This window comes from Cloeon dipterum, chromosome 1, assembly GCF_949628265.1.
Source record: "Cloeon dipterum chromosome 1, ieCloDipt1.1, whole genome shotgun sequence".
Classification (NCBI taxonomy): domain Eukaryota; kingdom Metazoa; phylum Arthropoda; class Insecta; order Ephemeroptera; family Baetidae; genus Cloeon; species Cloeon dipterum.
The window spans coordinates 34959997-35104175 of record NC_088786.1 but is presented as its reverse complement, the minus strand read 5'-3'; the positions used below and the strand labels follow the sequence as shown (position 1 = coordinate 35104175).

The window sequence follows — 144179 nt, the reverse complement described above, 5'->3', positions numbered from 1 at the left end:
GGAACAAACAAACAAATGCTCCATGAGGCGGCGAGAACATGACTTGAGCATGTTCCGTCGCTAATAGCACGATAACTCACTCAGCGCGCCTCTAAGGTGCTGATGGCATCTCAAATGAGCGAAAAAAGAATTATCCCGGCGAGACAAACAAATGAAAAGTCGCCGGCGTGATACTTGAAGCTCTAAATCAAGCAGGCGGAGACCCAGAACCAGAACGCGACGGCGGCGAGTGCGCCGCGACTTTGTCTCCTCTAACGCTGAGAAATGGCTCCGAGAAAGAAAACGAACGCGTCGTCACACCAGTGGCAATCAGCGAAGGCTCCGCGCTCAAGCACCCTTTTGCTCGCACACTCATCGGCTCCGAATGCTCCAGTCAGGCTTAATTAAAGTCAAGTTGCGAAAGAAATCATTAAATCAGGATAGTTTGTCGTTATGAGAACTTGTTCTCACACTTTCATTTATTTTTTATTAAAGAGACTAATGACATTTTTTCCTTCTTAAAACACACACACACGTCCTCTATTTAGGCCCAAAAAACAACTCAATTACCAGTTGTGAAAAGCCTTTTGGTGTTTGAAGCAGCCATTAGATGGCGCCAGTCAATTCTTTCATTTTTAAGGCAATTCTGCTGTAATTTCTGACTCAATCATGTCACTGTGCATGCATTTATTACTTTAGATGTTTCCTTTTCATGAGCTGAAACTCAAAATCGGTTCAGCTTATAATCGCCGTAGAATCGTAAAAATCAACATTTTGAAATAAAAAACTTTCCCGGCGTTTCTGGCTGGACTGATTTTTGTTTTCAGCACATCAAATGAAATTATTTGCAGTGCTGAATGCACACAGTAGTAGTGTCTCAAATCGCAGCGGAGTAAATTAAAATTGAAAGTAACCGCAGGCGCCATCTATTGGCGGTTTCAAACACTGAGGGCTTTTCATAAATGGTGAATTAAAATAAAATAGGGTATAAGGGAGGGCAGGATTGATTGATTTTAATGATTGAGTCTGCAATAATATTCACTAAAAATTGATGAAATTAAAATTTAAGTCGGCTGAAGGATAGCTTCTAGAGAAATTTAGAGAGGAAAATTTGAAAACCACGCTCTCATTTTTGGCCCCAATTTTCCCTCTCAATATTTAACCTGAGTAAATCCTGCGGAGCCATTGCGTAAATTTTAAGTCCAAAACATTTATTATCTCTATGTGTGTATTTCTTTTTTTTATTTTTATAAATAAAATTCATGAAATTTTGTCAAGATAGCGTTTTGAAAATCTCTTTTTGAGCGGTGTGTGTAGATTGTTAAAATAAATGACCGGAAATTGCGTTGGCAAGTATCATAGCGTGTATGTGTCAGTTATCAGCGCTCCAAATAAGTCGTGGTGATTTATGCTCGCGACTTTGAGCTTTACGTGGCGCCGCTAATGACACCCGGAGGAGCGGCGTTTGTTGATTTTCGTTTCGCAGGAGGTTTTTGCTTGTCACATGCACTGCTTCGATGGCGGCGGAGGGGCGACACACGTTTTCTGACGCTTCTTGAATTTCAACGCATCGGACACGGCCAAAAAGAGAAAAGACATTAAGGACACGTGAAGAATATTAGCTTTTCAAGTTCAAAGCCCAAAGTCGGAGTAGCCGCAGCAATAAGGCACGGCCATCAATCATTGTTTGATACATTTTGGAAGTTTTGAGGCGTTTGGATAAGTTTTGTCTATTGTTGTGTGGTTTTTGTATTGAAGAAAAAACTCTCAATATAATTTTTATGCCAATAAAATGATTTTAGCAGCTGCGAGGAGAAAATCGTTTATAAAAATGATGTATATGCGACTGTCAGAATCAACCCTGAGATATCTTAAGAGACTAAAACGGGACCAGGAATGTTTTTTTCATTTTAGAGTAATTCCGTGTTATATTATTCAGGCCAATTCTTGAATTTAATTCAATTTTCATACTAGCTGAAAAAGTTGCAAGGTCATTAGCGAATAGAAAATTCAAATTAATTTCGGCAGTTGGATTTTAAAATAATTTTAAAGCCAATATGCATGATCGTTACTCCAGATTTATTGCCAACAACCCTCTACTCTCTAAAATATTTGTCTTCCTCTAGGAGGAAAATTTTAAATATTAAAACAACTAAAATAAATAGTACAGCAAATTAGAACTTTCGAGGAAAAAATTCAATTTTGAATTAGGGTTTTGTAAATACGTTTAATATTTTTTTCAATTAAATCTTACAAAGTTGGTTGCCAATTAACCTTCAAACTATAGCAGCAGTAATAGCTGCCTTGGCTGCGGATTTCACAATTTCTGAGCATTGAAAACAATTTTTTATAACAATTTCATGTAAATTAATTTTTCGAGAGGGGATTTGTTACTTCCAATCAATGTTTTTGATGAATCGCTCGTGGACAACCAAATTTATTCGGCGATTCAGCAGCCACGGGAGCAGAAATTCATTTAACGAAATCACACACGCAGCGGTGACAGAGAACGAAATCGTCAACGGAATAAAGCATCATTGCGGATTCGCACACAGCAGGTTGGTGGCTGGCTGACAAAAACGAGCGGCGAGAAGGAAGAGGCCCATAATTCACAATTGAGCGAGGCCGATGACAAGCAGTCGGAGAACAAAACGGCTGCTCGGCCGTCGACAATGGAGAGCGCGGGCCGCGCCGTTGTGCCGATTTTATATGGGGCATTAAAAGTGCTGGTGTGAGGTTGAAATAAAGAGATTTACGAGGCACGATTGGTGCATAAAACTTGATGGCGTCCCTCCACACTAAAACTTCTCTGCTCTCTCACATCCCGTCGTTAATTAGAATTAATGTGCACAGAGAGTGATGTTTTTACGATCGGAGACGCGTAAACTGGTGCCAACACTACTGCCGCTGCGCTGCCGCGCGCGCCTTGTTTTATACACACACACACACACACAGCGCCTTTATGCTGCATATCACATTATAATGACTGCCGGGCCATTCGCTCAATGGCTCGCGAGTCGTAATCTAATGGCTAGACCAGTATTAATTTCATCTCTCTTTGATAGTGAGAGAGATTCACTAGGCCTATAAATATTAAATGGGGCCGCCGACACTCCATAGGGGCTCCATCCGCCAACAGGGGAATTATTATTATTTTATTCCGGCGCAGTTAACCGTGTGTGTGCCATAAAGTTGCGTAATGGAGCAAAGATTGCGACAGAAAAAGCAAAGCTCAAAGCGCTTCATTTATACGAGGAAATTTACTTTTGCCTTTATAGCATAGCTCTAAAAAGTGCATCGCATTCGTATGATGGCTTTCGTGAATGTTACCGGCAATATGTTTGAATAACAATGGCCAGGCCCTTTGCATTGCACAATTTTACAGCCCTCATGTTAATTTTTCTTACCCTTGCCTTCTATTTTATGTCGCAATATCAACTTTTAATGCTGATCGTTGACAAAACCGAGCTGAAAAACTCGTCTTTCAACCCTTCTAGTTTAAAAAACGTGTTCCATTTAAACTTTAACATTTTCGGTCATAATTATTAAAGAAATAACTGCTGCACCGTCAAGAAATCTAAATTTTAAAAAACGGTATTTTGAATCAATTATCCTGGACTAATTGAACTAAGGATAAATTATAATTTATAATTTATAAGAAAATGTTAAAAAAAAACTTTTAGAAAATCAACAAACTCATTTTAATAAAATCGGCGCCTGGAAAAGTGGACTTTAAACAGATTCTGATTAGCTATTATTTAGAAAATTGAGCAGAATGTAATAAAAACTTTTATAATTTATTTTGAAAAAGATGATCGGTCAAAACGAGATTCAATAATCACCAGCACGAATAAAAACTCTCAATTGTTTGCTTTAAAAGTTTCCTCTGCGATCCTCCAGATCAAAACAGATGCATCAATCGAATAAGTTAATAATTTGTCTTCGTTGTTGGGCGTGTGCACTATATAGAAATCCACCTTTGACAAGTTTCCATTAATTAAAATATATACACGGTCCTATTCCTTGTCTCATTATTACGCAGAGTTGGCAAGCCGGTGCACAGGGCGAAAATAAAACGATGCTCGGGATCAAAGTTGTGAATCATTTTCAATCAAGCCACTGTTGGCGTGTATGCGTGCGTGGCTGGCGAGATGCTTTGTGTGTCCGCGCCTCCTTGATAATAAACCTCTCTGGCGACTTCTCATTTTGTTTGTTGGGCTTTCGGCTGATGCGCGGCCATAAATTAGAATCGTCTGACTGCTCGGCTGTTTGTATAAAAAGCTAATTTAATTTTGAATGTAGAGACATTTATTATAGTTAACGATTTGGACGACGGCGCGGCAGCCGATTCGGAGCGAGAGCGACGGCGCAGCACTTGCGGCCGGTGTGTTGATAAATGGCTGAAAGGAAAATAAACTAACTGGCCCGACTGCTGGACCTCCGTGAATATTTAATTCCGGCCGAGAGAGCTAGGCGGCCTGCATCATTGACAGGCTACACTACTTTCTCCTTGTAAACAAATAATTTATTGTGCCGCCGAGTCAATTATCTCGACTGTTAGTCCACCATTAGGCATATTAATGGTGCCGAGGTGTTGACACGTGCAAGCACAGCCCACTCCTTAATCTGCAACTTTCCCAGAATCGGCAACTCACTGCTTATAATTTGTATTAATTTGACTCGTTGGTTTTAATGTGATAATGTGAAATAGGCTTGGTCTTTTCTCAAGCGTAAAATCCAATTTAAGGATTAGGTCGTGGAACTGCCTTGCGATTCTGACAGTGAAGTGGGGAAAATTATTGAAATGACCAAGAATAACTAAAAAATTTAAATTGTTGATTTTTCTAAAGGGTTTGGTATTATTTTAGAAACCAAAATGTTTTAAAAGCGCAAGAGCTACATGTATAAAAAATTTATGCCAAAACTCCCAAGAGTGCCGTGGATGCACATCAAATCGTCTCACGAGAGATGGAGACGCGAAATTTAATGCTCCCTAAATCATCGTAAAAGCGAGCAGGATATCCAGCTCAGAGAGGCTCAGAGCCAATGAATATTTAATCACTCGACAGCGTGTCGGCGCGCAACCCGATCCACCTTTTTATATATGTTGTTTAACAATTAAAACCGATTCATCATGCGGAGCTTTTGTCTATAAACAAATCCGTTCTCTCTTTCTCTCTCTCTCGGCTGGCGGAGCAGCAGCTTGCGCAGTGGCGGAATAAATTGGCAGTAATCGCCTTTCATCATCTTAATTCCGCGCGGCCACATAATTTATGCGGAACATGCTCTTTAAGCGAGAACCACCCTATATTTACATGCCCTTTAATATTCCAACGGGCCCAACCGAGCAAGTTAATTATGAATCCAGTTTGCAGAGACGCCCAACGCGATCGTCTCACCGCATCTCTCTTTCTCTTACAAATCCGGCTGGGGAAATAACATCGACACATTAACACACCTACGTGGATGACTGTCTGTCGTTTGTTCCTGCAGCCGGAGAACATTATTCTAGCCGAACTGATGTGACTTGATGATAGCCGCACGGCTGCTTCTTTTAATGCGCTGCTGCGTGCTGGCAATCTCCGCCGGTGGTTGCCGCTCGCCGTTTCTGCGAATAAAATTTTATAGCCGCCTGAATTATTATTAACATGGGTGTTCTGTTCGGGACCAAAAGTGCTGATGCTCGTCGCACTTGTTTGCCGTGCGTGCGTGCGGAATAGTGAAATTCGGTGGAGGTGGGACCACAGTTGTTGCGGGCCAAACTCGCTTTTAGGAGATATTATTGTGTTGAGCGCAAATGGGCGTCAGATTTCACGCGCAAGATCAGCTGCGTTTATTTTAAAATTTCAATTCTTTTAATTCAGCAAAGAGGATAAGATTGAGAGGAAACGATTGGATAGAATCAAGTAGATCAAAGAATATCATAAATCATGCAAAAGTTGCGCTAAATAAAATTACATTATTATTTCAACAATATGGTGAAGAGGGGTTTAGATTTATAAATTTTCTAATATTTATTTTTGCATTACTAAAACATAAAATGATCAGCATAATTTAATTAAAAAATTATTAAATATTTATTAATTAATAGTGTAAAAATATAAAAATGTTAAAATAAATTATTAACAATAAAACAATTTATATCCTTTTTTAAATTTATTTTTATTATTGTTAAACAGTGCATAATTTTTAGAACATATTTAATACAGATCCATTTCAACAAAAATATCATTCTATATTTTAAACGATATGAATCGATTTTATAAAGAGGCTTTCATATATTTAATTTTTGTCGTCATTTTGGTGATTATATCCTCTTGGTGCAACCTCATATATACATTATAGGATTAATGCTTCTAAAAGGAGGCTAATTCCACATCGCGGACACTGCAGTGTTGGAGCAAATCGCTGATTCACCACGAACACATATTCGGCTCTGCGGGTACAACAATGCGCGGCGTAATTATTTCCCCTTGTGATGCGGTCGCTCCGAGTATGTAAAGCAAAGATTGCTGGCATTGTCTGGGCGTCATTTGGACCGCGGGAAAAATTGAGCTGCATGACCAACGCCAAGATTTATTGTTTGGCGTCTCCGCTGGTGCTGAATGCGAGAGCGGACAGAGAATGAGGATGAAAATAAGATGCCGACGCCAGCGCGAGTGCGAATGGAAATCTCTTTGATGTCAAGGGCCCCAGCCGAGAGGCTGGTGTCACAATCCGTTACAAGCCATTAGCCGAATAATTTTATCTGCTGGCACTGCGAAATTTAATTAATCGAAGACTACGCCTCGCGGAGACGCGCAGTTGCCCGCGCTGAAACGCCTTTTTTGTCCCGTCAATTACGTCCCGCTGCGATATCAATCATTCCTTTGCGCGCGGCAAGCAGGTGGCAAATATTTCAGGGCTTATTAGTCTCTCAGTTCGGATCACTATATATATAGCTTATTTGCTCCAACCACATAATCAAAGCCACGTGGATTATATACTGCTCCTATCAGCTGCAGAAAATCTCCTGTCAAAAGAGTCGTAGATTGATTTGTCCAGCAATTACGGATTACAGGATTAGAATGTCAAATTTTATTGAGTATTGTTCCAAATTAAATCTTCTTTGTTATACTGTCAAAATGATATTTAAAAATTAACTGTCACTTCTGACGAGCCTAAGGAGCCAAACAATCGATACCATGGACAAAATAGTGCGTTTATTTTTTAAATCAGCAAAGTAACTTTACCCCAAGCATATGGATAAAAAAATTTATTGGTCATTCATTTCAGAAAATGCTGAGAGAAACATTTGACTGAGATTTTGTTTAACAAATTCAAATTCTCGTCCAACTAAAAATGGGGCTAGGAGTTTCATTCAATGCGCCCTTGACCTGCCTAACAAAAAAAAATCCTCCTGCATTTTTGGGTTGAGATCAAAGTCTCGTTAGTCTGTGCCTTTTTGCACTTCTCTTTTCCTTTTCTTAAAGTCTCGATATTTGTGGCAAAACGATTGAAATATTTAAAACATTTTAAATTAAAAAATTTGTGGTTTTAATATTTTTAGAATTATTCTCTGCTTATGGATAAGAGTCATTCGCTTGAACTTGAACCAATTTCTAAAATATAATGAATGGTGTGGCCTGCTGTCTCGAGCATTTCAACTGCAACACTCGGCTGTCTCTCAGCGTGACAGGAAAACACATCTCATTTTAATTTAATTCCACTTGATACGCCACTCATTGGATACGTAGCTATTTTGATTGACCTGTGGCTTTAGTTTGCGGCTCGCGGCAGCTACCAGCAGACACAATATCATTCATATTTATACACGACAGCGCGATATGAAAGTGTACACAGCGCGCGAGGCGGCGCATTCACGTCGTCGTCGTCTGAGCTGTGTGTATTTATTTGTGTGGTGGCAAAATGTGCCAGGCACAATCCATCTCGTGACGCGTATAAAAGGTGCGTCTTGTCACTTCATCCATCATGCAGCTAGATTTATACATTACACCGCCACGACGTGCGGACCCCACCCTGCGATTGTGTGTGTGTTCGTGAGTGCTTCCCAACAAATCCCACTTTTTAATCCCGCGCTTCCATTAATTTGACAGCCATACCCTCCAAATCCTACTGATTCCCGCTTGCATTTGTCGTGTTACTGCCCACTTATGAGAATATCAGGGCCACTGCCCTACTCTTTCTCGCTCTGCCAACGAGTGCAGCGCAGTCAGACAGACAAATAGGATTTGCTACTGATTGTGAGTCAACTGTGTGTGTGTGTGAATGGTTCAAGAGGTCTTAGTGTCACGCAGTCGATCCGATTAGAGCTGCGGGAAAACTTGACACACACGCTCCTGTTTAAACCCAAGTAGCTAGATCTTCTCTTGAACGCGTCCCAACTATAGAATTTTACTTTTTATTATGTTTACTAAAAAAACCTGAAAATTGTGAATATAATAAGATAAATCATCTCACATTATATTTGGTTAGCAGGTATTTCAGCCCTTAAAGTCTCATCAGCAGACCTGCAAAATAAATAATAGTGGTCCATTTTTTTAGTGCAATTGAAAATTCTGAAAATTCTATGGATTCTGCTATACCTAACCCTCACTAAAATATTCCATCCACTGAAAATAAGTGATTTCCTTAACCACAAAAATATTTAGAAATATTTGCCAATAAAGGTATAAATGTAAAAAAATAATTTTTTAAATATACGCATTAATTTAATTTCTTCTAACAACTTCCAAAAATATCCCCAAAAAAATAGGAAAGTTCTGCACGCCTCTCTTTTTTGAATGAAATTTCTCTCCTAAAAAATCGGGACGTACAGTTTCTTTAAAACTAGGATTGGTGAATGAGATTTTACGGCAAGCTGGATGATTAGTGTGGCCCAAAATCTTCCAAAGTGTGTCTGGCAGTGATGAATCACCAGACAAGACGAGATGAATGAGCTATGGCTGCGTCAGGCGGCCCACCCTGTATATACACAACTCTCAGGAGCTGATGCATATCAATGTCAAACGCACTTTACCTGCCGATCGACCAGACAATAAATCATCATAAACGCTGCACGATATATAAAGTGCATTTCGCAACTCCGCCGGGAATCAGTTGCTAATTATGATTGCGCGCACGCTGCATGCGCTTCATTATAATTTATCGAGCCAATTTTGAAATTACACACGAAATTTAAAAGCCTATGGCGCCGAATGTAATTTTTTTTTTACGTTTCAAAACACTCCATTCATCATTGTGTCAAGACACGAAAACGTTATCAATCACGACGAGTGACTGGCTATACGCGTTGATTGAAGTTTTAATAAACGCGTTTTAATTGCTCCTGACAGGTATATTACAATATGAACGTGTATGTACACACATACATGTTGTGCATATAAGTACACGTAGGCGTGCGTTTAATTGGCGGTTGTTATTAACGAGAGCGGCAGGCCTGCGGATTAAAGCTGACACTGATGCCGTTTACGCCACCGTCGAGTTGCCCGCCTGCCTGTCTGCTGCCTGTCGCGAGCGCGGGAATTATTTAGAGGCTGATGCAAATCTGGCCCGAATGCACTGCTTTATCTCGACGCCTGTTTTGCTCTTCTAATCCCGGAGCAAAGCCATTAGCACGTGAATAACCGCACGTCCAGAATGACTCAAAGCGCGCCAACTGTAAATCTGACACTGCGTGATTTACAAGAGCGCGGCGCCGAGTGCGCTTCTCATCTTTATTGTGTGCAGGGTGCGGGATTTCTGAGAAGGCCGGCGCTTTATGTTTCCTTAGAGTGCGATTAGTGTGTGTTTGTCAATTCCTGCAGCATATCACAGGGCGGGGAATATCCACAATTATTTCTCAATTAGCCTCCTCTCGACCAGAAGCTTTTAAATTAGCAATTAGAAAAGACAAACATCCCAAACGTCCCCTGCTTATCAGCGTAAACATATCCCAAAGGCTGAAAATCCGAGTTTGCATTAATGGCTTTTGTGACGGCTCCTGCTTTTTCTCCTCCTCCCGCAGAGTGCACGCAGCGTCTTTGCTCTGTCGCCCTGATGAGAATTTAATCACCAAACACTCCCACCGAGAGCCAAAGTCGTTTCTAATTTAAAATTCATTAAGCACTCAAGAAAACAAGTGCGCCGCGGCCGCTTCTCACTCTCGCAGGCCAAACGGCTTTTCTCAAATAAAGAAGTCAGCGGCTCCGAATCGCGATCTCTGCCTTTGGGTGTGGTGCTCTCTCGATGTGTGTTCTTATTAACCGTGAACGCTGTTTCAGCGCCATTGACAACTTGATTCATTTAAATTCCTCCGCTCTGACAGCACCTGGGCTTTCACGTTCGCTTGGTGACGGACTCGATTTGCGAATCTGTCAACAGGTAAATTGATCGAGAACTTCTTGGTGAAACGAGAAGCAGGAAATTGTTAAATATTTGACACAGCAAAAAACAATTGAATTGAAAATAAATTTAAGCACTCACTGACCAAAATTTGTCAATTTGCATGCTTGTGTAATGCGAATAAAAAAAAACCTAAAGGCTGTCTTAAATTGAAATTAGAACTCAGTTTTCAAAATAAGCTAAAGGACAAAATGTGGAAATTGAATGTTGTATATCAGCAGCAAAATTTTGAAGTAAAAAATGGCTGCACTGTTGAAAAGAAACACAATTTCCGAAATTTCTTTAAATTATCAAACGTAAAGACATATGAAACACGTTTATCACGACTTTTCCTATCTTGTTATGTAAAAAGCAACCTATCACTCCTATTGGCGAGTGAGGCTCACGTTCAAATTCTGTTTTATAAGCCCCAACATTACTTTCTACTATTTCCTTGACAGCAGTGATAAGAAAAATCTAACTCGCTGTCTCAATCTGTCAAAGCAAAAACTAACACTGAACGTAAAATCGATTTTCTCATTTATCTAGTCTGCTAATACCAATTAGAAGAACAAAAACAGACCCAACAGAAGTTTTTTTTATCTTTAAATTTTTGTGTCTCAAAAGAAACGTTTTCGGAAATAATTTTAATTTTAATTTTCTGAGGCGGAGATTCTCCTTACACCTTATACCAAAACCTCATTAATTGCTCAGCACTCTATATGTCTTTAACAGAGCTCAGTCAAATGAAAAAAACCTTGAAAATTTCCATTTTAATACGATTTGGATCTATTTGATCCTTTTAATAGAGTTTATTTTTTGCTCACACTTTCACAGGTCTTAGATTAAGCCCAGTGATTTTTGTTTCCACTTGATGTCTCAACCTAAATGCAAATTACACGCTGATGGCGACGAGTGGCAGTTGCTTTTTAATCAGTCTCGTGCTCGTTTTTTCTCTGTCTCTGCTCGGCGCAAAGTATTTCTCTAGAGTCTGCTGTCATTTACGTATTCGAAATGCATACTCGCTCAGAGCAGGCACAGCACAGACAGGCAAGCAAGAGGTTCGTTAATGTTTTCATTATTGAATTGGTCGTGGTGCACGACTCGGGCGAGCGAGAGAGAGAGAGCAGAGTGCAGGCAGGCGAACAGACGGCGCGCGGATTTGCTACAATCACGTAATGAGAAGCGCGCGCGATAATTGGACCTTGGAGGAGCAGACGCTAACGAAGGGCGTTCGCCTGCATGCCCCAGACGCACTCCTTGAGATAAAGACTGCTGGGTATAAGGGTGCAGGGCGTGTTACTTCATTTGGAATTTAATTCGGAACAAATGGAGGAGAGAGACACTTTCTTTATGTTTGTTCAGTTGCAACAGTGACTATCGCAATTATTATTAGCGAAAGATATCTCGTGATTGAAAGTTATAGCAAAATGAGGGTAATCACTCACAGGAAATCTCCAATTAAGCATGTGACAGGCATCATCGCGGACGGATTATCTGCTTATCACACGTGCAATTGAGAAAATTACTCTCTTTGCTGAGCTGGTAATGAAATCATGATTGATTGACAATAAATCATTCCATGTCGAAACTTATCTGGATGCGGTTTAATAAAATTGCACAAAAATTGGCGGAGAGCAGGGCAAAACAAAAAATATGGTAGCGGCGGAAAGGGTGCAGCCGCGCGCGGTGAGTGATGTCTGGCAGTTTGGAGAGTCTGCAAAAAGACCTCCTGCGCGCGGCCGCGTACGCCGCCGCGGCTCGTCAATTTTTCCAGCATGTGTGTGCTTGCTGCTGGGGGTCACATGATGATTATTATTACTACACGCCACACAGTGATGATATTATAGCCTTAAGAGAGTCATGCTGGGGAGGTAGAATGATGTATGGGCCACATATCATCAATCATTCTTTCACTCGCGCTTGTCACCCGGTGATATTACAACCTTTACAGCGCGCAGAGCAGCTTTGCTTACTTTATGAAGGCCCCAGGCGGCGCAGCGTGGAGCGGACGGAATCGAGGTTGCCACAATATTTCTTGATAATGTGACACGATGAAAAAAAGTCGCTGCCAGCCGCGAAAAATGAAATAATATGTCACCAATCGAGCACATTTCGCACTGCATTTCGCTTCTTGTCTGTCCGCCTGTCGCAGAACGTTTTTTTGTGTGCAGCATTATTATTTGTCATGTGTATGTATATGAAAGAAAGGGTGTTGGAAATTAAAATTTTTGACGACAGCCATCACGCTTTTTAATTTCGCATGTTGTGCACATGTCAAGTAATAAAGCCGTGCATGGTGAGTGGGGACATGAACTAGCACGTTTTAAATCCGCGGGGCACAGTGATATTTTAAAAATAAATGTGCACCATCAGCACTCCATAACTAAGACTGTAAAAATTATTATTTTGTTTAAAATACATCTGAGAGATCAGAAGAGACAGTCCTTCACGTTTTTTGTACTTCCTTGTGGAATGAAAACTTTATCATTTATGGAGTTCAAAGTTCAAGATGTTTTTATTCCCACTTAAGGTATAATGCTCTCTCAAGAGCAATGGAAAGTACACCGATAAATCTCCATTTGCGTAATTGAACGCGTAATTTGCGATTTACCGAGGATCATATTGAATCTTTTCCCAGAAGCAAGAGAAATAAATTACCCGGCCGACCGAAAGATGCCAACATCGGGTTGGCTGCTCTCACTCAGCGCACATATATTCAGTGTTTACAACGGGCAGGCAATAAAATTATTAAAATAAAGAATTTGAGCATGCAGTGTGTGTGTCAGTGCACGTCATGAGCAAGAAGTGCTGCCGGGAAAACCTTTATTGTAATATACGTACGTATAAATCTGGCTGGCAAACGAGGCAGTCGGGAAAATAAATCTTGATGTTGGGAGCTGACTGGCTGCGGTCACGACAGCCTGCATTTCACAGAGCCGCCGAGCATTATAATTGAGCCTTCAGGAATTAACACGCTATTCTCTTTCGCGTGGAAGAAGAAGAGAATCGGCTGCGATTGAATAATGATTTGACTGGCTGCTTTAATCATGTTGCATTCATTTGCTACATGACTATGCATACCTCTTTATTATTCCTGCTCATGAGAAAATGTTTTATAACAACCGAGAAATGTATTATCCTCGATTACAAGCTCGACTGAGCGCGCGCATTGCTCAACGTCGACTCGAAATTTCTTTCAGTCATCACAGGATCCTTTTGCTGCTTTTGTCCGTCCAGTCCTCGCTGGAGTAGAGTTAACCGAAGCGAAAGGAGAATGTTGTAGAAATTCCTGAATTAGCTATTTCCTCAAACCCGTTGCGTTTGAAATGTTCTTTGCATTCCTCCTCATTTACTCATTCCGACGAAAATTAAATAATTAAATGTACTTAATCTGAAGAAGGAAAGTTGACCGTATATAAAATGAGAAAACGTATTTTAAATTCAAATTACACATATATGCACGTCAGGTTAGATTGGCTGGCTGGTTGTGAATAAAAACTCACTGCTCACGAAGCGTTGTGGCTGGACGCGGTATATATACTAATAATTATTCCAACGCCCTCAGACGTCGTTTCTCGCAGTGATACGCGGACTTGTGTTTTCCTGCTAGTTGACTGACAGTTTCACATTAGAATGCTAATCATCCTTAAAGGCCGCTTTTGTTGCTTCTTTTCGAATTCACTCCTAAGTGGTTTTCTCACATAATAAAAGGTGAGTGGTGTTTGTATCATGTCACTCGGGCGGCCGCGCGCATATAATACTTTGTATACAGCCAGGCCTCACCTGTCACTCATTTCGCCTGACTGCTGAAAAGTTTTGACTTCTTTAATGTGGGCTGCGCGAAAGCTCAGCACGCCGAGCACTCGCTCACAGCATTTTTTGTGAATGCTCCGCTCAAGACCTCAAGAGCAGTGCGCGCGGCGGCCTCGGAATAGAAAAGAAAATAAAAATATAATTCGCTCTCCCAGCAGGAAGATGGATCTGCGTGGGAATGGGATTTGACGTTGCGTAAATTGCCAGGATGAGATGTTCTTTTGAGCCGAGCAGCAGCTTTTCGAAAATTAATCACTTTTCAATCCCGCTTGACAAATGTGTTTGCGCTGTGGCTCATCGTACCGTTGGGGCTTGCCGCAGGTAACAAAATATTTGGTTTCCCGCAGGACCGTAAGGAAGACAGGTGGTGGGAAGCTGTAAATCTTGCTTCTTGCAGGTGAAAAATTTGTAAAATGCACGGAGAAAAAAATGCCGAATTCAATAACAAATAAACTCCTTTTATAGAAGAACTACTATAAGAAAAAGCTTATCGTATCGATTGAAAAGGCGACATACTATCAAAAAGATGTTGGATGCGCATATGAAACCCATTTTCCATTGAATTTTCCATTCAAAGTGAGGTAAGGATTTAAAAATAGGGATCAAGGAAGGCTTAAAAAGAAAAATATGTCTCTCTATAGAAATTTGTATTAGAAAATTCTCGATTTATATTAAATTTTTCAAAACCTTATTCAAATGTTTAGTGCAATCTAAAATAGTCGAATTTGAAATTGTTTCAAATGTTATAAAAATTAAGAATTTTGCTAATTTTTTTATTCGTCTGACCATCGAAGCGTCTAAAGAGTAAATACTTTTAAATCCTATCAAACAGATTTTATTTTCAGCACACAAGATGAACTCGCAGCTTTGGAGCATGTTCTGTGGGAAAATTACCAGACAATTTGGCTAAATTTTTGCTGGAATCGATATTAAAATGAAATGAAAAATTCGTATGTGACATAAAATTGTTTGTCTTCAATTATGAAGCAGCTATTCAGTATGTTTGCTCAATTTTTATGTTCTTTTTAAATCTAAAAATATTATAAATTTTGAATCCCGAAAGACATGGTAAATCATAAAGCCACAATATTGATTAAAACCACAAGATATCAAATTCACACGTGAACCTCGATACTTTTATTTTTTGTTTTTATGCGTCAACCGCCTGCTTTGCAAGTCGGCAGTCGTTGCGTTTGTGACGATTGCACGCGGGCAAGGCCGCGGAATGGAGTCGCCACCCGCCGTTCGCATTTTAAACGCGGCAGCTCGTTTTGGAAAAGTGCGACCACCAGTGGTGCTCATGCCTCCTGCGAGCTGAAAGTGAGCGGTGCCTTTTCTGGAGCCTCGCCGCTCGCCGCTCGCTGAAAAGATCGAGTAGAGTGCCGAGGCAAACGCTCTTTTTAACGAGCTCCTTTGAAGTCGGTCGCTCGGCTGGCTGCATTAAGACAAAAACAGTCGGCAGTTAGCAGCTGTCCAGATGAACTGTAATAATCATAAAGTCTGGCCAACATGCAAAGAGGCGGAGTTTTGCAGCCGCACACTTGGGCAAGGGCGGGCAATTCGAGTCAAATGGGGCGGAGCGCGATCGCGTTTTATTCCATAAATTTATTTAAACGTGTGTGCATGCACTAACACACATCATGCCGCCGCCAAATGAGTAGTCATAATGATACGTTCATGCTCACTCACTTGCTTGTAATTTAACAATTTCACCAGCGCGCAAACATGGCCGGGTAATTATGAAACAAACGCACGCATCTTGATGTTCGCGGCTGATAACGCGCCGCGAAAAATGTGCCAACTCACACATGTACATACTATTATTATATTGCGTGCTGCGTGTTTTGCCAAATTTTGTCTGCTGTTACAAGAACTCAACTGCGCTTGACAAAAATTTTAAGTGGCACATATGTTCGTAAATACGGAAAAAAACGTGTTGATGATCTAGAAAAAATTATATAAAATGCCACACTTTTTGTTCAGTTTATTTAAAATTCATTTTCACAATTTGAAAAGCATGAAGTTTTTATTAGCCAACTGGAAATTTATATTTTAAATGCAAAATCTCGGTATAGCCCAGATAACAAACGTCCTAATTTATTTTTGAATAAACTCATGCCATATTTTATGTTAGAGGATCTACACTTTTTATTATTATATTTTGTGACAGACCAAAAAACTGTTGGCTCCAACCTCTTTTTGCAGTGGAGGAGTAAACACCTGTCCTATAATTTTTTATATGAGTTAACAGGAAATCTCTTGTAAAATAAAAAATAATCACCATCCAATTTTAAATATGTATAATTATAAAATCATGTCATCATCCTTTCGTCGTCAGGTTTATTATCGGTTGACTTGCTCGCTTTATAGTCTTTTTGATTCATGAATAGTCGTTGGGTTTGGTTTGGGAAAAACTTTATGAGGGAGGTTAAAACAGAAACAGAGAAGAGTAAATGAGGTGGCAGCACGCTGCAAAAAATTCTCAAAAATTGTTGAATTTGAAATTGAAAATATATTTTATCACAAACAAAACATCAATTTTGCAAAGAGAAAATATGATAATTCAATCTGGTGAACAGACACTACTTTCTTTTGTCTTTTACAACACACAGTTCTGGTCTTATATCCTTTACAACAGTGCCTATTTAATATAACTATGGTGCGCTCATTTTTATTGCTCCCTATGGCACTATAGTCCATATATAAATGACAGCGAGCAGTGATTATATTAATGGCAGAATTAATTTTACAGTGTAATCATGCACCTTGCGGGTTTGAAAGCGAGCAAACGAGCGCCGCCTCTGCGCGGTATATAAGTAATGAGGCGTTGAGTGCGACCGCTAATAACACTTTTTTATTAGACCCCTATTTATGATTGATAATTTGCCCGGCACACCTAATTTAATTGTAAATTTTGGAGGAAGCCGCCAATTATAAATGCGGCAGTCCAATCGCTTTTGGCATTCCCCAAAAATATAGTTATTATCTTTTATTACCCCTAAATTAGTTTATGGCCGGCGGAAAAAATGAGAAATTTTCAGACTTTTTACCCACAACCTAGTGATTTTATTCAGAATGACAAGCGACCTCAGCGAGCCCTGTGTTTATGGTCCCTCGTGTTGAATTTTTTCAATAGCTAATGAGATAAGCTGTTGATATTTTATGACGCCTTCAGGGCTGGAAATTTATATTCAGGGAAAAATTTATGCATTCGCCATTATGCCCGTCGATGATTGTAAATTATAAAGCACACGCAGGAGGGCGTAATAAAACTTTATTACCCGGCCATAACTTAAAATCACCCCTCTTGTGAAATGCACATCAAGAGTCGTCCGAGATGATTTGGAATACATTAAAGTTGCAAGCCTCTCGTCCGGTTTTGAAATTTACTTTTGTCTGAGCAGTAAAACTGTTTCAATGAGCAACATTATAGCACTTAATTTAAAGTATACGAGTACGACGTACTCAGCGCAGAGTGAATCTCTCTCTCTCTTTCCCAACAACCACCACCGCGCAGCAAAGGAATGCAAAGGTGGCATTTTTCTTCCAGGAATAAGCAGGGCTAAATTATGACCATAGACAGCGGGCGTCATGTTGAAAAGGGCTTTTAAAAGATAAAAGCTTGGAATGGATGGCACATGTATATAGTTACACTTTATATGCTAAGTCGGCTGTCTCGTAAATTTAACTCGCAGTTGGTGTGGTGGCTTTTTAAAACTATAAGCAGCGCTGTAATGAAGCCAAAGGAGGACGCCGCTCGGCCTGCTGGCCGGCCGGGACATTATGCTAAGTGTATGCGCGAGGCAGACAGAGATGGAAAAGAGATGTCTCTTGCTTTATTAACACATTGTCTTACATTTTATTCGTGTGCGACTCATGAGCCGTAAAACCGCCTTTTTGGAGTCAAGTGCATGGCTTCATTCCGGCCTAAAATTGTGAGGACGGCGTCGGGCAAATATTTGATGGAATTTGTCGCCTCTCTTTTCTTGCTCGAATCTGATTTGAACACTTTCCAAGAAGAGACAGCAGGAAATGGCGGGGCTGCAGGGAAAATTTCGCCTGCGCGGCGACTCATTTGGAAATAAATTAGCCGGGCGGCTAATAAAAAGCCTGGTTTATTTGATGTAGAAAAGGAGCCTTTCACGATAAAAGCCGAGCGGAAAGAAGAATGGGCTTAAAGCGAAGGGCGGGCGGGCAGCAGCGCCGAGAGATATCTTTTTAATTCTTATCTGCTGTGAGATTGATGATTTAAATGTTGTTGGGTTATAAAGTGAAGAGAATAACTTAAATAAAACAGAGGGACCGGGCAGACAGGCTGACTGTGTGTGCTGTGCGCTGGAAAGGGCAAGCAAAAACACATAAATTAGAGAGCCAGAAGGGGGGCTCATTTTCTTAAAGCAATTGATGGGACCGCCACTCGTAAAAAGAGTCGTAAATCTCTTTTTCATGGAGAGTAAAAGGAAAAAGGCCGACGAAGCTGCGTGTAGTGTGTGTGCGTCTGTGTTACATGCGTGTATAATATTAGACAAGAAGAGAGGAGAAAAATATTTCTCAAAGCTGCTTTATGGCGAGCTAACAACAGTTGTTAAACTTAGAAATATATGACCGAGGCGCGCACGAATAAAATATGTTTGCAATATAAGCCACAACATCCTCTCTCTCTTTCTCTCCGCCGTGTGTGCTAACTTGATATTTATATACCTTGATTAATCCCCCGAGATAGAGCGGCGGCGGCGGCAGAACACAGAGTCAAATGCGCGCAGCGCTCAGCATGCATGCTGCGCCTGTCTTGTTTTATATATAATATTTCCCTCGAAAGTAATTTACTGCCCGAGATTCCAGCAAGATTTACTCACAAAAATGAGCCTGATAAATTACTGCCCGGGTGTGCGCGGATGCTGCTGCTTCCAGATTGGAATGCCGAAACAAAGCAACATAAAACCGAACAGAAGCTATTCCCAGAAAATTATTATGTATCTCACCGCCGGGGAATGTTTATTTCGGCTTAATTAATTTATTCCGACAAGGCCATAATTTTTCATAACAGTGGATATAGGTGGATTGCTGCGAGAGTGGGCCGTTTGTGCCTCGGCTGCTGAGTAACGATCCCTCGATTTGATATCATCATTATTTTTCGGCTATCGCGCGCCCTTTGAAGCTGGCCGCCCATCCGCTTCATTTGCATGACTCTCCACTTCAATATTTTGACAATTCCACCTGGCCGATCGTAAATTCGCTAACAAGGCCGCGCGGAATGTCAGCAATTTGATATATAATTGGAGTTGAAAGGTAAATTGTAGGCGAAGAACTCTCGTAACGAGCCATCAGAGAAGAAAGAAAATTGCTAAGCGCGAATACTTCGGATAGGTTAAGAAAATCCTGCCCAAAAAGGCTCTTTTTTGTACTTGGCTCCATTTTAGTTCCGCAATCGACTGATTTTTCTCGTTGCAAGAGTGCCTAGAGGGTCAAAAGTAAATATTTGTTTCATTTTTCTGTAAAATGTATTACACATTGAATGGACAAATAATATTGTGTTGCATTTTGGCTGTTAAGTTCTTTCATTGGGTAGGAGTCACATACACGTTATTGTTCCGTCTAATGCTTAGAATTTTTTTCAACTTGTGCAAGCATTTTACACATGTACTTTTGTTCATTCCCATAGGAGTGCAGTTCAATAGTTTTCAACGGTTGAGGATTATATACGCAGTGACCCCTGTATTGTTATGGATATTAATTTTGTACGCCAAATAAATTCTGCTTGTGTTGTTCTCTACAATAAAATACACTTTGTGCCAACCAACAAAGAAATATGTTACGCATACATATGTCTTTTGTTCATTCTCAGAGGTGCATGGATTTCAACGATTTCAATAATTTCCAACGCTTGGGGATCATTCACAGATATCACGTACAATTGCATTGTTGGATTTAATTTTGTACGCCAAATAAATTCTACTGGTGTATTTGTACACAAAATAAACTTTCTATATGCCACCCACCCTGAAATTCGTTCTGCCATTTGTATCTTGTCTTTTAAGTCTTTTTATTTCAGTCGTATCCCTCAGAGCAAAAAGTAGCTCGATGAAAACAAGAAAATCGTTTTCCACAATAGGTGTCCTGCGCCGCGCGCAGCAATCACAACAAATCTCTGGTGTTGTTGAGGGAGAGTAAAAATGATTGCTTTGAGGCCAAAGTTGGCCGACACTTTCTTGCTGATAAGTGCGAGAGAGCAAGTCTCGCAGGGCCAATCGATGTTAAACCCCTTGCAGTCCGCACCACCTTTCTGACCCTCGCCCACGCTCCATAAAACAAAGAGGCCCGCTTGAGGGCCGACACGACCAATTGTTATTTCCTGCTTGCTGACTATAGTCTTTCCAAATAATGTATTCCAAACGGAGAAAATATCCACAACTTCCACAATCTCTCGGCAAAATATTTCTTTTTGCGCTAGAAGCAAGTGAGAAATGCCAGATAAATCAGCAAGGATGCTCACTGGAGAGGAGATTCACCTCAGGACTTTTTTCCAGATTAAAAGTTGGCCGGGTTTCCTCTGTTGGATTGACTGGAATGAAGCGAGAAGAGTGGCTGTGCTGCTGCGCTCTCGGAAAAAGCTCGCACACACCATCTGTCTCTTCTGTTATATATCAGTGGCAAAGAAAGGTTTATGGAGACAAATCTTTACACTAAATCCATCCGTCTGTCGGAGCTAACCTCCGGCCTGTAGTGTTCACCTTTATAAATTGCCTGTCGCTTCCTTCCACGCCCTAACGACATTTGTTAAAATAAAAACATTGCGCGCGGATCAATTGATTTTTCCCCGCAGTCGCGCTGCCTTACTCGACTCACCCTGCTGGCAATAAATTCACACCCGACCATATTACATTTCTCGTGTAACAAATTAGTTCGGGGGAAAGGGAAATAGGCGCAATTTATTAAATGAGTTAGCTTTTTTAATATAAGAGTGCGATCAGAAAATGGATAGTTTGGGAAGCTGCAATGTGCATACAAAGAGAGCGTGAATAATTGGGATTTCATGGCTGCCATTCGCCGTAGAAAGTAGAAACGTCGGAAAATATTTTTATTTAAATAATTAGTGGTTTTCACGATTCTGAGGCGATTGGCTTAACTGATTTGTGTCAAAAGAAAACATATTAAGTTAAGAGTGCACATTGGAATAGCATTTTGAGTCTGAAATCGCAGAGGAAGTGCATTAATATTAAATTTATTACGAAATAATTCGGTGGTGCAATCTATTGCGGTTGCTTCAAACCCTTTAAGGGCTTGTACGACTGGTGTATTTACTTCTTGTAAGAGGAAAATACATCGCTGGGAGATTCGAGTGTTACGTTTGTCAATTTCGTTACTTGTTCCTATTTTTGCTTGCATTTTGAAATGAATGAAGGTGGAAGTTTTTACGACGATCACTGAGACTCAACAATTTTTTCAGCTTATGCTGTAAATTATACACAGCTTTTGAGACTCGCGTGGCCGAATCAGCCACTCTATGGCACGAAAACGTGTGATAATAATTTTATTTTGCAAGCTTTTCGACTTGTTAGATCTTTGCTTGGGAGAGAAGACGTTATAAAAATATTAGAATCCTTTGTTCATATATGGGATTGCTTTCTTAGTATGTTAACCTCTGTCAAAATTGTTGATATCTCCTTTCCTTTGGGAGTAGCCTTTTTATGAAAGGACGGAAAGGACCTACAACGAAGTTTATTTTGACTATAACATACTGGAAATGCAACGAATCATTCATCACTAAATTTCTTATGTCCTTCAGTCACTCAACAACTATGTTAAAATAAAAAATATGTTTTGTTTGGCTTTTCTTCCCAAAATAAAACTCCCACGTTGTTTCTATTGTTCCCTTACATTCCAAATTCACTATGCGCATGGCATGGAATAATGTAGGGTGTTTATATATGACCTTAGAGGGTCTATGAACCGAAGTATTTCAAATACCGGTCCTCGGACAGGGATAAAAAGAGCAAAAAAAAAAATACTTTTCTGTGCATTCTAAAAATACAGTGTGGCAGTTCCCGCCACTTACTGGCGCAAGTGAAACTCATATTCTCCCAAATCGGTAGAGGGCAGTGTAACTGTGCGATAAGCCCGTTACCTGCTACTGCTGATAAGTTTGCCCGATACTTATTGAATATTCATATATTTAGGTACACGTCGAGGGTCACCAAAAACCTTCAGCCAGACTATAAAGGATTTTTAGAATTTCTTACTCAATTTTCAGTGTCGTGGCATTTCAATAAAAATCCGGAGAAATAAGCAGCTTGTTATACTAAGAGGAAGCTGCATATTTTATAAAAATTTGAACAGCTTCGTGTGCTTATTCTGTCTTCATTGGCATCTATCAACAGATCATGTTTACGTACTAAAAAATTCGTATACAAAGTGGCCTATCAAAGAATTATTTTAAATTAAAATCTTGGTCACCACAACAAATAAAATAACCCCCTTCAGAACGAAACCCTGCTTCCTCTTCCTCTCAATATTTTTTGGGTGTTTAGATGAATATTTTCGGCGAGTTTTTATTCCCTCTCTACACATGCATTTTTGTATAAGATACTTGCAAATTGTTATTAATTTTCTAATTAAAAATAGAATAGCACCTTGACCATAGAATTATGAATAATGTGTGTGTCATTGACTAGAGTTCATCTTGGCTTTGGGAGGGAAACGATTTGGCTGCCTCCGTTGCGCTGGTCTACAGGCAAGATGGACTGCGCGAAAGCCACCGCTTTTCCATTAGCTTGGTGGCGTGTAATAGTTTGATTTTGAGTGGGCCAGGCATCAGTCACTCTGCGGCGCGCAGGCTGATGTATAATGGGCCCTCTGGCGGGGTGTCAGGAGGGTGCAAGATGGATGACGGCCGCATCAGTCAATGTCTGCTGCAAGATGACAGAGTGCCTGTACGAGCCCAAGCAGTGAGCCAGCCGTCCAGCAGACTAGAGAGCCCTTTAATTGTTTGCCCTTTTTATTCCTGAGCCTGGCCCCCGGAGTCATCACTCTTTGCCGCGTCAAATAAATGAGCCACTGGAATGACAGCTCCCAGCCCAAGTGGTGCGCTTTTTTCTCGCCTCTGCGCACACTTTGTGACATGAATTGGCAGGATGTTTGTTTTCTGCGCGCAGGAATTTCTTTGAAAATTCGCAAAGGGGTTGATTTTGATTGATTGATTGATTGATGCGTTGCTGCCTGGCTCATCACGCCACCACCGCGCTTTCGCATCAAAGACTCGCTCAGCACAAGCATCTAGCGCGTGAGGAGAAAAGAGTGCGAGCTCCTGCTCACGAATCTGCTCTTCGAAACAAGCAGGAAATGAATGGATGCTGCAGAAAAATTATCGTAACATTTTCAGTGCGATTTAAATAGAATTCTGCAAGTCTTATTAGTTCCGCTCGATCAGTCAGCCGCATTTTGCGTAGAAGGAAAGGAGGCAGTTTTGATTTACAAAACGAATCAGCACTGAAAATAAATAAAACTTCAAAGGCCGCGCCGACCAGTCGAGTGCCCACACATCAAAATGCCAATTCGCAATTTTACGGCCACTAGTCCGGCACTCAGGCAGACAGAAAGAGACAGTAAAACCACTTGGCTCTGGCGGAAAGATGGGGAGAGAGAGAGTAACTCAAAAAGTCCCGACGAGTGCGCACAAGCAGGCAAAATTCAATAAAAGCACACGCCACGAGAACATTTTGTAGAATAAAAAGGATCGTATTTTATTTCACTTTATTTATCGAGTGAGCCTGTGCCGTGGCAGCCGGCCGGCCTTTGGAGGAGGTCTCGGCGAGCACAAGAATTTATTTGAAATCCTGCTCACCAGCCGGGTGTTATGAAGGCGGCTGGCTGGTGCTCAGACCGAGCAAAAGGGGTTTTATACCTTGGCAGTTGAGCCAGGCACTTGTTAACTGTCGACAGGATAACGAATGATTGCCCAAAACCAGTAGCCAGCAGCACTCTCTGCAGCACACACACACAAGTATCTGCTTTGCGGGATGCTGCTGTTGCTTCTGGACGTACGAAACATTTACTCTCTCGCTTCTCAATATATATAAAATACATTTTATGCTTTTTATTTATTTCTTCATTGCAAACGAGGAATAAATTTCACTTTCAGTTTGAAACTTGCATATCTTGTAAAGTCATTATCATTTAAAGCTTGAAATTTGCATTCCTAACCGCATACAAATCAGGGTTCTACACTACCCTGACGATTATGCGACCAACGCAATTGTAACTTATTCTCAAAAACAATTGATACGGAAATCCAAAGGGCAGAGAGTTTAAGGGTTGTGGCAGCCCAACGAGCAGGGACGAGTCGCACGGAGAAGAGTGCAAAAAAGCCCTGACTCTATAAAGCTAAGGTGCTAATTGACGAAAAGGTGAAAGGGTGAAAGGGTGTACGTCGGTCGGGAAGTGCGAAACTACACACACAAAAAAAAATCTCTATCTGAGACACTTTTGGTGTCTCTAATTGAGACACTTTGAAAAATGTTTCAAACTGAGATACTTTTCGGAGGAAACGTCTCAGTTTGAAACACTTTCCGAAGAAGTGTCTCAGATTGAAACGCTTTCCGAAGAAGTGTCTCAGATTGAAACGCTTTCCGAAGAAGTGTCTCAGATTGAAACGCCTTCCGAAAATGTGTCTCAGATTGAAACACTGATATGATAAATTGCTGTTTAAAACGTTTAATACATACTTATATACAAATCACTCACCTGAATTTTTCTCAAATAGGACACTCTAGTCAGCTCAAGCTGATAAGGTAAAAAGCGTCTCCTCTCGCTGCGAGAGATGCTTTTTACAGCCGCGCTGGCTCTCGGCCGTAGTTTCGTCGCCGGTATTGCAGACTTTTCTGCAATTTCGCCGATTTCTGTGCTTTGCGGACATCGTGTGTAGTGCTTAGCACGTCGTGTGTTATTGTTTTTACAAGCTGTTAATCACGATAGGCAACCAAACACGACAATTGCAGCTGGACTGAGCATAGTTCTGCGCGTGGGAGTTTAACAAAAACGGGGTGGTAAGGTAATGCCGTTTCAACTCAAGACAATATATTTTTTATTACTCGCCGTGCAAGTTTGAAGGATTTGGGTCAAAATTTTCATTTTCCTTGCTGGAGTCACCAATAAAATTTCATCTCCCCTCTTCCAACTATCTAGGTTGGCCAAACTTCTTTTGTCTTAAAAACAAATCAGCTGGCACCAATTGTTGACATGATGAGAGACATGATTTTTATTTCACCTTCTAATCTTTTATTGTGTTGCGATATTTCAGTTTTCAGAAGTTGTATTCAAAAAGAGGACAGTAAGTAGTATAATTTTCTTTTCATTTATTTATTAAATGATGATGTAATGTATTAAATAATTAAATTTAGACAGGTGCAATCGAGTACATAAGTGTGGATGGAGCCTGAACCTTTAGGAAACTGCCAGGGATTTTGTCATCATGCCCAAGAGCCTTGAGCCGGTGGTGTTGATACGTATCATACGTGGCTGTCTATGCTGAACCGGCTGCCCACCAAGCCGAAGAACTAGAAGCTTTTGGCGGCTCAAAAGCCATGTTTTAGGTACGTTAAGATATTCCTGCCATTCCCGTTATGGTAAAGTTACAGTTTCTGCCGGGTTACACATCTCGCCAGTTCTTACGAAAATCACATGTAAAAGTAGGGGTGGCGAAAACTGTAACTCGGCGGCGAAAACTGTAGCTTTTCCATAACAACTATAGACTGTTGGATGATCGGATGACCCCGGCTAGCAGGCCGTCTCGCCTGTCTAACGTTTTCCCTTCACCAAATTTTATACTCTTATAAATTACAAAACCCAAATGTTTTTTTCCTTTTTTCTTTTTAAAATTTCGCGTACCATTGGTTCAATGAAAGTGTAGTCCTATATTTGAGCAAATTATATAGAAGGAAGCTTGGTTCTCAATTTGAATATTAATTGATTTCAAATGATTCTAAACTCGTCATTAACAAGTAACCCTTTGCAGGAGTAACTTGAAGCAGGCGTTTTAATTGTGCCAGTGGAGAGACGGCAGACAACGCGAGCTTAGCACATGTCATGCTGACCGAGCTGCTGATCATGACAATGCCTCCCAGGAAGGTGCGTTCGTTGACTTATACTACTCGTAATGCCAATTTCCATTATGTTTTTTTGCAGAGAGCTGTATATACCTGGTCCAGAACCTGAACTGCGACGAGCCCTGCTCCACACATGCATCTTTCGTATACGAAGAAATGCTTGAGCCAGCCCATTACACGTCGGCCAAGCCAAGCCAAGGACAAGCTGATGCTCACTCTGGTGTGGCGGTGAGCGGTATCTTTGGCGGCAGCGTGCCAACTTTGGAGCTTGAAATGTTGGAGGACCACGCTGCTGGGGCGCAACACAGCGTGGCGCCGCCCGTAAACGCCTTGCTGCAGGCGGCGACGACACGGGGTGGGGAGCATGGCGCCTCGGTCGGCGCCGCAACTCGTACCGCTGGCCGTATATTTATCAGACTGCCCAAGTTCTTCCTCGACCATGCAGAGATAGCCCTCTGCTCCCCCCAACTCGGACAGCAGCATAATTAGACAGTGCTAAACTTTTAAAACTCGCTCGACTACTCGTATATGTGCTCGAGTATAGATCATCACTTAACTAAATTTAAAAATGCATGTAAATTCGACAGAAAAATATTAAAATGAAAAATTGAAGTGAAATAATCATTTGGTTTTTTAGGTAAACTTGGCACAAGTTTTAATCTTCTATAAAATTATTGCAGACTGCCGTAAATGATTCCTTGTCGTATCAATCCATTTTATTTATCAACTCTCAGTCGCAAATACAAAACTGTATTAAAAAATACTAATATTATGGAGTGTATATGATAATTGAGATGTTGCACTTTACGAAGAATAACTTTTTTTATTGTTAGGAACTTTGGTAATCAGCTTATCAAATCAAATAACATTGCATAGTTAGACATATTCAAGTTGTTATATATTTTTACACAATTAGTATGTGTATTTATTTAGGTTAGACGAATCAAAATTTATATCAACCATCAGATGATATTAACAAAAAATTACCTAAATAATCTACAATTTTGCGTAGAATCTCTTTTTAAATTGAAGGTATTTTTTGGCTTGATTTTTATTTTTCTTCTGGAGCACGGCACAATCCAGAAAGTCCAAAAAATTTTTGCTATAAGGTGGATATGTACTGTTAAAACAGTAGTACGCCCCTGCCAGTTGCACATACACTCCAAATGCGTCCAAGTCTTTAGCAGAGTTTAATTCCCTCCCCTCTGCAAGAAGGAAGGTGTCTGAGATCCCTCCTTTGGTATCCACATAGCAAACACAGACTGGGCCATTAGATTCGATGTTTTCCGGAGATACCAGATCATCGTCAGAAAGCTGTTTATCATTTCGATTTCAATGGGAAAGTTTAAATATGATGATATTAAAAATACCTGGTAAACACTGAGCGCCGCGGTGTAGTTTTTGGAGGCGTACTTGTTGTCTTCCAGTTCTTTGTGCAATTTAACTAAAATCTCCAGTTTCTCCCCGTCCAGCTGTGATGGTTGCTCGAACATTTCGCCCAGTTGCAGAATCATATTGTTGAAGTTGTCCATAACCTTGAAATGCGGTAATCCACATAGGAAAAAGAATTCAGCTTTGATCTGGAACAATTTATTTCAATAAAATTTCATTTATTAAATGAAGTGCTAGTATAGCATACCACTTCATAGTTGACCAACATTGGATATTGGTTGGCGACTTCCAACACAGTACTACATTCTTTAATCTTTTCTCTTCGAAAATCAAAACAGGAAGGTAGCAACTCAACAATTTTGTGTGCATCAGCATCCTTCACTTTCAGGAAATGCAAAATGTCATCTCTTTCTTCTAGCAACATAAATTTTTTATCACTTTTCTAGAACACATTTTGAATATGGACTTATCAATATATACCTTGCCCATGAATATTTGTGGTTGCTCCATCCTCACCTAATTGTTTCTTCTCAATCGGGGAACCAACGTCATCCTTTTCATTGGATTTTCTGCCAAATGATTAAATACTTAACTATTAGAAAGCATTAATAATTATTTGAATAAACTCACCTCTTTTTGCCACCATTTGTATCTCTTTGGAGGACTGCAACAATTGAGCCTCTTTGACGGTCATCATCTGTCACCAGGCTGTTGCCTTTGATTACTCGATGCCTGTAGTTTCGAACAAAGGTGCTGATTGTCTTAGCCAAGACTCTCTGTTATATAAAAAGTAAATATTATAGTATTTTTCTTATTGTAAAATAAGTTTGATAACCTTCAGAGAAGCGAAATCTTCATCATTTTTAGCATGGATATCACTATTCATGATATTTGGATAGGTTTTGAGTAGAAAGGATACATAGGTTTGGTAGTCTTTGGGGGTTGGTTGCTGTTTTAGTGACAGGAGATGGAGGCTAACGATTTTAATAAATTTAGATGAGTTGTGCAGCATCTTTCCAGTCTCAATCATTTCTTGCACTTCAGCTGTCAATGTGGGCATAGTGATATCCTCTATTGCTAATACTCTCCGGTCCTTTCCAAGAGACGAAGCTGACGCAGCAGGTGCCACAACCAAGTTTGGTTGATCAACTTCAGGAACATCGACAAATTCTACTTGGGGAACGTTTGGACTCTGTAAAAATTTTAATTATGATTAACCTTCTTTATGAATGAAATAAGTTTCAAAATTTGTATCACGTTCTTATTGTATGTATCTTACATATAAAATATAATGATGACGCATGGAGTTCAATTGTTTAGCGCATTATTGCATAATTTATAATTAACAAAAAACATTTTTCATACCAAATACCCAATTCCATCCTCTTCGTAAGCAGCTGAACTAAATTCAATGAGAATGGGTTGCGTAGAACTATTGTCCATTTCATCAAAACCAGAGCTAATGCATCTGCTGCTAGATGATTTTTGTGCTTCAAAAGAAGACTGAAATCAATCCCAGAATTAAAACATGCATAACTCTCTAAATTGTGTTTATTTATAATATACTGACTGAAGTACTAGGTACGTCGGCTGCCGCTCTGATAGGAGATTCCCTGAATGCGAATCGTACCCTGAAGATATCGACGTTGGGCAGCATTCTCATGGATGAGGTTAATTGCATTTCCCCTAGCTTAGGGTGATCAAATAAAAAGATAGGAAAATGGGTATTCAACTTTTTGCTAAGTCTTGGGTCTCCCTTGCAGATTTCATCAAATGCACTCTGCAGCAACAAGAATTCTGATTTTCCTGGGTTACAAGTTGAGTTGATCGAAACTGGGATCTTCGCAGGTCGATCTGCAAGGTCAAGATCTAATGCAAAAAATCTTTCTCCGATTGAATAATCCATTTTGCTATTTTGTTTATATAGGCGGTAACAAAAACAACTCCCAAGACTAAAAAAAGCATGCTTGTGTGAAGCGAGCGCGAAGAAAAAACCATTGAAACAATGATACCAACCGCTTCAAATTGTTATTTGATTTATTAGCCTATTAGTACCCCAAAAGAAACAAAAGTGAATTTAACACACTCCGGTTTCACACGTTGGCACTTCCTATTGCGATAACTGGGCTGAGCCTGCATATAATAATGTTTTTGTGAGCGTAAAGCGTAACAACCTTTCAAGATGGACAATAATGAGCTCAGTCCGCTGGGCCGTGATGCCCTTGAGACCATCGTACGATTAAGAGAAGAGCACGGAATGAGCCTTGGTGGCATCGGCGTCCTCAATTCCTCTTACAATAAAATGTTGGACTCTTTCGTCAAAATCGTAGAGGTAATAACAACAAAAATGTATTAAAATTAACTTCAATGAGTAACTCCAAATAAAAAATATAATTCCAATTCAGCTGCTACTTTAGAGATTAATTTTTTTAAATATTACTATCGTTTTTAAGATATTAAAATATTCAGAAAGGTGTGTAACGTAAAAACCAATAATTGATTCAGGAAATCCTTGCACGCCCCCCGTATTTTAATATTAGAATATACTTCACATTGTCTTATCTGTTGCCCTCTTTCAGGACAATTTGAGGAAAACAGACCCTGAAACTGCAGAGAGATTTGCGAAGGAATCAAAGCGAGTTCTATTGAATGATCCGTTGATCGATGTCTCAACCGAGTACCGCATCATGAAGAATTTGAAACTGCACTACGGGTACGTGGCACCACAGGCCATAGAAATTGGGCATCATCATGTCAAAAAAGATGACGCACTCGTCAGAAAATCAATTATGGCTGTGTATGTTCCACTTGTGAAGCAGCTCATCAAAATCTTTGATTTCAAGGAAACCAGAGATTTAATTTTGAATTCAAAAGTCAAACCTAGTACTGACGGTGTTATCCGAAGCGTATATGATGGTAGCTTTGTCAAAGAAAATCCCATTTGTCAAACCTATGAGAACGCCTTGATACTTCAGTTGTATCAAGATGACGTAGAGTTGTGCAACCCTCTTGGCTCTCACACAAAAGTAAACAAAGTCACATTAATTTATTGGTCGATTTTAAATTTCCCTGAACACATGCGCTCAAATTTGAAAGCGCTCAACCTATGTGGCGTTGTTTTAGCAGAGAATGTTAAAGAGTACGGTTTTCAGGCGGTTCTCTCAGACTTTTTTGATTGCTTGGCCAAGTTAGAGTCACCCGAAGGTCTGGAACTGCAATTGAATAGTGGGGAAACCCTGGCTATCCACGGAACATTGCTTTCAGTAAATGGCGACGGGCTCGCTCTGAACAGCATGGGGGGCTTTAAGGGGATTGGCTTTTCCTTAAAGCCTTGTCGGAACTGCCACTTGTCTAGAGATCAAATAAAATTTGACTTTGATGAACACAATCTTAGAGACCTCGAATCTCACAGGGAGAGTTTGAAGCTGTTACAGAGCGAGAACAAATCGGCTGCGGAAATTAGGGAAATTAGCAAAAATTTGGGCATTAACGGGGACTCTGTTCTTTCCATATTACCCAACTTTGATGTCACAAAAAACCTCCCACAGGACCTTATGCACAATTTGATGGAAGGAGCGGAAGAAGTGGAACTGAGGGCACTGATTTATGAACTTGTTGAGGAGCAAAAGCTTCTTACCTTTGACCAATTAAATAATTTGCTGGCCTGTTTCCCATACCCTGAACAATTTGCTCATTGCAAGCCTTCAACGATTGACAGAGGGCATATTTTGCAGGGAAAATTAAGGCAGAATGCCAGCCAAATGCTATGTTTACTTTACATCATCCCAATTGTTCTCGAGTCGTTTGCCAAAGACTCATCAGCTGTTGATCACCTTCTGAATTTCTCTTTGTTGGGAAAAATTGGGAACATCCTTATGGCCTATGAAGTAGACAAGTGTGACCTCGAGATGGCACGATTAATGATTAAAACCCACCACATGAGATACGTTAAATTGTTTCCCAATTTCAATATCACGCCCAAATTCCACTTCTTAGTGCACACACCATCAGTCATTGAGCAATTGGGCCCAATTAGAGTCTCTTGGACAATGCGGTATGAAGCATTGAACGCTTGGGCATCAAGGGTGGGAGAACAAACAAGGAACTTTGTAAACATCCCCAAAACTTTGGCAACCAGGTTCCAGGTTAAAAAAGTCATCGACTTTCAATTTTGTGATGAGGGTGCTGCAGTTTTAGGAGAGAAAACGTTCCTGCCAGTGGGTGCCCAGATTATTGATCTGAATGGATACTATCTTGGTTCCCAGGTAGCTCAAGAATTCAAAATCAGCATAAATGATAGCACCGTCAGCTCGGTAGACAAAGTGTTCTTGCAAAACTTTGAAATCAAGCCTTGCTCAATTCTGTTGCTCTCCAATCCAGTTGATGAACTGCCCACTTTTGGAATGGTCAAAGCCATTTTTGTCAAGGGAACAAGCTGCAATTTTGTGCTCAATAAATTAAGCACTGTTTGCTTCAATCAAATAAATAACTGTTACGAAGTTGAAAAAACCAATCTCTTTGGATCAACTATGTCAGACAAAATTGCGTTCCTTCATCCACTACCCATCATCAGCTACAAAGGGAAATTACTTGTAATTCTTCAATATCATAGCCGAAATGAATTCATTGGTTAGTTTGATTCTGATGTCATAGTAAAACCTAAGAGAGTGCAGTGGCAATTCAATAGAACATTTAAAACAGACGAATGTATTTTATGTATATAAAAAGTGTGTTAAAATAAAACTTTGATATGTCTAACTATGCAATGTTATTTGATTTGATAAGCTGATTACCAAAGTTCCTAACAATAAAAAAAGTTATTCTTCGTAAAGTGCAACATCTCAATTATCATATACACTCCATAATATTAGTATTTTTTAATACAGTTTTGTATTTGCGACTGAGAGTTGATAAATAAAATGGATTGATACGACAAGGAATCATTTACGGCAGTCTGCAATAATTTTATAGAAGATTAAAACTTGTGCCAAGTTTACCTAAAAAACCAAATGATTATTTCACTTCAATTTTTCATTTTAATATTTTTCTGTCGAATTTACATGCATTTTTAAATTTAGTTAAGTGATGATCTATACTCGAGCACATATACGAGTAGTCGAGCGAGTTTTAAAAGTTTAGCACTGTCTAATTATGCTGCTGTCCGAGTTGGGGGGAGCAGAGGGCTATCTCTGCATGGTCGAGGAAGAACTTGGGCAGTCTGATAAATATACGGCCAGCGGTACGAGTTGCGGCGCCGACCGAGGCGCCATGCTCCCCACCCCGTGTCGTCGCCGCCTGCAGCAAGGCGTTTACGGGCGGCGCCACGCTGTGTTGCGCCCCAGCAGCGTGGTCCTCCAACATTTCAAGCTCCAAAGTTGGCACGCTGCCGCCAAAGATACCGCTCACCGCCACACCAGAGTGAGCATCAGCTTGTCCTTGGCTTGGCTTGGCCGACGTGTAATGGGCTGGCTCAAGCATTTCTTCGTATACGAAAGATGCATGTGTGGAGCAGGGCTCGTCGCAGTTCAGGTTCTGGACCAGGTATATACAGCTCTCTGCAAAAAAACATAATGGAAATTGGCATTACGAGTAGTATAAGTCAACGAACGCACCTTCCTGGGAGGCATTGTCATGATCAGCAGCTCGGTCAGCATGACATGTGCTAAGCTCGCGTTGTCTGCCGTCTCTCCACTGGCACAATTAAAACGCCTGCTTCAAGTTACTCCTGCAAAGGGTTACTTGTTAATGACGAGTTTAGAATCATTTGAAATCAATTAATATTCAAATTGAGAACCAAGCTTCCTTCTATATAATTTGCTCAAATATAGGACTACACTTTCATTGAACCAATGGTACGCGAAATTTTAAAAAGAAAAAAGGAAAAAAACATTTGGGTTTTGTAATTTATAAGAGTATAAAATTTGGTGAAGGGAAAACGTTAGACAGGCGAGACGGCCTGCTAGCCGGGGTCATCCGATCATCCAACAGTCTATAGTTGTTATGGAAAAGCTACAGTTTTCGCCGCCGAGTTACAGTTTTCGCCACCCCTACTTTTACATGTGATTTTCGTAAGAACTGGCGAGATGTGTAACCCGGCAGAAACTGTAACTTTACCATAACGGGAATGGCAGGAATATCTTAACGTACCTAAAACATGGCTTTTGAGCCGCCAAAAGCTTCTAGTTCTTCGGCTTGGTGGGCAGCCGGTTCAGCATAGACAGCCACGTATGATACGTATCAACACCACCGGCTCAAGGCTCTTGGGCATGATGACAAAATCCCTGGCAGTTTCCTAAAGGTTCAGGCTCCATCCACACTTATGTACTCGATTGCACCTGTCTAAATTTAATTATTTAATACATTACATCATCATTTAATAAATAAATGAAAAGAAAATTATACTACTTACTGTCCTCTTTTTGAATACAACTTCTGAAAACTGAAATATCGCAACACAATAAAAGATTAGAAGGTGAAATAAAAATCATGTCTCTCATCATGTCAACAATTGGTGCCAGCTGATTTGTTTTTAAGACAAAAGAAGTTTGGCCAACCTAGATAGTTGGAAGAGGGGAGATGAAATTTTATTGGTGACTCCAGCAAGGAAAATGAAAATTTTGACCCAAATCCTTCAAACTTGCACGGCGAGTAATAAAAAATATATTGTCTTGAGTTGAAACGGCATTACCTTACCACCCCGTTTTTGTTAAACTCCCACGCGCAGAACTATGCTCAGTCCAGCTGCAATTGTCGTGTTTGGTTGCCTATCGTGATTAACAGCTTGTAAAAACAATAACACACGACGTGCTAAGCACTACACACGATGTCCGCAAAGCACAGAAATCGGCGAAATTGCAGAAAAGTCTGCAATACCGGCGACGAAACTACGGCCGAGAGCCAGCGCGGCTGTAAAAAGCATCTCTCGCAGCGAGAGGAGACGCTTTTTACCTTATCAGCTTGAGCTGACTAGAGTGTCCTATTTGAGAAAAATTCAGGTGAGTGATTTGTATATAAGTATGTATTAAACGTTTTAAACAGCAATTTATCATATCAGTGTTTCAATCTGAGACACATTTTCGGAAGGCGTTTCAATCTGAGACACTTCTTCGGAAAGCGTTTCAATCTGAGACACTTCTTCGGAAAGCGTTTCAATCTGAGACACTTCTTCGGAAAGTGTTTCAAACTGAGACGTTTCCTCCGAAAAGTATCTCAGTTTGAAACATTTTTCAAAGTGTCTCAATTAGAGACACCAAAAGTGTCTCAGATAGAGATTTTTTTTTGTGTGTGTAGTCAACGTCCGTCCCTTTACCTTTCGTTGCGCGTCTTGACCAATACTATTAATAATTGAAAATTTATATGTATTCACAAAAACGCCATTTTTACTGAGCCACGTAAACTATTAAGTTATAAAATTCGATTTTGCGTAAGTGAGATCACTGAAACAAAACAATAAAAAATTGCATTATGTTATATCAGGAACTTCCGATTTTGCAATTGCGAAAACCAGGGTTGACAACACGACACCTCAATGAAAGAAAATTCTGCGACATTTTTAGTAAGCAAATTAAAAAAAAAATAATGTTACAGCCTTTAACTCCGCAAAGCTATATACCAAACTGTCAAAACATCTAACATACAAAACATCCCTCACAATTATCTTGAATCATTTAAGGTGTGGGATAGTGGGTTCGAGCCAAAAGGAAATGCATCTGGTTCCTTTGTAGACGTAGATTTAATCCATAATTAAGACTGTAAGGTTTTACATTATAAATATTCACAATAAAATCTCAAAGGAAAGTCAATATATAAACAATAAATATACGCATCAATATGCGAGTCGAGAATAACAATAATTATCACAGTGAATAATATTCTTACCCCGGTAAAGTCTTCGGGTCTAACATTTACAGTAAGGTAATTTACTTCTCGCTTTTGCGGCTCCTGGCCAGGGAGCGTCAGAGTAGCACATGACCGTATGCGTGCGTAGGTGAGCGGTCAGTGAAGGTGTATTATACAGGGTAAATGAGAAAAGCTTATCATACAGTTACAAGTGACATCTAAAGGTTACAAACTAAGTTAACGCCAATAAGCGGGAACCGCTACAAAGGAAAAGTAAAAGTGAGTAGTGAAAATAAAATATGACTCTGTTCATTCCCGACCATGGCTTCCGTTATAACAATAAGAAATTTTGCTCCTGGCACCGGGAGGTTCCGGAGGTTCCGGGAGTCATCCTGAGAGCCATTCCTGTCCCGGCGAACGAATTAAACCGAACCTTTTATGTCCCTAGGTTTTCCGTGTGTGGAATAAGTCTTATTGAGTAACAATTGCATAATAATGGTATTATTGATATTGATCGCATCATCGTCAGAGTTATCAATTGCCATGGCATCTATGCACATAATATATATCATGTACAATGCCAAATGTTGCAGAAACAGGAGCTTTCACTAATTTTAAAGAACCTTGACGGTCTATATTTGATGTGTGTGTGTGAATGTGGATGTCGGCATAAAGCGTTAATCTTTTGACGTAAGTTATGATGTTATTTTTAAAAGGCGGATAATAATTGTGAATGTGGCGGGGGTGCTCGTTTGTTCCAATTTAATTTCTCGCGACGTGATATCATCGCTTCGGGACAAAAAGGTCGCGCCGACGATTAAAATAAATGATTGCCGCTGCGTCGGTCGAGAAATGATAAATTGCACATCAGCGACTCGCGGAGAGACGGCTAATTTATAGATATTTTTCGAGCCCGCTAACGAACGAGCGCGTCTCCCCTCAAAAAGCACGCACTCTGTACAGAGAGAGAGAGAGCATAGTTATTAATGCCGAGCAATTTGTTACGAGACGAGTGACGTCACCCCGAGCGGGCCACAAGAAACAAAGGCCGTCACTCAGGTGAGTGATGAGCCCATTTGCCTGTTCGCAACCCCGGCCTGCTGAGCCGCACACACAAATTCCCCCGCGGAATAAATAAATAATAATGAAATCCGCCGTCTTGATGGCCTACTCAATTGTTTTTCCCCTGCGGACCGTTTGCTCTCGCTCGCAGTCTTTCTCTTTGCCCGGCTGGCTGGTCGACCCAGCACTGGCTGCTGCATGCAATGCACGATTTATAATGTAACCCCGCCGAATAAAAAGAAGAATGACTGATGATTCCGCGCTAATGAAACAGCGGCACCGATAAATCATTGCCAGTCATCAAGACTGACTGCTCGCAGCCGCCATCAGGGCATGACACACGGGCCCCTGGAGAAGTGAGGAGCTGCTTTTCTGCTCCGTTTGCTTCGACACCGCCATATTATATACTGTTGACTACGGCGAGAGCGCTTAGATTTTTCCTCAGTCACTCTATATTCTTAAATCACTGACGGGACTTATTATTGATTTTGTTATGAATTAATTATAGCATAAACCAAGTAATTTTAATTTTGATTGGATTTATTTCAACAATGTGGAGTATCTCTTCAAGAGGAATGATACTGGAGAAGCCTGGAAAATGCTTGTTGCCAATGCATAAACTCGTCCCTTAAGATTCAGTTAAAGCCTAAATTGACTTATGATGCACTGTAATTTTTCGAGAAAATTGGCTGGAAAGTTACCGGGCTTTTCAAGTGGTAATGGCTGTCTCCTTACTTGAAATCCGATTTAATTTCGAAACCAAGAGTTTCCCCAATAAGTGGCAAACACCGTTGGACAGATCTCAACGAGAGGAATCGGAATATGCCAAGAAAATATCTTCAAGCACTGTAAATTTTGGAGAAAATTGGCCTAATTTGAATTTTTACTGTCCTTAAGGTTCTTTTTTATTATTGAAAATTGTTGAACAAATTGTTTATCGATCAATTGTTTATGGCATCCAACAATTCAAATAATTTTCAATTGTTGCCCAGTATCATTCCACTTTAATTGCTTTTTTTTTCTATAATTTTAATTCATCATGACTTCCAGCTGGAATCTGACAGTGTCTCTTCCCATTTGAATTTTGAAATAAAATCCAAACGTTTGAATATTGCATTATCAGTCCATAAATCAAATTTGAATAAGTGACTTTATTTCAGAAATTAATTATGACAGTGCGTGATACCAAAATGTACTGCAAAGCGAACTCGTATCAGAGTAGGTTTACAACGAGTGTGTGGCTGCAATGAGACGTAAAGGAAAAAAACTGCGGAAAAAGATATCATGGTGCATGTATCCCTCAAGTCAAACGGACGAATAATGGTAATGAAAAAAGATGTAACAATAATAAAACAAAGAAACAGATTCAGGTTCAAATTCTGAAGTAGATTCAAAATGTAAGAAGAACTATTGAAACCGAAATCGAACACAAAACTAGATCAAACAAATTATCTCGTAACACTCAAGAATAGATTCGTGAGCGGGCTCAGAAACTTTGTCAAAGCCGATCTTTAAGCCATAGAAATAACAAGATAATGCACAAAAGCACAGCACAGCAAGCTTACAATAACTATGAACAGGTGTTTGAAAAACATCAAAATGCTCTTCTTTATTCAGAAATATCTCTTGTTACAAAAGAATGGAAGTTTGAAGTATCTTGTTTGACAGCGCATGCCGCCAACTTTTGTCAAGCATTGTTAACAATGACATCTTGAAGTAGTTCGTTTATAAACCCTTGTGGCAGCCTCCCTTTGGGGAATAAAAACAACAATAACAAGTCAGAGACAATTTATTAGGTGTGAAAATGACCGTTGGCTTGGTGAGTGCTGGGTTTTGGTGTAGGTCCGCAGCGAGGGTAAAAATTTATGAATGAAAAGGTTTCGGTTAAAATTTTAACTTTGGTTATTGATATTTTGAATAATATGTGCATGTATAAATTATTGAACTAATGAAGAATAATGGAAAAATGACAAGCATGAGCTGCATAAACGCCCGAAACGAAAAATGGATGCGTCGTCGACACAGCCGTAAAATAATAAATTAAACGCGCTCACAAATCAACTGGAAACCACAGGAACTGCTCGCACAGGGAGGGGAATTTTCAAGCGTCAAAGTCCTTCAAACTTTGTGGCATTTCGTTCCAGGGCTTGCATGCCCTGTTTGAACAGGTGCTTGGGTCAAAAGCGGTTCTCGCCGGGGGCGGTTGGAAGCGGGGATGCGCCGTGTTGTCCTCTCGAAGGGCGCGCCCCTGAATGATTCCTGCTCTCGAAGTCTGTCGGGCCACTTTTGCACCTTTGGAAGAAGACTAGATCGGTGTGCCGCAGGTGCATAATGAACGGCATCACTTTTTCATTCATAAAAATATATACTGGCAGATATAGGAAAATGAAGCAATTAAAAATAGGAAACATAATGTTTTTAACTTAGTATTTTTCATTGAAAGGTTTAATACCTTGATTTGCTTACTTCCACTGTTTCAACAGAATAATTGGAGACACGCACTTCAGAAAAACACACAGCCAACAGTGTGTGTGTGTATATGGCTCGACCATAAATCAAAACAATGAAAATGACTCTGCAGACAGTTGGTGTGCACGCAAGTCAGCAGGACTGATATGCCTCTCGACGTTTGATTCGAATTTTTCTCAAGTCACCACATAAAATTAAAATAAATGATGCGTTTCTGTTGTTTTGACATGCAATGTAAATCCGTAGGCCGAGCGACGAGCTGGCGTGTTTCATTATATCTGACATGAATTGGGCTAATTTGCCTGATCAGGAGATCCCTACGCCTGCAACTACGCTGCCAGCAACCACCACGCAAATTTATCGCAGTGACTGGCACTACTTACAACGGCGCAGAACTATATAAAGGGCTCAACCTAATTGAAATCGCAGAATCTTCATTTGTTTTTATATTAATTTGTGCTTTCAAAGTTTAGCTTGGATGGATATTCTTGATAAATATTAAAAAACCGATTTGTAAAGGATTGAGACAAATTTTTAACTCATCGAATAGTTTTTTTTTCAAAGGTTTCGTGATTCACAATAAGGCTTCTTAAAAAATTAAAATGTTGGGGATGAATCAATCTCTTGCAAACAGCTGTCAGAATCGAAACACCTTAAAGAACATTTTTAGCCTTGGAATTTTAATTCTTTTTTGGAAATTGTGCGCAGCGTAAATGATATTGTTAGCATGATTTTCGAATTTGCATTGAAAATAGTACGGCCGGGAGCAGAGGAGGTGATTGTTTTTGATGCGGGCTTGACTGAGTGTATTTTTTTTTGCGAATGGCTTGCTCGAATCCCCCCTGATGTCTAGCACATCATCATCTCCCGTCCAACAGCACTCCCAATGTGGCCTGGGCGGGAAATAAATGGATGCAGTGCTCAAGTTCAATTTTTCATTGTATTCATGCCAAAAATAATTGGTTTATCTGACAGGAATAATCGATATCTCCACTGGGTATAAATAGGTCCGGTCATTAAGAAACACAATGCCGTGGCGGGGTTGCAGCAATAAATTATACATCCGTGCCGTGGCCGTCGGACGATCACTCATCATCATCATTCTCGGGCCGCCACCGCCGACAGTGAGTATTATTTCAGATGTAGCACATGAAGGCGGCTCTCATTTATATTTTGCCTTGCTTTTCCACCCACATGAAGCGGCTGGAGAGATGTATTCGCGGTCTGTAGCATTATGTATTTATTATTTCCCTCCCACGAAGAAATAAATAATTCTTCATATTACAGCGAGGAGAGAAATTAATTGTCGGCTGTCAAATATCGAGCAGGTCTGAAAGTTCAGCCACACGAGCCGGTATTTCTATCTGCCCGGTCTCGCTTCATCACAGAAGCCGTGATAAATAATTTTTATACACTATATGGGAGGAGGAGAGGTTATAAATTGGAATAATTATCTTTATGGCCCGGCATCGTTAAGGGACCAAGAGCGCCTATAAATTATATTTTAGGCCTGCCCTTTTTGTCCGCTTGGCAAGGATCATGCAGCCAAATCCTCGTATAACACAATGAAGCGCGTGTGAATTCTATCAAAAGGGCATTTGGGCTGAGGATTTATTCATTTTATTCCCTTCACCACTCTATGCATATTATTTGTCAAAACCATTCATATTTTTTCGAGTCTAAATGTATATTTTACAAGTCTAAATGCTTAAAATCACTTTACACAAGAAATTTTATAATTTTCAAACTTCAATCCGTAGGTTGCTTGTTCGTGGGTGTGTTTTACCAATAATTTTCGATACCGTCTTGCACGTAAGGATAGTTTACTCGTTTTGCAAGTGCTTTCTCATTTTTTGTTATTTTACCCTTTCGCGGTTTTTCGCGTTGTCTAGTTCGTGCTTGCGGATCACTTTCTACTGAAATACCGATGATTTTGTAAAAAGTCCACTCTGTTCTCTGAGAATGGTTTTTCTGTCAAGGGTATTTTAATTTTCTCCGCTGTTGCGGAACAAACTTCCCTTTTATTTTCTTTACTCCTGTCACTATGGGAAAAATACCATCCGCGTGCTTTGATGCGCTCATTCAATTTTTCTGCTGCGAAGGTCTCTAATTCTAATATACATACAACTGGCAATTTTTCCATACATATAAATACATCGGGTATTTATCGGGCAATGTGAATAAGCCTTGTTCATTTTCCACTAGAACCTAAATTATATAAAAAATTTGTATATTAACTCTGTAATCCGTTATCAATTCATTTTCAATATGTTCTGGTTTAGAGTTTTGCTAATAAAATATTGTATACTCAACTTTTACCAATTCTACTTAATACGAACCAAACCCTAACACAAATTGCTTCAAACATGCACTAATATTAAAGATAAACTGTGAGAAAGAGGTGTGAATGTTGTCTGTGCATATATTTTGAGCCACTTATCACTTCATCTCGCAGGCGAGGTTGTTGCACGAGCTGATGTGGCAAAAAAGGTTTCTTTTCGCACCGAAAATCCAACGCAAACGCAACATATGGACAGTGAGGAAATGCTCCTCCGGCAGAAATCCGCAGATCAGCAACAACTGTCGACGATATCAAAGACACGCGATCAAACTGTATAGCATTTCGGCAGCAGCAAATTAATCTCTCGAATCCAAACTGCGCGTGAAATCGAAGCAAAAAAACCATAACTCATTCGGTTAGTAATAATTTTTATTGCCGCAGCACGCTGCAAATTATTTTACGGCCGCGCGCCCGCAGTTGAGTTATTTCCCAAATAGTGTGGCCGCCCTTAACGAGCGCGCGATGAGATATATTTTCGGGAATTAGCTAGAGGTGTCTGCATAAAATATTGCTAATTAGTGCTATGGCCGCGAGAGTTAGTGCCAGGCTGGCGAGCTGCTTTTATTGCCTCCTTGGCCGGGCAGTCACGCAACTCGCACTGTATATAATCAGCAGACAAGAAGTGTCTCTATTTCCAAAGCCATGTGCAGGCAGGCAGGCAGGACTCTAAACGAATATAAAACATGCACACAACACAGCCAAGTTGCCGTGTATAATAAAATAATTTAACTCCCTTTTATGAAACGCCGACATTAAATAAATTTACCTTGAAATAATGGTGGAGTTTTCGCTTTATTGTTTTACGGCCCATTCTTTCTACTTTTTATGTACTTAACTGTTTGATGAGGAGCCCCTCTTTTCCATCTTTGCCGTGTAATTTCCACCGCGTGTCATTTTTGGGAGTTGCCTGCGTTTATAAAATAATTACACATCGCGCCGCCGCCTCAACCATGGCGTTTTGTGTTGCACATACACATCTCGCTCCACGAGCAAATTGAGCAATTTCCAATTTCCACCATCAGGGAGAACAAGCCAGTTTTGCGCTTCTATTGTTGTGCTTTCTGTGTAATAAGCGCGTTTCCTCGAGCTCCAATTCAAGTAATTGATTGCGCGGCCTTGAAATTTGAGCGATCCGAGTAGCCCTGAAAATTTATTTATTCGCAGCATTTATTTTCTTGCTGATCAATTCCAATGGTTAAATATTTCTAGCTTGGGAGTCAATATATCGACTGGGTTTTTTTTTCAAGAAAGAATGCACATTCCTTGGTGTCATTTGTTGCGCTTAATATTTTGGGATGTCACCAAACTGCGGTCCTCAGCACAAACGTGACTTTCTTTAGAGGATAAAGCTATAAAATATGCCATTCATTCCCGCACAGTGTCATACAGGAATTTCACATTTTAAGAATCGTGTCGACTCATTTAGAAAGCATTCCTCAAATTTCACTTACGAGCCAATGACATTTTTAAACCTTTGAGTGGCTATTACATAAATCGATTCTATTCCAAGTATTTTTGGAGATTTATTTATTTTCTTAATGATGGCTTTGTCATCTAGGGATGATCGATTCGTTCTTCCCAAAATGAACTCTTTAATGCTATATTTTATGATTTATTTATTTGACTGCTGTACGCTATTATCGTCAAAACTGGTGATCTTGAATTCGAGTTATAATATTTTTAAGTATTCAATTGTGATTTTCAATTTAGACATTAATTATAACTATGTGAAGAACATTAGACCTGGTTGCAAAATGGGCGATCCAACTGTCAGCCAAGTCCGGGTTTATAAATATAGGCCCGAAGGCAAAATTATTTTCAAACTAAAGGTCGAGGAAGATTTCAAAGAACTTCCTGTAGTCCACAAGCTTGGTGTGCTGCAAGAAGAGCCAAGACCTCTATATACAATGTACCTCAAAGGATTTCAGAAGCGAAACAAAGGGATATTAGGGACCTACTTGTCTACGTCCCTAATGGAAAGAAGCAATTCTACATGAACTTCTTATCGTAATGTATTGTAAAATGGAATTTTTCAGTGATATCTGAAACAAATGGCTAGTTTGAAATTAGTCGGATTTCACTATTTTTCCAAATTTAATATTATTTTTATACTGGATAAAAAATTTTATTGTAGACAACTAAAACCCATAATTATTATTATGTGTTATTCATCTGCCATTATTATACATTTTAATTGGTTTATAACATTAAATTTCTGAAAATAATCAATGCGGTTGAAACGTTTTTATATAAATTTAATGCGTTTCATACTTTTTGCATATTTTTGGGGCAAAAATACGAAAAATACTCAGATTAAAAATTATTTTTGAAACATATTTTATTAGATAATTCTTGGAAGCTTTTGGCTGTTAAAAGTAACCATTTTCTGGCTTCGCTCAAGTTTTACAATTTGAAAATAACATGGCAAACTGGACTTACTTCGAATGTAGCTGGCATATAGAGGGTAGTTTCTCCGCTTGTATTGCATTTATCAAGATGATTTTTTTTTCAAAATAAGCGGAAATGAGTCATATATTTAAAATTTGGGGTCGTTAAAACGGTGTGTGTAAAGTTAAAGACAAATAAAACCTTCTCCTGTAAAATCGTGAAAAGTGCAGGTTTACCTTTTGTTCGCTGACGCAGAATGCATATTTACTTTTTTCCGGACGCGTAACGATTTACCTTCCTTTAGGCGAACAAATAAATTTATGTTTATTGCATGAACAATGCAATTGTAGTGCCTGAACCTGCGTCATTCACCTCTGGCGGTGGCTGATACTGCTGCACAATAAACACAAATAATGTTTTATCGCAAAGAACAATAATGATTGATTTCTTATTCTAAGAAACTCATTACAGCTTAAAGTGGAATGATACTGGGCAACAATTGAAAATTATTTGAATTGTTGGATGCCATAAACCATTTGTTCAACAATTTGCAATAGTAAAAAAGGACCTTCCTACAGTGAAAATTCAAATTTTGCCAATTTTCTCCAAAATTTACAGTGCTTGAACATATTTTCTTGGCATATTTCGATTCCTCTCGTCGAGATCTGTCCAACGGTGTATGCCACTTATTGGGGAAACTCTTGGTTTCGAAATGAAATCGGATTTCAAGTAAGGAGACAGCCATTACCATTTGAAAGACTTTCCAGCCAATTTTCTCAAAAAATTACAAGTTATGCTTTAACTGAATCCTAAGGGATGAGTTTATGCATTGGAAACAAGCAATTTCCAGGTCTTCGCAGAATCATTCCTCTTTAAGTATCCATAAGTTCTCAGCATGCGGAGAACCCCAATTTTTGCGATATTTGGGATACCTCGCAGGCGCATGAGGGGAGTGCAATATGCGTTGCATGGTGAAAAATAAATTTTGGACCAAAAATTCCACGAAAATCATTTCCTCACACGCGAGTAAACCATTTGCGCTTAGCATTGATTTTTAGCCAAATTTTGTACACGCTTCTGGCCGTTTTATACGGCTTGAGATAAATATTACGGTACTCAAATCGTATGATTTATGCTTGTTTTGAGAGTCCCATTTGTAACTATTGGAAGCGCATAAAAAGTTTGATACTTTGAATTTCACAAAAATAATCAACTGTACAAAACAATTTTTTAATGAAGGCATAATGTGTTAATTAACTGTTCGGCGAGAGAAACAGTAAATGTGCTATCTCATTCTATTTTCACTCTATTGCAATATTTTCATATCTATACGAGTATAGCAGGAAACAATCAATATCAAGATAATAGAGCGAGATATTTACCCAAGGCAAAATTACGTATCCGGCCAGGCTTATATTCTTTTTATTTATTTATTTTTTAATTTTGAGAGGTCTTAATAACACGCCAACCGGATAACATGGGGCCCGAGTGGCCGCAAAAATAAATAAATAAAAATAACACTCATCCAATTTAAAGTGGAATTATACTGGGCAACAATTGAAAATTATTTGAATTGTTGGATGTCATAAAAAATTGATCGAAACAATTTGTTCAACAATTTTTTTTGCTCTTTTTATCCCTGTCCGAGAACCGGAGGACCGGGAAGGGCGCGCACTGCACTAGCACGAATGCTGAAACCCGGGTCCCAATAACACCGCGAGCGGATAACATGGGCGCACCAGACCGCACAGGGACCCAGCCCACTCAAGGGCCACTTGCCTCCGCACCGAGGACTGCATTGAAACGCTAGACATTCGTCCCGTGAAGCCAAATCACGCATGCTGGAAAGGTGCAAAGCAGCCCGTTGAGCAATTTGAGCATTTCGAGTCACTAAACTAACCACTTTTTGCCATCTCTCACATTTTGGGTAGCCAGTATTAGATCTCCCAACTGCTCAAATACCTCACATTGCTTTGACACTCCTGAGAGTGTCTTAACAATGCGAGCCAACGGGCTAGTATTTGCAATACTAAAAAAGGACCTTCCTAGAGTAAAAATTCAAATTTTGCCAATTTTCGCCAAAATTTACGGTGCTTGAACATATTTTCGTGGCATATTTCAATTCCTCTCGTCGAGATCTGTCCAACGGTGTATGCCACTTATTGGGGAAACTCTTGGTTTTGAAATAAAATCGGATTTCAAGTAAGGAGACAGCCATTACCATTTGAAAAGCACGTTACTTTTCCAGCAAATTTGCTCAAAAAATTACAGCGCTTCTTAGGTCAATTAAGGCTTTAACTGAATCCTAAGGGGCGAATTTATGCATCGGCAACAAGCATTTTCCAGAAATAATATTTTGTAATAATCCTTACAATAATAATAGTTGATGCATTTTACTGACGTTCTGACGTTTTTGAGCAGGCAAGAACAGCTGAGCTCCGCGAGACGGGACTTTGAGCAAGCACATAATTGTAGCGTCCAATGAACTGACAGTGCGGCCTAGAATTTGGTTTAATTTACACCAAGTTATTTGAACGTCACCCTGACAAGATTTAAATGCTCTTAAATTGTAATTTCGCTCAGCGCTTTTCAGTTTTTGATTCACTCTGTTTCGGAATTTGGTGTACTCGAGGCGGTAGTTTGAATTTGACTTATTACTCTTACTTTTTCTAAATAATCTGTCTCTCTCCGCTATTAACTGCTCAAGTTCAAGTGTGACCCACGGCTTGCCAAAGCGCTTTTTTACTGGTGAATGCCTTGCAATGATGTTAGCTGCTCTTGTATTTTTTATTAGTTGGGCACAATTTATCAGTGTCTTATTTGGATCCTTGGCTTTCTCCTCACATCTAGGCCAATAAAATGTGCTCAGATCTGTATAAACTGAATTTAAATTAACACTGAGATCATTGCTATTTTTAACTTTTGTTTGTGCGTGCGTATATAACAGAGTGGATATTAAATAATGATCAGATATCTTGTGAGTAATTACGGCAGAAATGTGTTGGAAATTTTTGGATTTAATAAACAGGTGATCAATAAGAGTTGAAGTAAAATTACCGCCAGAAAATTCCTCTCGAGTTGAATACTGAATAGAATTTTTTAATCCGTGATCTGCCATCATTGTTTCAAATTGCTCAGCAATTTGAGATTAAAATTAATGTTTGTATCGCCGCAAATAACTAAATTCCCAGTTGTATTTGATTTTGTTATGAATTTGTTTAGGTCATGTATGAAATCAGTTTTGCTTGTTTTAGGTTTTTTGTACTGAGCTAAAATTGAGACTTTTTTGTTTATTAGGAGCATCAAACTTTCAGTAGTTTTGAAATCAGTTTGGACAATTTGGCAAATTAGGGATTCTCGTACATAAGTTAATAAACCACCGCCACGGCCAACTTCTCTAGGTTTCGAATAAATTTTGAAATTTTAAATTTTAAATTTTTGGACGTCTTCGATTTTGCAGTTTATCTCGGATAGTATCAGAATGTGGATTTTACTTAGCTCATTATTTATAGCAGCAACCAAGGAGTGGAAATTTTTAAAAATGGATCGAATGTTTAAATGTACGATGCAATATTCTACGTGACAATTTGGTGGAATTAATAAATTTTTGGCTTCAAACAAAAAATCATTAATATTACGAGACTGAATGCAGTTTTGAACAGCCATTTAAGAAATTTTCTGTACAAATACACGCGAAATTAAAAAACGTTTCAGGAATCAGGCGTTTGGCTCAGCGGCAGTATACTCAAGCTTGGTGCGGATATCCTCCTCACTATGGATTCTAACCAGAGCACCAAGTTAATGTCAACACTATGTTTCTTCTTTATTGTTATTAATTATTTTGTTGTTTAAGACTCATTTGTAAATGCGCGGACAGAAATGGAGAAGCTTCGATTTTTGTACCGCTGTGTAATACGAATAAAGGAAATTAAAAAAATTAAAAATTGCATGAAACGCGCGTTCAAGTGCGAAGTAAAAGAACGCGTACCTCACAGTCGGCAGCCTCTGTTGATGGTTTAGCCGTCACTGTAGATAATAAAAGTTAAGATTAATTGCCAGAGTTTCACTGTTCGCGTTAACAATTCAGTAATGGACCACACGCGCTGCACTCTTGGGCAATTTTTACTGCATGATGCCACTGGGATGAAAAGACTCAAGGCACTGTCAATATCGCGTTGCAACGCAGCTGTGGAATCCGAAAGAAATGCTGCTTTTAGAGTCACAAAAGCCATTTTTCATTGGATTTGCCAAAATAAAGAATGTGCCCATCAGATGAAATATGTTTTACTCTAATAGCGGCACTCACCTCACGTTTCGTTGTAAAAGTGATTTATTGTAAAAAAAACTTTGTTAACGTTCCTCTCACAGCGAGCTTGCAATCATTCACACCATAGTTCTTTGAGCAGAGGATATAGTAAATTAATGTCCTTCACAGAATGGTATGAAAAGCTTGAATTCTGTCAAGCAATTCTTAGCAATTGGTGTTACAAAAAATAAAAGCCACAGGCAGGCAGAAAGTGTCAGACCTTATACTATACTTTGCTCGAGGAGAAAAATTGTTTAATGAATAGGCTGAGTTGAACTTTGAAGATTATAAACTTGCCGACGGTGTGCCATAAATTTTGGTTGGTATAGGGAAAATACTACTTGGACAAGGACACTGTGCAAAGGAAAACCAATAATTAAAAAAAAATAACCTGCACGACAACCAACCGTGAAAACAACTGCCTGCGATAATTTAAGTAGTCGTATGTCAAACTGTGCAGGGCCTGTTGGACGTTAAAATGTGATATATTGCCTCTTATATTTTGTGACCTGGAAACTTGACGGTCTAAAATTTAAGAACAAAAATATGAAAACTGCACTGAGTTGAAAATAGATTAATATGTGCTTCATGCAATACTCAATAAAATTTCGCAAAGAGGAAAATTAATTAAAATGTATTGTTAAAATAACCTACCAGGAGAATGGCCTTGACATTAAATGCTTCAAAAGGCTGGAGTATTGATAGATTTTCAAGTTTTATTGCATCTTTGGAGCAATAAAAGTGCCACCTCCTGCTGACATTGCCGAGGTTTAGAGATTTACGGCTATTTCCCAAACAATAAGTGCAGGTGCGGGCGATTCCTCTAACGCTTTATTTTGGTCATGAACAAGCGGAATATTCCCACACGCACGGATAGTATCACATTTTTAAAGCGCATAGCATGCAATCAATTTTTTAATTTAAATTTTTATTTAAAAAATAAATAACGGAATAAACATAAGTGTACGCTAAATAATCTTAATTTACGAATAGATTTTGCAGCAATGCGAAGACCTGGTGGAATGCAATTATTGAGGGATATACTTAAACACCTGGACCCGTTTTCTCTGCTAATGGCTGGCACAAAGGGCATTTTTGTGAGCGAATTGGGCTGACTTTGTAAGGAGTATCGAAAAACTCGTTACAACTACGTGAACAGCGACCGCTGCGTCTCTAATTAGATTTCAATAAAAGTGGTAAATTGCTGAAAAATTACCGACAATATAGAGATAAAATAACTCATCGTCTTGACATTTAATTGTTTCGTTTAAATAGAAAAATAAAACATATTGCTTTTATTCAGTTGCTATATATGATTGAGCCTTTTATTTCCAATCGACCCAATATGGTACAGTTTTGTTTCTTTTCCAAACTCTCTTCCATTATTCACTTACAGTGACTATAATTATATTCGACCATTCAAATGGGCCCCTATCTTTTAATTTTCTTCGCTCTTCTTGGTTGTGTGTGCTGATTTTCGGCCTTCTGCTTCTTCAGGTGATGGTTCTCTTGCTGTTTCGACTCTCTCGCTTAATTGTTATAAACAAAACATTCAGTCTATTTCTCCTCTCGCCCCAAAGAAACTTCTATTCGTTAGGTTGCCATTTAACAAATAAAAGGATAGGGATGCCATCTAACGAATAGAAGTTTCTTTGGGTCCGAGAGGAGAAATAGACTGAATGTTTGGTTTAAAACAATTAAAAACCGTCAGATTTAATTCTAAGTGACGTGTGGCAATTAAATTATAAATTTCAGCTCATGGTTAGTAATTCACAATCATACTCAACAAATATACAAATTGGTCATCAATCGACGATCTTCAATGGAGCTAATCTCATCTTCGTACAGATCCGATCCGAGCATTAAACATCCTAATGATTCGTCCTTAATTAACAGTAGTAGCTGGTCCATGTCCACGCTACAGCCTATCGGCCAGGTTGCCTTTATAGCATACATATTTCGCCATAGTAAATTTGCAATTCACAAAAGAATAACAATAGTTTGGAAAGAAATTCACAATAAGAAAACAAGAAAATCAAGCGTCGGGGTTGGTCGTTTCTTCTTTGCTGTTCGTTTCGATGGGCGCCGACCAAAATCAAGATACACATTGACGAACAGCAAATCTTTGAGATTTCGGCACAGCTCTTTTAGGTCTGAAAAATTAACATTATAAATTGAAATTGTCAGTTCCTTCAACTTTTTCAAACTTCCAATAGCAGCCATGACTTCTCTGCTTACACATGGAGCCGCTAAGTATGAAAACGATATTTCGTTATGAAAATTTTTGAGTACTGAGTTCCCCTCGAGCAACGATATCCGTCATAATTTCTCTTATCGTTAGGCGAAGTAAGCTCTGACTTTGGCGCAAATTGTGAAGCCTTGAGACTTTCGTCGGCCGAATCCGGCAGCACCCTTGTGTCAACCATTTCGTAAACTTTAAAATCGAGAGTTATTGAAAAGAATCAACTCACCTCAACATCATCTGCATCATGTTTTCGATAGTTCAAAAATTAACTTATCTTTCAAAAATAACACGTGCGACACTTAGTAAACAGCTCGAATGCTTCATCTGGTGGTTATGCCGAGAGTAAAGGGAGATAGGCTTTTGCTTTCCACATATATATCGTTGGGCACCTGCCACCTGACGGCAATAACCAATAACCGTACCCTTGCGCACGCGCGTTGAGCTCAAACAATGTTCTCTATGGGAAGAACAAACACGTGGCAAAGACGTGAGTGAGTTATTTTTATTATTTCATTGCAATAGAAAAATAAAACTATTTTTTAATCTTAGTTACAGCTTTTCATTTTCGATAAAAAGTTGCTGTATATATATTTCAGGAAATATAAATTAGAAAACCCCAAATGAATAGCCAATCAATTAAATGGTAGTTTTATTTATTTTCAAAAACGTCAAAAATGTCTTCCATTATTCACTTACTGTGATGGTATTTATACACGATCGTGATATTAAAAAACAAATCGTCCAGCTCGTAAATTGGCAGAATTAAGTATATCTCCGAATACAAGAAATTCAACGTCGGTCAAATTTGAAAGAAAAGCAGAAGCATTCAATAGCAGATGACGGATACTTTTGTAAAATTCAGGACGCTCATTAATCGGAACCGCAGATGAAACAATAGCTATCCTTTCCAGAAGGATAATCCTCTGCGCTGAGGATCTTAACTTTTCTCTACCATGGATACACGTCCTTTTGTCAAAGCACTCTTCTTCTAGAATGAAATGTTCCAATTTATGCAAGCACGTCCAACATGTTGGTGAATCTATTTCTCGCTCTTTCTTAGATGCCCAAGATAATGCTTTCAATTTCCAAAAATTTGAAGGAACTGATCTCCCCGTATATAATCCTCAATTCCATATAAGCGAAGCACTTCCAGTATTGGGCAAGATTTAAAATATTTAATCATAAGTTAAGGACATTGCATTCACTGGTGTTACAAAGTAGCAACTTGGTCAACTAAGATCCATAGCTCGTCAGGAATATGTTCCAAAATTTGTGCTGACGGAATATTTCTCAGGGCGAGGTCTCGTGGGGAACCTCGGGTATGAAACGGACATACAATGCAGGGTTGACTAACAAATAATGGTGCAATTTATAGGTTTTGCTGATCAGCTAGGGATCTTCAACATTTTCACATGCAAATAATTTCGTTGATTAAATAAAAAGGCCAAAATTAAAAAAAATAAAGTATTGTGTTACATTTTTGGAATTATTCCGCTCAGATATACACGTAAATAAGATTTTGGCTTGCATTTCATCCCAGGTAAAAGCTACCCTCGATCGCCATATATTTTTCCTCTTCTCAGCATTGTTCAGTATCAACAATGCCCGCCATATTTAAAGAACATCAATCATAGAAAGGAATCTTTCGATAGTTGCCTATGTGTGTCTCTTTTGACATTAGGCTTCACGCCTGCAGTGTAAACACCTCTAACGCCAATCTGCTCTCTTTATATGTTGCTAGTCCCTCATTTATCTGCGTGCTTTTCTTTACTTACTATACCTGCTTCTCTGAAGTGCAGCAAACGGGATCACTTTCAACTTGCCGCCTGCATTCTGCTGTCTATCAAACCGCCGTCTCTGTACGTACCCCCGGCTCTCCTCCACACTTCACCTGATGCCAGATATCCTGAGCCTGCTGACAGCTCTGCAAACTCGTGATTGCTACATTTGAAGGAGTTTATTCACGCGAGTCGGTCAGGCAATAAGGTAAATTCACAAACATCCATGATTTGTATAGAAAAAAATTAAATGAAAATTGATTGTGAACTGCGCTTTTCAAACCAGCGATGTAAGAAACGAGATTTTAAATCAAATTAATTGCAATTCATATTTTTTTTTCAATAAAAGAGCTTGGGTGCCTTTTGAGTTGTCATGGAAAGATGTTGCGTGACTTGGCTTTTCTACAAATACCTTTTCCAAATCCACCCAGTGGAATGCGAAGCATTCAATTAATCATTTCAATCAGCTTAGCGCAGTCACGTGTCAAAAAAACGATGTACGCGCACTCTCTGGTCCTACACGCGGTCTTTGATGGCAGCCACGGTTTGATGCTCGGCGCTATAATTGAATCAGCCGTCTTGCCGAATAACAGGCGCGGCAACGCAACACCTTTGATGATCGCTGAAAAGTCTCATCATCGACAAGGCCAATAATACATGACAGGCTGAGTAGCTGGTCGTCGGCCACTCGTGCCTCCTGACGACGTCGGCGGGCGAGTTATCGCCCCGGGGAAAAGCATCCAGGAGCGACTTCAGACGTGGGGAGCGAGCACAGCCCAGTGACAGACGGATAAAAGCAAAAATAAAGAAGCCGCGGCTGCTGATAGACATTTGCCTGCTATGTATGGGAGCCATCAAAAGAGAGAAGAAGTGTGAGATGGGCATGTTGAACATCTTGAGATGAGACTTCAAACAGACAGTGGCCGATCTTCCTCCAACAGACGCCAAGTCAACTTGAAATCAAGCGCTTTTGCTTGCATATAATAAAGCTATATATTTAAATATTTTAATTTAGGCTTTTTTATGAAAGGATTAGTATAAAAAATACAGTTAATACTGTTCATAAATATCCCTGTTTTGGTACTAATCTAATTACTGTTCCTGAGGTAAAAATAAATTATTTACCTTAGCAGAAAACCATTTTAAATTTAAGTTTGGAGTGTTCGCAAAATGGTAGGACTCGCCACTGGTGTTGATTCGTTTGAAAGAAAGCACACATCATCGCCGCATTTGAAGCAGATCCACTGACTCCTGCTGTAATACGTTTTTTATCCATCCGTCCGTCCGTCCATCCAAGCATCCATCTATAAAAGAGAAGAAGGACGAGGCTGGCGGCTGCTCTTTTGTCTTTGACATAAGGCGCCTCTTTATTTCCGCGCCGCCGTGTTATTTTCTTATTATAACAGCATCGCTGAACGGGCGGCGGCAGCGGCGACGGCGGCACAGAAGTTGAAAAGATCAAGCGGAAAGAAAAACACATCTCATTCAACACCCTGCCATATAAATATATTACAGACAAGCTTTTAGTCATCAGCACTGCCATGCATCGTGTGCGCTTGTAAATAAAAATCCTCTTTGATGTGCTGCTGCCGCGAGCACAAGTTGATGCCTTCGCTCTCTCGCCAGACAGCTAACATCAATTAGCCTGCAAAAAGGGGTCCTGCCTGCATCTCTGGAAAATTTACACGCGGCCTTTATTCTACATCTCTCAAGATAAACCGCTATAGGAAAGCGTGAAATGTGTCTTGTCTTTCTTGTGTAAGAAGAGCTCGCGCGGCCCCTTTTTACATGTCCGCATGAGCGAGAAGAGAAATGCGTAATGTTTTGTGCGTACCTTGTTAAAAGAGGGGATGAAAAGGACACTTTGACAAAGGTGTTTTTGTTATGTTTGACACCTTACGCATGGTCATTCATGTTTAGATGTTTTGACAGCTAAGGTGTTTTAGAGACGCACATAAATTTTCGAGACCTTTTGAATGAAAAGCAGTTTTTAAAAGGTGTTTCACGTAAAATATATATTAGACGCATCGTCTCAGTTCAAAAATTCATAATTTTTCTTTGTGTAATAAATCAAACTTTTTGGTGCGGTGGCGCGCGGAGGTTCGGTTTTTCGCGGCATTGCGGAGGCGCTCGATTTGCCTTTCGACGATTTTGCGCGACGGCGCGCGGAGGTGCGGTTTTTTGCGGAATTGCGGGGGCGCACGGTCAGGTACCCCCAAAATCTCTCTAAAACGGCAGCTTCTCTCTCTACGGCAGCCATCCTAACGAGTAACGTCTGAACATAATGTCAGGAGTGGTGCCCTTTCTCACTTTTTTATTACCCTTTACAAAAGTGATATTAATTGTATTTTATAAGTGATAATAAACAAGAAATAATTGTTACTAAAATTTATTATTGTGTTCTGAAAACCCACCCTGTAAATTACAAACTTAAGTTATAATAAATATATATCTCAATGTTTTCCTGTGAGCGTATACCATTAATAGTTGCATCACACAGAACTGATTAAATAATGCGATACAGAAGTGTACTTTGACATTATTTTCCTTTGCCGTGTTGTGCATGCAATGCGTATTGAATTCCTTCACGTCGCAAATTATGTACCCTTCGACCTGCGTCGCAAACGAAAACAATATTTCACACTTCGCCAAGCTGTTTTGCATGGCAGACATTTCCTCTGAGAGAGTCGGGCATTGGTAATAATTGATGATAGCGTTGCACAGCACTATGTCCGACGACCGGTGCGTTTTATTGTTTCAAGAGCGCAACGCGATTGCATTCTCGGTTCTTGGCCGGCGATGTAAATTACACGCGTCGAGCAGGCTATCAAGCGCAAATTAATTTAAAGGTCAGGCTGTCAACGCAGAGCGTGAGTGACGGTTTGCAGGCACAGAGAGAAAAGAGGTTCCGCCCAAGCCGTGACAGAATATTCAGCATTCATTACGCGCGGCCGGCTTTCGTATGCACCGAGTGTTTTATTAATCACGTGAGCTGCCTACCTTAATAGCCGGCCGCGGCGAGCCATCAATAAAGGCGAATAAATTTCGAGTCGCGCTTTAAGTGGCCTGCCCGCCTGGCACAATGGACAAAAAGCAGCCAGCCAGCTCGTCATGTACGTCTCAGTCATTTTGACAGGCCGTCCAGCCGCGCGCGGCTTTCTCTGAAGATTGCTTTTAGAACAATGAAGTGATCCATCATGCCAACTTGCTGTGCTATTGAGCACTTCCGCAAAGGCAGCCATTGTCACACACTCGCATTTTATGTGCGCATTGTCAGCCCGGCCAGCGTCAAGAGAATTTCAATTAAGCCCGTGCGTCGAGCGGCGGCCACAGAACTCGACTATCCCGCGGTGCCCGCGAACGCACAACGTTCCTCAACTGCATGCGTGACTCGTGCGATGTACCATCGAATTTGATTTTCAACGGGTTAATAGTTGACGCAGATAATTTAAATATAAAATTTTAATAATTAACAAAGAAAAAAAACACAAAGGTTAATCGTTAAATTTAAATATACACTTAAAAGTTATTCTCTGTGGGGCCCAATAATCTGCCACTTTACAATACAAAATTATATCTGTATTTCTTCTCTTAATTATTATTAAATGCACTTTTTTAAAATAATAGTTTGCGCAAAAACCTATAAATTATAAAATTTTAATAATTATTATTCAATAAGATTTAATTTATTTTATTAAAATTGTTTTTTATGTAATTCTTATTAATTATATTTAAAATTTATTTTTCTTATTCAATTTCAAGTTTGGAAATTTGTTTATTGGTACAAATTGTGAGCTAAATAAAATATTAAATAATGTCATCTCTTTAATTTTCCACGATACAAATATATGTAATTAATTGAAGTTTTCATTAAGTTCGACATGATAAATTTATTAAAAGAAATAAACATGATCACCAATGGACATGATTTAAAATTTTGAGCTTTGGGCAAGAGCAGAGGAAAAGCCGTGGGCATGCTGGCGGATATATAACGAAGAATCCAAACCAAAATCAATCAAGCAAAAAAGCAGTCAACGGTAATTAGTGATTTATTCTCTACTAATTTCATTGTTCAGCTGTCCAGTGGCTGTCAGCGTGTTTGAAAAGTGGTTGATGATTGATTTAAGACCGCACAGCAGAACGAGTACAGCATTCCTGTCAAGTGGCACTATGTACCAATCGGGCAAAAAAAAACGGGGTCTTTTTTTGCAGCTCCGCACATAGACTCAAAGTGTCGCTGGTTTCCTTTGAATCCGCGTCTGGCATCATTTGTATGTGCGCCGAGCGTCTTTTCTACAATACAAAAATGGCTTAACTACTCTCTCTCTGCGGAGCAATCGCGATCTGCTCGCTCACAGCCGGCCATTCATCGGCTCACATCAAAAGGAATAATATCGGACGGAGAATATATTTTTTTCCTTTTCGAGTAGATTGCACTGCTGTATCTTGCATCATCAATCACAAAACTGATGCTGGGAATTTTAATCAATTGGAGCTGAGAGAGCGTGTGTAGTTAGAGAGGTTATTTGTAGAAACAGCTGTGGTCTGTGCGGCTTGTAGATCTCATAAAGAGATTATCATCAGATTTTGAATTAAATTATTCTGCTAGCTGTTGCATTGCTCAAGAAATTATATCAAAAAACGAAATCTGAACTCGTTGCGTCAAATGTCCTGCATATATGTCTTTAATAATTTTTTACACCGCTCTGAGCACACACCTTAATTCCTTTCCGCAGTCACTAAAACGTGGGTGTGCCTTATTTGCGCTTGCGAATGTACTAGAGATATTTACAATTGAAACATGCAAGCGAGTGAGTGTGTTTAAGGCAGCAGCAGGCCGACTCAAAGGGAGCATTTCGCTTTGGTGCTGCGAGCAGGCAATGTGCATGTTATCAGCCAGCCAGCCAGCAGAAATATTTATTCACAACAACACGTCTTCATTCAGAAAACGTTTTCTCTGGCACTTCTCACTTGAAATTTACAGCCTATGAGTGCTTGTGTCAACACTAACAGAAAAATATTTGCCGTCGTTTGATGTTCGCCGCGCGCCATACTGAGAAAGGCGACTTATATGACGCGCTGCGGCATAATTTTATTTTGTTTATGCAGCCAGCGTCAGCCTTCATAGCCATAAAACACTGTAAACGTCCTGTGAATTAAGAATTCACAGCTTATTTAGGATGCCGCTCGTTCATTCCCATGCAGGCTGCACACTCGGGGAATGTGCGCGCTCCTCTCGCTATATGAATATTATATCATGCCACGACAGTAGTTCTAACCGCGGCCAAAAATAATGTTAAGCGTGCAGACTGAGAACTGCAGACGCACATAATATTCAAGTCCGGTTTATGGGCACCATGATAAATCTGCCTGAAAGCAACCCCGGACCATATAGAGTATTGCTCTGTCTCTGACGAAATATGCGCCGGCTGCAGCATATTTGTCGCTGATGCAAAAATGAAACTTTTGAACACTCCAAAAAGATTTGATTTTTCAAAAGGATATATTTAATTTTTACCCAAAACTAATTTAATCAATAAGGATGTAATTTTGCATAAAACGGAAATTTTCTGCCAGTTTTGAAATATGAGATAACTAATGTTCCGGAAGATATTGGACCGAAAGGTTTTTATCCATTTGAGCTATAAACACGGCTATGAAATTTGAACCTATAAAATAGTTTCTTGGAGACTTGAAACCCTATAGAGGTCCGTATTTTTTAAGCAAAATAGCATGTTTTAGACGGCTTTAAACTGATCAATAATATTACTGAGCCACAATCTCTCAAAGCAACAAATTTCTGTCCAGGGGTTGATGGATTTTGATGGTAATTTTTTCGCATTGACTTTGCCCTAATTTACCGACAAAACAGTTGAGAAAACCCGGCCTTTCCAATTTTTGCGGGCGTTCAAGTGTCAAAATCTGGGAATTTTGAGTACTTTACTCAGGGTAGTCCTATAGAACAAAAAAAAAACCCGTAAACTCGTCTCAACAAGGCAAACAACTTTTGCATTGACCTCAAAGTGGTAGGTCAAAAGTCAAGGTCATAAAAATTAAATTTTGGATTTTAAACTTAAACTCAAATTTGAAAATGAACATTTTGAAATTTTTTATTTTTTTTCATAGCCATTTTGTAGAGAAAAAATAATTAAGCTAAAAATGTTAAAATTTGGAATAGCGTTTTTCCTCATTTTTTTAATAAAAAATGAAAACCCTTGTTTTTCGAAGTTGGTAAAAAACGATAATTGATCAAATCTCGACTTCTAGTCATCCGAATTTCAAAATCCGCATACCGTTAGACTCCTCTCGACGTCCCTAAGTGCACTTAAGGGGTATAAAACCCACCAACTCCCAACCCCCTTTTAACCCCCTCAAAAACGGGAAATTTAGCATTTTTTCGTCCGTTTCAACACCTTAGCACCGACGTTGACGAGTAATTGTCTTCTTAAAACCAATTTAGTTACTTAGTTCACTTCAAATCGAGTCAAACGGTACTTAATTTTTGTTAATAGGAGCACCACAACCTGAGATTCGGGTGGACAATGTTTTTTTTATCGAGATGGATGCCATAAAATGCTTGATGAGCACCAAATCTCGAATTCTGCATAAATGGGTTGATGTTTCTGGGAAGCTAAAAGCCAAATATCAAATATGGATATTTGGGGTCTCCATTTCTGTTGTCAGTGTCTCAGAAGTGGTTAAATATTACACTTTTCCGCACAAAAATGAATACAAAAATAAACCGCGCTTGGGGTGGGGTGTGTATTAGGGGTTGAATGGGATTGCACCCTTAAATCCCGAAAGGGACGTCAGGGCAATTTGAGTGGTGTGCGGTTTATTTTATAATTGCGACGAGATTTGTAGTGCAGAATTCGAGATTTGGTGCTCATCAAGGATGTTTTTGCATCCGTCTTTGTGCAACCGAATCTCGGATTGTGGGGGTCCTATTAACAAAAATTAAGCACCGTTTTACTCGATTTGAATTGAACTAAGTATCTAAATTGGTTTGAAGAAGACAATTACGCGTCAACGTCGTGCAAAGGAGTTGAAACAGACGAAAAATTATAAATTTCACGTTTTTGAGGGGGTTGAAAGGGGGTTGGGGGTTGGTGGGTCTCATACCCCTTTAGTGCACTTAGGGACGTCGAGAGGAGTCTAACGGTATGCGGTTTTTGAAATTCGGATGACTAGAAGTCGAGATTTAGTCAATCATCAATCATCGTTTTTTACCAACCTCGAAAAACAAGGGTTTTCGAAGTTTTCATTTGTTATTAGAAAAATGAGGAAAAACGCCATTCCAAATTTTAATGTTTTTAGCTCAATTATTTTTGCTCTACAAAATGCGGCTATGAAAAAAATAAAAAATTTCAATATGTTAATTTTCAAATTTGAGTTTAAAATCCAAAATTAAGACCTTGACCTTTGACCTACCACTTTGAGGTCAATGCAAAAGTTGTTTGCCTTGTTGAGACGAGTTCACGGGTTTTTTTAAATTTTTGTTCTAGGACTACCCTGAGCAAAGTTATGAAGTTACTCAAAAATTCCCAGATTTTGACATTTGAACGCCCGCAAAACCCGGAAACATTCCAACTAGGCACTGGAACACGTTCTTGGTGCGCATGCATGCGGACAACACTTCTCCTTGTTCCATCCTTCGTTCGGGTTTTTATAGCATTGTCTCCTCGCGCAGGTGGCTCCTCCTCGTCATTGCATCTCACCCTATGAAAAGATTAAGCCATTTCACCCCTCCAGTAATAGCATCTCAGTTCAAACTTCTCATAGATTAGCCCCCCGCCCTTACTCAGGAGTGTCCTCATTCTTCACGCGCCCCTGCCCTTGCTCCACAGCACAATAACACCGAAACTCCACTGTGCGGATAACATGGAGCTCGAGTAGCCACAGGGGAACATGGGCACATGCGGTGACCATTTTTTTGCTTCCCTACACAGTTAGGGTTTTTTTTAAATGTCAGACAATTGCCCCTAAAAAGCCACTGGAAAGGTGCGAAAACCAATTAGTGGCGAGTTGGCGAATTTTTTTAATTTGTTGAGTGCTCTGACGGAGAATATTTTTGGCATTTTAGGGGCATTCCCAACAGATGATGGTGGGGTAATTATGCTCAATATAATGTTGTGCAAGCCAGTAATTGATGTATAATAAAATAAATTGTATTTTTATTAATTGGATTGAAATAATAAAATCAAAAAATAAATTGTTCTTTAAAGTTAATATCGTGTAAGTACTTTTGCTTCTATAGACAGGTACAAAAACAATAATTGTTATCGTTAAATGCAAACCCTTCTGGAAAAAATGTTGATGTTTATATTATGACACCTAATACAATTAGATAAATTGAGGTGGTTTAGAAGTCAGAATTTGAGTTTTAAATTTCATGATATAACTCTCACAAATAAGTTGTGTGATGATTTAACTTAATTTCTCACAAACTACATCAATCATGAAAAAATCCTTCTTACAAGATACGGGAAAAGTTTGGCTTATTAAAGTAAAGGGACACAAAATGTTGTTTTAAGCAACAATTTTCCCCCTGAAAATTGAGCTGTCTGCTGTTCTCAGAAAGCACTTGAAACTAATTTCACGAATTCTTCCCGACGATTCAGCGTGGCGGCGCGTTGAGTGACAGGCAAGACTGGCAGGCGAAAACCTTCTGTTTCCAGCGAGCAATGCGTGTGCGTGCTAATTGACAATAAACAGCTGCACTTCGACATCGCACTTCAGGAGCATTGTGGGAACGCGAATTGACAGCTCGAGTGTACACAACACAAGAGCATGAGGGCAATTTAGGCATTAAAGTGGAATGAGGGGGGTGCGTGCGCCGCTGTGCTTTCGAAAATCTCTGGCTGCCATCACGCAACAGGACTGATGTTTTTCAAACACACAGCTTGCATTATTTGCTCGCGGCCCGTCAACATTGCGTCAACAAAGATAAAATAATAGAGCCTGTAATAAAGTGCGGTGAAGCCAGTGGGGCGTTTGTTGCCGCTTGTCAAAAAATCTCTTTGTTTGGCCCCAGCAGCGCTCAAATTGCAGACGGAATTAAAGTTTCTGGTGCTGTGGGTGTGATTTTTCAATTTCGAATTCACGCGCTTTGATCTCTAGCCCCGGAAAAGTCTGATCGGAAGCTTTGAAGCGTGTGTTTTAATCCTGCATGTGGTTCCCGGAGGCAATATCCAATATTGGCAAACTGCGGCGACGACAAAGTGATTTTAAAAGTCTGATCTTTCATGCACTCTTGCAAGGATAATTAAACTTTCACATATGAATAAAATGAGCTTCATCCTCATTGCGTTATAAACTTCATCCTTTAAACTTTCATTCTATAAGATTTTGTGTTTAATTTATAAATAATATATACTGTATATATATATTTAGCCGTTGGCTCGCATTGTTAAGGCACTCTCAGGAGTGTCAAAGCAATGAGAGGTATTTGAGCAGTTCGGAGATCTAATACTGGCTACCCAAAATGTGAGAGATGGCAAAAAGTGGTTAGTTTAGTGACTCGAAATGCTCAAATTGCTCAACGGGCTGCTTTGCACCTTTCCAGCGTGCGTGATTTGGCTTCACGGGACGAATGTCTAGTGTTTCAATGCAGTCCTCGGTGCGGAGGCAAGTGGCCCTTCGGTGGGCTGGGTCCCTGTGCGGCCTGGTGCGCCCATGTTATCCGCTCGCGGTGTTATTGGGACCCGGGTTTCAGCATTCGTGCTAGTGCAGTGCGCGCCCTTCCCGGTCCTCCGGTCCTCGGACAGGGATAAAAAGAGCAAAAAAAAAATAAAAAAATATATAATGTGTTATATGTATTGTTTTACAGAAAAAACCTAACATTTTTGATGACAAGTTCTCTGATGTCGTCTGCATTCAGGTCCGCCCTGCAAGTGATCCAAACTTCTCGCACGAAGAACAACGAAGCAGTGAAAAGATCGAGAGAAAAGAAAAAACAGGAGGTGAAGAAGTTGCAGCTAGAGAATGAAAGTTTGGAATCTGCAAATAACGGTTTGCGAATTGAAATTGGCCGGCATCGAGAATTCGCACGCAGTAAAAATATTCCTGTTGACAACTGCATGTTGATAAAAGTGCGCAGGAGTGAGGAGTGACAGAGTGAGTAGATACCAATCATTTTTATTTCTATCATAATGCAGTTGCACAAAGCTAAAAAAAGAGAAAATTCATTGAATGGTGATTCGACTGTGCTCTTGAATTTTTTGATTTGAAGAAGTTGAACCACGGTGGATGGGTCACAACCATAATTGAATTTGTGGAAAAAAGGCTTCTACTGGTGGAGCTGAAATCAAACCGCTCACACTTTGCTGGAGGGGCCTGAAAAGATTATAAAGCATGTGTTCAAACCCAAGATTTTGCTGGTAACCAGAGGGTCGAAGAGGTCCACGAGGTCCGGGCCGCTTGCTGCCAGCACTTTATCAACGGTGAGATTTGCCAGAAAGGTAGAACCCGACGCAAGCGCCAACTTGAATATGCCCAGCTGAATGGCTGAGCCCTCCATTACCTGTTCACTTATCGCTTCCCCGTGTGTCAGCATATAAGAGTAATTTAAAAGACAATATTGTAGCTATTTAGAAGTGGACAAATTTTATGAAAATATTAAACAGCTCATTCAAGATTCCAGAACTAATATCTGTTACAAAAAGCGAATCAGTCAGCCATGGTTTGACGCTGACTGTTATTCTTCCTTCCTTTATTTAAAAAATATTTCTTAACAACACAAAAGTCTCTGAGCACCATAAATTAAATGCTTTCTTTTCTAGAAACTAACCAAAGAAAGAGAGTGCGGCTTTTCTGACAGATTTTCTCAGAAAGTTTCTCAAAGAGACTATTCATTCAAAAATTCAACAGTAATAATTTTCCAAATACAATACCCCGTAGGAGACTCATAAATACACCCCAATTTCAGGCTGCCAAAAGGACGCAACCTTTTCCCCTTGATTAAAAATTGAGGCGCCCGTCTCGATTGTAAAATTTAATTAACCCTATAGCGCTGTAGCCCCATATTATCACGAAGGAATGAAACTAACTTTATATGATGGGGCTGTGAACTAGAGGCGGGTGGAGTGCACGTATGAAAGCTAAACAGATCTCTCTCTGTTTGGCGAGTTTTATGAAGTTTTACAATGCAAGAGAGAGTGTGTGCGGCATGTTTGTTGAATGAGAAATGACCCAAATCTTGACAGGATTGCCCTAGAAAAAAATTGACAATTTTTTGTGTGATTTATGCCCTATTTTAGGATCTATGATTTATTAGGGTCTTTCTACGAGTAACAACTCCTCTAGACATTGGAAAATATTGTTTGATTCTGTCAAAACAACCATTGAGGTCAAAATTCTCTTTGTGTGTTTTGTTAGTGACTTATTGAATAAGTCATTAAGGCAGAGCTCAATGCATCAACAAAACCGCCATAACGAATATTTCAAGAAAAAAATGGAGTCACGGAATTATTTGAGAAGTTTTATCTGAGCAAATTTTAGATGCTCCTCTTGTTTCCGCTACTGGGGCGGAGCCGCTTCGCAATTTTCAGCGGTTCGGGTGTCAGAGTCAATTTATTACAAAATTAATGCGTCCGCCTCTCGCCCTTAATGCATAATAAAACATTAATTTATGATGTCACTTTTATTGCGCCCGGCTTGCTTTTTATTATTATTTTGGCGGCCCGGCTGCAAATTGAGAAGCCGCTCTCTGCTTTTAAGAAGCCAGTGAGCGAGCAGCGCGCGCAGATTTTGATTGATATCTTTTTAGCAGAGCACCATCATCATCATCAACAACAAGGGAGGTCTCTTAAGTAGGAAAGAGCCTGTGGCTAGAAATCTTCCATACTTATTTATATGACATGGCGGTCTCACATCAAAAGAGCCCATCATCAAGTCATATACACCACAGCCCTGGAGAGGGGAAACGCTCTCTGGCCAATATAAAATATAAAAAAAGAGATGAGGCTTATTGCGCGTCTCTCGCCACTTTATGGGGACCAAATTTTACAGCTCTTAATAATGGGCCGAAAGATGGGAAACGGCTTTAAAAAATACGGTGGTTTCCGGCTTTTTACTAATTCAAATCCCTTCTTAAAAAAGTGACTTTTCTCTGCTTAATTTTAATGGCGTTTTATAATCGTTTTTCATGCTTCGTGGCATTTCTCATAATTGACGAAACGCAGAAACCTCTTTTTCGACATTCAGAGGAAGCTGAACTGCACACTCGAGACGCTGATGCAGAGCCAGTTTCCGCGTGCCGGCCTAGTATTTACGAGATAAAATCCCTTATATACCGCCGCCTTTATATGGGCAAGCTGTGAAAATAATAATGTGAAAACGCCTTTTACCCGCTAAGATGAAGTTATGACATCGTAATTCTGCCTTTCCTTTATCAACTTCCATAAAGTAGTTTTATACGCAGCACACACACGCAGGCAGGCCCATAATACACGCACCCTTTTCTTCCTCTTTTTGTGCTTTGCCGCTCTAAATAAAATTCCAGCATCCTCGCCCCGGAATATACACTTTATTAAACGCAACCAGAGCATTTTTCACTCATCTTCACCGTTAGCACCGAAAAGGAGCGGAAAGTGCGTGTGTGTGTGTGAATTTATGCTTCATATTCACGTTCAGCCGTCGCGACTGAATAATTTGCCAAGAGTGCAGGTTAATTTATTAAGCATAACGCGCGAGCGAGCGAGTTGCAAGGATCATAACTAATCGCCGGTATTTCACTCGGTTTATTCAACTCAGCGGACGTGTTAGCAGCAGCGGGATGAAAAGAGAACGCATCTGCGCTGTAATAGAAAATTTATAGCCGACTTATAGACAGCATAATTCACTGTTATAATTAATTAGACGGTATTATCAAGGAAGGCGCGTAGGTATTATACATAATGAGGGAGCCGCCAGGCCTATATATCATCCTGCTTTTTGTATGCGTTCATACATGGCCGCTCGCCTTGGGCCCCGACTTTATTTATACAGTTGGATGCTCCGCACTCTTTACCCTTTCTTTCCGGCAGAACAAAGCATGTTGTAAAATTTGGTGGTCTGCTTCTTTTGTGTGAAGGGCTGAAAATTTAATACTGCATTTGACGCCGATAGTGTTTCCGCCACGTTAGTCATTTCAGAAGCGTGATTTACTGTCCTGCAACTGGCGGCCTCTTTTTCAGAAAGAACTCAAAAGGACCTCCCAAGTTAAGGAGAAAATAATCAACCTTTTTTTAAAAAGAATTTCTAACATATTTAGCTGCCAGAGTAGATTTATACCCTGACGGAGAAGCTATTGTAAAAAATTATTGTAAACCAATAACTGGTAATATATCGACTTCTTGATGCCGTTGAGAAAGCTGTAGCAAGCAGCCGAGGAGAGAGCGAGATTCGTAGATGGGACGCCAAGCAGTTCAGCCCTCTCTCTTCCCTGTCAAAGCCCTGATTGTGACTAGCCTACATGTAACAGAGACCAGCACCCAATCAAAATAAGTATAAGGTAAATACTTCACCGTGTTTCCCTGCCTAGCACCTCTTGCCAAAAAAGAATCAATTAGGGCTGTGAATTTTAGACGATTGACTATTTTTTTCTAAGCTTCAGTTTAAATGAGCACGAATCATGCAATTTTAAGCAATTTAAACCACAACTAAAATCGTCTAAAACCGTCTAAATAGTCAAGTTTGGCATGCACAATTTTCCAAAAACACAATTTTTTATGCCGTGAAAAATATTCAAAACAAATAAACTTAAGCTGTGATGGGTCAAACCCCAGTGAAATTACACCACCCTTGACAATTTCGGGCTTTTTTCGCAATCTGACCCTCTAGGCCATGTCAGGGTAAGAGCCTGAGGGTAGGAATCAACCTTCGGATGGATTCCCACACGGGCACATTTTCTAATTGAAGGTAAAGTGCTTCAGAGAACGGATTCGAGCCGATTTCAAAACGTCAAACTTTGGTTGCCAACAAACTGCCATTCTGAAAATTTGCTTGCACAGAATTTCTCGGGCGATTTGACGACTGTGTACTTAAAAAAATTAAAGGGGTCTATCACCCTGAAAAATCGATTTCTGGGAAAAGGTCGCAAAATATGAGCTTTACTTTTGACCCACAACTTTTCCAGGGCAGGGAAAGTTGCTCATGGTAAAAAAACTCGCTCGGGTAGGGCAATTTTCAGGAGATTTCTCGACGCAATCCAAAGCTGCAGTCCGACTTTGATTCTAGGAATTCAATTTTTCTATAATAACCATATCTGCCGGGGCTCAAAGTATGGAATATCTCCATTTCCTATAACAAAATTAAATCACTGCAAGTTTTCAATGTCTTAAGATCCGTCCAAATCGACCATTATTTTCTAATGACACACTGCTCGATTGAACGTAAAACTCATCTATACCGCAGTGATTATCCTTTTCAATTAATTGTTAAACTAAATTCATCTGTAAATTGGCTCTGAGCAATACGATATAATACGTGAAGTTAAACATGAATTTGTGTGAAATATATTTAATAAAACAGGAAGGAAACAATGAAAAATAAAACCGTCTAAATTGACAAAAACCGTCTAAAACCGACTAATTTGCTCTTAGAAACAGTCTAAAAATAGTCGACTAATTAGGCAAAATAATTGTAAATGCAAATTTTGTCGCGAGACTTGTGAAACATATATATATCATGTATTCCAAAGTTTACATGTAATGGTAGGCACATCTGTGACACACAACTGCAATGCAAATTGCATACTAGGTGTTTGCCTTAGATTAATAATAAAATATCTAATTACTATTGTTTTTAACACACTACTTTGTAAATACAAAAATGTTGTTGCACTTTGATTTTTGCTAAATAGCTGCTGCGATGCAGCAGCTGAACGAGCACCAGCCGTCAATTCGTCTTGAATTGGCTGGACTTGTAATGTTTTTTTCAAATAAATAAAATTCTAAAAAAAAAATGTAAATCAATCTGTATATTGATTATATCAATATATAGAGATTGCATAATGATTTTATCTCGGTGCTGAATAATTCATTAGTGGATTTAATTTGAATTTTTTGATGAAACAATATAATAAAATCGATACCAAAAAACTGAGATCCATATAATTTTTTAATTAATTTTATAACAAATTTGTGGCATAAATATTCAATAGAAACAGGAATGCTGATTGAATTCTGATGAAATTTATATACCACACTGAGCAATGTCACGCCTGCGTTGACGATCGTTGAAATATTGTTATGCACCATGTTCATACAGAAACTGATTAACTTTTTCGCGCAATCACGGGTCAGCCCGACGACGTAAGAATCTGGCATTTAAGATGTTGTCTCCTCGCGCGCAAGCGCAGGATATATCCAGGCTAGTCAGATCTTTGCCCTATAGCGTTTAAGTCAAGGGGGGGGGGTAGTGCCGTCAATGCTGGGACAATGGAGTCGCCACTATGTTAACAATATTATAACACCCTGGCGAGGCTTTGCTTGCTGGGAGGGGTCTATCACCCTGAAAAATCGATTTCTGGGAAAAGGTCGCAAAATATGAGCTTACTTTTGACCCACAACTTTTTCAGGGCAGGGAAAGTTGCTCATGGTTCATTGTAAAAAGTAGCTCGGGTAGACGGGAAACGTTAAAGTGCAAGACTCTGAATGAAGTCCAACGTTCATGTCGAACGCCCTTTTTGTGTATTGATAAGTATGAATGTGTGATATTGTATTGACTAACCCCTGAAGTTATCATTTGGCTGAAACGTCTTTATAATTAAATCGACGTCTTTAAAAGAATTTTATAAAAATTCGGATGTTTGATTGCTACGTCTTTCCACGATTTGTGTGATAATGTTGACAATTTCCAAATACTTGAACTACCCTAAAGAATCTTGTTCTCCTGTACTGGCATCCCACCTTCTACTGTGATAAAACTACAAAGAGGCAGACATTTTTTGAACCAATAAGAAGTATACACAGGGGAGACGCACCCTCATGTATCGAAGGTCTCGGCGGGCGAGGCGTCGATTGCCGGCGATTGCTGGCTGGGAGCTGGGAGCCACAAACTCGCTGGACAAAGTAGTGAAAGGAGGCGGAGGCATCCGCAGTATGTTAAAAATCTTAATTTTTTTAATAGTCTTGAGTTTTAACTGTTCGTACTTATATCAAAAAACTTTTCAACGATTTTTCACAATTCTGGGAAATATCTGTGATAGTTAATATTTTTATTCTCGAACTACCTGAAAAATCAAACCGAGAGTACAATTTTGATAAAACTCGAACAAAACGATCTATGCTCGATACCTAGCTCAAATGGAGCATATCCGGGAAAACCTCGGGTCGTGGTTAAAAAATTTTTGAAAATTTGACTTTTTTGGCAAAAATGGCGCCGCGGACTCAAAAATGGTTAAATTTTGAAAAACTCGGTGTCAGCAGACCGGAGGCGTTGAGGCTGAATTTTTGACGCCGAAAAATCCGCGATCGGTGCCATACAGCCCCCGCCAGTCCCAAAAAACCACCATTTTGGATTGTCATGGCGCGCGATGTTTTGCCTTTAAAAATTCATATCTCCGGCCCCGTTCGTGCTAGATGGCGTAACCGGTGTTCGCTGAACTCGTCGCAAAATTGTGCGTTGGATTCAACCGTTCTCCGCCCCCCAGCACCCCCTGCAACCCCCGTGGGGGCGAAGAACCCCTAAAAAACAGTCAAAAGTTTATATTTTTTTTTAAATTGCCCTATGGCGGCTGCGGTGGTTTCGACCTGCGGATCCTCGTTCTGGCGGCGCCGGCCGTCGGTGTTTCGAGTTGTGCGCCGATCGGCGCCGATTCGGCGATTTTTTAACCCGCGAGCATATTGGGAAGCGGCTCGGTCGCGGGGGCGCCGCGAGGCTCCTAGGGGCTTGCGGGCTTAACTCTTGGGCCTCGCCGGGTTTCGGCCGGAGGCGCAACTTTGGCGGTAGGTCGCGCCTTCGGCGCTCCAACTAAGGTCCACGCCTGCCATATTCTATGTAGGTGAAAATTTGTATTCTCGACTCGCATTTTAATGCGTAAATTAATTGTTTCAATAATGACATTCCTTTGTGATTCTTTATTATGTAATCTTTTCAGTCTTAATTATGGATTAAATACTACGAGTACTACACAAAGGATGAACAGATGCCTTTTCTATATATGGCTCGAACGTTGAACACCGCCTCTATGTATCGGAGGTCCCGGCAGCCGAGGCGTCGCTTGCCGGCATGGAGCAACTCGCTGGACAAAGTATAGTGTAAGGAGGCGAGGCATCCGCAGTATGTTCAAAATCTTAATTTATTTGATTGTCTTCAGTTTTAACTGTTTGTACTTATATAAAAAAAACATTTCAACGATTTTTACCAATTATTCTGGAAATATCAAATAATTTAGGAACTTAGAACTTCCCTTTAAATTATCACCATAATAAATTTAAATTTACTCGCACTTTTAAGAATTTTTCAAGGAACAGCAGCCTATGTAAGAATTTACAGAATTCTAGACAAAAATCTATTTTCTGAACGTAACACAGCAAACAGCAAGCATGGTATGAACCAAAAATATATATAATATATATGCCTGCCGAAAGGTACTCAGGAAGCAAATGGGCAAATTTGCCCGGTTAATAACTTTTTCGCTATGGGGCGGAAAAATCTTTTCCGCACACCGCTGGCTTTGTCTACTCGTCGCCTGTTCGAATCTCGAGTTTGGTGGCGCTGGGGCTCATAGGGACTCCGCGGGGGCGCCGCGAATATCGAAAAATCGCGTTTTGTACCTTTGAAGGGTCACCGTTGACCCTGAGGAGGTCGCACAGGCCTAAAACCCGCTGGGAGGTCTTAGGATGGGCAAAATTGATTTTTGATGGGGTTTTGGATTTTTAGCTTTCCATGTCTCGGGCCGTGTTAACCTTATGGGAGTTTCGACTTTTGCCTGTTTTTGACCCTTTCGGCCCTTCCACCTTCCGCGCGGTTCAAGCAGGATGACAAACTCGCACATCAAAATGAAGCTAATTGCAGCTTCTTTCGAATGAGAGGTCGCGGCGGGCCGTCGGACGTATTGGGACTTTGCGGGGGCTCCTCAAAAAAAAATTTATTGTCCAAACCACGTTTTTCGGACTTTGGAATTTTATATCTCGGCTCCTATGGGAGTTGCGGGCCAAAACCGGTGTTCGTTAAATCCGGGGTCAAATTCTGCAGCCGATGTCGCCAGTTTCAACCCCCCATCCCCCTCGCACCCCCCGCTGCCCCGGAAAGACCCTCGAAAATGCCTCTTTTGGTTTTATTTTTTTTTAAATTCGCCTATGGCAGAAATCTCGGGTTTCTCCGTTGTTTCCGCGTTTGGAAGTTTAGTGACCCTCTGTCGGCCATCCGGGTTTCGGCCCGATCGGCCCCGTTTTGGCGATTTTTTTACACGGGAGCATAGAGAGGCCGCTCGCATCGAAGGGGCGGGCCCCTATGGGACGGCGGCAAAAAACCTCTCGGGCCCGGACCCCCCCCCCGCCCCTCAACTCCGCCCCCCCCCTTGTCGATGGGTATTATATAAGTAGGGTCCATACAAAGGCTTTTCTGCGGTGAGGGTTCAATTCCCAATTAATGTAACGCACGGCCCGGTCTAGGGTTCGGGACTTGTGTTAGGTGCGCTACGCCGGTTAGCACTCTTGGTGCTTGCCGGATTTGGCCTTTTTGGACCGCGTGCCGCACTCCCGTGGGGCGGCAGCGAGTTCACTAACTTAAGCTTGGGTTCGTCGGGTCTCGACGACGCAATCCGGACACTAACCAAGTCCTTCGCACTGGGGAGGATGGTTGTGTCCTCGGTCCTCCAACACTGCCTGAAGGGCAGCGCCAAAAGAGGAGCTTTACGTAAATTTTAAATCCTAAGTCTAACTTGCAATTATAGCTACAAAAGAGAGATCTAGGGAAAAATACAAACTACTCCAATTTGTTGGCACTCGGGGTTTATTAAAATAACGTCTGCATTTCACTTGGCGGCTCGCGTACAACTGCCTCCTCCTCATTCTTCGAGTGCAGGGAGGAGCACATGAAAACATATAGTTTGGGGGAAATTACAAAGATGCGCTGCATTAATACTCCACTTGTCAGGGTACTGGCATTTAAATTGAAGTCCATTTTGGTTTATTCTTGTGCTAAAATGCTTGGAAATGTAATTATATTTTATTTTTCCTAGAGCCTTCCCGCAGACGGAACGAGAGGAGCTGCAACCAACAGTCGAAACTATAATTGAACAGGGCAATTCTGATGAAATACCACTGACAAATAAACAGCTCACAATATACCGAAGGTGCAATGGAAATAAACCCTGCAAAATCACGATAGCTGCACAGGTGCGCGCATAGAGGACATAAAATGCTGTTTTTGTCCCACGCATTGTTATACAAACCTGTTGTTGATGGTTTCTATTTTTAGTTGTCATTCTGAAATACATATGTGAATATAGGTGGTTGGACGGTACGTGACCAACAATTGCTGACTCAAAATTATTAGAAACTAACAATACATACTGTGACAATGAATTATTTTTAGGTGGTATAGAAAGTAAAGCAAGGCCGAAATATATATATGTATAAGCTACTGTATGGTACGAGAGCGTGTTATTATTTTACTTTTATATTTCCCGACTTATTTACCTTCCAAATATTATTATTAATTTACCTAATAGTATGGAAATCAATCAATCGTCTTTTATAGGTCTATACTTCCATTGGCATTTTCCATAACAGTTTTCCTATACAGTTTTCAATTTTATACTTGTCTTATTGGTTTGGGTTGCTCGAGAAGGTTTTCCCGCGAAAAAAGTCACGATCTACATATGGTTCAGAAAAATGAGAAGCAAAGTTTCTTCTTAATTTTGAGCAACGACAAAACTTCCCAACCCTAAAAAACTCTTTCCCCTTCAACAACTTGGCAACAGAAATTTCAAAACCGGCTGCTATTGTATTTTAAAACCATCATTAAATATTATTTGTCTTGCACTCACGGCTGCACTCAATTTAGCCGCGGAGGTCCTATATAAACTTCCTAAAGCATCAAATCCATCCCTTTTTTACGCACACACACGCGGCGAGTGAGCGACAAAAACAAGGGTGTAAATTTATTTCGTGGACGTAGCCGAGCAGAATGATATTACAAGAGCCCTGTTGGTCATGGTTGTCACTAATAAGATTTTTTGTTTGCTCACGCTCGTCACCCCTGGTGCATGGGCCTTGTAATAATTTACTTTTTTTTGTCTCTTCTTCCAGTAGCACCCGTCTCAAGGGCTTATTTCAGCCCGTGAAATAAATGCACTTACTGGCTCGGCGGCCAGTTTAATTTTCGCCGCAATCCAACGGCCCCCGGGGAGCTGCTACTAAATAAAAGGATTAGATGCTTAATATTTGACAAGTCAAAACAGCTTTTAAGCCGGCACTATTTTGACACAACGGATATGTAAATGAGAGAGATTTTTTTGCCACCAAAATTTCCCCCATGCACCTATCGAATTTAGAGAATTCCAGCTGAATCTTCAAATTTTCCCCTTTCGTTGACGGGGTTGATTCCGTTTTGAGTTCGTTTTCGCCACGTCTTGGATTGGAAATGCGATTGTGCGGCGAGATTATCTCACTCACATCAGCAGCGCTTGCTGTCGCACCGCCGCAGTTCACAGAACGGGCGTGTAAGATTTCTAAAAGGGCTGTCGAAATAAAGAAGATTATTCCGCCTGTGTCATCAGTAAAGTAGAAACGACAGAGCAGTGACAGCGGGGCATCATGGAGGAGACAGCTTCAAACATCACACGCCTCGCCGCTTTACAGAAAAGCCAGGGGACCGCCGCCGCCGCGGCATCAACGTGCTGCGAAAAGCAGCTTTGCCAAGCACATTTTACAATGCTTGTTATTCAGCGTGTTCTTTCTCACTATTTTTATTTATCCATGTCCAACGTATTGGAAATTTGATACCATATGTAATTGTTGGCTATTGAAAACATATTTTTGAATGGAGCCAGAATTTATTTTTTAATAGACGTTCCGTATTTCTTGCCGCTCAATATGTTATTAATTTCTTGTACATGCCTGGCTTAAGTATTAGTACGTTTCTATAATTTAATTGAATAAAAATAACTTGGGAACAAAATACGGATACACCAGTTGTTTAAGCCCTAATTATTAGTGTTCGAAACTTTAGTAATAAATTTCATTTTAAGGCACTTTCGCTGCGATATTAGACTCAATCCTGCTAGCGTTCATTCTTCACTTAAAAAGGTTTCTTTTGACGTGCTGAAAAACAAAATACGTTAATCCAATCATCGTAGAATCGTGAAAAACTATATTTTGATATAGATTCAAATTTTGGTTTATTACGGATCAGCAGGGCAACTGTGCCCCATACATCCACATCCAGAACTTAACAAAAATATAACAAAGCATTTTTTTGTATTTGATAACAGAGGGAATAGTAAAATCAGTCTATCATATCAGTATTTGGCAAGAAATGTTTGGCTCAGTTTTTGTTTGAATGCACTTGAGTTCCCATTCATACACAGATTCGGCGACAGGTTGTTCCACAGGCGATAACAAATGACTTGGAAGCACTGCTCAGGCACTGTTACACTGACAAAGGGGGCCCGAAGTCGCATTCGATGCGCCCGTGACCTACCCAAAAAATCGACATCATGCATTGTTGTTACAAGATTGCGCAAATATTGAGGACTATTATTATACAAAATTTTGTGAGTCTGGACAAAACCTTTTCCTACGAAAAAGAAATATAAATAAACGTACACTCAATTATCGTTTCATATGATTGCTATACCTTCTTAAAATCGATTTTAATAAAGAACTGGTGAGCGCTTTTCCAGCGCTTATGATTTTCGATTTTTGTGGACAAGTATCCAAGAGCGGCTAACTTGTGATTTTTCACGCACCCCCAGCATCGTGCCAGTTAATACATTATTATTGTCAAAGCACACAAAAGCGGTCAGCTGTGAAGGGAAAATCTGACCAGCAAGCTAATTTTTAAAATGTGAAGCAGTGCGCCACCTTTTGCTTCGCAGCCTAAATTTGTGCACGCAGGGTAAACACCCTCGGATGAGGGTGTTGCGTTGGAAGTTCGTCTTTCTTACACACTTGTCACAGTTGGTTGTGGCTTTGACCGCTTGAGAAGGCCACAACTACCTTCAAAAGACCCTCCCTAAACACAATACCCTGATGGCATACTCCTCCCCTTCCCGCCATATATAGGGTGTTGACTCTTTTGTTGCGATTGCCACTGGCCACAACTGAAACTCTCTCCTTTCATTAGAAATAGAATTATGAGAATTATTTAAAAATAAACAGCTCGCTACACACCGAGGAAGCCTTTCCTCTCTGACAAAATCTTCACGACCGAAATGGTTTTAGGAATCCTATTTAATTCTCTGCAGCTGGCAAAGAGAAAGATTGAAGCTGTACGCACAAATTAAATAATGTTGGCATCCCAGCGGTGGAGATCAAGTTTTCGCAGACGGACACCCTTCAGGTCAAATTTGAATATGTGTCAGTCACGGCAGGAGAGCGCATTTTCACACAACTTGACGTAAATAAACATAGTAAGCCCCTTTCATTCCCCCCTTTATATATAAAGTATAGAGAACGCGGATCAACAGCTGCTGCGAGCTGGCTCTTTGAGACTCTCGCCGGCCGCCGACCACCTCATTAATTGGTGCGGTTTTCCGAGCCGATTGTGAAAAAGTAGTGAGCAGAAAGCAGCAGACGTGTTATAAAAGTGATGGAGCAGACCTCATACAGGGTGATCACAATACGCGGCTGGCCTCGGCAGGCGATAATGCTTTGAACATGACTTAGCAGCTCTAATGCTGTAATGAACGTGTTGTTATTTATTACCCCCGCAGTGTCTTTCACTGTAGAACCCTTTTCGCTCAAGCCGAAGCCACCGCACCATGCGGGCATTGCGTGGAAACTGCCATTCTTAATCTACCGTCCTTCCTAATTCAATGGTATACAAGAATAGGGAAATCCATCAAAATTTGAAACAAAAGTGAAGTTATAATTATATTAACATAATTAGGTAAAAATCATAAGATAAAAAATTCTCCATGCACCGCGAAAGATAAGGCAAATAATGTTTATTCATTAATATATATTTACAAATTACATTCCTGTTTCTCTGTTTTGTGCGTGTTTAAGTCCATGTTTGCGGTATGCCAGCACCTGAGTTGTGCGTTGAATTAAACTAAAAAATCTCCGCGGACATTTTTGTACTGAAAGAAAGGGTTCCTTCCAGGAGGAGCTCTACTTTGTCTCTCTTTTATTTCCTTTTTACTCTTCCCTCTTTGTTCCTTTTTTACTGTGCCGCTACTGTCCATTTTTACTATCTTGCCTCTTTATATTATAAAGGAATTAAATCATCAATTTTCACAGGGCGAAGATTTAAAATCGTTTTCAGCAGGAGCCAGATGTACAATTTTTCACTTTTCTAAAATTCATTAATTTTCATTTTTAATAGCTGTCAGTGATAAATGTTGCTGTCTGCACAGCTGGCAAAACATCAATCTATATAGGTCAATCACAAGCACTTCTGAAAATTCTCCTTTCTTTTTAAAGTTCTCTAGCTTGAAATAGTTATTTATAGCTGCCTTGCTCAGGGTGGCTTTCTATATGGACTAGCCACGCCCTCAATCAATGCGGGGTGCATGGATTTTGTTTCATTTTCTCCCTGATTGGCTATAACCATTCACTACAATATCACAAACGTCCATAATTCTTTGCCTTTATGTTTTGTGTTTACACCCATACAAAAATCCCCAGGGCATATAGGAAACTCATCCCAGGTATACACTCCTCCTATCTTTTTACAAAAATTCTCATTTATAATGGTGAGTTCCAAGCTTCCGTTCATTTCTTACAGATTTTAGCTATTGGCTTGACTTTCTTCTTTCGAATGGACAAAGAAACAGCCATTTCCTGTCATTTAGCTTTGACAAGCGTTGAAAAAACGTTGTATCTCAATGACAAAAAACTTTACTTGTACTGGAACTAGGTCCTTTTGTGGTTGCACCTGTTATACCTGCGTTGTCCCCCCCCCCCCCCTGTGTGTCTCACTGACAATGGAACCTTTGGCAAGCAAGAAAACTATATAGAAGTTATCCGCTGTGCTCGTCGTTCTGGGCGTTGTCCTAGATTTATGGAACTTGCCACTAATTTTGCTAGAGATCCCATTGGTGGAACTTTTCATCAATAGGGTGCATGGTCTTTATAATATCTGTTACCCTGATTGGTCACTTTATAAAAGTGAACCTTTCTCCAATAGTCATGCATATTGCACTCCACGCCCTGGCAATGAGGGATTGCACGATATTTTCTCCCTTTTCCAAGTCATTCACTACAATAACATAAACTTCCAATTCTTTGCCTTCATGTTTACACCCATACAAAAATCCCCAGGGCATAGGAAACTCATATCAGGTATACTCCTTCTATCCTCTTACCAAAATTCTCATTTATAACGATCAGTGTCAAGCTTCCGTTCATTTCTTACAGATTTTAGCTATTGGCTAGACTTTCTTCTTTCGAATGGACAAAGAAACATCTATTTCCTGTCATTTAGATTTACTCTTTCCTCTTTGTAAATACTTTTTGCTGTATAACTGCTGTCCATTTTTACTATCTTGCCTCTTTATATTATAAAGGAATTAAATCATCAATTTTCACAGGGCGAAGATTTACAATCGTTTTCAACAGGAGCCAGATGTACAATTTTTCACTTTTCTAAAATTCATAATTTTCATTTTTAATAGCTGTCAGGGCAGCAGTGATCAATAATGTTGCTGTCTGCACTGCTGGCAAAACTATCAATCTAGGTCAATCACAAGCTCTGCTGAAAATTTGTCAAAATTCCCATCAACTAAACTAGCAGCAGCAGCAACACCGTTTCCGCTCCAGCTTCAGGGCATACACTTCCGCCGCTTGGATCTTTTGCGTCGTCAATTGGTGCAAATGAGGTGAAGTTCATCCTGTAGGTCATCTGAATCCAAGGATTCCTCCACCAACAACGCAAGCGGTTGGATTGTATATACACGTATACATTGTGAAAAGGGGACATCCATATGTCATAACGAGATTGACCCGGATGTTCCATATCATTTTATGACCTAAATATTCTTATGACACGTGCCAGGTATGTTATAGAGTATGAAATATGGTACACCCATGTCAGGTTTGAGTTTGAAACTTATGTCAACTGTACATCATGGTTCAACCATGTCAAGAACAAGGTCTCTTCGTTATGACATGGCTTTTCCATGCAAAATAGATATCGTGTTGATATATAGCCTTAATCTAATACATGCGCGGTTACTTATTGATTAAAACTAAGTAATTAAATAATTAAAATTAGAAAGTTAGGTGCTCAAGTTAAATTAGTAGTGTAGAGATGATTTTAGGTGGACCTCAATTTTGCAAAATTTTGCAGAAATTGAGTTCAAACTGCTTGACAGTGTTTTTATTACCCGGCGTTGAGCTCATAGCCCACGGGATGTGTTTAGCAGAGGTTATATAATTCTATTTCTACGGAAAAGAGTGAGTTTCAACTGTGACTATAGTGGGAATATCACCAAAAAAGTAGACACCCTAAAAATGGCGGGAAGGGGAGGAGTATGGAATCAGGGTTTCGTATTTAGGGAGGGTCATTTGAAGGTAGTTGTGGCCTAAGTGTTAAAAAAAGAAATTGCTAACAATCTCTTTGATATTATGGGGATCTTTTAATGGCTGCACAATAACAGGGATGGCATAAAAGGTGGTTTTAGCTAAGCGACTCTAAAAACCTAACTACGGGAGACGCTGTAACTATAGATGGTGAAATTTCGAATATGGATTTATTCAAACCGATTGTGAATAAAACCTCCTTGTTACAAAACTAAATCACTCAATTTTATAGGTTCCCCGCAGTTTAATTATTTATCAAATTAAATAAATTCGTCCTTTCAGCAAACTTCTTTTAGAGGGTTAATTTGTATAATAGCGAGCATCGTCAAAGTTTTGTGAACTTTGCGTTGAGCAAACGGCGTTTCATTCGAAAATTAGTACCGATGTAAAGATGCTAATAGCCGCGAGTTGTCGTGAAAGTCTGTAGCGAGACGCTAATTAATAGTTTACACGCGGTTAAATGGTCGCGCCGAGTTGTTAGAAAACCATAGCGCGCTTCAACAGCCGAGCGAGAGCGTTAATTCCTGCGCATACACAACACACAGAGAACAGAGACAGACATACACACGTGCATTTAAAATGCAACGCCACAAACAACAGGTTAACGTGTAACATCCGGGTATTGAAATGTCTATCTCTGTCAGCGTGAATGTGCGCACCGTCTCTGTAATTACAGGGAATAAATTTTAATGATATGCACCAAATTACATGCTGTTTGGAGTGAACATCAGCAGTTGAAATAAATGATGACGACTTTTAGACTTTTATTGCCGGACGGTGATCTCATATTTAATCTCAGGTGAGCGTCGTTATTTATGCCTATCTCAAGACAAAGACTCGTAAAGAAATTATTTACTCATATTTTTCTATAAATATTATACGTCCTCTCTTAACCTTATTTTGACCATTTTTCTTTATCAATATATAGTATTTTTGGGCTGAACCACGATTAGGTTCTTTCGGCACGTGCCATGCACAGCAGAAAGACAGCAACCCAATTTTTCAGGTGAAAGTCATCATTGAATAAACAGGATATATTAATGAAAATCGTACTTTCCATCTTCTAGTTCTGGATTTCAAACCTTTTTTGTCTTTTCCAGTGCGAAATGATTGAAATTTAAGGGCTGTTAAAAATAAGAGGTGAGTAAACTGCTGGTATTGATTTAACATTGGGATTTAGGATAGAAGAGGAGGGAAAATTAATTTTAATTACTTTTTGGGCTGAAAACTGAATAAATACTTTTTAAATGGTATAATTATAAACAAACTGCAGGTGTATGTTTTAGTAAACATATCGATAAGAGAGTTAAAGCCTCAATATTTGCTAATAGAGGCAAAATTAAAAATTTGTCAAAAAGTTCTATTGTTACAGCCAAAAAATTATTTGATTTAGCTATTTTCTCCTGTTGCCTCATATGGTATTGAAGCTGTCTGGAAATACTTGACTTTAAAAGACTTAAATAATCTTGAATGTGCTAAGTCAAGATTTTTTAAGAAAACCTTATGTGTTGATAAGAGAATGAAATCAAGATTTGTATATGAGCTAGTTGAGACTGATTATTTTGTAAATGACTTAAAGACAAAATTCTCCCTGTCAGACACACCTTTTTATATTAAATTCTTGGATAATATGATGCATAAAAAACAAAATATTCACCCTAATTTTTACAGTACCCCAGCTATGACAAACAAGAACTCATGGTGGCTACCTTATTGTAAAGATCGATGTGTTTTTACGAGATACTCTTTCCATGGTTATCATTTTCTGTTATGTAAAGACAAACGTTTTCATCTAGATGTTTCTGCTAATTGTGTTTGCCAATTCTGCGATGAAGTCTGTATAGATATGTATCATTTCCTCAATTGTATAAATAATACAGCTACCTTATTTCAAGCTGCTAAATATAAGAAATTGCATTTAAATAATATCGTTATTATAATGTACTCTGTGTTGTACACCGTTGGTGTCTAATAAAATAAATAATAATAATAATTATAAACAAATATCATACCTAAAAGCAACTGGTTTCACAATCTACAATTTTTCAATCTTCCTCTTTATATTTGAGCTATTTATTTTATTTTTCCATTTGGTCAGTTTGTTGTTGCATCCACCAACAAAATACCTTTTGTTATATTTTTTCTTCCTTGTCCAACTGTGAACCTTTGTAAAAGAATTGATAAATGTGACCAACTGTCGCAACTTCCCTCAAAACTGACAATTTGACAAATGACCATACGCATGAACTCCTTTCAAATGCGCTGGGGGTGTCAAAACATAACCCTCGCTGGCCAACCGGCCCCCCTGAGGTCGAGGTTTGAAGTGTCTATTGTTAGGCACAGTCCATTGATCAAACATCGTATTGTTGAAGACGCTGAAGCATAGTTTTCTACTACTATTATACTTTTTTTACTACTACTACTACTACTACTATTATAGTATGTAGTAGAAATTGAGGGTCAGGGTTGAGTTTTTATTTATTACCCTGAAATAGATGTCGCTTTGAACAGTGAAACGACGAACTTATACATAAACAGCGCATGTGAAATTTCTATATGACCATTATTTGATGCAAATTAGCAAATTATTGAAATATGTATAATTTGCATTAAACTAATTAAACTGATTATCTTGAGAATTGATCTCTCAGGAAAAGTACATCAAGTGCAATTGATTTAATCATTTAATAAGATGTAGTATTGCTCGCTCTCTCGTGTGCCAATCTGTGAGAGATAAAAAGCAGTCACATTAATCGAGATTCAATTAAATAATTCCAAGTTGCGAAAGCAAACTTCTACTATGTTATAAATAAGGGCACGCAGTAGCAACTTATGCACATAAATTGTATATTGATCGGAATAAAAACACGTTGCGGCAAGTTGTTTGCATTTTTATAACTCGAGCAGAGAGCAGGTGCGCGCAATAAATTTGTCGGTGTTGATTGGTCATTAAAATTTTTATAGCATTGCCAACAAATTTACCCACGCTGGCGTAGGGAATTAATTAACTGGAAGTGAGTCAATCAAAGCAAAAATATTCAAGGAAATTCGGCGCACTACACACTTAGCGCGGCCTCGAGGTGTGAGCGGGAATGAATATATAATTTTGGCACAGTGCATTAGAAAGACCATCAATCGTGCTCCTACCACCGCCACCACCTAAAAAGCCAGTACAAGCATGTGGCGGATGATAACACCTTCCAGCCATGCAGCGTTCAGGGGAGACCACGCAAATTTCATACTTCAACTTGGCTCCATTGTTGTGTCTAGATCGTAAAAGATCCATTTATCATCTCTGTGTATTTGCAGGCAGGCAGGCAGGCGGCGAGCTGAAAAGAGAATCATTCATTATTTATTATTATTGTTGAAAAGAGACTGCTCAGCTATTTATTTCTGTACGCGCCAGCAGACGCTCGCAGACAGACGAACTGCTGCTTCCATCAACTTTTAATAATGAAAAACGCTTTTGCCTGCCTTTGAATATATCCGCCTATCTATCTTTCCCTCTGCGGCCAGCCGATTTTCATACACCTATAAACAAGGCTCTTCATTATCAACGGTGAAAACCGTGCCGAATCAACAATGAAAATATCAAAAAACCTCGAGCTACGCGCGCCGCTTCCTACACCATGCAGTTTTAAATGCGCGAGGCGGCGCTCTTTTTATAGCCATTGTACACATCATCATACACTTAATTCTTGGAATGGTGAGCCATAACATTGTCAGCCTTTTTAATTTCCTGCATTGTTGCAAAAGAGCGTGGATAATTTTTCGTAATGAAACTGGAGAGATATTTTGTAAAATTGATTTTTGAATCGCATCTCAGCTTGAAATTACATTTTCCTCAAGAGGAGTTATTTTCGAATCTGGCAGACGACGAGGTGTCCTATCCAAAGGTGCGAGTCGGCGCAAACGGGGGATGATTTACATGCAAGTTACATGCCCTCTGCACACTGCTGGCGGCTGCAGACTGAAAAGAATAATGGCCATGAATAAATCTGCAGCCGCTATTGATCATCCTGTTATTTTGTCTGACATGCAGAGTGCAAACGTCACACCATTATTTATCAATCGTGTAAGAACTGAACGCGCGGCGGCGTGGCTCAGCGCGCGCGAGGGTGAGTTATGTGCGATGCGAGGGTGCGGGGGGGCTGATTTACGGCACTATCTTTTCACCCAGACTGCTCTCTGCTGGTTTTGCCCTCCGCGGCTGCCGACTCGATTTTTCATCTTGGCGGATTTTTCCTCTCCAATTACGGCGACAATCAAATCCGATTCGCCTTCATTTTTCAAACACGACTTTGCTATATCCATGAGCAATGAGCTAGCTATTCTCGCAGCAACGCCTCGAGAAAAATGAAATATTTTCGAATAGTGACACAAAATCAATGGGGAGTCCTGCAGCCAACTGCGATCGCCAAGCTGCCGTCAAATCCAAAATCTGGTGACGCAGCAACAGCACGCTTCTAATAAATTAAAATAAGTTTCGCTTCCATAATTATGCGAGTCAAAATTAACTAATCAACTCCCATTAAAGTAAAATTTACTTTATTTAGAATAACATCGAATTTTTATTTGCTGTGATAGTTAAATTATACACCCATGATGTCTGTCAAATGACAAAACGATATTCTTAAAATGCAAAAAATGTGGCAGCGGTGGGATTCGAACCCACGCCTCCGAAGAGACTGGTGCCTTAAACCAGCGCCTTAGACCGCTCGGCCACGCTACCGTTGCTGAAGCTCGGTGCTCCCGCCTGTATTTATAGTGGTAAGCTCGAGGAACGACCGCTGATGCGCAGACACGGAGTTACATTGACGCCGTGCATTTCTCGCGCATCCATTGATAGGACACTGAATTTGGCGTAGTATCATCTCCTATCTCTTCTCTGACAAAGATTAAACATTCCTTTTGAATTCTGAGACTGGAATTCAATTTAATAAATGGGATATTTTTTAATTTTGTATAATTTGGCCTGAGGAAATTTGTTGTATTGCGGTTGTTAAAGAGGAATGATACTGGAAAAGCCTGGAAATTGCTTGTTGCCAATGCATAAACTCATCCCTTAGGATTCAGTTAAAGCCTAAATTGACCTAAGGAGCGCTGTATTTTTTTGAGAAAATTGGCTGGAAAGTTACCGTGCTTTTCAAGTGGTAATGGCTGTCTCCTTACTTGAAATCCGATTTAATTTCAAAACCAAGAGTTTCCCCAACAAGTGGCATACATCGTTGAACAGATCTCGACGAGAGGAATCGGAATATGCCAAAAAAATATGTTCAAGCACTGTAAATTTTGGAGAAAATTGGCAAAATTTGAATTTTTACTGTACGAAGGTCATTTTTTTATTATTTCAAATTGTTGAACAAATTGTTTATCGGTCAATTGTTTAAGGCATCCAACAATTTAAATAGTTTTCAATTGTTGCCCAGTACCATTCCACCTTAAGGCTGATATAATTATGGGGTGTACAATGCATATCCAGAATTCCGACCACTTACGGTTTTGGAGATTTTGAATTGCGTTATCAACCTCCAATTCTATAATTATATGACGAAAAGACGTGGTTTCGATCAAAAAATGTATCCTAATACCCTCTATAACTTAAAAGTTTAAACCATACTTGAAAATTGAGCTCCATTCTTTTAATTTTAATCCGATTTTAGCACTCGGAGAAGCACCCCTTTCGACTTTCCTTGCAAACACAAATTGCAGCCCAGCATGTTGTTCGAGGGAATTGTTTTAAGTTTTTTATTAATCATGCTTTGGTCACCTTTCAACCTTCCTTTAGCACCTTCTAAAGATGAGTCAGGCATAGTTGCTAATATTTAATTTATTTTTTAAATTTGTCTGTGGTAGAGATTTTTTCCTTTAAAACACTTGCTGAGATCCTATATAAGAGATGTCAGGACAAGTTAAACAGTTGACAGATGTGTGCTGCGATTCACATTAAAGCAATTGGCCCGTGAGGCCTATACTCTGGTATCAAAAGAAAGCTTCTTAAATTTTAATAAGAAGAGTACTCTGAAAAAAGTCGAAAATATAATCGGAAGTGGTGCAAAGTTAGCATTTTCATGCTGGCACCTTTTTGAGTGTAGCGCGCCGTTAGCGTGGTCACGTGACAGAAATATGGCCGCCGTGCATGACAACACATGGAACTAACCGCAACAGTGCTACTATGTACGCAAACCATCGTTCGAAGTTATAAATCGTGATAGAACGTTCATCTTTCCTATTAATTACAAGATAATTAATTTATCTCGTGTTCAACAGACGGTAAAAACAAAAGGAATGCTGGCATACGAAGCATTATGTGTTATATTATAATACGCTGGCGAATGGCGAAGCTTGGTCCTCGCCAAATTTTCTGAAAAGGTAAATTTAGACTAGACCAAAGCAGAGAATGAATGTGTTTATTGACTTTTCTCATTTCTAAGACGTGTGTGAAAGAGACGCAGAGCATATTTGGCAAATTTCTGCTGCCAGTTGAGTGTGCCGCATGAAACACAGATCAAAAAAAACCGTAGAAAAGCGGATGACATGCTTCGCCACCAGTTACTAGAAGAAGGAAGGAGTTGAGCAAGGCAGGGTTTCAGTTATCATGTACTGTTCTAATTTTTCAGGGGTGAGTGAAGGAGCAGAGAGTGTTTGTGGAATTTCTGATGCCAGTGCCTTTTGCCACATGAAAAGAGATCAACAGAAAGTGTCGAAAAGTGGATGACATGCTTCGCCACCAGTTACTAGAAGAAAGGAGTTGAGCAAGGCAGGGTTTCAGTTATCATGTACTGTTCTAATTTTTCAGGGGTGAGTGAAGGAGCAGAGAGTGTTTGTGGAATTTCTGATGCCAGTGCCTTTTGCCACATGAAAAGAGATCAACAGAAAGTGTCGAAAAGTGGATGACATGCTTCGCCACCAGTTACTAGAAGAAGAAAGGAGTTGAGCAAGGCAGGGTTTCAGTTATCATGTACTGTTCTAATTTTTCAGAGGTGAGTGAAGGAGCAGAGAGTGTTTGTGGAATTTCTGATGCCAGTGCCTTTTGCCACATGAAAAGAGATCAACAGAAAGTGTCGAAAAGTGGATGACATGCTTCGCCACCAGTTACTAGAAGAAAGGAGTTGAGCAAGGCAGGGTTTCAGTTATCATGTACTGTTCTAATTTTTCAGGGGTGAGTGAAGGAGCAGAGAGTGTTTGTGGAATTTTTGATGCCAGTGCCTTTTGCCACATGAAAAGAGATCAACAGAAAGTGTCGAAAAGTGGATGACATGCTTCGCCACCAGTTACTAGAAGAAAGGAGTTGAGCAAGGCAGGGTTTCAGTTATCATGTACTGTTCTAATTTTTCAGGGGTGAGTGAAGGAGCAGAGAGTGTTTGTGGAATTTCTGATGCCAGTGCCTTTTGCCACATGAAAAGAGATCAACAGAAAGTGTCGAAAAGTGGATGACATGCTTCGCCACCAGTTACTAGAAGAAAGGAGTTGAGCAAGGCAGGGTTTCAGTTATCATGTACTGTTCTAATTTTTCAGGGGTGAGTGAAGGAGCAGAGAGTGTTTGTGGAATTTCTGATGCCAGTGCCTTTTGCCACATGAAAAGAGATCAACAGAAAGTGTCGAAAAGTGGATGACATGCTTCGCCACCAGTTACTAGAAGAAGAAAGGAGTTGAGCAAGGCAGGGTTTCAGTTATCATGTACTGTTCTAATTTTTCAGAGGTGAGTGAAGGAGCAGAGAGTGTTTGTGGAATTTCTGATGCCAGTGCCTTTTGCCACATGAAAAGAGATCAACAGAAAGTGTCGAAAAGTGGATGACATGCTTCGCCACCAGTTACTAGAAGAAAGGAGTTGAGCAAGGCAGGGTTTCAGTTATCATGTACTGTTCTAATTTTTCAGGGGTGAGTGAAGGAGCAGAGAGTGTTTGTGGAATTTTTGATGCCAGTGCCTTTTGCCACATGAAAAGAGATCAACAGAAAGTGTCGAAAAGTGGATGACATGCTTCGCCACCAGTTACTAGAAGAAAGGAGTTGAGCAAGGCAGGGTTTCAGTTATCATGTACTGTTCTAATTTTTCAGGGGTGAGTGAAGGAGCAGAGAGTGTTTGTGGAATTTCTGATGCCAGTGCCTTTTGCCACATGAAAAGAGATCAACAGAAAGTGTCGAAAAGTGGATGACATGCTTCGCCACCAGTTACTAGAAGAAGAAAGGAGTTGAGCAAGGCAGGGTTTCAGTTATCATGTACTGTTCTAATTTTTCAGAGGTGAGTGAAGGAGCAGAGAGTGTTTGTGGAATTTCTGATGCCAGTGCCTTTTGCCACATGAAAAGAGATCAACAGAAAGTGTCGAAAAGTGGATGACATGCTTCGCCACCAGTTACTAGAAGAAAGGAGTTGAGCAAGGCAGGGTTTCAGTTATCATGTACTGTTCTAATTTTTCAGGGGTGAGTGAAGGAGCAGAGAGTGTTTGTGGAATTTCTGATGCCAGTGCCTTTTGCCACATGAAAAGAGATCAACAGAAAGTGTCGAAAAGTGGATGACATGCTTCGCCACCAGTTACTAGAAGAAAGGAGTTGAGCAAGGCAGGGTTTCAGTTATCATGTACTGTTCTAATTTTTCAGAGGTGAGTGAAGGAGCAGAGAGTGTTTGTGGAATTTCTGATGCCAGTGCCTTTTGCCACATGAAAAGAGATCAACAGAAAGTGTCGAAAAGTGGATGACATGCTTCGCCACCAGTTACTAGAAGAAAGGAGTTGAGCAAGGCAGGGTTTCAGTTATCATGTACTGTTCTAATTTTTCAGGGGTGAGTGAAGGAGCAGAGAGTGTTTGTGGAATTTCTGATGCCAGTGCCTTTTGCCACATGAAAAGAGATCAACAGAAAGTGTCGAAAAGTGGATGACATGCTTCGCCACCAGTTACTAGAAGAAGGAAGGAGTTGAGCAAGGCAGGGTTTCAGTTATCATGTACTGTTCTAATTTTTCAGGGGTGAGTGAAGGAGCAGAGAGTGTTTGTGGAATTTCTGATGCCAGTGCCTTTTGCCACATGAAAAGAGATCAACAGAAAGTGTCGAAAAGTGGATGACATGCTTCGCCACCAGTTACTAGAAGAAGGAAGGAGTTGAGCAAGGCAGGGTTTCAGTTATCATGTACTGTTCTAATTTTTCAGGGGTGAGTGAAGGAGCAGAGAGTGTTTGTGGAATTTCTGATGCCAGTGCCTTTTGCCACATGAAAAGAGATCAACAGAAAGTGTCGAAAAGTGGATGACATGCTTCGCCACCAGTTACTAGAAGAAGGAAGGAGTTGAGCAAGGCAGGGTTTCAGTTATCATGTACTGTTCTAATTTTTCAGGGGTGAGTGAAGGAGCAGAGAGTGTTTGTGGAATTTCTGATGCCAGTGCCTTTTGCCACATGAAAAGAGATCAACAGAAAGTGTCGAAAAGTGGATGACATGCTTCGCCACCAGTTACTAGAAGAAGGAAGGAGTTGAGCAAGGCAGGGTTTCAGTTATCATGTACTGTTCTAATTTTTCAGGGGTGAGTGAAGGAGCAGAGAGTGTTTGTGGAATTTCTGATGCCAGTGCCTTTTGCCACATGAAAAGAGATCAACAGAAAGTGTCGAAAAGTGGATGACATGCTTCGCCTGCTGTGGCCACCAGTTACTAGAGGTAGGATGGAGTTGAGCAAAGCAGGGTTTCAGTTATCATGTACTGTTCTAATTTTTCAGAGGTGAGTGAAGGAGCAGAGAGTGTTTGTGGAATTTCTGATGCCAGTGCCTTTTGCCACATGAAAAGAGATCAACAGAAAGTGTCGAAAAGTGGATGACATGCTTCGCCACCAGTTACTAGAAGAAAGGAGTTGAGCAAGGCAGGGTTTCAGTTATCATGTACTGTTCTAATTTTTCAGGGGTGAGTGAAGGAGCAGAGAGTGTTTGTGGAATTTCTGATGCCAGTGCCTTTTGCCACATGAAAAGAGATCAACAGAAAGTGTCGAAAAGTGGATGACATGCTTCGCCACCAGTTACTAGAAGAAAGGAGTTGAGCAAGGCAGGGTTTCAGTTATCATGTACTGTTCTAATTTTTCAGAGGTGAGTGAAGGAGCAGAGAGTGTTTGTGGAATTTCTGATGCCAGTGCCTTTTGCCACATGAAAAGAGATCAACAGAAAGTGTCGAAAAGTGGATGACATGCTTCGCCACCAGTTACTAGAAGAAAGGAGTTGAGCAAGGCAGGGTTTCAGTTATCATGTACTGTTCTAATTTTTCAGGGGTGAGTGAAGGAGCAGAGAGTGTTTGTGGAATTTCTGATGCCAGTGCCTTTTGCCACATGAAAAGAGATCAACAGAAAGTGTCGAAAAGTGGATGACATGCTTCGCCACCAGTTACTAGAAGAAGGAAGGAGTTGAGCAAGGCAGGGTTTCAGTTATCATGTACTGTTCTAATTTTTCAGGGGTGAGTGAAGGAGCAGAGAGTGTTTGTGGAATTTCTGATGCCAGTGCCTTTTGCCACATGAAAAGAGATCAACAGAAAGTGTCGAAAAGTGGATGACATGCTTCGCCACCAGTTACTAGAAGAAGGAAGGAGTTGAGCAAGGCAGGGTTTCAGTTATCATGTACTGTTCTAATTTTTCAGGGGTGAGTGAAGGAGCAGAGAGTGTTTGTGGAATTTCTGATGCCAGTGCCTTTTGCCACATGAAAAGAGATCAACAGAAAGTGTCGAAAAGTGGATGACATGCTTCGCCACCAGTTACTAGAAGAAGGAAGGAGTTGAGCAAGGCAGGGTTTCAGTTATCATGTACTGTTCTAATTTTTCAGGGGTGAGTGAAGGAGCAGAGAGTGTTTGTGGAATTTCTGATGCCAGTGCCTTTTGCCACATGAAAAGAGATCAACAGAAAGTGTCGAAAAGTGGATGACATGCTTCGCCTGCTGTGGCCACCAGTTACTAGAGGTAGGATGGAGTTGAGCAAAGCAGGGTTTCAGTTATCATGTACTGGTCTAATGTCTCAGGGGTGAGTGAAGGAGCAGAGAGTGTTTGTGGAATTTCTGATGCCAGTGCCTTTTGCCACATGAAAAGAGATCAACAGAAAGTGTCGAAAAGTGGATGACATGCTTCGCCTGCTGTGGCCACCAGTTACTAGAGGTAGGATGGAGTTGAGCAAAGCAGGGTTTCAGTTATCATGTACTGGTCTAATGTCTCAGGGGTGAGTGAAGGAGCAGAGAGTGTTTGTGGAATTTCTGATGCCAGTGCCTTTTGCCACATGAAAAGAGATCAATAGAAAACGTCGAAAAGCGGATGTAATGCTTCGCCTGCTGTGGCCACCAGTTACTAGAGGTAGGATGGAGTTGAGCAAAGCAGGGTTTCAGTTATCATGTACTGTTCTAATTTTTCAGGGGTGAGTGAAGGAGCAGAGTGTTTGAGTAATTTCTGATGCCATATTTGTGTGCCTCGTGAATTTCATAAGCTTAGTATCAGTGATTAGTAGGTCTTTTTTTCGCAGATGTGTAAAACAAGAGAAGCTTTTGTATCACCAGTTATGAAGCAATAAAATATTTTCAATTTGACTTGTAAATGACTTTTATTGTATATCTCTTGCTGGTTGAAATCCTATGTAGGAACCTGATGCTTCTGGCCATTTTTTTCTAATGATATTGACTACACACGCAGGGATTGTTTGTCTATTTCCTTTTCCCAATTTTTTTCCAGATGATATCCATGAAATGTAGCTTTTGTATGCAACAAAGCGCCTGCTTGAATTATTGTTCATTTTTAGTTTGCGCCTATGCTCAACATTTTTTGTGTACAAGAGTAAAGTGTTTTTCAACATCTTGAGAACGTCCTTGTTCAGAACTGTGCTTTTAAATCCTTGAGTTTGGGTGACACATTTTTTCTCGCTCTTTTTCAATTTTGATAAAGCGCCATTTGTATCACGACAGCAAATGTTCTCCATTGGGAGACCGGAATTTGAGCAATTATCACAATGGCACCAAAGGCTGAAATGTTGAGCACCACGTTCATAGAGTGCCTTTTTTCTGTTCGTTTCATGTTCTTTTTGTAATCTTCTTTCTTCAGTCATCTGAGGTTCTATATCAGGTGCAAAAGGCCGTAAGATATGTAATGAGTTTGCCATGGACTCAGCCTGTATTAAAAAATAAATTTTGAAAACAATCAAGTATATCTGCAATTTGGTTAAAAATTACCATGGTTTTGTGTTTTCATTTATTGTTTTGGTGGGTTATTTTGGTTTCGTTTCTATAAAAGCTCTAGCAGAGATTTTTGTTGTTCTTATATATTCCTCGTCACGTCATTGGTCGAAAGTCTTTGTTATTGGAGAACATATGGGGAACTTGGGGAACATTTATTGTTTTCAAACTCCATCTTTGTTTATGTTCAATAAAACCATAGTTTAGGAAGGCTGAAAATGAGTTAAATTTGCCCAACCATGGGAAGAACGAAGTGTGTACTCTGTTCAGCTTCTTCTGGGAGAGGCAAAGGAGTAAAGCATTTTTACAAAATTCCCTTTTCTAACCCACAGCTGTAAGTTTGAAAGTTTATTATAATTTTGTCGTTTCCAAGATTTATTGAATAATTATTTTTTTATCAAATAGGCTTCAACAATGGGAAGAAAGATGTGGGCTCAAATTTGAAATTGAAAAAGACTCACACATCTGTGGAGACCACTTCAACCCCGCAGATTTTCATGCAGTAGTCGATGTACCAAAGCCGGCAAAAAGGCCCAAATTATCTGAATTTGCCGTACCAAGCCAAAATTTGACAAAAGGTTAATTTCCAAGACTGTTTAGTAAAATTAAAAAACAAAATGATAAGAATCACGAAAATATATTCATTTCATCTTTTACAAATACAATTGATATATAACGTTTAAAAATGAATAGAATTGAATTTCTATCAACACTTTTGAATTAAAAATGAATATTAATATCTACGGACAGTTGCTGATGGAAATAAAATTTGATTGTAGTGACAGGGAAGAAAGCCACAACCACCAGAAGAGGTGTGAAGTCGAGTGCCTCGGAAAAAGTGCCGGAAACAAGGGAATCAAATCCAGGCACAATAGTAGAAATATCCCCCTCCGCATCAGGAGTTGTTCCATCAAGTACAGACCAATCTCCTTCAGAGAAATCAAATGCAACGCTGACCATGAGTAGAAGAGAGAAGAGAGCTTCAAAAAGGAAACAAATTCTTCTTCCCATGGAAGTGTCACCTGCAAAATCTGTAGAAGAAGTTTTATTTATTCCAAGTCCGTCCAAAGTCAGCACTCCAAAGAGAAAACAGCCAGATGACGTGGATTGTTCTCCACCTTCACCCAAAAGTTTTTCCCCTCCAGCATCGCCAGCACCTGACTGTAGTGAAGATGAGATTTGTGACAATCAAGACCCTGAATACATGCCAGATAAATCCGCATTAAATGAATCGACTCTACAGTCCTCTCTTGACAATGATCCTGATGAATTCGACGCTCGTATGAATGGCATCAAACACGTGCTTGTAGACGTTTGCAAATTGGATCAACTTTTCACAAATTGTTCAACATGTGGATCAATGAATGAAGTTGAACGAGTGCGCACTGGAGCTTGTGTATCATATAAAACAACTTGTACCAAAAATTCAAAGCACGAGTTAGTTTGGAACTCGTCGTCAAAGACAAAGAACAAAATGCCAATTGTCAATTTGCTGCTGAGTGCTGCAATATTTTGCACAGGCCTCGGGTTCACGGCCTCCAAGAAGATTGCTGATAGCATTGGTCTTGCCTTTATGGGTAAGACCACATTTTACAACCATGTCAGCACATTTATCGCACCAGTATTGAGGCATTCATGGATCAAAATGAGACAGGAGATTTATGAAGAGTTGAAAAAAGAAGAAGATCTAGTATTTTCTGGCGATGCTAGGTTCGATTCTCCTGGGTTTAGTGCCAAATATTCCCTTTACTCCATCATGTCAAACAAAGACAGCAAAATTGTTGACTTTGTCCTTTTTCAAAAAGGGTTCGAAGATGGTGAGATGGAGTCCAAATCTTTCAACCACACGTTCAAGAGAGTTGTAGAAGAAATTGGGTCCAAGAAAATCAAGACATTTTGCTCTGACAGAAATAGGTCTGTAGCAAAACTGATGAGGGAGCAGTTCAAAGGGATTGAACATTCTTTCGATGTAAGTTTACAAACCCGATTTAGCGGCAAAATTAATGTCATAGAGCACCTCCAAAACTAATCACAGGTCTGGCACTTGGCGAAGTCTCTTAGGAAGAGTTTAAGTAAAACTGCAAAAACCCATAAATGTTTGGAGCCATGGCTTGATTCCATCATTAAGCACCTTTGGTACTGCAGTAGTACCTGTGGGGGAAGCGCTGATGTGCTGCTGGAGAAGTGGGACTCACTCAATCATCATCTCCGAGGAGAACATGAATGGCAAAAAGAGGGGAAAGCATTGTCTTGTGAGCACCCAAATTACGATCATGAACGCCAGCAAAACACGGATTGGGTCACTGATGATGACGCGCTTTTGGCTCTAAGAAAAGTAATAAATACAAAATTTTATTGTCTTATCTATAATATCTCATTTTAGGTAACACACAAACCATCATTTTTGCGAGACCTGACACACTGCAGGTTCTACGTTCACACTGGACAACTTGAGTCCTTCCACAACGAAATTTTGGTCTATGCCCCTAAGAGACTCCATTATATGTTCGAAAACATGCAACTGAGAATGATACTTGCCATCCTGGATCACAACAATAACGTTGGAAGGGCAGTAACTGGGAGTCACACAAGATATTCTAAATCACGAAAAGCCTTTTCCCTGGAAAATACCTATGAAACAAAAGATCATACCTGGAGGTATGACCTAATTCATGACATCCTTCAGTATGCAGGACACCCCGATGAATTCCTAGGAAGTGAGGAAGAGCAACTAAAACTCCTTTCACCCCCATACAGCATTCCAAAATCGACTGTAAGTGTTCCAAAACCAGGGCTAGAGGAACTACAGAGTAATCAAAATCTAAGAAGATTGGCTGCTGAGAGACAGCTTGCAATGAATCTATAGTGTAAGGGAGGATATTTCAATTATACCAATAAACTTGTTAAAATTGTACAATATAATTGATTTAATCAAAACCCAAACACATTAGACAGTCCTTGTTATAAACTTCAAATCAATAACTATACAGAGAATATAACTACATAAAATCACAAATGGTACAATTAAATCCTACCCCAAGAGATGCCGGCGCAGGCCAAGCATGTCCTCCGCTTTTCGACGATTTCTGTTGGATCTCTTTTTATGTGGCAAAAGACACAGGTATCAGAAATTCCTCAAACACTCATTGCTCATTCAAACGCACACCTGAAAAATTAGACAAGTACATGATAACTGAAACGCTGCTTTGCTCAACTCCATCCTACCTCTAGTAACTGGTGGCGAAGCATGTCATCCACTTTTCGACACTTTCTGTTGATCTCTTTTCATGTGGCAAAAGGCACTGGCATCAGAAATTCCACAAACACTCTCTGCTCCTTCACTCACCCCTGAAAAATTAGAACAGTACATGATAACTGAAACCCTGCCTTGCTCAACTCCTTCCTTCTTCTAGTAACTGGTGGCGAAGCATGTCATCCACTTTTCGACACTTTCTGTTGATCTCTTTTCATGTGGCAAAAGGCACTGGCATCAGAAATTCCACAAACACTCTCTGCTCCTTCACTCACCCCTGAAAAATTAGAACAGTACATGATAACTGAAACCCTGCCTTGCTCAACTCCTTTCTTCTAGTAACTGGTGGCGAAGCATGTCATCCACTTTTCGACACTTTCTGTTGATCTCTTTTCATGTGGCAAAAGGCACTGGCATCAGAAATTCCACAAACACTCTCTGCTCCTTCACTCACCCCTGAAAAATTAGAACAGTACATGATAACTGAAACCCTGCCTTGCTCAACTCCTTCCTTCTTCTAGTAACTGGTGGCGAAGCATGTCATCCACTTTTCGACACTTTCTGTTGATCTCTTTTCATGTGGCAAAAGGCACTGGCATCAGAAATTCCACAAACACTCTCTGCTCCTTCACTCACCCCTGAAAAATTAGAACAGTACATGATAACTGAAACCCTGCCTTGCTCAACTCCTTCCTTCTTCTAGTAACTGGTGGCGAAGCATGTCATCCACTTTTCGACACTTTCTGTTGATCTCTTTTCATGTGGCAAAAGGCACTGGCATCAGAAATTCCACAAACACTCTCTGCTCCTTCACTCACCCCTGAAAAATTAGAACAGTACATGATAACTGAAACCCTGCCTTGCTCAACTCCTTTCTTCTAGTAACTGGTGGCGAAGCATGTCATCCACTTTTCGACACTTTCTGTTGATCTCTTTTCATGTGGCAAAAGGCACTGGCATCAAAAATTCCACAAACACTCTCTGCTCCTTCACTCACCCCTGAAAAATTAGAACAGTACATGATAACTGAAACCCTGCCTTGCTCAACTCCTTTCTTCTAGTAACTGGTGGCGAAGCATGTCATCCACTTTTCGACACTTTCTGTTGATCTCTTTTCATGTGGCAAAAGGCACTGGCATCAGAAATTCCACAAACACTCTCTGCTCCTTCACTCACCCCTGAGACATTAGACCAGTACATGATAACTGAAACCCTGCTTTGCTCAACTCCATCCTACCTCTAGTAACTGGTGGCCACAGCAGGCGAAGCATGTCATCCACTTTTCGACACTTTCTGTTGATCTCTTTTCATGTGGCAAAAGGCACTGGCATCAGAAATTCCACAAACACTCTCTGCTCCTTCACTCACCCCTGAAAAATTAGAACAGTACATGATAACTGAAACCCTGCCTTGCTCAACTCCTTCCTTCTTCTAGTAACTGGTGGCGAAGCATGTCATCCACTTTTCGACACTTTCTGTTGATCTCTTTTCATGTGGCAAAAGGCACTGGCATCAGAAATTCCACAAACACTCTCTGCTCCTTCACTCACCCCTGAAAAATTAGAACAGTACATGATAACTGAAACCCTGCCTTGCTCAACTCCTTCCTTCTTCTAGTAACTGGTGGCGAAGCATGTCATCCACTTTTCGACACTTTCTGTTGATCTCTTTTCATGTGGCAAAAGGCACTGGCATCAGAAATTCCACAAACACTCTCTGCTCCTTCACTCACCCCTGAAAAATTAGAACAGTACATGATAACTGAAACCCTGCCTTGCTCAACTCCTTTCTTCTAGTAACTGGTGGCGAAGCATGTCATCCACTTTTCGACACTTTCTGTTGATCTCTTTTCATGTGGCAAAAGGCACTGGCATCAGAAATTCCACAAACACTCTCTGCTCCTTCACTCACCCCTGAAAAATTAGAACAGTACATGATAACTGAAACCCTGCCTTGCTCAACTCCTTCCTTCTTCTAGTAACTGGTGGCGAAGCATGTCATCCACTTTTCGACACTTTCTGTTGATCTCTTTTCATGTGGCAAAAGGCACTGGCATCAGAAATTCCACAAACACTCTCTGCTCCTTCACTCACCCCTGAAAAATTAGAACAGTACATGATAACTGAAACCCTGCCTTGCTCAACTCCTTCCTTCTTCTAGTAACTGGTGGCGAAGCATGTCATCCACTTTTCGACACTTTCTGTTGATCTCTTTTCATGTGGCAAAAGGCACTGGCATCAGAAATTCCACAAACACTCTCTGCTCCTTCACTCACCCCTGAAAAATTAGAACAGTACATGATAACTGAAAACCTGCCTTGCTCAACTCCTTCCTTCTTCTAGTAACTGGTGGCGAAGCATGTCATCCACTTTTCGACACTTTCTGTTGATCTCTTTTCATGTGGCAAAAGGCACTGGCATCAGAAATTCCACAAACACTCTCTGCTCCTTCACTCACCCCTGAAAAATTAGAACAGTACATGATAACTGAAACCTTGCCTTGCTCAACTCCTTTCTTCTTCTTGTAACTGGTGGCGAAGCATGTCATCCGCTTTTCTACGGTTTTTTTTGATCTGTGTTTCATGCGGCACACTCAACTGGCAGCAGAAATTTGCCAAATATGCTCTGCGTCTCTTTCACACACGTCTTAGAAATGAGAAAAGTCAATAAACACATTCATTCTCTGCTTTGGTCTAGTCTAAATTTACCTTTTCAGAAAATTTGGCGAGGACCAAGCTTCGCCATTCGCCAGCGTATTATAATATAACACATAATGCTTCGTATGCCAGCATTCCTTTTGTTTTTACCGTCTGTTGAACACGAGATAAATTAATTATCTTGTAATTAATAGGAAAGATGAACGTTCTATCACGATTTATAACTTCGAACGATGGTTTGCGTACATAGTAGCACTGTTGCGGTTAGTTCCATGTGTTGTCATGCACGGCGGCCATATTTCTGTCACGTGACCACGCTAACGGCGCGCTACACTCAAAAAGGTGCCAGCATGAAAATGCTAACTTTGCACCACTTCCGATTATATTTTCGACTTTTTTCAGAGTACTCTTCTTATTAAAATTTAAGAAGCTTTCTTTTGATACCAGAGTATAGGCCTCACGGGCCAATTGCTTTAAGCCAAGATTTGACCGACATGACAAATAAATGTATTTATTTGAGGTTTTAATATACCGCACACAAGAGCAAACTTTCAAATGTTAATTTCCATATCGCTCTGGATTATATTTAAAGTGGAATGATACTGGGCAACAATTGAAAATTATTTAAATTGTTGAATGCCTTAAACAATTGACCGATAAACAATTAGTTCAACAATTTGCAATAATAAAAAAATGACCTTCCTACAGTAAAAATTCAAATTTTGCCAATTTTCTCCAACATTTACAGTGCTCAAACATATTTCCTTGGCATATTCCGATTCCTCTCGTCGAGATCTGTCCAACGGTGTATGCCACTTATTGGGCAAACTCTTGGTTTTGAAATTAAATCGGATTTCAAGTAAGGAGACAGCCATTACTATTTGAAAAGCACGCTAACTTTCCAGCCAATTTTCTAAAAAAATTACAGCGCTTGCTAGGTCAATTAAGGCTTTAACTGAATCCTAAGGGGTGAGTTTATGCATTGGTAACAAGCATTTTCCAGGCTTTTCCAGTATCATTCCTCTTTAAAAAAAACATTCTCACCAGTAAACAGTGTCCATCTTTAATAATTAGCAATTCATTGCTAACACACAACTGTTTTGTTTAATTCTATAACTGACATTATTATTTTTGTAGAACGCTGAAAAAACCCATCAACTATACCAGTCACCACAAAACGATTTATTTATTTATTTTGTATGAAATATGAGACCTGTAAGAAGTACAGTTTAGACGACTGGAAATTTTTAAGTATGTTTTAGTGATGTAATTCACAGCTGCGTAATTTTAAAATGGTTCTTGCTGGAGAATCCATTGCGTCAGATCTTTTCTGAGGCATAGCATCTCTGAAGCGCTAATTCTGATATATGGTTGGCCTCATTGATGCACGATCTACATAATACGCCGCATCTCATCGGATGAATAAATCTTCCAGATGGGCTGGCACGTCTCTCTCTCTCTTTCTTGTTGTGTACAATATTGCCTGTTCATTTAATTTAAAATCCATTCAACATGAATTAATGCCCAATTGTGCGCCGAGATTTATGCGTCAACAAATACAAAGCCATAAGTCATATCCACGTATAATCTGCCCAGCGGGGCGCGGGCTCCATTCATTATATTTATCTTAAGCCGCGACGGTATTTATTGCCCACAGAGCCCCGCTCTTTTCCGAATTGAACCCTTGCTTGCTTGCAGCCGGGCAAGATAAATATATCGATATGGCCGAGCAGAAAAAGAGACATGACTGGTTTGCGGTGTGCTGATTGTGATTCTACATAAAATATAATACGTCCGCGTGCAGCCTATATATGTGGCAGCGAGAGCGCGGAGAAATAAAGAAGAAACTCGTCTGTCCGTTTGTGCCAGCCAGCCAGCAAACCAGCCAGCGAGTTCTGTTGTTATTATTCTGATTTCCAGCACCGGCTCCGCGGGAGGTTGCATATGTCTCGTGTCAGCTACTGTATTATCACCGAGATTTATGGCGAATTTATTTATTTGCCAGCGAGCACACACGGCATGATCGTGCCTTTATTTATTTATTTATTTATATTTACTCTCTCCGACTTTTTGCATACATTTGTAAGCCAATGAGACACGGACTGTTTATTGCGATTTGTAATTTTAAGAGCTGATTGCTCAACAACAACAGCTCGGACGTATAAATTTTCCAGAACGATCAGCCAGTTCTTTGTGGTTACAAATTGTGCTGAGCTTCCTCCGCAACAAGCTTTGAAAAAAAATCCCAGTGGTTCGAATAAAATAAAGGAGCGATTATGCATTTTCTATATAAAAATTTGTATTCGGTTTTGAATTTAGCTGACATTAAAAAATCAGCAGCGAAGTGACTCGAATGTATGCAATGTGCCGCGCAGCTGTTATGCTGTAGGTTGCTTTTATATTTAATTTCGTCGGCGATAGCAAGTGCTTGAATTAATCTTTTTATGCCATTACGTCAATAATAGGATTTCTAGACCGTACAAAAATCACAACGATATCCAATTTTGTATTTATATTTTTTAATTCGCATGGCTGATTTTTAGGAATTTTATTTTTCTCGTTGTGATCCACCAGACTGTGGCTTATTAGGGTGCTTCGAAATAAACAAGAATATCTGGGCGAAATACTTCTCGTTGATTTACTTGAAAACCTGGCATTGTGTAACGATTTCAACGCTACATAACTTTATTTTTTTTTCTAAAGAACAAACAAAAATGCAGCCTGAAATTGATTTATGTCTTGAAAAAAAAATTTAAAGACGAATTTCGCGGTGTTCAAGCGTTGTATGGATTCCAACAGAGCAACTTCCGCGGGTTGATTTTGTTCTTTGACGCCGTGACAATGGGAAACCAAAATACCTTGTAAAGCGGGTCCATAAATTGTGCGCATTCACTGACTCTCTCGGCGGCACATAATAAGGGTGACACCCTATTGAGAAGCAGAAGGCAGCAGCGTTTTGCAGTGCACGCAGCAGCTTCTGCGCCATATGTATCTCAAATACATGCCGCAATAAATCGCGGGGAGGAAGAAGCACAAAAGAGAGTTTGCATCTCGCTCATTATTTTTGTGTCAATGGGTGTTAAATGGGGCCTGACTCGGGACATAAATTCTTATTTATCTCGCTCATTCAGGTGCGAGAGCGAATTGGACGCTCGCACACACACACACTAACACACACGGGCGAGCGAACACAATTATTTATTGTATTTATGGTGACGTGCAACATTATTGTCTAGACAGCAGCAGCGCAGCCAACACAATGGGCTATTCCTCAAGCGGCATTATCAAGATGCATTGATAGCAGCCAGAGTGTATTCCTCCGCGCCTATATTACCACTTTCACACACCGAATATATGTGTAGCCGCGCGGCTTATTATAATATACACTCACACACTCTTACACTCACGAGTCACCGCGGCGCTGAATTTGTTCGCATGTTGGGTGTTTTATGGTTATGCTCAAACATGATATCGTCGAATGGTTTCTGGTAAAAAATACATTATGCATGCAAAAAGGCGGCAATGTTTTTCACTTATCAAAACTCTCAAATCGCTTTTGGAAAGGCATAGTATATTTCATCCAAGTTAAGAGTTTTTACAATTCCTAAATTGAAACGTAAAAATATAGAGTTAATATATTAAAATAGTAATACTTTTGATTTTAAAACCAGCAAAAACACTCACGAAAGACTAATTTTCATTCAAAAGCCACACATGTTTGTAATAAACCTATTTTTAGCTACACCAGCTGTTATGATATAATATTACCTTTTCAAATAGATAGTGCATTGAACCACATTTTATCACAGACGAAAACGGCCTTTGCCAACAATTTGCAGCGTATGTGTAAAGGAAAAATGATAATAGCTGCTAATGCCGCACGGAAAACTACAATAACCCAGCGGAGCATCTGCCTTTGGAGCGGCTCTGGCAGGCATCAAGCTAGTTTTGTCATGCAAATTCAAAATCCCCCGAGTCTCATATAGTAAAATGCAGAGATAACGCAGATATAATCGCGCGCGGTGCTTATCAAAATTGTGTGTTGTTACACTGGTGCGGCTCTCATTGACTCTGATTGTGAGCGCGCATCAACAGAGGCTGAGAGAACAAAGCGGAGAAAGACAAGCACGACAAAACCGAGTTACTTCCACTTGAAAAAATCCGATGCACGCTCTGCAGCTATAGCGAGCAGCGCAGTCTGCACGTCTGGCACGGCTTTTATGTGCCCGCAATGAATTATGGGACGAAATTATCGCGCTCTAGAGCAGCAGCTGCTGCTTACGTGGGCATAACAATTGAAGTGTCAACCCTGGCGCGCAACAAAGGTACTACTCATCACCCCTCTGGCGGGGTGACAGTGATACATTGTGTTGTGGCCTCGCTCCATTCACTCGCCTAACCTTTCACTAAATTATTACTCGCGCGCGCTGTGACACTTTTGATACTAATTTATTATTTCTCCCTGTGACAAATGCGCCGGGTCCGGCCTAGAAAAATCAATTTCCGCCGGCCTAGCACGTTAAACACACGCACCGATTCGACTCGCTCGCTGGCGTCGTGGAAATCGAGCTGGAATTTATGTTCGAGTGCGTTTTCCTTCGCGTGATGCGTGCGTTGGAAATAATCAGGCCCATCGACGTGCCCCGTGGCTCCAGTATTTTATTGGTACATCCAAGATGCATGCTATCATCAAAACGATGCATGCCAATCCGCCTCAGGCACGCCAACTTCTGACTATTCGGAAACGTTTAGGAGCCTGCAGGCGATTCGCAATCAGAAATGAGAAGTTTTCAGTTCTCAGAACTTGTGAGCCAAGGTTAAAGAGAACAAAAGATGTTATTGGTGACGTTTAAATTACTGTAATTAATTTCGAATTAGTAGATATATTAAAAAAATACCTGAGGCTGATTTTGGGTTTTCGCGACAAGAATATCTAATGTCTTACAGTATTGCTTAACAAGGAAATGAATTTATTGGGCAGCACCGTATGACCTTGCAGTGTAGAAAAATCAGCCCCTCACCCTTGAGCAGTGTTTCGAAAATTAGTTGAAATATCATCGCGCTTATGAAAGATAAGAAAGGTTTTGCAATGGCTTCTTTCTTTTTATAGTTCTAGCTTGAAATAAGTAGTTATTAGCTGCCTTGCTCAGGGTGGCTTTCTATATGGACTAACCACGCCCTCAATCAATGCGGGGTCCATGGATTTCGTTTCATTTTCTCCCTCATTGGCTAACTATTCACTACAATAACACAAACTTCCATAATTCTTTGCCTTTATGTTTTGTGTTTACACCCATACAAAAATCCCCAGGGCAGAGGAAACTCATCCCACATTCCTTGTATCCTCTTACCAAAATTCTCATTTATAATGATCAGTGTCAAGCTTCCGTTCATTTCTTACAGATTTTAGCTATTGGCTAGACTTTCTTCTTTCGAATAGACAAAGAAACATCCATTTCCTGTCATTTAGCTTTGACATGCGTTGAAAAACATTTTATCTCAATGACAAAAAAAAGAACTTTGCTAGGAATTGGAACTAGGTCCTTTTGTGGTTGCACCTGTTATACCTACGTTGTCTTCCCCCCCCCCCCCCCCCGTGCGCCTCACTGACAATGGAACCGTTGGCAGGGAAGAAAACTATAGAAGTTATCCGCTTTGCTCGTCGTTCTGGGCGTTGTCCTAGATTTATGGAACTTGCCACTAATTTGGCTAGAGATCCCATTGGTGGAACGTTTTACACCAATAGGGTGCATGGTCTTTATAATATCTTTTACCCTGATTGGTCACTTTATAAAAGTGAACCTTTCTCCAATAGTCATGCATATTGCACTCCACGCCCTGGCAATGAGGGATTGCACGGTATTTTCTCCCTTTTCCCTGATTTGCCAGTTATTCACTACAATAACATAAACTTCCAATATTCTTTGGGTTTACTCCCCAGGGCAACTTATCCCAGGTATACACTCCTCCTATCTTTTTACAAAAATTCTCATTTATAATAGTGAGTGTCAAGCTTCCTTTCGTTTCTTTTTGAAAAAAAAACACTTTTCTTCTGCTTGAATCTTATTGTTAGCTGAAACCTCCCATCATAAAGGGCTGGAGCAATTACGCGCCATATGCTGGTTTTCGCACCTTTCAAGCTGCTTTAGGGACAAATTTCTTGCGTTTCAATAAAAGACTTCGGTGCGGGGAGGCGAAAATATTGCCACATATTTCCTCCTCTGCGGCCAGTCGGGTCACTTGTTCCATGCTATCAGCTCGGCGGTGTTATTGAGACTCGGTTTGCTCATATATAGCCCACGGGAAGTGCTGAGTCCCAGCCAGTACAGCTTTGGCCCTAGATTTCAGTGCAGATGAAATTTCCCGTTAACCAGTATTAATCGCCAACGTTGACTTTTGAATTAACATATGGTTACACTTTGTGATAACGTGAAGTCATTGGTATGGCTGACCCCTGAATGAAGCGTCTGACAACCTGGGAGACGAACTTGTTTAACGGTTTGCTGTCCTGAAAGACAATTTATGAGAGGTTAAGAAAATTGATCCCGTCTTCGATAATGCATTTAATTTTATTTTTTCAAAAATTGCAATTACAATATAGTTGATTAGTAGATATTGTGTTGCTTACTATTTAAACTATAAATTTTGTGTCGCAACAAAACGTTGAAGTAGAAGTTACTAAGAAGCAAGCATTACTCAAACTCCTCGCTCTTCGCTTGGTGAGACGGATTTTCTCTCTTCTTACAATTAATGGCGTGTTGGTTTGTGCTCCTTGAGAGTTAGCAGTGACGCGAATTTCATAAGGAACACATGTGACCAAGGATTAAGGCGCCCGCTCGTTAAATTTATCTGCGTAAAACATTTTCGTATCATCAAGGCGCTCATTAATCAGCGTCCAAATTTCCTTTGCGCAAAGAAGAATGAAACTCGCACGTCACACAGGGCGATGATTAATTATGGCACCGACGCGCGGCTCAGACACGCACACACACACGCTGTACAAATTTTTACTATCATCAGGCATCAGCAGAAAGCGCATTTGACATATTATTTATGGAGAATTATTAATTTTTCACCTTCATCAACAACAAATACATGGCGGCCGACGGCGAAAATGCATTCATTTGATAAGTAGTGGTAGCGCAGCAGCTGCAAACATGATGCAGCACTCTTCGCATGATGCCTATAGGTAATAATCAACATGTAAAAAGGCCGCGGCGGTGGAGCACACACACACACACACACGTACGAGAAAATCCACTACGTCATTATTAGGAAGCTTTTGGAGTGAAGAGTCACGGTACTTTATTATGATACATAATAAATCATTTCTCGCCGCGCGGGGCCGCCATGGCCCGGCCTCGTACACGACGTATTGTGGGTGCTTAATGAGATGGAAAACATTATTCTTTAGTGCCGCTGTCAAAAAAGAATTCAATTTCACATTGTGTGCTCTTTCTCAGAATGGGATATCTGCTGCTATTATCATCGGATGCATGCATGCGCTACTGTGCGCTCGCTGTGCGCGCGGCAATAAATATTGTGTCGACGTGCGGAGAGAGAGTGTTTTGTGCCATCCTGCACCACTGGCCGCGACCATAGCTGCTTATTCATTCGTGAGCATATCCATAAAAAGACAACATTTACGACCGGACAACTAGCACTGCAATTCCAAAATGCATTGTGTTGATCCGTTTTCCGCCGCGACACTTATGAATTATGGCCCTGGTATTTGATTGCTCAGAAAATCGTTATGGTTAAAAGGTAAGCATCTGCTTGCTGCTGCTGGACGGTCGCTAGAGCTTTTGCGTCGTAAAGTCAAAATAAATTTAACAACATTTTGGGGAAATGCATGTGCAATGAGATTTACAAGCGTGGGAAAGCTGACAAATCATAATACAATCGTGACTCTGCATGCTGGGAACATGAAAATACCCAAAAATAAATTTACCCTTGCAAAAGATTGCCGGTATAATTTTCTAGGTGTTGCAATTGGTACAAGTATGACGTAAAACACTCCTGCATTATTATTATTGAATGCATTTATATTTTTTTTATTAAATTTCAGCATGCGATAAAATTGGTTGCCACCGCGCAGAATCAAGATAGCGTCTGATAATGTGGGAAACAAAAAGCTCTCTTTGGATTCCCATATGAGTGTCAAAGAGTTTCTTGTTACGATCCAAAATACACAATTATTAGTACACGTAATGCAAATTATATCACAATATTGACCAAAAATTTTCATGTGACCGTTTTTTTCGCACCATGCTTCACCGGACACCATATTTGCGCGACGCACGACTCTGGTCCCCACTGTTAAATTTAATTTTCGCGTATTATAATTTTGAAAATAACATTCCGGTTTTTGTCGTTCACGTGTAGTAAGTCCGATTAAGAATCCTAACTCCAAAAAAACAAAAAAGTCCATACTACAAAATTGATCTCCTGCACAACCTATTTTCGAAATGTTCACTTCTCTCCAATTATTTTAAAATCATTTAACTTTTGGTTCAGAAAATCTTTTTTGTTTCCTTTCATTGTTTATGAAATTAAATTCAGTCGGTAAATTAAATCATTGTATCAACAAAAAAAAACACTCAACCATTCAACTTTCATTTCAAAGAGACAGACGGCAAAAACTTCGCAACAGTTAAATGACAAAAAGAGAGTTTAAGTTTCTGTGGCATGTCTTTCCTTAACATACATCAACTTGTGAAAAAGCACACACGTCCATCATTGTATATATATGATGGCTACGAAATCTCGTTTAACTTGATGTCTGAAGCCGCACATCAACAGCAGTTCAGAGTGAGCAGTTGTTGCTGTTACTTGATTGCGTAATGATTTAATGGCATTGGAAATGATTCCCGTCACACACGTTTATTATTTTCCATCAGGCTGCTGTCGAGTGCAGCAGTAAAGAACTTAAGACCGATTTCCAGTCATTTTGCCGTCAGCCGTCGGTAGAATTCCTCAATTTTGCCCGTCAGGTTCGGTTCACATTAAAATGCCGAAGAGCAAAGAAAATGCTGCGAACGTGGAATGAAATATGCACACACCTGTTGTGTGTGTGCCAGTAAGAGATATTAATAAGTTGTTCCAGTAGCAGTCGCAAGCAGCTTTTTAATCTTTAAGTGGAGCAACTCGCCGCTGCAATGTCATTTGTATGACAGCCGCGAACGTCGTAATATTAAATAAATACCTCTCACGCAACACTCGGAATTGGAGTACGTTTGACTTGACGCTAATTGTGAATACAGTTCCGACTGCTGATAATTTGAACTGGCTTCGTGTCTAAATTTAAAGCCTCTTGTCGCACATAAACGCGAACAAAGAGCAATTATGGAAAAGGTGTGTGAATAGTGAGGCTAATTATAATTGAATTAATTGCAACACAAAGTGTATGGGAATAATTTAATTTCTTATGAAGCAAATAGCAAACAAACTTTGAATTTGTGCGTGGAGAACCAATATCTCTATTATCGCTTTAATCAATTTTATTTTTATTAACCTTCAAACCTTTAGTCGTCAGTTTAATAAATATAAATCATGAGGCAATGAGCCAACAAAGTTGCAAAAGTTGCAGTTTTCTCGTTCCTCTCACAGCTTCGTGCAATTAAGCGAGCAGAATTTTCCTCCACGAGAGAGAACAGGATTTTCAAATCGACTCATTATCAAAATTGCAGTTGGTAAATTAAATTATCTCGGCAGCAATTTAATTTGCTGAATGTACGGAGAGGCTGGTGCAGCGCAATAAATAAGCGATAAGTGTCCAGAGCAAATACATAAATAAATTGCCTAGCCATCGGGCTGAGCCCATCTTGCCGATCACTTGCTTGCTTTGCTTTTTCTCCGGCAGCGCGAGTGTATATAATTGGAATTCCAAGAGCGGCGAAATTTATGGCAGCCCAAGAATCGCAACATAAATCGTGCGCTTGATACGCTGGCCTGGGCTGGCCGGCACCAATAATTAAGTCTTTTACAGATGAGCACGGCCATCAATTAAAACAACTGTTGCCCACCTTGGCTGCTCGTCGTGCCGCTTTCGAAACAGAAACACACACACTCGGCGAGAAAGAGAGAAGATAAGCTGCAAGGCTGGCAGCGAAAGGTATCGCAGGCCACATCTGCTTATTAATAAAATCGCGTGGCAATTTATAATTCCGGTGCAGATTTATGGCTTCATGTTCCAGGCCTGAATTATCACTTCCAATAAAAATGTTTGTTAATACGCAAAAAGCTAGAGCGCGCGCGGGAGTGAGGGGAAAATGACGGTGTTTTTCATTAGTGGCACGAAACTTCAAAGTGAATGATTAATCTCTCCGCCCTGTGCCGTTCTTCCCCGTTATTAATAAACGCCAGGTATCTATTGATTAATCACGCCGCGCAATCCACAGGTATGTAATCAGTGTGTTTCACATTTGAATTTGAAATCACAAAACAACTAGCTGCAAATCAATCATCCGTGTATGTGTGCTTCGTGATTGATTGCTGCGAAACATGTTGGGCTCCTTCTTAAAGTGCTGAACTGCCACTTCACTGAATGTTTAATTACTGAATTGAACACTGTTATTAAAAGCAAAAACAGGTTGTATGTTTAAACCAGTTGTATATAGATAGCAGAAAGAATTTGTTCCGTATGGCAATAGCAGTAATTTGTGATATGTATAATTACCAAAAACAAAAAAATACTACTTCCTTGTTAAGATTCAAGTTAATAAAAAATGTATATTTTTCAAAGACCTAGTAAAATTGACTCCACTGCTTCCATTCAAGCAGATGCGACTATTGTTCGGTGTGTCCAAAAATCTAGTGGCTACACATTCTTCTATTGAATGGACAAAGAAACGGTCATCCCTCTGTTATTCAGCTTGACAAGCGTTGGGAAAACGCTTTATCTCCTTGACAAAAAAAAAACTTTGCTAGGAACTTGGAACTAGGTCCTTTTGTGGTTGCACCTGTTATATACCTGCGTTGCCCATTGTGGGGTCTTCTCACTGACAATGGAACCGCTGACAAGCAAGAAAACAAGAAGTTAAACCGTGGGATTTTTTTAGATTTATGGAACATGCCATGCTCATAATTTTGCTAGACATCCGATTGGTAATATTTTACATTCAATGGAGTGCTGAACCCAGTGGTCTTTAAATCTTTTACCCTGATTGGTCACTTTACAGAGCGAACCTTTCTCCAATGGACATGCTTAGTGCACTTCAGTCCCTACAAAACAACCATATTTTTCCAACTTTAGAAATAATGGTCATATCAGCAGTTCTTTACCTTAAAATGGTTGCACACAAATTGAGGGCAAAGGTGGATTCTGGATCATCGTATCTATATTTCTGTTATAGAGATGTCAAAATACTGAAAATACGAACGTATGAATACGCTTTGTCTGCTTACTAAGAATTTAGCTGAGGATGAAACCACAATTTAAAAAACAACCTGAGCGGAGATTAGATCATACCATTTTTATATTGGTTTCTTAGTCAAATTTTTGCAAAATTCTGAAATTGTGACTAAAAAGAATGTAGAATCACCCTTAATAAAGTGAAAGCTCCTTATGAAAATATAATTAAATGTTTTCAACCGTCGCAATTCAGTAAAGCCACCATAAATAAGTTGGGGAATTTAAATAGGAAAAAGATACACGGTACTAAAAGCCATTACCATAAATCACAAACACTCATCTCGTTTTTTACATCCAAATAAGTTCTAAAATTCCAAGCCTGCCATCAAAAACGGGTTGCGGGACCATCATATAAACTGCCGTAAAAATGCGTGAAATAAAGTCGGCTCCGTCAAATTTCCACTCTTAAAATCATTTTGCTGTGACCGTTTGATGAAAAATTCAGAGAATCTCCGCGTGGTGGGCATTAAATTAGTCAGTAAGCAGGCATGGAATAGCTCATAGGAAGTTTATGGGAACATACCAAAGCGCAGTGCATTATTCGGCTTGTACTTAGTTAATTGCGCAATTAAGTTGGCCTCCATCGTCGTCGAGTTACGTCTTGATCAAAGCTTGCGGCAGTGCCATTAAATTAATTCGTCGGTCGACGCCGAGAGGCCGAAATGCCCAGTGTAGCATTATAGCAGCGGCAGCAGCCAGTTGGCCGGCGAACGGTTGATGGGCCATAATGTATAACTAACTGGCAGTTGAGACGCGTCACCGCTGACATTATGGGATATCAAGATGGCAAAGCTGAGTGCCGCCTTTGACACAGTTAAAATACACACGCATAAAATGAATAATAGTGCAGGAGGTCCTGCGCGCGGCTCATTATTATCATTATTGCATCTTGTTATGTGTCTGTGGGAGGGCTCATTCAGCATCGCACACTCACACGCAGCTATAGCTCTGATGATAATTTACAAGAGCGGAAACCATCCCTCATCCATCTTGACACACGGCTCATCAATCTTGCATGTAATATGCAACACATCATCGTCATTGTTAATACACTCGCTCTCTGGCTCACTCGCACTCGCCTTTTATGTTCCATAACAAACCGCTTCCTTTTGGAATTCATCATTTTCGCGGTGGTGGTCGTGAGATGGGCACCCTGCCGTCAATTTCACGCCACTGTGGAAATTCTTAATACGCAGCACCTTTGCGCGGCCAATTAAAATTAATTGAGCTCGACCAAAGTGGTTTTGGCGTGTTCGTCGCGTTTTTATTGCGTTTTCCTGTCTACTATCGCAAAAGTTGTCACTCACATTTTAATTGCAACTGTGCTATCTTGATGTCATTTATTTCTCTACTGCTATAATTTTGCGCCATAAACCATTTCGACGAAGTTAAAATTAGATGTTTTATTGCTATGCTCCAATGGCACAAAAGTGAGTCATTTCACAAAAAGAACCCCAGTGCAGTTGACGTTTTAAAGAGCCAAATTCTGTGAAAAGGTTCAATTATCTTACTTCCTCTAAGATAAAATTACGTGTCCTTTACTGATAGTGCGCGAGGCGGTGCCTTTTTTAATTACATGTTCTGCTCCTGATAAATATTTTTTGTCAAAGCACTGCAATTGGGAACAAATTAAAATTTAATATATACACGCTTTGCATCAAAGCGTCATTTTTTGCGACGAGTCACGTGCACGACAATGAGTGAGTCCTGTTTTAAAATAGCTCAGCTTGTGGTGGCTGATGATTCACTAAATTCACCACTTGGAAATGTTGCCAACCTAGAAATAATCACGCAATATTTTAATTAACTCAAGCTCCGCTGGGAATTCGTGTGTGGAAACCGTTTTATAATATTTTGCATAGAATTTATTAATCACAGTTTAGTCCCCCAATTTTATTTGAAATCTGCAAATTGCTGTGATGGATTTTGATGTGTATCAGGCTGGTAAGCTTTGATGCTCTCCTTCAGACAGTTTTGAGACGCGTTTCTTCTTTCGGTCCTGTCCTGCTTCCTACAACAGAGAATGGTTGCAGACTTAATTTTACTGCGATTTATTTGAGCGTGAAGTGTATAAAATGTGTTCAACTTTGTGGGAGAAGGCTGAGAAAGCACTGGAAAGGTAAAGAGTATGCCACTTTTAATATTTAAATTTTAATTAACAATTATGCTAATTTTTTATTAAATAAAAATATTAATTCGTGATTACAGCATTCCAAATCCAAAAGACCAACTCTTTTCTTTTGCTGAAAAGGTGACCACTATTGATGAGAAGATTTCCGAATACCTGGTTCCACAGGTGGAGGAGGTGTCAGACGCAGCAAGGAGTTTCTTTCAGAGGATTAGGGCGACGGAAGACGAAAAGTGGGCGGAGGAAGCTGAAGAGAAAGTGAATTTGACTGCAAAAGCCGTGTCTGAGCTGAACAGCTGCACTCAGAAAGTCAAAGAACTGCTGGACACCTTTAAGTCAAAGACAAACATGAATTGGACCAGACCACAAACAAGCTCAACCTGGCGAACAAAGTATGGGACTTTGTTTAATTGAGCAATTCATTTGACAAGAGTTTATTTAATTTTCAGGTACACGAAGACAGACAATCCTCCTCCAGACCAAAGCGAACCCAAAGAAGCGTGGTACGATTGGCTGACCAGGCGGCTGACCCACATCCTGGAGTTCCTGAAAGAGGAGATCATGCCGCCGATGATGGTGTACACGGCCCTTCCAGCCAGTTTGGTCGTGATCGTGGTCACCCTGTGTCCCCCGCTGGCCCACGCCGCCCCCGGGGTCATGGGCGCCTTCTGTGCGGCAGTGTTGAGCGTTTTCTCCCTGAACAAAGTGCTTCCGGCTCTGATTGAGATGCTGAAAAACGCGCAAAGCGGCGGAGGCAGCTCCGTCAGCAGGTCCAGCATCGACAGGATCAAAGACTTCATGTCTTCATTACAGCAAGACGGAGACGGTAATTGAAACTCTCTCATTTAATTAGAGGCAGCGCGCGCAAAAGTGACTTACAAAGTGAAAATGCCGCATTCAAGGAGTCGCTTTTTGTGTCTCTCTGTGTAAGCGAGTTTCTCAGGCCGGAATATTTTATGCTCGAGTATAAATAAAGAAAAAAGGATCCCGCCATTCCTGGGATGAAGGCTATTGTTCTCATTACAACCTGTGCCATTCGCGAGTCCATAAATTGTGCATTTTTTGCGCGCTTCCACGTCCGACACGGGAATTCAGTGTTGCTGCTTTCGTTCCACGCCGCCCCGCCGGCCGAAATCGGCCTTCTTTGTCTTCGGCGGCGTAATTTATTGCCCAAATCGTGACGGACCGCTTCCCTTTTTAATTTGTGACAGCTCAAGATTAATTAATCAGCCGTGCAACAGTCTTCAGTGGGCTCTGCTTTTGCGGCCTTTTTATGACAACAATGCGATGCGTCTCTCTTCTGGGAATGCGGTCGTGACAGGTAAAGGAGCTTCTGTGGACCGATGATGCCTTTTGATACGCGCACCGTTTAATATTCTCTGCGCAACAGTAGTAGTCGATCCTCTCAGACGTCGCCGCCGCCGCCGCCGCCACAACTTTTCGGGTAAAAAACGCCTCGCCGAATAAATATTCACGCACAGATGCCCAAAGTCGGGCTAAGAAGAGCACGAGAAGTCGCTCGAATTTCATCCAGTGAAAAGAGGAAACCGAAATTTCGCCTTGCTGATCATAAACAAAGGATTTATTTTTTGCGCTTCTAACAGGCGACTTGAGAAATGAGCTCAGATTATAAAACTGGTACCAGAATATCCTTATTTTCTAAAAGAGCCTTTTTAAACATTTTGAAATATAATAGGGTTGCATGTAGCATTCTCAGAATAATTTTACAATATAGACAAAAGCATTCATGTCTATAAAGCAGCGTTTTAAAAGGCTTCTGAATTAACCCGCGGAGTTCTTCGACACCCTTCTGCTATAGACAATCAAAATTTGAATGAAGCCTTTGGTGACACATACGACATATTTTTATGACACGTTCTCGTCACAGTTTCCATTATTTAATATGTGTATATTATAGAAAAATGCTTTCCCCCCATAGCGCTGAGAGTAAAGCTGCATTTTTAGAAAATATATTTGACGCAATTCGATTAAAAAATTTTGTTGCTTCTCTTCATACAAAAATATAGTTATTGATTGAGGATCTGTTATATTCTATCTGTTACACTTATAGTTGTTTTTACATCATGCAAAACACTGTCGTCAACCCGCCACTTTTGGGCTGGTGAGTTATTGCCTTAGCTCTTTAATTAATGCTTCCTGTTGTCCTTTGCTAATGATAGCTGCGCACGATTTAATGAGCCGGCTTGGCTGATGGTGTTGATACCGATGACGGAGGTGGAGCATCACGGAATTTTCCCGTCGCTCGATCTTTCACCCGCCCGCGCCATTTATAATAAGTGACGTGAGCCAGAGTGATTAGAGAAATACATCACACTTGATTGGCGTGTGTGACACTACCGGTGATGAATGGGGCTCTGTGTATATGCCCTAGGCCACGGTAAACCACACCGCAGACGCATGCACACGTCACCAAATAAGAGAGCTCAGACACAATTTTTATACGGCCATATCCATCGAGTCGTCGTCGTCGATACCGCACAGCCACGTTGACACGATTGTGTGCTCTTGCTCGAGGAGAAAATCAATACCCCAACATGATCAGTCGGTAAACATTTGCACTTTTTATGTCTGCTTGACTAGATGTGTATTTATTTTACCTCTGATAAGTGGCAGGTGTTGATTTATGGCTATGCTGCGTGAAGTAAAATAAAATTATTTTAAGCTCGGAAGAATTATTTGAATGTTTCAACTTAAAAGTTTGAGGATGGTAAATTACTCTGTGCCGGTGAGAATCCCTGCTGACGAGCGCATGCACCATGATTTCCGTGATTGTGTTTTTTTTGTGTCTGAGCAGACATCTCGAGGAAATCACGTTCGCGTCCACACAAAAGAACACGCTGAAGTGCAAAAGTTGCAAATTTCTTCTCTGCGCGCTGCGCTCTCGACGGAGCCGCGTATAATAATAGAAGGAACTGCATCATCTAGACTACTTTTCCTTGTCTCTCACCTTTCTTTCCTGCTTTCTCATCTGAAGCTGTCTGTGCCGAGAGTGTGTCTGTGTCGAGCAGCAAAAGTGACACTTTGCAGCAGTAGCAGCAACAACACATATACAGCACAGAGAGCAGGTACAAAACAAGAAAGAAAGAAAGAAACAAACGCGCGAGGCGCGCTGCTATCATCATCATCTTCTCTTCTTTGTGCTGTAATAACAAGGAGACACACACACACACCGGCCTAATAACAATAATGCAATGCTGTTTCTCATTACGCCTCCATTGTTAGTTGCTTACCTCGCAGTCGTCAAGCGCGCCAAGTTTTTCCGTTCCGGGCCGCCTTTGCATTTTAATGCAAATCGCACTAAAAGATAATGACACCGCCGTAAAACGGCGGCGGCGGTGGCGGCGGTGGCGGGCACACCTCTTATTCTGCATTGTTTCCTGCGCGCCGCGAATTATTGCACTTGCGGCGCGACTTTCTTTCCAGCAATAACAATTTGTACCGAGAATTACGCAAAACAACCATTGCGCGTTCTCAAACTTGCCGTTTGTTTATCGCCGCGAAAAGAGGCAGACTTGTGAATAAATGTCTGATGTGCATTGCGGAGATAAAATGAGAAAACACACACCCAGCAACTTTCTTGGGAGGGCCGCAACACCTGGGATGTTAAAGAAAATGAAACTCGAGTTCCAAATCCTCAATTGTCTTTATTTCACTAATTTTATGAGATGATGCAATTTAAGGCTATTGTGATCCCTTATTTTACCGATACAGGATAATGCATTCGAAATTGCTTAACGATCTTTGTGTAAGAATTCATTGCACGAGTAATCTTTTTGGGTAACAAGAGAAAAACCCCCAAACCAAACACTTAATTCTCGACCAACTGTATCTCATTTCGTAGGGATGTTTTATTTGCTCATTTTAAAGTGTGGTGAAACTATTGCACACTCACATATCCCTAAAATCATTTTGAGAGCTATTTTTTGACACGTTTTAACAACGGGCAAGTGTGGGAGACGTCCGCAGACTTAACTTCAGAGCGAGTGGTGAGAAACAATATTTCACCGAGCTTAATTTTCTTTTCTTGTCAAGTAATTAATTCCGAAGAAAAGTTTAATTCAATTCGTTTACTCCGTTCCTATTTTAATTAATTCAATAGTGTTCGCAAAAGAGTTAATAATTTTGAGGGAAACGTTTCATTTTAAATACACAATATTATAAATTTTGCTGTATCGTTCAAGTTCCAGTGAACAATATAAACAAGTAGCTTGTTAAGTACATAAATTGGCCTCTTTCATTGCTTTACCCTGGTAATTAAAGAAACTACGAGATTTTAAGCCGCTCCAATAAAATTCATATTATTTCATGTTCTAGATAAATAATAATTTAAATATTAGAAATAGTTTGATTCAATTTATATTATAAGAAGTAATTCTTTTAACGTAAATTCAAAATCTTCTATTTCCAACTTTGGGAAATAATTAAAGTTGGCGGTGTCAGAAATAACCCTGAAAGGGCACGGCTCTACCGGGAGGGTAACACTATACTGGGGAGTTCTGTCCAGCGGCCCAAATGAATGCCTGCGGGTGCGGATTTCTAGATAAAAGGCAAATTCTTGAATAATTAAACAGCTAGATTACTCCTGACTAAGTTGCAATTGACACTATGGTATTTTTTACAAACCTCCGTCCGATTTAAACATTTCTTCAAATTTTCATGACGATAAATTTTTCAAGGTAAATTAAAAATTTCTCTTTTATTGCCTTTGAAAATATAAATTTCGTCCCGCCCGCTGGTGAAGAAACCCATATTTTTTACAGTTTTCCAGGAACCATATATACCCTTCTCTCCACAGACTGTTAAGGGTAGATTCAGTTGAACAAAGAGATAATATTATGAAAGCTATTAAGGTTACAATTTCATAGAATTGGGCAAATTTATGATAGAAAAATACATTACTTTGTAAACTTAATTATTTTCATGTCAGGGTTTTACCTGACGATATATTATCGCATTATTAATTGTTGCGCACCGATATGTACTGACGTTAACTTTCGGGCGCCCACAGGGGAGAGCGGAGGGAGAAACTCAGGTATCAATAAAGGCAACGCAAGAGCCTCCCCCTCGCGAGCACACGACCCGCTCGCACCCACACTTTCGCTCTCCTGACGGCACGCGAGCAAGAGGGTAACTCTCTCGCTCCGCCGCTCGTCCCTCTGGTTAGCCACGTTGTACTGTCGACGCCATCAGCAATAAACTGGTATGGTAAAGTAACTGGGCATTTTCTCTTCTTGTCCACCCTGCACCCTTTAAAGCCTACCATGGCTATAGAAGAACAGGCTCTGACCTCGTGATAGGGAGAAGGCGGACTGCACCCATTCGGTGGCCCTGCCCCGCGTCGCTGACATTTCATAATCTTTGGAAACGCTAGAATTTTATGAATGCAGTTAACTATACAGCAGTAAATTTCGATTTTTTTCTAAATCGAATATATTTATTCCAAGCATCAACTAAATAACAAATTAAAGATTTGAATTAATTCCTTTTTTTAAATATATTGCCATTATTAACTCAATAAGTGTTCCGCCAAAATTGAAGCGAAATTTGCCGTGATAGAACCTTATTTACTCTCAGGACTGCAAAAACATTTACTGGCGAAGAAGAAAAGCAATCAAAAATTTTCCTCTCTCTTTTCTTCTGATCATTCAAGCATATTTGTTAATCTGAAACTTTCAGCGTTGGTGTGGCATCGCGCGCAAATGCTCAGGAGTAAACGCGGTAACCAACAACTTGTTATCCATCCAATAATCGTTCTTTCCACTCTACATGCAAATTTATTTATATCGAGGAACAACAATGGGCTGGTTGAACCAGGACAAATATAAATATCCGTGTTTGCTTTATCTTGCGAGTCGGCAGTCATAAAAGCAAAGCACACCACGCGGAGCCGTGCGTTTTAATGCATTTTAATTAAACTCGCAGTCTGTTTGTGTAAATGGAAATTGTAATTATTGTCTCTCGCGCACTGCTGTGGTGAAAATACGATTATACGCCTTGGAGACCTTGCATGCTCTGTGATGATAGCGCAAAATGCGCTGCAGCTAGCTCTCTCACGATTTATTTGCAGCTCTCGTCGTAATAAATTGGGTGCAATTAGTTGTCAAGTTTGCATCGCCCACGAAGCGTGAGCGACTTGCCTGCCGCACCACGCCGCACCACGCCGGCCGGATGAAAAATCATTTCTCTCTTTTCCTCGCCCTCGCCCTCTAATAGGTCTTTTTTCTCTAGCGCGCGTACTGTCGGAGTTATTGCAGTCATTAAGTGAACCTTGTGATTGGTGCCCCTTCAATTCTCCGGCACATCACTCACCCTAATGACCCGCTGTCACTTCTCCGCCCTTTTTTCAATGCTTGCAAATTTCAACGACTTGTGAATGAGGCCGGGCGAGGATAAATCAATAGCGCGTGTCTTGCAGCAAGAAGTCTATACGCGTTTGCATTTTACGCCAATTATTTCGAAAAAATTGCAGGGAGGCTTTCTTCATCCCCGTGCAACGCACGGGATGGAAACATTAATTTCAAAGTTTAACCGATGGCTCAGCAAAATGCCCACTTTTAATTTACTATCGTCTGAAGAGCCATTTTTTATCCCAACTTTCTGCTCGCAGACATCTTTTTAGCAGAATGGAGAATTTTTGCGGGCACAATTTATGTCTTAACACTTAATTATGATTAATTTTCTTCGCAGACGTCCCCACTTTTCTTCTCCTTTCCGCCAGTAATTTATGTTCCTCTTTTAAAACAACATTATCCTGCAACGCGCAGAGCGCGGGGAAGGCTATATGGGCTCGAAAACGCTCTGCTCCCTAATGGCTTTCCACTTTTTTCTCGAAAGAAATTCAAATTTCGGCTGTTTATTAAGGGCGCAGGCAGTAATTTACGAGCATTCTGGGCGAACTGTTTACAAGGCTTCTGCTGGCTTGCAGTTTGATTTCTCGGCTTGGGGCCAATAAATTACCGCAGCAGTGTGTGTGCGCGCGCGCCTATTATTTTCAACGTCTACTCTTTGCAATTTATTCACGACTATGCATCTCTGGCTGCGAGAGAGAGAAAGAGGTAATAACAAAGCTTGGGTTAATTTACGAGCAGCAGCATATTGTTATTGTTTTATTATATGGCAGCAGTCATGCTGAGCTCATATCCGAGACACTCGCACAGAAAACACACACACACACACACACACACACACACACACGTATAATTAAAATAATGGCATAAATTTTGAGCTACATGAGGCATAAAAGTCATAACAGACCTTCCTAATGTTTTGCGCATATATAACATCAAGCTCCCTGCTGCAATAAAAATTGGCGTCGGGCACATAAAGTCTCATTATTCCACCGTAAATTTCTACGTGTTTGCCAAAAGTAAGATCATACTTTTAACACACACGCAGCCTCGGAAATACCATAAAGCGTAATCATTCCGATCTTCTGTGTGTTAAATTTGAATATTTTATGTCATTGGGTGCAGACTTTTGGCAACTGCGCACCCGGTGTGCCAGGTTTGTTGGCTCCGATTCACGCTTTTTTGATAAATTCTGGCAGCTCATACGTTTCCCCAGCAGCATCATATTGTTGTAAAATAATTAAAAACAATAATTTTATGAGCTAGCTACACGTTACTGTGTCCGGTTAGACAGGTTAGTAATTAATTACTATATTATTTTTTAAAAGCGAGAAATTATATGTGTTAGACATAGTAAAATATTTTGCAGATGATGGACGACTAGCTGTCCAGTTTGATGGGCTTGATTTGTGTTCGAAAATTCCAATGACGGAAATTGCGAAAGATGTATGCGGTGGAAATGTATATAATTGTGGTAGGCAACACAAATCGCGCGTGCGGACTGACCAGGAAATGAGTCTTCCGATTCGTGGAAAATCAGTATGTAGAACACTCCAAACTATCCACATGACACGCTGGGTGTGTTTTTCGAAAATTTTAGTTCTGAATTTCCCTTTCAACTTCAAATTTTTGGCAAAGTTTGGTTACTCAAGGCCATAGAAAAAAATTAAAGTTCACCAGTTGATTTTCTGTTACTTTAAAACCGCAAGACCCTCCGAAGTGCCTTTTCATACAGGGTCTGTAAACCCTGGAACGACCTGCCACCGTTGTTGAAAGACTGCGACGCGTCAAGATTTCCCTCCCTGTGCGAGCAGTACTTGTGGTGTAAATTTTAATGTGTTGTGATGTGATTATTGACTTATTAATATTTAGTGCGGCACGTGACAACGTCGTTACAATTTATTGTTTCGGTCGGTTATGCAGTTCCTGCTTGTTCATGTAACTTAATTTAATTTGACTTATGTAATGTACATGAATAAAGAAACAGATATAAGTTGAGTAAAAAACGTCGCTCCAAAATGCGAAACGCACTCTGCAAGCGTCTCATTTCAATTAAAAAATGCGGTTGAAACGCAATTTGAAGCGGATCAAACGTGAGCAAGGTCTTTGAGCAGTGGGCAAAAATCAGCACCGGAGGCGTAAAGGCGTCTGGTCGATGAAAAGTAATTATTCGCATTCAAGCAGAACATCAAAAAGATTTCGCAGGCGGGTGCGGTGGCGCGGCTGGTTATCGGTGGTGGTTGGAGTGGCTGCCAGGGCGCAGAGGGGCGTTGGGTGGCAAAAGTGGAAGAGAGAGAGAAAGAGAGACAGGCTGGCTGCTCGCGCCGCACTCGCTGGCGCTGTCGCCTCGCTCGCTCGCTTCGCTCGCACGCTCCGGGAGCACGCGCTTCGAAGGCGGCCAGTCAGTCAAGCGAGCACCGTCAGCCGGAACACGTTAACGGAACCGCACCGCTCCTCGCCATACAGCCGACGTGCGTCACTCGCTCGTTTCAGTGCCAACCCTTGAAAGAACTGAAAGTTCGGTGCTTCGATGGTTTAAGTGCTTGTGTCCTGCGCGAAAATGCTGACCTCGAGTAGCAACGCGTCCAACCAGTACCTGAGGCCCGAGTACCTCACGCCTCTGCCCACTACGGTGAGTCTGCTGGGCTTTTCGGATCATTGTCCCACAATGAGTCATGTGCATATTCATTATTTTATGCTCTTCCGCATCGTCGCATAAATTATTCGACTTTGACTTTGATAGATGGTCAAATAACTGTCACCAGCAATCCGGTCGGTTTTGTGTCGGAGCTGTCCGACGGACATGACACATCCGCTTTTCACTCGAAAAAAAAACACATAAACCGAGTGCCTAGAGTGCCTAGAGTCGGACAAAATATTGTTAAAAAATTAAATACATCATGAAACACGATGGGTGGTGCAGATGACTATGGACGTGTCGTTTGAAAATATAAATCTTGCTCCATCACCCTGTCATATAATAAAATATATAGATCCCACATCCATATTGAAGCTCGCTGGAGAGAGCTCGCTCGCTCGCTCGTTCGCGTTCAGAGCAGCGTAATAAAGTTGAGAATTTATTACCCCCCGACATTATATCACTTTTTACATCCCCGCAGAGCATGCAGCAGCTCCTCTTTTCTTTCAATTCAGAAAAGTGAGCCGCTGATCCCACCACCGACGTCGAAAGATTTTGCAATTTAATTGACGAGTCAACTCGAGCCGAGTGCAAAAAGTTTCTTAAGTGTTGTCATGCGAAATTTCGACGTTTGAACAATGCATTCGCCTATTGTGCGCGGCCGGCAAGCCATATAAATTTATCTGCGTGAACTGCCATTCCGAATTCGTGACTGGAGGCGATAAATTTTAACAAGAGTTATGTTATTCTCGCGTGTCGAGTGATTAACGTCCGAATAGCGCCGAGTAACGTCACTTATTAACGCCAGCCACCACCACTGCGCGCTCCGAGAGAGAAAATAGCCACCCTTTACGGCCGTGGCTGGCGTTTTTCCTCGCCTTTGACCTCGATGTCTTGTAATTAGCTCCAGAGATTTATGTCTTAGTTAAATATTAGCAGGTGGATGATTGCGCCCGCTGTTAACGACGCCCTGAGATTGAAAACGATAACAGGAAATCGCTTTTATTGCGTCGTCCAGCCACTTTTACAATCTTTTCTACGAATTCCGAGCAGTGCACTTTTATTGTTGTGTGCATGAGATACTGCGCAGGGTGCAATAATATTTCCCTTTGTTGCGTGCCGAAAGCGCGTGAAGTGATGCTGATACCGCACAGAACGCGTTCCATTTTCCCGCTACGCGCACCCTGCCGAGAGAGGAAATTAGGCAAACAGCAGGGCACATGTGCTCAACTGGTAGTATAACTCGGGAGAGTTAAGGGGAGAACCCAGCTGAAACTAGTGCCGATCCTAGATTTTGCTGCGCTAATGAGCTGTTTGAAGCCGGAAGATTTATTACGGCATCCCCCTCCTTCATCTGTCAATTTCCATCAGCACTTTTTTCACATCAAAGCAATTCGTCTTGACAGTTTCCAAAAATAATTCTGCGGGCCGATGAAATATACTTGCCAGTAGTTAGCGTGACAGGCAGATATGAGCTGATGGCGCACACCACTCACTATACAAATGTGCATGCACACACACACACAATACAAAGCAACCCCTGCACACTGGGAATTGCAAGGGGTGTGCCACTCTGTTGAGGAAGGATGGGGTTGATGTGTGTCTTCGAACCGAACATGCTGACGATGACTGCGCTAGTTTCTGACAGGCGAAATTACCTTGACACGTTTGATTTAGACTCGTCGACACCCCTAATGGGAACAAAGTGCTAATTTTTCCCTTATGTTGTTGCAGTTGGACGCCAAAAAGAGTCCCCTGGCGCTTCTGGCGCAGACCTGCAGCCAGATCGGTGCCGACTGTCCCAACACAAAGCCGCTGCTGCCGCCGCTGGACAAGAGCCACAAAAAGTCCGAGTCGCGGGACAAAGTGTCCCCTGCGACAAACGACAGCAGCAGCAACAGCACGACGTCAGCCTCCAAGTCGGTGGCCAGTTTCAAGCCGTACGAGACGACCAAGGAAGTGGACGTCAGCGGCCGTTGCTCGACGGGCCGCTCCAAGACGCCGCAGTCCTCGAAGAGCGTCACCCCCAATAACAACAACAACAACACGATCGTGGCGTCGGCGAACGGTCCGACGACGACCCGCTCGCCGACCACGTCGCCGGCCGCCAGGAAAACGCCCTCCGAGGGCAAGGAGCGGACGAGCCCCGTGAGCAGCAAGGCCGCCGCCTTCTCCAGCCTCATCACCGGCGAATCCAAGGACTCGACGCCCTCGGGCTTCAAGCCGAGTCCCCCCAGCAGCAGCAGCAGCGCTGCCGCCCTGGCGGCGGCGGCCGCCGCGGCCGCCTCGATGCCGCCGGGCTTCCTGGGCTACCCGCACCTGAACGACCTGGCCCTGAGCAGCCTGATGTTCGGCAAAGCGCACCCTGGGCTGAGCCCCTACCTGAGCTACTCGCGCATGAAGACCCCGGGGGCCGAGCACCTGATGCAGGTGTGCCGCGACCCTTACTGCACGGGCTGCACCCTGAGCTCGCACCTGCTCAAAGGTGGCGCCACGCCGTCGTCGACGCCGACGCCGACGACGCCCACGTCGACGGCGTCCACCGCGCCCAGCTGCCCAAGCGGCTGCGTCACCTGTGATCACCAGAAAGGTGCGGGCAGCCCTTCGTCGGCGCTGGGGGCGGCGGCGGCTCTGTCCCTGCCGCACCTCAACCCCCTGCTCGCGTCGCCGTACGCGTCGCCGCTGTCGGCACACCTTCCCTACGTGTGCAACTGGATCGCGGGCGACAACTACTGCGGTAAGCGGTTCACCTCGAGCGAGGAGCTGCTGCAGCACCTGCGCTCGCACACCAACCTGACCGAATCGCTGAGCGCCTCGATGCAGTCGCACCCCCTGCTCGCTAGTCATGCCGCCGCCATGGCTGCCCTGCACCGCACCTACCCCACGCCCCCGCTCAGCCCGCTGGCGGCCGCCAGGTACCACCCGTACTCGAAGCCGCCGCTGCCGCCGTCTCTGTCGGCCGCGTTCCCGCTGCACCCGCACCCTGGCGTGCCGCCCTACTTCTCGCCCTACTCCATATACGGCCGTGCAGCGTCCGGAATGCATCCTTAAATCGCTGCGCTCGTCGCGTAGAAAACGGACAGTGATGAATGTGATGACTGACTCTGTGGTTTCCAAGCGTTCCGAATTTGATTCAAATTGTGATTACCCTTCAAAAAAATGAAAATTTAATTTTTGTTTTATTTATGTTTATTTCTCCGCTTGGAAACACTGGAAATTCTAATCTCGATGGTTCTAGTTGGCGCGATGCAGTGATTGAGTGATATTCCAGCGGCAGAGCTGGTTCGATTAAATTATTATCAAGTTGTGAGTGTGATTTTCATATCATGTCAGGGTACAGAACTCGTTACACGCCCTGATTAAGAGACTGATCGTCTGTAATTCAGCCATCGTCATTGTTTCTCTGCACACCCGATAATCTGTAGGGTTCATGAAGCGGGCAAGAAAGAGTAATGATATATATATTTTCAACAAATTAAGTGCCACACAATATTTATTATCAGAATAGCAGCCACCAAGGGCAGCCAGTGAAACATGTGTGATGCTCTCTCTCTCTCTTTTTTCCCCGGACGATCATTCGTGTTTTCCGATTCCCCGTTAATCCAGATTAAATAAGTGTCTCTTTTGGAAGATGTTAAACCAACTAAAAATACGCTGGCTGCCCTGAAAGCTGAGGCATTCTCGCTGAAATGTAAATAATATCCAAAAAGGTTTTGTACATGTGATGTACAGAATTTTTAATTTGATAGCTGTCAAGAACCAAAGCCTCCACTTTTTTCCTTATTTTTCCATATCCTATTCATCAACACAAATGCGAAAGTTAAATTATCTTTAAAATATCTCACAGTGTTCCGATATTGATAAAAAAAATTGTTGTTTTCGTTTTAGGTGTTTTAAAAAATTCGTCTCATGAAATTTTGTCACCATTTGTTCCAATTTTTGATGTTGATTTGTTGTTCCTATTGACAAAACACACAAGCTTCGTAAAATAAAAAGTTGGTGGACTTAAAACTCAAGAAACGTCTGTGTTTTTCTCGCAAATCAAATCAGAACCCACGGTCTGCCTCTATATTTAGTCAAACAACATCCAACAAGCCTGTTATTACCGCGCCGAGTGTTAAAAGTTCTGCCAGGGATCTAACAATGTTGGAATAAATTACTCATAATCACTCGTAATTATATCATGCATGGCAGAAGTACATAATGCGGGTCTGGGAGTGAGCGCTACGTGGCCAAGCTTTCCTCTATGATTAGGCGCTTTATTGCATACATCATAATAACCTACGTCTCGGCCGCACATAACAACACGCCGCCGCGCCGAGATAATTTTGTGGCATAAGTGGGCACACAAGGCTATAATTTAGGCGTTGTTGTGCCGCGCGCAAGCTAGTTGGCAAATCATGTGTAGAAGCAAAAATAATCCTCGACAAAAGAGCCACAAGTATAATATTAACAATCATCGTCGCGCGGTGCAAAACGAAGCTCTGCCGGAAGAGCCGAGAAAATGCCGCCATATGCATGTATAAAATATGAATAACCTGATTGAATATTACCTTGGTTTAATGTGTGCGTTGCCCCCGCTCGCTGCCGCTAATTGTACACGCAACTGCAATTAATTTCAGCTGAATATTTATCAATCGGCTGTGCGGACGGTAATTAAATTTTATTGCTGCCCACAATCGAGTGGGTGATTCGGCTCGGACTCTTTGAAAATATTCATGTCATTCGCCCGCCGCACTCATGACCCCGGCGGTTTTTGTTTGTACCGACACAAGGGTCATCAGGGGTCACGATATCAATATCCGCTCCGTGAACCATTCTCAACCGCATACAATGCTCGTTACATGGAAGAAACGTTTTTCTATATTCTACTCCGCTTCTTGTGCGGCCGCGGGAATAAAAGCGCCATTGATAGCTTCATTTCAATAATGATATTTGATACAGGCCAGTAAAACTGGTTGATGGCGCTCAAATTGAATGTGATTCCGTGAAACATAAAAAAAGGCACTGGTAGATTCGTCATGGCTGTTTTATTATTTATTCAAATAATCATTTCAAGGCAAGCTCATACACGACAATTTTTGTCGTGTACACTTTCCTGGTCGTATTTCACCCTGGAGATAACGGCAGACATGATTAAATTTCAATTTGGCCGCATTTTGCTGCTGAGACACTTCAATTTCAGTCTCCAAATTTCCTCCGTCGCGAGCACTTATCAAGGAAATTGAACAAAAAATCGTCTTATTCTCAACACAGACAGCTGCAAGTGAGTGGAGGAGGCGCCTGAAAAATGACAACAAATACAGGCAGGAGATGCGAAGCAGGGAAAATAATGATTAAATTAAAAAAAAGAGAGGAGAAAAACGCCGGCTTCTTTGTACGGAGCTGACTGAGAGAGAGTCGAGTGCTGTCTGGAAGAGAAAAAGAGAGGAAGGAAGCCGAAAATGGGGCGGCGAGACGCCGAGAGAGAGGTGCCAGAAGAGGCAGGGTGACAACATTTTAATTACGCCATCAGATATGTTCACATAAATTGATTAAAAATCCATCCCTCTGACAGCCGGCGCAACACGACTGCTCTGTCGTTTTCTTGACAGCCAACACAGAGAGGAGAGAGAAAGAGAGAGAGGCCCGACCAGACGGAATTCAATTCTTTTAATTGATAATTCCACCTGTCAAAAAGAGCACGCCCTTGTTCGCCCGCCATGAGATCCGCTGGCTATGGCTTCGGGTGACATATTCCAAAATCAAAACCTTAAGAAAGAAATAATCGTGGTGATGCCTCTTTTATCTATAACCAATAAAAATCGTTGAATGAAAAACATTTAAAATTATATTGTTCTTCAGGAAAAGAATGAAAGGAAATGTATAAGAAAATCACAAGGAACATTTTTAAAATAATGGGAACAAAATCATTAAAAACATTTTGAAGCTTCATTGGTTGTCTTGCTTGTTTTAAAATAAAGTTATAAACAACTTATGTTACTATTTAAATTATAAATACTTTTAAATTTTATTTATAACTCAAAATTAATTTGCATTTTTAGTAAATATTTTAAAATTATTTTTAAAAAATATTACATTTTTATTAAATAAAACGATTAGTGATTTAACCATTCAAATTATACAAGTATTTTTTCACCATTAAGTTTAATTATTATAAAAACCTTGGAACGGTGATAGAAATTAAGAAGCGGAATATTATCTAACTCTTATAGTCTCTTGTACATCTTTGGAAACTGCATTTATGCTACTATAAAATGTCAACTTTATAAATTAATATTTCACATCTAGGCAGTGAGAGATACGGTTTATACTGTTAAAAATGGCAAAATATAGGGCGAATATAGGGGAAATTGATTTAAAGTTGGGCAAGTCCAATCGGGTCTAGTAACGTTGCTGAAGGGTAATTTTATTTTAAGTAGCAGGAGGTTTAACGTTAAAATATTAATGAACATTCTGAATTTGTAGCGCTCTAAGGTTAAGTAATAATTGTGCTTTGGCCCACAAAATTTTCCAAATGCGTTTATATTCGAGTGGAAAAGGAGTGGCTTTTCTGTGAAGGCCAAACAACAAGGGAAAGACCAAAATGTAGGCTTCCTGCACGCCAGGGGAGCACGTCGCATTGCCTACTCCCAAAAATTAAGAAAATCGTTCCAGTCACTTTTGAATTTGGATGCCACACACTCTGAAATAATAATGCGTTCCGTACGGAAAATGCATTCGCAACGTTGGGATGAGCCGCACGTGAATTTCATCGGTGCGAATTGGAGCGAATTTATGGCGTCGTATATCTCGGACCGTTTTTAATCCATTCGTTATATCCGCGAGAATTTTGGTCGCGGTGGCGGCGCCTGCGAGGGGAGCTAAATCAAACGCACAAATAGCTGGCTGCCGCGGAGCGCGGAGGTGGCCCGATCCGGCCAAAAAATCGAGTTGGCCGGTCTCTGGTGAGTCTAGCTAGTCTGCAGGCTGGCTTTGGTAGTTGTTGCTGTCATGCAGGGCCACTAATTTCTTCCATAAATCTCGGCGGCAGCCAAAACTGTTCTCCGGCGGCGGCAGTGGTGGCGCCGGCGGCGGCAGCGGACGGGGCGTCTCGTGGCCCGCGACCTAGCAAGGGCGTGCCGTAATAACCGGCCCTGCCGCACTAAATCACGCCGCGCGCGCGATTACAAAAGCAAGAGCAAAGCTAGGCAGCCCGCTCTCGCGCGTTCAAAAGGTGAAATATTGCGCGCGGTGCAGCCAACGACACAATTAAACCAGCCTCATTTGCATATCAAAACCGACTCCACACGCACTCCGACCAGATTGATGTGCCAAACTCTCTCGCTCTTTCACACCCGCCTGCACGATGAAATGCTGACAAATTTGCTCCAGCATCACGTACGTCCGGTGCTTTGTGGCTTTAACAGAAAAGTGATTTCCTATCTCCCGTCATTGCCAACTGATTGCGTGTGGAGATAAAGACTTTAAAGAACACGAATATTTTTTATTATTTAGATCACAATTGTTTGTTTCAAATGATAAGATAATTTAATGATCTAATTTTTCCCAAAATTTGTCTGGGGTAAAAATATAAAATTTAGAAATTTATGTTGAATTTCAATACTAGAACAATTTTAAATCTTTTACACGAATCAAGAACTCTATGGGAATCGATATTATTTGTTCAAATTTAACCACTTCATCCGTAGAAGTGAGTGGGCTTCAAATTTCTCAACCCAATATGATTTTGAATTTGTCAGGAGCGTCATATCCGTGCTCAAATATTTTTTAAATGCGTAAAAATGTATGGAAATATTTTTTCACATGATAAGAATATTTTTTTAATTAACTCATTAGTTCTGCAGCGGTTTCTCCATTTGTTACGAAAAGAGGTCCTTTATTTTCAGGGGTCGCCAATTTTGCAATGCGCAAAAATGCACCACTGGTTTCTTGCGCAAAAAATCGGCTGAAAAAAACCCACCAGTTTTGGGTTTTTTCCGCATTTTTTTAAATTTAATCCGAAAATTGTCAATTTTCGCTCCAAAAGAGTCTAAAATTTCGGGAAGTTACGTTGAGAGTTAAAATTTTCAGTCTCTTGGTGGAAACAGTAGCTCTAATACTGATTTTGGGGATTTTGAAAAATCCCTATTTTTGTTCATCCATCATGAGATTTTTTATTTTCCATAAGAATGCATGTGTTTCGGAAAAAGCACAAAATTGCAGAAAAACCTGCAAAAAAACAGTTTTTTTGCAATGCAGTCGGTTTTTCCGGAAAAATGCGGGTTTTTGCGAACCCTGTTTATTTTACGTTTGCTATCAAAAATATGACTAAAGAAAGGCATAAGATGTTAACAGGAACCAGTGGAACTCTCGGTAACTTAAAAATAGGGGCCTTGAATGTGGCATGGCTCCCGGAATAAAGTTAAAAGGGGCGTCGCATGTGCCACAGTCTGCGGGAAAACAGACAAAATTTGGCATTTTAAAAACATTTCAGAGAAATTTGTTGAAATAATTGATTTCCAAATTGTGTCAGAAGTCCCAACACTCAAAAAATTTTAAATCATTTTCTTTTGATTGTCAGAACAAGAGCAGCACCATTAAAAATTATTAGTTTTTTTGTTTTTTTCTTCTCAACTGCACGCTCGGAAACGAAAATGTACAAAATTACGCACGAGTTTTTTGTAATTTTTCTGGAGAACAGGAAAGAGACCTTCTGGGGCTTTTAAATTCAACATTCGAGATTTCTGGGAAAGGAAAAAGCTGCGATTGGCCTTTAAAAAGTCACTTTCCATAAAGCCTTCAAGTTTGAAGAAAATATTGCAGCACTTAACACTGGCACATGAGCGCTATCGCCTCCTCGATTCGCCTTTGAAGCTTGTCCATAATTAATATCTCGGCCGTAATTTATGGATCTGATATCAAAAGTGGGCCGACTCGATCTGGACAGTTTCATAGAAGGCACAAACACACACACACACACCGCCCGCTACAATAAACAAGCAGCCGGGCAGCGATATTCACACACACACACACGCAGCACAAGCAGAGCGAACGAATAAATAGCCGTTCTGACGTGTTCACATGTATGATTTACGGCTGTGTGATTATTTAAGAGTGTGGCTGCATAATTCATCCGGGCAAGCAGGGCAGGGGCATCGCTTTGTGCGATCACATAGGGAAAAAAAACGACGACTGACTGGCCGCGTCTTCCCTAACTGCCGCGCTAATATAGATCACGATGGGCGAGCGAGTCGAGCGAGCGAGCGAGCGAGCAACTCTTTTCCAGATTACAATTCTGATTTATTGGCCCTTGAATAGTCCATAAATTTCATTGATGTGTTGCATAGATAGCGAGCGAGCGAGACAAGAGAGCTGGCTGGCTGCTATTCTAAGCGGCTGCCCACGTCCACTCGCGGCGCGCTCCGTAATTTATGCCCGGTAATATTAAAGCAGAAAGGAGATATTATTTAAATCTCCGTGCGCTCGTCCATTATTATAATTGAGGTGTTGATTTATTTTCGCGGCTAATAACAAAGCAGGCCCTTTCAAAACAACAACGCTCGTTAGCGCTGAAAATTCCCTCGTTTCGCCATGCAGCAAACGAATTTTCTCTCGCTGCTGCTGTTGCATTATTTTGCTTTTCTCTGCTCCGGAGAGAGAGAGAAAGATATATTCGCGGCAATTTTTCACCGTCGCCGCACGATAAATAACACACACTTTTTGCGTTATTGGCGGTGATTTATTCGAGACGATACGCGCGCGTGTTAAATATTGTTGGATATTGTTTAATTTTGAAGTGCAATAAATTGCGAAAAACGCCGAACCCCGCGCCTTATTTTCCACCCAGGTGCTCCTCTCGCCCGGCTCACAATATGTATACGTACATGCATAATGGATGGGGCAATAATTCATCGCGCGCGCGGCCCGCAATGAAACTTGTTACCTTGCTTTGCTGCTGAAAGAAAATGTACATAAAGCCTACGTGCTGCAACCGGCTGCAGCTTTCCGCATAAATTATCGACATTATTTTAAATAAAAATAACTATTATTTTTCAAGGGAATGTCCAAGATCACATTTAAAAAATAGAAATATATCTACAAAAAATAATATGACTCTGAAACTGATAATAAGTTTATTGGGTTTGACCTATCACCATTATTTTGTGTGGTTCCATCACATATAGGATTTAAATAAAGGTTGGCGTCGCTCACTGGCGCCCAGTCCGTAGAAAAACCTACGACAAATCAAACAAAACAAATTTAATAATATAATCGGTGTCAGGGAGACTAAATTAAATTAAATCTACATCGGTTACCAAATGAACATGTTTTAACTCTTTCTAATTTGTCAGTCACTCATTTTTAAGAAACGCCAAACACATTAAATAGAATTTTAAGATGTGAATTTCGAAATGCATATCCAGCTAATTCATTTTATTATCGAGCCTGTCAGAAACTTGTTTCGTTTTATCGCATTCACGGAAACCCCTACTTCATTGTACATTGATGGAAGCAGTAAAGATTTGTGCTTGGTGCGGTGTGTGTCTAATTATTCAAATTACCGCTCCACCCATCAGCACGCAGTCATCATCGTCCACAACAAATGACGGGTTACGGCCAAGTGAAGATTTAAACACGAACATCTGAATGGTGATTGCTGTATTTAAACTACATCAAGAGTGAAAATAAGACTTTATAATAACACACCTCTTGCACATCGCCGCAATGAGTTATCATTAAAATAATTGTGCACGGTTCTTGATGCGCGCATTGGCTCCGGTGGAGACCAGCCTGGCCTCAAGACATTTTCGCGTGAGCGGAAATAAAAAAAAATGAGGGAATTTGCATAAGAAACTACGGGGCAGAAGTGTTAATCTCTGACAGCCAAATTAAAAAGCCATTTTTCAATTTTGATAATAATATTTCTAAATATTTTTAGTTGTCTCTTTGAACGCGGTACGAATCAAAATGAAAGAAATGGGTCATCTGCTTCAGTCCTAAATCAAAGGATTGGTTTTCTGATTTTTGCTCTGCTTTGTTGTATACGCAGCTTTATCTCGTTCGGTACGACTGGTGCGGTCGTGGCCCGAAGCAATGATTGAGGAAGCCGCCTTGATTTATGCATGCAGCCGTTTCGCCACAGCATCAATAACCAAATACACACGCTGCCCGCCGATAAATTACGCCTAGCCAAATAACTTAATGGGGAAAAGTCAGTTGTGAGCGCACACATGTTTAAATTTAAGAGCGGCCGTAAATCTCGCCTTCGCCGCACTTGTCACTTACGAAAAGGCATCGTGTAATTAATTGTTTATATATTCAAAGGGCCTTATTAAAGTCTTGGTTTTTTCTGCTCCACCGCGGCATAGAAAATTATTTGTGGCGAACCACACAAATCAATTAGGGAATGTTTGGAAGCTTTTAATTGGGCCGCTCGAATTAATTAACACCGTACGCCGACCTGCTCTAAATTTGGTTAACCTCTAAAAGACTGCATTTTTGTTGATTTGTATATAGCGAAGAATTTTAATTAATAGATTGTAAACCTTACTTTTATGTGTTATTGTATCTATCGTATCGTAATTTAAATAGAGGACAAAATAAATATATGCGCACCATTTATTTTATAGCTGGACTTCATTTATTGAATGGAGTATTTGCTTATATTTAGATGTTTTATTAACGTTTTTAATTTGGAGAATCTTGGTGGTCGATTCACATTGCAAAAAAAGAAAATCAACGATCTCAGCGCCATTTCAAAGATAAAATTGCTTTTGGCGAACGTCAAATTACACCCTCTACGACATAGGGCACGCATTCCAGTAGATAATGTAGTGCGTCGTTGTTTTTCTAGGATGATTTCGCCACCAAGATGCTCCAGTCTGAAGTTTTGAGGCCTTTTAGTTCAGTAACAGTTAAATAAATAGTGCTTTTAACCAGTTTAAAAATAAAAATAGCTAGCCACGTATAAAATAAGACTTTAGATTTGAATTCAAAAACCTTAACCGTGAATTTGCTTTAATTAGGTCGTTTTTTTATTATTATTAACGTAGAAACTGGAATGATTAAGAGCCACCGTCATCATCACGTCCAAATGACTAGTAAAAACGGAGGATTGGCTAAAAATCACAAGCACTTCTTATCAAAGAGCTCTTCTTCCATTTCAACGGCGGCAAAAACCTTTCAATAAAGAACAACTCTTTAGCAGGTACTCAAGGCAATCTAGAGGGCCCTCGAAGCGCCACAATTACCAGCAGATTCGAGCCCTTGAGAGAAGCGATACACTGGTGGGTGGTGTATCGCGCCCTGCGGATGAAAAGGGCTGATCGCACACAGCAGCTTTGATGGCAGATAAGGGCGCAAAGAGGCTGGTGCAGCACAATAAAAGCCCAAAGACGCCTCGGTCAGCGCTTCTCTTGTTCCCTTCTGAGGTGCGCGCGCGGATAAAAGAGGCGGCTGAGTGGTGTGTTATTATCCGGGCGGAGTCGCCATTGGCATGTGGTAATTTGGCGTGCCAGCCCCGACGTACACTTTGTTAAAGGAATTAAGCGTCGCCCTGTCGAGTCAGTCCCTCATTACTGCACTTTCGTGCAGCCCCTGACGTGCCGCCCGCCCGCCCGCCATCCGCACATTAATTTCGTGTTGAGGCTGTGAATTTCATCGTGAGCAGCTTTTCTTTCCTTCTTTGTTTGCCTCGCGCCTGTCAAATGTGAATGGCAAGACTGAAGGCTGGCTGCTTTGTGCGAGAGAATTTCTCTGCATTGCTGTATATACTCTGTCTAGCCCCAAACTGTTCCACGCCTCTCAAAGCTTTAAAATTCATTTTCAAATTCAAAACGTTTTTATCCAAGCATATTAGAAAGTATACTAATACTAACTTTTAAGTGCCACGCCAAATTAATGAATTAATACAAATATTTTCTATATATTGTTTCAAAAGGATGTCGCAAATAGGAATGAAATTGACGTTAGATTCATCCATCCCTCGACTTGTAAGTAACAAATAAAGAGGGTCAAACCGTATTGGAGAAATACACTGGCTTTTTCATCAACAAAAAATATTAACATTATTCAAATTAAACAGGAAGCAATTTAAAAAAAATGATTTGGTATTAATAAAACGTATTTAATCTACAATTTTAAAATTTGGTTATCAGCGGCTAGAAATAAGTTACTTATTTTAATTGCACTCTAAATCTCTACACTACCCTGAAACAACGATCAATACTTATTTTTCAATCCTCCTGAAGCAAACGAGCTGCGAGTTTTAGGTAGGATCAGCGGGGTCCAGATGTGCGATAAAATTGGTTCGCACTGCGCAGATCCTAGATGGCGTCCGAATTTGGGAAGCAAAAAGCTTTCTTTGGATTCCCGCACGAGTCTCAAGAGTTTGTTTTTACGATCCAAAAGACACAATTAAGTACAAGTAATGCTAATTATGTCACAATATTGGCCAAAACTTGGTTATTTTCGCGCATTTTCACGTGATGGTTTTTCGCGCCATACTCCACAGGATGCCATATCTGCGCGTCGCACGAATCTGGACCCCGCTGGGTAGGATATCGGAAATTTTTCTTATCCCCTGATGAACAGGAAAATAAATAAACTAAATATTAATTTAAATATAAACTGAAATTAAAATATTCGCCTAAAACATCTGACGTCACGTTTAAAAAGATATTTAATAAAACTACATATGGAGCAAAGTGGGTACAATAATAATAACAATTTATTTCTCCTCTAGATCCATACAAAGACAACACTCACATTTCCATATTATTCCTTATTATTTTATGCTGATGAAAGACAAACATCTTTCCCGTAGCACATTAGGCTACTCGCCTCTCGGTCGTCAAACTTTGATTATATTGAGCTCCGCAGATGCTATGGTGGTATATTGGAAATAGTTTGGCGTAGAAATTGCAACGCTAAACAAACAATAACAATTGAAGAAAGAAGGCCTGGTGGAAATAAATTCTCCAGCATAGCATATCAAGCCAACAGCACATATAAATAACGCCGGGGCGTATTACTTTTTTCCCTGTATTATATTTGCGTTGCGACGAGAGAGCAGCGCAGCAACATATTCACCAATATGGGAAAGAGACTGCTGCCGCGCGCGCTCGGCACAAAACACACACATCCGAATACACGCAGAAATTTTTATTTCTCAATTTGCTTGTTATGAAATGTGTTTTTATATTGCCCACAATCTACATTTTATGACGAACACACACAACAGCACACTCTTTATTACAATATTTATATCGCGAAAGAGGCTCTCCCATTCAGATGATAAATAAAACTATAAATTTATGATTATTGTATACACAGCACACCATTATCATCTTCCCAAAAAAGTTTCGTGAAGTGAGGTCATAAAACAGTGTGTTCCTTTTTGTACGTGTGTATCGAGAAATGGAAGAAAAAGCTGCTTTCTCGGACATGGCCAAGTCGGATGATTTCATTTCGTGCCATCACGCGATCCGCGGCAGCCCGCTCGTCGAGAGTGATGGAAACTTTTCGCCTTTTCTGCGATTATTAATCACCAAGCCGGCTTTTCACACATCGAGGGCTGCCGCATATATATGCGGTTGGAAATTTACGACACCAACAAGGCCGCGACGGGAAATGAAAAAAAGCCAATTGACAGGTGACAATCGCATTTTGTGAGTTATGATCGCTCCTCTGTGACGGCGATGCGGGCAAGTGCGCCTGCTAGAATAATTTGTAGTGCTGCACTAATTGCCACCTGATGGGGGAAAAAACACCGTGCGATAATTCGAATTCTCCTCGGCTGCATTTTTGAAAGCAGCTTCGACGCCACTTGACTTATTGTTCCGTCAGCCTGGCGCAATAAAAAATGACAGCATGTCCCAGCTGTGCATATACATGTGTGGATTTTCAAGTTCATCGCATGCAAATTAGATGCTGGCCAGCACTTGAGTGTGAGGATAAATAAAATGCGCCGGCTTGTTTGCACCTGGCAGTGTGACAAGAATGCGCGCGTTACTTTAACATGCTTGACGACAGTGCGGAAAAGTGAATTCGGTTCCGTCACTTGTCACTATTTCATGCGCAGCTAATTTTCAATTATTTCGAATTCGAGTTATTTTCTATTATAGCTTAACACTTGATCTATATATTACAGAGGAGCCAACAGAATCAATTTAATACATATTTCACGCACAATTTTTAACTTGAAAAAGCTGAACTTCTAATATTAGTGTTTATTTTTATATATTGATCTAAAGGATATATTTGGAAATATTTGTAATTCACTATTGAGAATGTTTGTGAGCCGGCAAGAGCGAATACTCAAGCCTGGCATTAGTAAGTGACTAACCATGAACTGAAATTTATGATTTAATTGCCACTCGTCATTTAAAATTATATATATGACGGTTTTTAATTGATTTTAAACAAAATAATCAGTTCATTTCTCCTCTCGCCCCAGTGAAACTTCTATTTTTGCGTTACTTAAATTATCTGTAGAGTTAAAACGCTTTTTGAAGTCAGCAACTTAGCAAGACAACAATTAAAAATGGCAGAGATAGCGAAAAACACGAGTGGCTGCTCTTGAGCCTTCAACTGCTAGCAGCTGCGTGCCCCACCGGGGAAACGCATTTTTCAAGAATATTTGCAGCCAAGCCGGCAGACAAAAGAGCGAATTTCAGCGCATAGAAAATTGCGCTCTGGGAACAGGGAGTTGCAAAGAATGGAGTCGTGTTTTAATCCTGTAACTTTACTCGTGCATAAACCTTCTAACGCTGGAGGGCAACTTGCGGAAAAGGTGGTGCGCGTCTCTCTCGAAAGAGATGAGTAGCATGTATACATATAGCGGCAGCAACTCTTGCTTTTTAATAATGAAGGCGTTTAACGCTTGACTAGGTCGCAAACATGGCGTCTAAGCGTATAGGCAACCAAGCATGCACTCTCGGCGGCCGGGATTAGGCCAATGTACAAAAGAAAGCAACACTCTTTGATGCGGAGTGACATTTCGGTGACGCGTCTTGTTCTTCACAATGTGCCGAGTGTCACATGAAATGCGGCCATGCTCGGCTTGGCTCGACTCGCCTGCTGCAGAGATAGTGTACATGCACATGCCATCCATCCAGCCATTATCGCGCGGCTGCTTTTTTGAACTGGGCCGCTCCACGTGAAAGGGTTTGCGTCCTGCTTGCCTGCGCTCTCTCAGCACATCAGTCTCAGCTCGCAGCCACTTCCTGGACCATTATATTTATTTTCAGCCCGCCTGAAACACAACCTCTCGACACGTGATGCTGGTTGACAATTTTTCGGCTCGGCCCTTGAGCTTCCATTGATCTATGACGGAAAAATTGTCAGGCTTCATTTCTTTGGTCGGTTCTGCATGAATTTTGCCTTCAACGACGCGCATGTTCTGCAGAAATTGGTCATTCAAATTTGAAGCTGGAGGATGAAGTTGAACGCAACGATGGATTGATTAACGATGAAAGGGAACACAAGACAAAATTTAAGAAACTTTATAGTACAAAGCCACCAACAGATGGCGCCACCGTATAATTTCGTAATAAATTCAATTTAAGGCACTTCCGCTACGATTTCGGACTCAATCATACCACTGTGCATTCTTCACTTAATATAATTTCTTTTGACGTGCTGGAAACCAAAATCAGTCCAGCCAATCGCCGTAGAAACGTTAGAATAGATTTTGTATTTCAAAAAATAGTTTTTCACGATTCTACGGCAACTGACTTAACCGATTTTGGTTTTCAGCACGTCAAAAGAAAGCATATTAAGTGAAGAATGTACAGTAGCAGAATTGACTCTGAAATCACAGCCAAAAGTGCCTTAAATTAAATTTATAACGAAATTCTACGGTGGCGCCATCTGTTGGTGGCTTTGAACACTAAGGGTTTATGCAACTGGTGGTTTGTAATATAAGATTTTACAGCGGCAAAGATTTTATTAGCAGAGGACCACATAAATCAATTAGAGAACGTTAGTTTGCTATTTTAATGTATGTTTAAGTAATGCAAATTATGTCACAACATTGACCAAAACTTCGCACATTTTCGCGTGACCGTTTTTTCGCGCCATACTCCACCGGACGCGCACGAATCTTCTTCTGCTTTAAACCGAAGTTGATTTCCCGATTGACAAAAAGAGGGGAAGATTGCAATAGGCAGAGGACACTCATTAGTCATAGCTGGGAAATATAGAGCAGGGAAAGGCGATCAGGCCTGCATTGTGTTTGTAGGTGCTGCGTCACTCAAAAAAGCGTGTGTGCTGTGTGTGCTCAGACCATCAGACATGTGTCACTTTTTCCGCTCGCCAATGTGCCGCAACAATAAACACACACACGCCGTGGCAGCACTGCCACTTTTATTCCTTTATTTTGAGTGACAATAATTGACAAGTTTGCGTGGCGCTGGATAAGTGGGCAGCAGAATTTGTGATTAGGAAAATGATGGGCGTCCCGGAGTGCTGGGCTTGACAATTTGTCAGCCGCACTCATTACTCGGGCTGCGGAGGCGCGAATTAAGCACCGGCAGCGCAGCCGTAATTGTGATTGTCAAACCTGTTTTTGCGCCCGTCCGTCCGTCCGTCCGTCAGACTGAGCCTGTTCCAATTTTCTGCCCGCTCAAGTGACGACAAACAATTTTCCGCTTTGCCAGCTGACACGCATGCAAAAAATCAAAGTCGAGCCCTGTCAATTTTGACGCGCGAAAAAAGCTTATAGTTATCTAACAACGGCCGCGCAACACTCGCTATACTCTCGCCCGCCGCGCCGCGCCGTTCGTTGTTGCTCATTATCAGGCTGTAAGGAGCGTTCCATGTCAAAAACTGTCGCACTCTGCTGATAGAGCATATTATTGACCAAGGCAAACTAAATCAACCTGTCACTCCTGCGGCAATGTCATCATGGGAAAACATTTACTTTCTCCTAACAGTAACACCAGTCAAAATAATAACAAACTTCAGTCCAGTCTGATCAGTGTTTTACTTGAGTATATTATGATGGATCAATATTTTGCTGTTTTTATTTGAGAGTCAAAGCCCTGGGAAGTTTTAATTAAAATAAATCCGAAAAGCATTTTTCACGTTTATTTATTTTATTTTTTGGAAACCTGTTACATTGCTACAGTGAATCAAAATAGGATGCAGTTGATTATTTGCTCTAGCCTGACAGCAAATTTAGGGTCACCTGTCAAGGTTTGAGGTCAATTCATGGGAAACTTATTAAAAATGTATTTTGTGTTTCCGCGTGTTTTATTTTGATGCCATTTTTAACATTCTGATCACCCCTTAAACTTCCCAGTACAGGTATTTTTTATATTTTCAATTTTTGCTAATAATGAGATACTTACTAAAAACACACCACAATTTCAGAAAATATCTCTTGCTAACCCTTTATGTCCAACAATGGAAATATCATGGTTACATTTTTTTAATAAATATAATTAATTTTAATTTTCTTAATAATGCAGAAAAACACAATATTTAGCAAGATTTTTATAACAATTTTAAAATAATTGACCAGTTGCATAAACCCTTAGTGTTCAAAGCCGCCAACAGATGGCGCCACCATATACTTTAGTAATAAATTTAATTTTAAGGCACTTCCGCTCCGATTTCAGACTCAATCCTGCTGCTGTGCATTCTTCACTTAATATGCTTTCTTTTGACGTGCTGAAAACCAAAATCGGTTCAGCCATTCGCCGTAGAAACGTTGGAAAAGATTTTTTTATTTCAAAAAAATAGTTTTTCATGATTCTACGGCGATTGGCTTAACCGATTTTGGTTTTCAGCACGTCAAAAATTAGCAAATTAATTGAAGAATGCACAGTAGCTAGATTGAGTCTGAAATCACAGCGGAAGTGTCTCAAAATTAAATTTATTACGAAAGTATACGGTGGCGCCATCTGTATGCGGCTTCGAACACTTAGGGTCTATGCAACTGGTGAATTGCTTTTGCGAAATATATATTTGTAAATATTTTTAACAATTATATATTTATGTTTAGAGTTTTATAAAATAGTTATTTGTTAGAAACAAACTAAATACACACTATAATTTTTTTAATGTAATGCCATTTTTAATTTAAAGAAAATAAATATTTGCAAGAACATGTATCAAACGGCAAAGTTGACACTTCTTCATACCTTTTCTTGCTAAGTATATATTTTAAATAAAATCAAAATTAATTTTAAAACACATTTACATTTTATAAAGGTTAATTTGCGATATGAATGAGAGGCGTCTAATAATGCTAAAATCCCCATTGTGTTTCAGCATGACTAGACTAACTTGGAGTGATAGGCAAAGCGGGCCCAAAATGTTCATCTGCGATCTTGCCGTCTCTGTCAGGAACGAAATGCGCCGTGAAATGACACAAAAAATCATGCGCGACGATAATGAAAACAGGCGGTGCGCCTCGGCAAGAGTTGTTTTCCGTGCGTCCATTACACGCCCAAATTCGTGATTCGCCGAAAACGGGGCAAAAAGCAAGCATCGTTTGGAGCGAAATAACAACAACACACACACACACACCCAGGCAGCGAGCAGCGAACGTCGGACCAAAGGGGCCATTGAAAAAGAGTGTAATCTGAGAATGGCAGCGCTGACAATGGCAGCTCAGCTTCTTTTTTGCTCTCGCGCAGCGCATTAATCTCATGCTAGACTAATTTACACGTGAGAGATTCCTGTCTGAGCGAGCGAGCGAGCGATTTGATTGAAAAAACGACGACGACCGCGTCCTTTTTGACGTGACGTGTTGAAGAAGAAATAAGAGGATTAAATAAACCTACTCCATTTACCAGCAGCATCGAGCAAACTGCACGACACAAAAAGCCCACCTATTATAAATTCAGCGCAAAGGAAATTCACCGCCAATCACTCCGCCCGGATAACGTGAATGCTTCTACAGAGAATGAGTCTAATATCCATCTGACAGTCCAAAGAAGCCGTATATTTATAACGCAGCCTTCTGATAGAAGAATCACTCAATTTCCGACAGAGTGGCTTCGTAAATTTTAAATTAAAAAATGGAGCCACTCTTTTGATCAAATAATTTATTTTTAAACATTAGTTTAAATAAAAAAATGAGCTTGGTTTTATTTTGAAAATGTTTAGCGAAGGTGTACATGACACAGTTTCACCAGAATAAACAGAAAATAATATTTTTTAGGTTTTTTTAGACTTAATAGTAAATATTTTGGATCTGGCGAGATCAAAAGAGCAGGGCGAAACATTTTCAATTAATTTAATTTGGGATATTTTAAATTGAACGTCATGAGGAAACACTTCCCATCCATCTTCTGAAAGAAATTAAAGCAAACAAAAATATGTCAAAGTTGATGGTATGTCAAACAAGCTGACACCGATGTTTTCCACGTTTTCAATCTTAGAATTCATTCTCCTAGTGATTGACGCGTGACGTTTTTCTGCGTATTCTGTACGAAACAATTGACAGGTGCATGACTTGGACAGCCCTTGCAGTTGTGTAAAAGTCAAAAAAAGGACAAAAGTCACTCGACTTGGCAGGTAAAATCACGTGATTATTTTTTTCTTTTATTTGGTTCCGATTCTTTTCTTGTTTGCGCCTTTCAATCACTTTTCCTCTGTCGGTGTCGGTGATGAGTGCGTGTCTGTGTGCGTTTGCGGCGGAAAGATGCAGTGCTGATGGAAATAAAGCCAATTTCCTGCAGCATTCATCTTCCATCAGCTGCGGTTGGCTGCTGACTGGATCGCTCTCATAGAGGCTGCTCTTTTTAATCAAATTGGCGTCTCGCACTCAGCGTGTGGTCGGAGTAATATTACCCTGGTGATTGCTGAACCTCAAAAACAAAAAAATCAATTTATATGTGCCCAGCAAAATATGTATTCCGGTCAGATATATGAATCATAATTGAATTTCTTAAAAAAAGTTGATTTGTTCAGGAACACTCTTTTTACGTTATTTACTCTACAGATCCAATACAAATGCAAATATGCCCTAAAAATAAACTAATGATTGTCCTTAAAGCAAACACATGAACTATTGAACAAATCACTTGTAAAAAATCAAAATCAGAATCAACAAACATGTTTCATTGCAAGCTCTGCTAAATTCATTTACACAATTTAATTTTTTGTTCTATTCCCAATTTCGACTAACTTAAACTTCTGCGAGAGCAAAACTGTTTCCAGGTTAATTTTTCTTGAGTAATTCACCAGTTGTATAAGCCCTTTTAGTGTTCGAAGCTGCCAACAGATGGCGCCACTGTAAAATTTAGTAATAAATTTAATTTTAAGGCATTCCCGCTGCGATTACAGACTCAATCTTGCTGCTGTGCATTCTTCACTTAATATGCTTTCTTTTGACGTGCTGAAAACCAAAATCGGTTGAGCCATTCGCCGTAGAAGCGTTGGAATAGATTTTATATTTCAAAAAATAGTTTTTCACGGTTCAACGGCGATTGGCTGAACCAATTTTGGTTTTCAGCACGTCAAAAGAAAATAAATTAAGTGAAGAATGCACAGCAGCAGGATTGAGTCTAAAATCGCAGCGGAAGTGCCTAAAAATTAAATCTATTACGGCACTATACGGTGGCGCCATCTGTTAGAGACTCCGAACATGCATCTGAAGAATTTAATTTAATTTGGAAGAATTTTAAATTTAAATTTTGGTTCTAGTTCCCAATTTCGATTAACGCAACAGATTTATTTTAATTCCTACGATGACAAATCTGCATAATGATGAATGTCAAGAGAAAGCAAAAAAATCAGCTTTTTGAATCATTTCGATTTCAACGAATTTTCCACCGGCTTTTTTTTAAATGTGTTCCCTCCCTAAAACCAGATATAAAAATAAATCACATGCGTCCAGTGAAAATCAGCCGGGAAGTTTCCACTTATCAGATTAAAAGTTTACAGCAACAAACTGCTGCTCTGCTGCCATATAAAGCAACTTCCTCTGCTAGTAGCTGTCTCTGCCTAGTTTACCAAATCTGGTTTCTCTACTGGGATTTTGATTCTTTTTGTTGCCACGCACGTCCACGGCTAGATTAGCGCGTTAGATAAGCAATGCGCCGCAATAATGACAATAATATGTATGCCGGTCGCAAATCAGCCGCTGCTGCTACTGCGGTAAACCACGACAATGGCTTGGAAAGGCTGCTTCTCGAACCAACAAAACACCACACACATGCACATTCCTCATCATCATAGTTAAGCATCTAGAATCTAGAATCCACTTTGAATATTCAATTCCAAGCGGACGACGTATCGGGTTACTCCTCGCTGGACGACAAAACTGCTGCGCTCACAGCATTCTTGCACATCCACTTATATATTCATTAGCATACACACACACACACGGCCAGATTGGCCATTATTCGCATGTACTGCGGCATGCTCATGAAAGGAGGAAGCGCAATTATACATGCATTAGCAATAGAGACAAAGACATCAACGAGTTTGAGAGTTTCTCAGGTGTACAGATATATCGCGCTCGCAGCTGTCTCTCTCTCTCTCTCTCTCGGCTTTTTTCGCTGAATCGTGCGTCTGTCGAGTAACGGAATATCATTAGCGCAATGTGAGTATAAATTACTCCGTACACTATTTGTCAGGCTTTTATGCCCCGCGTGTGCATGCATGAGCGATTGCTTGGCATTTATTAGGACTTGAATAAACGTCGCATTACCTGACGCAAGCAGCATTTAAGATTATGATGTAATTGTGCCCGCAGGAATGTTCCAGGCGCGGGTAATTTACGCATCTGTCAAGACGCACAGTAAAAAATTAGCACTCATGAAAGGTCTTCATCAAAATGCCATCTTGAGCGGATGTGAAAAGCGACGCTTTTATTGCACGGCAACATGACTCCTCTTTCAAGAAGCAAACCAAAAAAAATCAATTATACAAGAGAGAAAATTCGTCATTAAAATAATATCCCTGAGTGGTTTGAGGACGAAAATTTACAAAATGAAAATTATTTTGAGAAAATAATTAAACCAGCCCGTTGGCTCGCATTGTTAAGGCACTCTCGCAGGAGTGTCAAAGCAATGGGAGGTATTTGAGCAATTCGGAGTTCTAATACAGGCTACCTAATGTCAGAAATGGCAAAAAGGGGTTAGTTTAGTTAACTCGAAATGCTCAAATTGCTCAACGGGCTGGGAGGCGACTCGCTACTTGCTGGTTTGCACCTTTCCAGCATGCGTGATTTGGTTTCACGGGACGAATGTCTAGCGTTTCAATGCAGTCCTCGGTGCGGAGGCAAGTGGCCTTTCAGTGGGCTGGGTCCCTGAAATGTGCGGCCTGGTGCGCCCATGTTATCCGTTCGCGGTGTTATTGGGACCCGGGTTTCAGCATTCGTGCTAGTGCAGTGCGCGCCCTTCCCGGTCCGAGAGGACAGGGATAAAAAGAGCAATAACAAAAAAAAATGAAATCCTTTAATGAAAAGGTCCAAATTTTATAAATAAACCAGCTGCAACCGAATTTTGGCGTGGCACACACTATTTAAAAGTGAAGTTTGATACTGCTTAAAACGGCCCAAAGTTCCGGTAACCGATTTTTTCTCCGGCAATTATAATTTTTTTCAACATTGTGACACAGCTTGGCCAAATTCACGGTGGCTGGCGTCTGGCGGCTGACCATGTGACGCAAAATTTGCGTTGTAGGTGAGGAATAAAATAAACAAAATTATGTACAGAGAAAGTAGAGATGGTTAAAATTACCCTTAATTTACACAGCAATACAATTAATTGTGGAACCAAAAATTTAACCCATCAAATATGCCTTCGTGTTTTAAAATAAAAATAGAATGAAATTAAAACAGCAATGCTTCCAAAATTACGGGGTGCTGAACAAACATCCCCAGTGCAGTGCCATCTGAATTTTTTTTTAAAAAAAATTGGTCGGTGTCACAGGCAGAATTTGTCAACTGTCATAGGAAAACTTGATTCAGTGTGCCCCTGCCTGCTCGGTGTTCCCATCAGCATCGCAGCAGCGCGGTGCTGAAACACTATACCCGCCGCACATAAATCAGGCAGCGCCTTTGATACTGTCAATATTTTATTTTCATCAATCTGATGTGCTGCTCTTTCTCATTTCCCTCCGGCCAGCAGCGCGCCGTGACATTTTCAGTTGTCAGCAGCCAGGTGTATATTTATCCATCCGCGTTCGTTCCCTGTCTTCCCCTATACAAATAGGAGCGGGTTGTCATCGCCAAGCTCGAATTTGATAATAAGTAATCTGAGATGCTTGTTGAGTGGGACTGCCCTCAATCACGTCACTTCTTGCGATGGGGTCCTCTTACAGCAGCGGGCCTCGACAGTTCTATTTTTAATTTTACACTGCAAGCGTTTCAGACATATTTTATAGTGTTTAAAAGTATTTTTTAAGCGATAACAAGTATCTTTTTAAATTTATACCCATAGAATTTTTAAAAAGGAATAAACATATCATAACACTTGATGCAAAGGAAATTTAATTTATTAATCTATATCCCTCTTTCGCAATTTGGAGCGATAATTTAAATTATTTTAATTTTAAATACAGTGTATCAATAAGGAAAGTTAAGATCTTAAAAGCTTCGGAGTGTTAACAATAGAAGAAAATATAGTAAAAGTTAAATAAAAACTTAAATTAATATCTGTGCGAAATGCCTTATTTTTTGTATATGAAATATAAATTTTTATTTTTACTAGGAATATAAAACTCAGAAAATCCAGAAAACCAAATTACCAGATTGGTTGCTCCATGGCTTCCCCTGACAATGAGAGGTTTGTTTATTTTATTTTTATTTTTAGAATTGTTATAAATTATCTTCTTGCGAATTCAAATAGTTTGAAATTCGATTTTACGTAATTGAATTTTTATTTTAAAAAAATGAAATAAGATCACTCATAATCGACACAGCCCTAGCTGAAGACGGCCCTGCACTATACCTTTTATACATTCGGTACCTTTGTGCACGCAGGGAGTGTATTATTCAGCACCTAATTGAAACCTTTCCCCTCGCGCTGAACGGTGGGATGACAAGTCCCTATATGCGTGTCCCTCTCTTTCTCTTTTGTGCCGGATCAAAACGCTTTTTTAAAGCTTTTATTTCGCCGTGGCGAGCTAAGGCTTTTAATCTGCCAATTACTTATGTTTTTGACATGCCATTAAAATCCTTTTCAACGGATCTGCTGCGCCGCAGTGTATTAAAAATCGCTGCGCTGGCTGCGGCTGTTTGAATTGAACGCGAAATTTCTCTCACTCCCTCTGTCGTCGTCGCGTATTGTGTTCGCCAACCGAATGTTTATGATGTGGTAATTAAATTTTTCTCATTCACCGCCACAACGCATTACGTCTCTGCTTATTAATTTTTTCCTTTCCGTGTCGCTCAATAAAGCGCAAATTGCGCGCGGCGCAATCGTGTGACACACAAAAGGAACCAGCAGCCTCTTTAGAATGAACCCACGACTGCTCCTCGCGATAAAATCAGCAGTTTTCCACTCGGAATACATATATGCCTAATAAAACGAGTGAAATTTTTTTAACCATCAGAATCTTCGGGGAAACGAGAAATTTGAATAATGGCCTATAATACACCGAAGTAATGATACAGGCGCAAAATGCTCGTGTATACGCCGGGGCCCCACAATTTTAATAATAATAAAAAACGTCGCGGAGAAAAACACATCATGTCCGTTCGGGAATTATTTATAATATAAAACACACTCGCGTTCGCTCGTGGTTAATGATAGATTGCTTCAAGTGGGTCTTGAAATCTTATTTCCATAAAAGCGGCCTTTGTTGTTGCCAGCACGCATGACGGTGCCTTGATTGCTGCCTTCGCCAGCTCTG

The 144179-nt window shown here is 40.5% G+C and overlaps 3 protein-coding genes, 3 long non-coding RNA genes and 1 other non-coding gene across 9 annotated transcripts; 4 read left to right on the top strand and 3 right to left on the bottom strand.

Annotated features, from left to right (window-relative positions):
- Positions 1 to 49368: 49368 nt before the first annotated feature.
- Positions 49369 to 50629, bottom strand: LOC135934037 (uncharacterized). Its single transcript, XR_010574055.1, has 3 exons — positions 50527 to 50629; positions 50294 to 50467; positions 49369 to 50208 (listed from the first exon to the last, which is right to left on the bottom strand). It is a non-coding gene; the product is annotated as an uncharacterized LOC135934037 (long non-coding RNA).
- Positions 50630 to 82407: 31778 nt separating this feature from the next.
- On the bottom strand, positions 82408 to 82489 carry TRNAL-AAG (transfer RNA leucine (anticodon AAG)). The gene has a single exon. It is a non-coding gene; the product is annotated as a tRNA-Leu (tRNA).
- Positions 82490 to 83749: 1260 nt separating this feature from the next.
- Positions 83750 to 84480, top strand: LOC135934175 (uncharacterized). The gene is made up of 3 exons (XR_010574080.1): positions 83750 to 84129; positions 84192 to 84328; positions 84378 to 84480. It is a non-coding gene; the product is annotated as an uncharacterized LOC135934175 (long non-coding RNA).
- Positions 84481 to 91518: 7038 nt separating this feature from the next.
- LOC135948296 (uncharacterized) lies at positions 91519 to 92789 on the top strand. The gene is made up of 3 exons (XM_065497510.1): positions 91519 to 91892; positions 91959 to 92258; positions 92307 to 92789. Exons 1-3 carry the CDS (start codon positions 91569 to 91571, stop codon positions 92787 to 92789), a joined length of 1107 nt encoding a protein of 368 aa, XP_065353582.1. The 5' UTR covers positions 91519 to 91568.
- Positions 92790 to 94094: 1305 nt separating this feature from the next.
- LOC135934176 (uncharacterized) lies at positions 94095 to 96300 on the bottom strand. 3 transcript variants are annotated; one of them, XR_010574082.1, is made up of 6 exons: positions 95884 to 96300; positions 95685 to 95821; positions 95503 to 95635; positions 95139 to 95453; positions 94414 to 95089; positions 94095 to 94354 (listed from the first exon to the last, which is right to left on the bottom strand). It is a non-coding gene; the product is annotated as an uncharacterized LOC135934176 (long non-coding RNA). The 3 variants fall into 3 exon arrangements; XR_010574083.1 differs by having other exon boundaries at positions 94414 to 95453; positions 95884 to 95985; positions 96079 to 96300; XR_010574081.1 differs by having other exon boundaries at positions 94414 to 95453.
- A 12925-nt stretch (positions 96301 to 109225) lies between these two features.
- Positions 109226 to 110379, top strand: LOC135934113 (uncharacterized). The gene is made up of 3 exons (XM_065475647.1): positions 109226 to 109364; positions 109454 to 109765; positions 109823 to 110379. Exons 1-3 carry the CDS (start codon positions 109321 to 109323, stop codon positions 110205 to 110207), a joined length of 741 nt encoding a protein of 246 aa, XP_065331719.1. The 5' UTR covers positions 109226 to 109320; the 3' UTR covers positions 110208 to 110379.
- A 7741-nt stretch (positions 110380 to 118120) lies between these two features.
- LOC135946379 (zinc finger protein Noc-like) lies at positions 118121 to 122399 on the top strand. Its single transcript, XM_065494593.1, has 2 exons — positions 118121 to 118373; positions 120114 to 122399. Exons 1-2 carry the CDS (start codon positions 118302 to 118304, stop codon positions 121428 to 121430), a joined length of 1389 nt encoding a protein of 462 aa, XP_065350665.1. The 5' UTR covers positions 118121 to 118301; the 3' UTR covers positions 121431 to 122399.
- The last annotated feature ends 21780 nt before the right edge of the window (positions 122400 to 144179 follow it).

What these genes read in the sequence shown, in the direction of transcription:
- LOC135948296 (XM_065497510.1), top strand. Translation starts at nt 91,569, where the DNA reads ATGAGACAGGAGATTTATGAAGAGTTGAAAAAAGAAGAAGATCTAGTA. An exon ending in GGATTGAACATTCTTTCGAT is followed by an intron (nt 91,893 to 91,958) that starts GTAAGTTTACAA and finishes AACTAATCACAG; the next exon opens with GTCTGGCACTTGGCGAAGTC. An exon ending in CGCTTTTGGCTCTAAGAAAA is followed by an intron (nt 92,259 to 92,306) that starts GTAATAAATACA and finishes ATCTCATTTTAG; the next exon opens with GTAACACACAAACCATCATT.
- LOC135934113 (XM_065475647.1), top strand. Translation starts at nt 109,321, where the DNA reads ATGTGTTCAACTTTGTGGGAGAAGGCTGAGAAAGCACTGGAAAG. An exon ending in GCTGAGAAAGCACTGGAAAG is followed by an intron (nt 109,365 to 109,453) that starts GTAAAGAGTATG and finishes TCGTGATTACAG; the next exon opens with CATTCCAAATCCAAAAGACC. An exon ending in AGCTCAACCTGGCGAACAAA is followed by an intron (nt 109,766 to 109,822) that starts GTATGGGACTTT and finishes TTTAATTTTCAG; the next exon opens with GTACACGAAGACAGACAATC.
- LOC135946379 (XM_065494593.1), top strand. Translation starts at nt 118,302, where the DNA reads ATGCTGACCTCGAGTAGCAACGCGTCCAACCAGTACCTGAGGCCCGAG. An exon ending in TCACGCCTCTGCCCACTACG is followed by an intron (nt 118,374 to 120,113) that starts GTGAGTCTGCTG and finishes ATGTTGTTGCAG; the next exon opens with TTGGACGCCAAAAAGAGTCC.